Genomic DNA, 121,896 nt, shown 5'->3' with positions numbered 1-121,896 from the left:
GAAATCTATGTGTTGTTTTGGTTATGTCTCTAAACACGTAACCTCTGGCTTGAAAGGTGACAAGATCTGTGAAATGTTGGCTCCTGAAAAAAAAATAAGTCAAAAATTCATTCAAACAAGATTTGCATAATCCTTCCAATAATTATTGAATTTGACATAGTAAAACTGCATCAATTTTTGCAAATGAACAGCAGCTAGCAGCAAAAGAGAACACCAGTATTTATATGTGGAATTTCACCCCAGTCACAGGCAAAGTCCAGGACTGAAGCAGCATCCCCAGCATCTCTCCCTGCCTCTTGTTCTCTCATTGGCTCCTCAGAGCTCTGACTGGGCAGGTCCCCAAGGGGAGGGGCTGCTCCAGACGGAGAAAGAGCTCCAAGCAGGTGCTAAAACGCCAGACTCTCAAGCCCCAGCATGCGGGAAGCGGGGAAGGCGGGTGGGATGGAGCAGCGAGCCCATGGGGACAGCACACCCTGCCAGGCTGTGAGGAAGCCCTTTCCTCTTCTTGACTACCACTTGCCACATCTCCGCTGAAAAGAGCACAATTCGGCATAGACAGTAGTCAACGAATTACTTCTGATCTGGAAACCAAGAGCAGAGCTTGGAGGGATGTACTGTGCAAAACTCAAGACACAGGTATTTCCGAATTCTTTTCTAACTTTTAAGAACATTTTTGCTCAAGGGTATATCTGAGGGTTCTGCACGTGACGTGTGTGTGTGTGTGTGTGTGTGTGTGTGTGTGTTAAATATGAGGTCATTTTAAGAATAACTTTTGTTGTCTGGGTAATGCCTTGCTCCACAAGAGAATACATAGTTGAAGGAGGGGCTTTTGTATAGCTGCAATCTGTACAATACAGTGTGTCACATCTTCGGAGCTGCAAGTCTAAATAGAAAGCTTGCTGGGGAATCCTGGGCTTTTATTAATGCTCCTTTAGGCTTGCACAATGGAATCGGTGTTCCCCATTTACAAAGTTTGGGCATCATCCCATCAAATTTAGTTCCCATTGTTTTCAAGGAAATGTGATTTCAGTAAATGAGATTTAAGAAACTTGCATGGCACCTTTAAAACAAGAGACTGAGATTAAAATTGATTGGCTTATTTAAAATAAAGATAATGTACTAATAGGGGGTTCAGATTGTTGCAGCTATCATGTCTAGAATCTTTTACTTGCTGATGTGCTATATTTATTTAAAGTACAAAAGATTTGGATTACAGCAGTATTAATCTGACAATAACGCCTGCACTTTTAGGGGTTTTCAATTGGCTTTAACTGAAAACCAGTTATCCATTTTACCTGTTGAAAAGCTTCACATACTCCCAAAAGAAGATGATGGTGCAAAAAAAAGGTCCTATTTTGTGCCCCTCTTTCAATTTTAAATGAACCAAAATGTTATTTTGTTGATCTCTCAGAAAAGGTAAGAATTCCAGGTGAAGATCCACAGTACAATCGGAATGCTAGCAGCAGCATTTCAAGTTAATAAGAGCTACTCTGGTATTCCCTTCTCTTCCTTTTCAGGCAATAATTTAGGCAGGAGGCAACTTGAATAATATATGACAATAAAGAAAGTGAAGGAGGTGCTTTAGTTTAGTTTATAATCTTTTAGTGTGAGGGTTGTGACCATTCAGTTGTGTCTAATTATGGGGTGGATCCTATTCATGTCACAACCACTATTTTTCTTTGTCTTTTTACACTTTAACAGGAGAAAGAGAGAGAATGAAAAAGGCAAATATGCATAACTAAAATATAAAAATTCCTGTATCTGGTGATGGGAGTTAAATGGGAATGGCAGGTCTGGAAAGGTTGACGAAGTGTCCTATTAGACACTGACAGCAATCTAGCACTGTGGTCCTCAACTCAACTCTTCCAAAGTTGTCCAATATGACTGTAAAACCACCCAAATCCTGTGGGGTGGAATTCATAAAATCATTGCTTAAATCGCAGGGCTAAATTGTTTTGAGCGAAAGGGAGTCCAAGGCTGGCCATCCACCCGTTGAGTCCACTATTTTCTCTCTCACATTTTTTCCATATTGCATTCAAATATAAGTCCATCCTGTCACTCTTTCTTGCTTGACCCACAGAAACCAGCAGAATCTGCCATTTGTTTGGTAGATACTGTATAAGAAAAGGTAAAAAACAAACAAACCCTAAACCTCCAGAGATGGTACAGGCATTTACCTTCTGCTGTCACGCTATATTTGTAAAATACTACATCTAAGCTTTTCACCATGCTTCCTCCCTTGCCCAACTTGGGATGTGATATTTAAATATCTTTAATACAGGACAGCTAGATGCAGGGCAGAGTGTCGGGGAAGTTCTTTCCAAGGCTTCCTTGGCTCACATCCCCCGCTGACACCCTTCTTTCCCTCCGTTCTGCTTGTTGCGTCTTCTCCTCCACCACAGAAAGCTCTTCAGGACTGGGACTTAGTGTTTTGTTTTTGCCTACATTGCCCTTTCAAGTTCTTCAGGCAAATAAGGACACAGCTCAAAAGGGTGTACTGTGTTTTCAAAGAAAACTCAACAAAACCATTCTTAGTATAAAATAAAGAGTTCTAAAATACTTTCTTGCATGTAAGTCTCCTAATATGGCCAGGTAATTGCATCTGCATAATAAAATCCATGGCTTCACTATTATAATTAATAATTATTTGATTATATCTTTGAGCTGGTGCTTCTCATGTTTTACCATCAACTTTAAGGGTCTGGCTGCCTCCACCCAAGTTGGAATATCGTTTCAGAGGAAGAACTATGAACCTATTTATTAAATGATTGAACATATAGACGAAATTCTGCTGGAAAGTTTTTTTTATTTCTCTGTATGGAAACCCTTGGTAAATAGCAGAGAGAAGATTTCCTGGTGGAAAAGCACCACTTCCAGCCAGGGGGAAAGTCAAGCAGGTCTTTCCCCCCCATTTTGTTTCAGTGTCTCACTTAAAAAAATAAAAATCGCTCCCATCGAAGTCAAAACAAAAAAATATTTTTTTCCTTCCAGTAGCACCTTAAAGACCAACTAAGTTAGTTCTTGGTATGAGCTTTCGTGTGCATGCACACTTCTTCAGATATCTGAAGAAGTGTGCATGCACACGAAAGCTCATACCAAGAACTAACTTAGTTGGTCTTTAAGGTGCTACTGGAAAGAAAAAATATTTTTTTGTTTTGACTATGGCAGACCAACACGGCTACCTATCTGTAACTGGTCCCATCGAAGTGAATGGGAAGGAAAGCCACTTCAGGTCTTGCAACAGACATGACTAAGACCTGTTATTTTCAATAGGTCTACTCTGAGTAGTACATAGATTCAATTTCTTACCCTCCCTTCACCGTAAGGTCCCAGGATAGGTTACAGCAATATAAAATGTTAAAATTTGTTGGATGCATTCCTTATACATTTGGGCAGCTGTAGAATTGCACCCTAAATGAAAAAGAAGAAGATCTTTGATGGTGTTTCAGGGATTCCTTCCTCTTGGCACTCTCAAGGAATGTGGGCTGAGGCGCAACCTTCAGCCATCTGTCCTCAAACAAGTCCTCCATTCTGGTTCCAGTTAAGCCCCACGGAAGGCTTTCCAGAAGCCCAATGGTGTCCTGGGAGGGATGTTTGAGGTGTGGGAATCACAGCACACAGGCAGGGAGGGCCATCCTTCTGCCTGCAGCTGCAGCTCTCAGTATTATTGCTACTACAGTGGTAACTTCAGGTTAAGAACTTAATTCGTTCTGGAGGTCTGTTCTTAACCTGAAACTGTTCTTAACCTGAAGCACCACTTTAGCTAATGGGGTCTCCTGCTGCCGCCGTGCAATTTCTGTTCTCACCCTGAAGCAAAGTTCTTAACCCGAGGTACTATTTCTGGGTTAGCAGAGTTTGTAACCTGAAGTGTCTGTAACCCAAGGTACCACTGCATTTACTTCCATATTATTAATTATTAGGCTTGTTTGCCCCAGCTGACCATTCCCCTGCCCAGCACATGAATAATTATAAGAATAATTTTTGCGTTAAAATTGTTATGTGGTTACATCTTGTAAGTACCAGACCATTAACAGGGCAGTGCTTAGCATGCCTACTCAGAAGTAAGCCTCCACATTCAGTGACGCTTACACCCATGTAAGTGTGCATAGAAGTGCCCTGCTGGTGCAGCCAACACCATTTAATCAGTTTTAATCAAACACAAAATCAGAGGTGGCCATTTCACATTAAAAACTTCCATCAAATAGCAATAAGGTTTTGGTATTTTCCCATTTTTATAAATGAAAAGGTTTCTAGATTTGTAGCATTGTGCCAGGTATGCGTCATTAATATTATTCTACTTCTCAGGTATTAATTTCTATTTGACTGAAATGGACTCAAAACAAAATATCTCATCTGAAGATGGCTCTCTTCCTCCCTATGAGCAACATGAAGACCCCTTTGAATCAAAACTCTCAAAAGAAGCTGACATAGTTGCTGGATTTTATTTATTAATAATTGGTAAGATTCTCAAATTATTCCCGTGAATATACCGTATAGTACTATCTCAGGATGTCTGCAAAGGAACTTGTTGTTGTTGTTGTTTAGTCGTTTAGTCGTGTCCGACTCTTCGTGACCCCATGGACCAGAGCACGCCAGGCACTTCTGTCTTCCACTGCCTCCCGCAGTTTAGTCAGACTCATGTTTGTAGCTTCGAAGACACTATCCAACCATCTCGTCCTCTGTCGTCCCCTTCTCCTTGTGCCCTCCATCTTTCCCAACATCAGGGTCTTTTCCAGAGAGTCTTCTCTTCTCATGAGGTGGCCAAAGTATTGGAGCCTCAGCTTCAGGATCTGTCCTTCCAGTGAGCACTCAGGGCTGATTTCCTTAAGAATGGATAGGTTTGATCTTCTTGCAGTCCATGGGACTCTTAAGAGTCTCCTCCAGCACCATAATTCAAAAGCATCAATTCTTCGACGATCAGCCTTCTTTATGGTCCAGCTCTCACTTCCATACATCACTAGCAAAGGAACTAGATATATCCAAATATCAACCATGAAATCTGCTCTAGGGCAGATTTGGGAGGTGCAAAGGGGGCTGTAGGGAGAGGAAAAGTACGCAAAGCTTTGCTGCACAAGCAGAGGTGCCTCCCCCCAATGGTGAATTCTACCTGTTACGATTATTTGTAATTTCCCCCAATATGTGTTCTGTTATATTTATTGTTGTTGATTTGACATAATGTGAGTCACCTTGAGGCCAATTTTAACAGATGAATGGCTTATGAAGCTTCCATTCGCAATACATTTTGGAATCCCCATAACCATCTAATAACAGGAAAATGGCTATCATGAAGCTGCCAAAGGGGGGATAAAGGGGGGTGGGGTCCCCCCATCGGATTAGGGCGCGATGGAAATCAAAACTAATATTATCCACCAACACTTTATTTTCATGGTTGATATTTGCAAAGGAACTAGATATATCCAAATATCAACCATGAAAATAAAGTGTTGGGGGAAGGGAAACCAGGCGGAAACACCCCCATATCAGACTTAAAGGCAGAAAAACAGAAAAGATCCTTACAAATAAAGCATCGGGAGAAAGAAGCGCGGCGTGGAGGGACGAAGCAGGAAAGCGAAGGATCCCATGAAGGGCGGAGGAGAGCGAAGGGAAAGGGGGGGGGGGAACGGGAGAGGACAATGGCCGGAACAGGGAGCGAGGGAGACCAGCAGCGACCAAAAGTGAAGAAAAATGGCAATGGCCAGAGGCTGAGTCGTCGCCTCCTCCTCCTCCTCCTCCTCCTCCGGCTGGCTGCAAGACAGAAAAACAAAAAACAGGAAGAAACTTCGATTCACGGCCAAGACAACGCCAGATACAACCAAGATGGCAAGGGCACCTAGTGGAGGGACGAGGCAACTGCACCTCCAAAGATAGAAATACCATCTGCCTCACGACTATAGGAGTATCCCATCCATCCCAACAACAGAATCTACTATTCAATTCCACAAGACTGTTCAAGTAATAAATTCCACAAGACTGCTCAATTAATCAATTTTATAAGCATTTACTAACCTGTATGAATTCAAAGAGCCTGTTGATTTATATTGATGCTATTTGTTCTTGTTTAGTCGTTTAGTTGTGTCCGACTCTTCATGACCCCATGGACCAGAGCACACCAGGCACTCCTGTCTTCCACTGCCTCCCGCAGCTTGGTCAAACTCATGTTCGTAGCTTCAAGAACACTGTCCAACCATCTCGTCCTCTGTCGTCCGCTTCTCCTTGTGCCATCCATCCCAACATCAGGGTCTTTTCCAGGGAGTCTTCTCTTCTCATGAGGTGGCCAAAGTATTGGAGCCTCAGCTTCACAATCTGTCCTTCCAGTGAGCACTCAGGGCTGATTTCCTTCAGAATGGAGAGGTTTGATCTTCTTGCAGTCCATGGGACTCTCAAGAGTCTCCTCCAGCACCATTGATGCTATAATGTAATGTAATGTAAAAAGCAATTGATTGCATGGGTCCTTCAAAGTTTGTAAAATGATATAATTTGATAAACTGATATGGACCACAGGTATGAAGTTCACGGCATGCAATGCCTTAAGAGAGAATATAATGAAAATAATCTACAGGTGGTACATGACACCAGTCAAGCTTGCAAAAATCTACCATTTGCCTGATAATAAATGTTGGACATGTAAAGAGACTGAAGGTACATTCTTTCACCTTTGGTGGACATGCCCAAGGATTAAGACTTTCTGGGAGATGATCTATAATGAAATGAAAAAGGTATTTAAATATACCTTTCTGAAGAAACCTTTCTCCTGGGCATGGTCGGCCAATTGGTGCCAAAGAAGGATAGAACTTTCTTTATGTATGCCACAACCACAGCAAGAATACTTGTTGCAAAGTACTGGAAGACACAAGATCTACGCACCCGGAAAGAATAGCAGATGAAGTTGATGGACTACATGGAACTGGCGGAAATGACTGGCAGAATCCGAGACCAGGGAGAAGAGTTGGTGGAGGAAGATTGGAAGAAATTTAAAGACTATTTACAGAAACATTGTAAAATTAATGAATGTTAGAAGGATGTTGGAATGATGTTATGTGGCTTTAGCAGAAATGTTATAAAGGATTTGGGAAAAACTGACTGTTAATTGGTGAAAGGAGGGAAAGTAAAGTTACATTATATTAAGATAAATTACAGGACAAAAATTTGAAAAGATGGAAAGGATTTGCTGAAACAGATAATTGAACTAGAATACAAAAAAGGGAGGTGTGAGGAGGTCAAGGAAATAAGCTAATGAAAGATAAGTTATGGGAAGATTCGCTGTATTTTTCTTTGGGTTTTTTAAATAGATTTTATTTTTCTGTTTTTTCTTTCTTTTTCTCATCCTTTTTTCTTCCTTATTGTGATGTGTTGTATTGTTTTTGTTTAAAATGGTGTTTTTTACTCTTTCTTTCTGTAACCTTTAAAACTTTAATAAATATTATTTTTTAAAAAATAATAATTTGATAAACTGATAAATCTGATACATTGGTATTAGGCAATTTAACGGATATAAAGGTGTACAAATAGAATTACAGAAACAAATTAATCCCTTTTTATTTAATTGGGGTGTGATATATTGCTCCTCAAGTTATCATTGTTAAAGGAAGGATTTGGAATTTAAGATCTAGTAACCCCAAATGGGGGATAGTTAACTGACCAAGTACCACCCAGTTCTCTCTAAAATAAGGAAGTACAGATACTGAGGCTCATTTTTAATTTTAATTCTATATATTTTCTTAATCTTTTTATTTTATTTCATTATATTTGTTGGAAAACTGTAAATAATAATCAAAAGGAGTCAGCTAAGACTGGGACAAAGTTTATACTTGTGTGTACATAGAGAGACAGTCATAATGGCAAATAAGAAAAATCAAACCACACAAATGACCTCCACAGTAGCCTCAAGACATCAATCAGCTGAACTAGACACCAATGTAGACCAAAGAGAGCTCATCATAGGAATGAATAAATCAATAAATGACAAACTTGATAATATGGGCAGCAAGATAGTACAGAATTCCAAATTAATAATGGATCTATCTGGACAGCTAAAAGATTTGACTATCAAGAACATGGAAACAGAGAAAACTGTTCAAGATCTAAAATCCAGAACTAATAAGCATGAGGAACTCACAAAAGAAATAACTAAGAAGATCCATAACGAGAATAAAGACCTGAAGAGGGTCCAGAATACAATCATGGAGGAAACGATGGAATTAAAGAGAGTGCAGGAGGAAACATTAGACCAGATTGCAATTCTTGAGATGCATCGAAGAGAACTCATTCTGTGCTTTAGAGGTGACCCAGAAACTCAAGATGAAGATATAGAAGCTAAACTATCAAAAGAGCTCACCAGTTGGCTAGGAGTACAAAAAGATGAATTGCTACAAGATATAGATAAAATATTCAGAATAAGATCAGGAAAACAAACCAAAGTCAACCAAAGGACCAGGAGATTGCCTGGTCTTTTTGAATTCAAGACTGCTGAAAGATAAAATTTTGCAGAAAAGGAAACTGGTGATTGACGAGAAATATAATAATATACAAAGAAATACCAAAAAGACTTATTAAAAAGAGACTGAATTACAGGACAATAACAGAGGCCTTAAAGAGCAATCATGTAAGGTACAAATGGGAATTCCCTGAGAGGATTTCCTTTACATTTAAAGACAGGAGGAAGACCTTCAGATCTGTTGAAGAAGTTTCGAAATTCTGGCAAAGATATAAGAGAGAACTGGGGGGGCGGGGGAGGCATCACAGGAAAGCGAAGAGACACTGGAGGCCACGGGAGGGGAGTGATAACAACAAACAGCCCAAATCCATATATTTCTATTGCACATCTTTGAATATTGAAACTAATAAAAAATGATGAATTTAAATATTATCTCTTGGAATATTAATGGTTTCTTGATGATTAATGGTTTCTTGATTCTGTGGATGAATTTTTGACACAATGAAAATACAAAACAAAAATGGGTGCTTTTCATTTAAGCAGCCTTTCCATTAGTGTGAATCTATTTTCCGTCAAGGTTTTCTTCTGTGAACACTTTACCATTGAATCCATTGTAGGGTCAAAAAGCTTTACGTCTCATGATTTTATTAATAGTGTTATGAGTTGTGGGGAGGAGGTTAGGCTATATGCCTGAGCCCCCTTTCTAATTCCTCGATCCAGCATGGTAATTTCCTGCCAAGTGTGGGTTGGTAAGGAAAGAAAGGGAGTGGCTCTGTGCCAGAGGGCGAATGGGTGCCCCCCTCCACTGTCTGTTAGGAAGACAAAAGGCCAGAGTCGAGAGGGGAGGGAGATGAGCTAGAAGCTGGAGGCAAAAGCAGCAGCCTGGGAAGCCAGAGACAGAGCCAGGCCTGAATTCTGCTGGGACCCAAGGCTGTGGCTCTGGGAGAAGCAGGACCTTCTTGGGGTGTTAACACTGGGGACCCTCCATCGCAGGCTCAGGTGCCCCCCTCCTTACGTGTGATCATATAGCACGCAACCATGTATATGCGCTAAACAAAAAGAGTCAAACCTGGAAATGGCGGGAGAGAGCTTGAGAGTCCTTATGGCTCACAAAGAGACCCTCGCTGAAACCTGATGAGGACGTCCATGAGGGCGGAGGAAGCCCCAAAGAGACCAGAGGCACAGCAAGGCTTTGTTTAGGCTGCTCAGCCTCCCTGCCTAACAGCGCACCCTCCAGCCTCCAGCTGCCCCCAGAGGTTCAACTCCAGACATTTTGGTCTGGATTGGGGAGAGAAAGCTGGGAAGCAGGACAAAAAATGGGCATTTAGAGGCTTTTCAGACGGTGCTCCTCACATGATTTTTGCTTAGGTACTCAGGGGCCCGGCACGTAACCCACGTGGAAGTGGGGGAACACCAGTATTTGTAAATAAACCATATATCATACAGACACCGTTGTCTCTGCTGTGTCTCATTGTCCCAAAGGAAACCTGGACCCGGAGTGAACGCTTGGACCCCCTGGGATCTTGCACAGCTCAGAGATTGGGGTGGCAGGCAACAGTAGTTTTCCCCTAGGACTGTGACCTGCCTATGTGTAAATACACATATACTGTTTTCTCACCATGGTTACATTCAAGATATGAGCCAGTTACAGCTTTTAAGAACATATCTACATCGTAGATCTAAAATGGTTTGATAATAGCTCTCTTTACCCAGAGAACCTAGGAAAGTATTCTTCTGTGAAGGAGGCTCTTTCTCTTTCAGAAATCTGATTTTCACACAGGTCTGTAGTGTAACTTCTTCTGGAATGAAGTGGGCACCTCCTTCCTCAGGGGACTTGAAATTAGTAACACATCAAAGATGACATCTCCTCTTTGTCCACACTTGATACAGTGCTAATTGTGTAGATGCAATTTGCATGCCCTGTTTTTCCAGTGCAAAGAGCTGTCCTGGAGAGGCACAGTCCAGGACCGCAGTGGATGGGGCAAAAGGGTTAGTATTTAACTCACAACCTGCCATTCCAATGAAAATTATTGCCCCCCCCACATCCCAAGGTACCCCAAGGGGACTTCCTTTTTGGCATTCACCCCCCCTCCAACTGCACAATAGCATTTGCATTTTTAGACATTCGCAGATTGATGTGACATCTGATGTGGCCTTTGGAGCCCATACTGTGATGATGGTGAAGAAGCTTCATTTCGTTGCGCCATGGGGTGAATCTTGTGGCAAAAGAATGTCAAGGGAACGGCAATGGCTGAGCTCTCCAGCTCTTTATACTAGTCTTGTTCATTTCAAGAATCTTACAGTTCGTTTTCATTGCTGTGTATGCAATTGGAGCAGAAATTATTTCAGTTCTGGGGAAAATATTTTGAAGTTTCTTTTGAGTACACCGACACCATTTTTGTTTGATTTTTCATTACAGGGATTATGTCCACTTTAGGCAATGGATATGTCCTTTATATGTCTACACAACGGAAAAAGAAGCTGAGGCCTGCGGAAATAATGACTGTCAATCTAGCAGTGTGCGACCTGGGTATTTCAGGTAATTTAACTTGAGCGGAGCTGAGAATGAAAATATTACCATAGTTCCTGTTCCTATGGACAGGCGTGGACTCTACATGGTTTTCACATTCAGATTTCGGTTGGCATCATTTCTGCCTTGAGTAATGATTATAGAAAATCATTAGCGACATTCAAAGGCCCAAACGTTTAGCACTTCCACAGGTTACTTGGTGTAACATATAAGTGATCAACATTGTTAAATTGATTACTTAAACTTAAACTTAAACAGCTTTGTTTTCTTTTTAGCCTTATATTTAATCATTTATTCTTTTAAGAAACACTGAAAAATTGTGTGTGAGAGAGAGAGGGGGGAGAGAGAGAGAGAGAGAGAGAGAGAGAGAGAGAGAAAGAAATTCACAAACAGCAGAAATGAGGAATCCTGCAAATTTAGATGTTCTTACCAAAATCTGCTGTGCTTCCTTGAACCCACTGTACATATTCACTCTGACAGCTACAGTGTGTGTTCTCATGACATCATTCTGCGACATTTTTCATTTTAAAAAAATCCAGTTCTGAAGAAATGTAGCCTTATTTTAACAAGAATAATGAAATAATTTATATCACTTAAGTTACATTAATATTCAGGTGACTTATTGAAATCACATAATTCACACTTTCAAAACAAAAACAGCAGCTAGAACTGCCATGGTTCATATTTGAAGGCAAATTTGTTCCGGCAAAGCAGTATTAGGAATATCATGGGAAGATAAAATTATCTTAAAATAAAATAAGCAACTTTCCCACCTCCAGCTCCTCTCTGCATCGCAGTTCTTTCACGAAGACTTCTCTCAGTCTCCATGACCTTGCCTGGGCTGTCTTCCATTGCCCCTGTTCTCCCCTGAACTCTCCATTGTCCATACGCTATACAGCACCTTGCATCCTGCTAGGGATAAATAAATATTTATTGGTAATGATATGAGATACCACCTTGCACCTGGAACCCCATCTTGGTCAAATGTGTTTTGGAAATTAAAATGTTTAGAATTCAAGCGCCAGAGTTCTGAAATTACGTAATAGCTGAATGTCAGCAAAACATTCTAGCTTACTAATCTCAACCTGAGAATGAATAATTATCCATGAAGTGTTGTTGGTTTTGGTTGTTGTTCTTCTCAGTAATTTATTTGCATAAAAAGGCAGATTAAAAAAAAGGCTGTTTATACTCTGCGAATCCTGCCATGTCATTCTGTTTTTGAATATGCTGTTTTGCGCTGCTTGAAAAGTTCACTTTCGCGCATCTCCTTCTTGAAATGCTGCTTTGAGGGCGGCAGTGCAAGATCATTGAACTGTGCGCTTTCCTTTCCAGTGCTGGGAAAGCCTTTCAGCATCATTGCCTTTTTCTCCCATCGATGGATTTTTGGTTGGAGCGCCTGCCGCTGGTATGGATGGGCAGGTTTCTTTTTTGGCATCGGAAGTCTTATTACCATGACAGCAGTCAGCCTGGATAGATATTTCAAAATCTGCTACTTATCGTATGGTAAGTGGGGTGGGGAGGATTAATGTCCCTCCTTTATTTTGGAAACTAGAGAGTAAATTTCTCTTTCCATCAATTTAAGCGGCAAACGTTTGTTCAGAGGAATGTCATCCAAGAATTGTGTCCTTGTAAATGGGCAAGAATTAATAAAAACCCCTTTGTGCTCATAAAATTGATGTAGAAAACATCAGGAGGTCTAAAGTCATTTGAATAGTCAGATGGTTAGTTAAACATAACTGTAGTGTTATAATTACTTTAGAATTAGAATTTTGATTGACTGCTATGAGTTGGATAAGATGGGTAGAAATTAAAAAGCAGACGAGAAATCCAAAACTATACAGTTAGGCATAATAAACTAGAAAAGATTTCTTAAATCTTAGATTTAAAAAGTTTTTAGAAAATATCTGGCCAACAATATCATAGACCCAGATAAAACACAATCCAGATCTATTTCCACCCACGTGGAAACTCTGAGCAGTTCCACTCTGAGCCTTTTCTCCAGCCTGTGTATGTGTTTGTTCAAGCGTGAGTGCATGCGTGCACGAGAGAGAGATTTTTTGCCAGGATCCTGGCATTGGGGAAAGGGCCAAACACTGCTACTCATCTCACTGCTGGTCCAGATCCTGATTTGGATGCAATGCAACTGATTTAAAAGAATATTTAAAAGGGTGTGAAGGCAATGTTACCTGAAGGCGACAGACAGATCATAGAGATTGGAAATCTATAGAGCCCATGTGTGAGCTCCTCTCAATGGGAAAAGCAATGGGATAGCTGTGCCCTGACTCACCTTAACCCTCCAGTTTAAGAAGGCAGATTTCCTAAGCTCTGAAAAGAAGAGGAAGCAAAAGGGGCAAAACCTGAGAGGCCACATTTAGCTTACAGTATAATGTCATGCCCCCTTTGAATAACTCAGAGAAGCTATGAACTATGCCAAGCAGGGCACTCAAGATGGACAGGTCATAGTGGAGAGTTTTGACCAAACGTGATCCACCTGGAGTAGGAACCGGCAAGCCACTCCAGTATCCCTGCCAAGAAAACTCCATGGACAAAGGCAACAGGCATATAAAAGTTATGATGCTGGAAGATGAGCCCCTCAGGTCGGAAGGCGTCCAACATGCTACTGGGGAAGAGCGGAGGACAAGTACAAGTAGATTCAGAGCTGATGAAGCGGCTGGGCCAAAGCCAAAAGGTCGCTCAGTTGCGGATATGCCTGGAAGCGAAAGGAAAGTCCAATGCTGTACAGAAAAATATTGCATAGGAACCTGGAATGTAAGAACCATGAACCTGGGTAAGTTGGATGTGGTCAAAAATGAGATCGCAAGACTAAATATTGACATCCTGGGCATCAGTGAACTAAAATGGATGGGAATGGGCGAATTCAGTTCGGACGACCTTCATATCTACTACTGTGGGCAAGAATCCCGTAAAAGAAATGGAGTGGCCCTCATAGTCAACAAAAGAGTGGCGAAAGCTGTACTAGGATGCAATCTCAAAAATGATAGAATGATCTTGATACGAATCCAAGGCAGATCTTTTAACATCACAGTAACCCAAGTTTATGCACCAACTACTGGTGCTGAAGAAACTGAAATTGACCAATTCTATGAAGACTTACACCACCTTATAGAAATGACACCAGAGAAGGATGTTCTTCTCATTATAGGGGATTGGAATGCTAAAGTAGGGAGTCAAGAGATAAAAGGAACAACTGGCAAGTTTGGCCTTGGAGTTCAAAACGAAGCAGGGCAAAGGCTAATAGAGTTCTGTCAAGAGAACAAGCTGGTCATCGCAAACACGCTTTCCCAACAACACAAGAGACGACTCTACACATGGATATCACCAGATGGGCAGCATTGAAATCAGATTGATTATATTCTCTGCAGCCAAAGATGGAGAAGCTCTATACAGTCAGCAAAAACAAGACCTGGAGCTGACTGTGGCTCAGATCATCAGCTTCTTATAGCAAAATTCAAGCTTAAACTGAAGAAAGTAGGAAAAACCACTGGGCCGGTAAGATACCATCTAAATCAAATCCCTTATGAATACACAGTGGAAGTGAGGAACAGGTTTAAGGATTTAGATTTGCTGGACAGAGTACCTGAAGAACTATGGATGGAGGCTCTCAACATTATACAGGAGGTAGCAACGAAAACCATCCCATTCCATGTATGGAAGTGAGAGCTGGACCATAAAGAAGGCTGATCGCTGAAGAATTGATGCTTTTGAATTATGGTGCTGGAGGAGACTCTTGAGAGTCCCATGGACTGCAAGAAGATCAAACCTATCCATTCTGAAGGAAATCAGCCCTGAGTGCTCACTGGAAGGACAGATTCTGAAGCTGAGACTCCAATACTTTGGCCACCTCATGAGAAGCGAAGTGTGATGGCCTTGGAATTGGATTCAGAGGCTGAACCTGAGGAACCCCAGCCTGCACTGGAGTCCCCACCTCCAGGGCTGGCTGAGCCAGGGCTGGGGCTTGAACCTGAAGGGCCCTCACCTGTGCCAGATCCTCAGGAGTAGACACCAGCTGAATCCACTCTGGCTCCGGAGGTGATCGGGGACCCATTGCCTGCAGGTGCTCCACTATCAGCCCTGTCAGGGGAAGGTGAGATTGCCTCTGGGTCCAGTAACCCTCCAGCCTCTCCTGAGCTGCAGAGGCTCAGGGCAGAGAGGCAGAGGGAACTAAGTTCTCGCAGGAGGAGTGCTCGCCTTAAGGCCAGGAGAGGCGAGTCACCTGTGGGCCGGGACCGCCCTATGCCTCAGAGGAGATAAAGGCCAGTCAGCCCAGTCCCAGGTTGCGGGAGCAACATTGTTGGTAACCTGTTCCTGCTGGCACCCTGTCCTGCTCTTCCAGAGTTCCTGACCATGCCCGGCTCCTGGCCTTGGACCCCGCTTCGCCCTTGACGGACAGCCTCCATACTCTCGACCCAGGACCGGACTCAGACCACGCCGCATGGTAACCCCCCCCCCCCCAGGACCAGCACAAGAAGACTCCCTGGAAAAGACACTGATGTTGGGAAAGATGGAGGGCACAAGGAGAAGGGGACAACAGAGGATGAGATGGTTGGATAGTGTTCTCGAAGCTACCAGCATGAGTTTGACCAAACTGCGGGAGGCAGTGGAAGACAGGAGTGCCTGGCGTGCTCTGGTCCAGGGGGTCACGAAGAGTCGGACACGACTAAACGACTAAACAACATAATGTCATGCAGATTCCCTGTAAAGTGCAAGTATGCAAAGAGCAGCAATTCCACAATAGATGCGGAAGGAGCCTAATGTGTGGGGGTTGTGATCTTGCGCCCCTGGCAGAACCATCCAGATTGCGCCCCCCAGACACGGACAAATTAGCTCTTTGTTCTGCCTCTCCTCCAACCCCCCTCTCCATCCATTCAATTCCTCACACACTTCAGTTCCTCACACACTAATCAATATTTTTATTTATAGATGTATTTATGGACATATTTTAGCCAATTTTGTGCGCGCACCCCTCGCCTGCCTAGCGGGGGCCTTCCTCACCCCCCCTAGCTACAGCCCTGTGTTTTCATGGGGTCACTGCCATATGAGGAGGGCACCGAGATCAATGGGAAGGGCCCGTACAATTATGCCAAACCTCCATGGTTGGTAATTTAAACATTCTCCCAGGGACTTTTAAAAGGTCTGATAAATTGGATTACTCACATGTGTACATGTACAGTGGTACCTCGGGTTAAGTACTTAATTCGTTCCAGAGGTCCGTTCTTAACCTGAAACTGTTCTTAACCTGAAGCACCACTTTAGCTAATGGGACCTCCTGCTGCTGCTGCGTCGCCAGAGCACGATTTCTGTTCTCATCCTGAAGCAAACTTCTTAACCTGAAGCACTATTTCTGGGTTAGCAGAGTCTGTAACCTGAAGCGTATGTAACCTGAAGCATATGTAACCCGAGGTAACACTGTATATTTATTGCATAGGCATGTTTTTAGCATTTACTAAGCAATAATACATTTATTATTTTCTAGGTACTTGGCTAAAGAGATGCCACGCCTTTATCTGCTTGGGAATAATCTGGTCCTATGCTACGTTTTGGGCAACAATACCATTTGCTGGCTTGGGGAATTATGCTCCAGAACCATTTGGGACCTCGTGCACTCTGGACTGGTGGCTAGCTCAAGGTTCTGTGGCTGGACAGGCTTTTATTATGAATATCCTTTTCTTCTGTCTCTTATTCCCAACTGCAGTGATCATGTTTTCCTATATTAAAATAATAGCAAAGGTCAAGTCATCCACAAAAGAAGTAGCTCATTATGACACCAGGATTCAAAAAACCCATGTGCTGGAAATGAAGTTAACTAAGGTGGGTACAGGACTCCCAGCGGTTTTTGGAAGTCATCTGCTTGGACTGAAGGATAAAAGTTCAATCAAACTTTTGCCTGCTCACCCAGAGAGCATAGGCATATTTTTGTGCGCTGTTATGTCCAAATCACAGTTTTGTATCCATCTAAATCACGCGGATGGCGCTGTGGGTTAAACCACAGAGCCTAGGACTTGCCGATCAGAAGGTCGGCGGTTCGAATCCCTGTGACAGGGTGAGCTCCCATTGCTCAATCCCTGCTCCTGCCAACCTAGCAGTTCGAAAGCACAAAGTGCAAGTAGATAAATAGGTACCACTCCGGCAGGAAGGTAAACAGTGCTTCCGCGCACTGCTCTGGTTCACCAGAAGCGGCTTAGTCATGCTGGCCACATGACCCAGAAGCTGTACGCCGGCTCCCTCGGCCAATAAAGCAAGATGAACACTGCAACCCCAGATTTGGTCACGACTGGACCTAATGGTCAGGGGTCCCTTTACCTTTACCTAAATCACACACGGAATAGAAGTCACTCGACTTGGGCTAGCCATGTCCATGGATTTCAGAGGGCCTTCTCCAGGCATGACTGGTGGATTATTCACCATCCATGGGGTGAACGGTATGTCTCCCTCCCATCCGTACCCCATAGAGGGTGATGGGTGGATGGGAAAATATCATACAATCTGCCACATCCATGTGATTCGCCTGCCTATTATTGGAGCATCATGGACGAAGACAGATGCTGTTGCAGTATTGTATGAATTAGCCCTAACCTTCAGTGGAGTCCTTCCATTCTAATTTTTGCCTCTGTTATATATATTTTTTATCTTATTCTTAACCTTAAGCATAGATGTCTGCTAAAAGAATGTCTGTGTTATACCAAATGGAAATAGATCTGAATATAAATGTCAAAACTTAAATAAATGTGTTCTGCTTTTCTCAATGTGAAAAAAACCAAAATCTGCTTGCTTCACAGTATCTGCCTTTTGTTATGCAGCTCACAATGTACAGTATATTCATATGTCTATTATACTAAGTGGGGTTTTATCCTCATCATTTCATGAAATGAATCTTCTCACCAGGTGGCGATGTTGATCTGTGCAGGATTCCTCATTGCCTGGATCCCCTATGCGGTTGTCTCCGTCTGGTCAGCGTTTGGAAGGCCAAATTCAGTTCCCATCAAAGTTTCTGTGATCCCAACCTTACTTGCAAAGTCTGCCGCTATGTACAACCCTGTCATTTACCAAGTCATTGACTGCAAATCTGCCTGTTGCCGGCCATGTCCTCTCAAGCCACTGCAGAAGAAAACCTGCTTAAAGAGATCCCAGTATGTTTTTCAGAAGTGGCCAATTTCTGCATGCTGTTGTCAGGCTACTGGTGTGAGTTTGGGGGGTCAGTCTGTTTGAAACCTGAGTCCCTTCTAGATTACGGGGTCCTGGATCCAGTAAGGGTTGTATATATGTGGGAATAACCCAAATAGCATAAAGACGCTACAGTCTTCACCGCTCCTCCTTCCAAGGAAGGCAAAGGCCTAGGACCCCTGGAATCTCTCACTGCTCGGAGACTGGGGTGGCATGAAACAGTACTTTTCCAAAGACATGTAGGACTTGAGGGATTGAAACCCATTTCTGAAAATACATGGGGATGTAACATGACAACAATATGAGCCAGGGGACCAAACTTGAAGTGATGGAAGGCCCAATAATTCATATATTGAGGGTGAGGATTAGCATTTAAGGAATGCAGACATACACCCCTCCAACATATTCCTTCCTCCACCCCAAGATCCAGCTGAATATACTTCTGGTATCAGGATCAGTGGAGGAGAAAAAGTGTTTAACAACAACAACAAAAGCTGTAGAAAGTCAGTTAATCTTATGGGCAGGAGGGTTTTGTATTCCGCATTAATTTTTTACCCAACTCTGTTCGAGTTCTGTGTTTTAACATATGGAAATGCTGTATTTACACAAGAGACTCCTGTATTTTAGTTGTTTTAACATTTATTCAGATTTTAGGTGTCTCAAGATAGCAGTTTTGTGGGCCATTTGATAAATACACACTCATTTTCCTTGATTGTACTCAGATATTACTTGGGATTCAGTTGTGCAATCTAAAGAGGGAGGAAAAGTCTGGGTGAACACCTTATTTATTATTTAACATTAATCAAGATTAATATGACATCAAGGTCATATGACATTATTTTATTTCTTCCCATAGGCCGTATACAATATCTGCAGATAACAATTCTGAAGTAATTAATGAAACTCAACTGGACAGCGAAGAAACTCTGTAAACAGTAATTTTAACCTACCAAGCAACTCTTTTCTTAATTGCTTCCTTTACAACGTTTAACATTAATTTAGCTCTATTTTGCTGTGTTTTTATTTGCATGCATTTTTCCATGCCAAGTGAAAGATCCCCCCCCAAAAAAATAATCGTTTTGTTTGTGTATGTTATAAGAATGTAAACACAAACTTCATTCTTGCAAAGTGCTTACCATTGACAAGGTTGACATCTGCTCTGCTCTGCTCTGCTTTCATTCATTAAAATATATTCACTCTGGTCAGCAACAGCCATACATAAGCAGCAGACTTCATTGGGCAAATGACTGAAGGTCAACCCCCGCAGAAAGATTGTTGACGATGTGTGTTTCTTATTGAGTTGAAAATTGTTAAACAGAATTGCAAGAGTAATGGGTGTCTCTCCATGTGGGTTGTTTGCTCACTCCCACTTCCTGGGCATCCGGTTGCTCCCACCAGTAATTTGTGTTGCTGTGCACACATGACATCAGCCACAGTTCACTTCTAACTGGTAGTTCCTTGAGAAATACTGTGGTTTTATGTGTCCTACCACCTTTGATCCAATTTGAAACAGTGGCATAGCATGGGTTGTCAGCACCCGGGGCAAGGCAAGTAATTTGCGCCCCCTAACCCGTGGATTTGCGGCCCCTAACCCGTGGATTTGCGCCCCCTAACCTGTGGATTTGCGCCCCCTAACCCCCAGATGTTGCGCCCGGTGCAGCCGGCCCCCCTGCACCCCCCACGCTACGCCACTGATTTGAAAAGGACATCTATGTTCCCTCTTCACCCACTGACGTGAACAGAACATGAGATTAGAGACACAGCAAAGGGGGGGGGGAAAGGTCCAACTTCACTGTGTTTTAAGCTGGTGGTGTGTACATAGTCATAGTCTTCATTTGCCGTAGAAAATATATAATACCTATGAAAATGTACTTGCAGAACAATAAGAAAATTGCAATGCAACGTTTTCAAGATATAAGTAGAAGTAGAAGAGGTCTCACTGTGCACTAAAGTACTGCTGATGGGATTGCCATTTAGTCCCTTGGAGCTTCTGGGCTGTGCGCCATGCAAGCGGGGCAGCACATCAGAAAGGGGGCTGGATTGAGGGCTAAGGATCCATCCTTTCAGAGTTCCTTCTCAAAACCACATCCCACTTTAGATCTGGAGCAATATTGATTGCCTCCTGCTCTAGGTACGTAGATTGCTGAGACTGCAGCACCATGGATGAATGATTTATTACCGCAAGGCAGATAGTGTGAAAATGGTGTTATTTAAAAGGTAACTACATGTTAAAGCAAGGGACGCGAGTGGCGCTGTGGGTTAAACCAAAGAGCCTAGGGCTTGCCGATCAGAAGGTCGGCAGTTCAAATCCCTGCGATGGGTGTGAGCGCCCGTTGCTCGGTCCCTGCTCCAGTGTGGTGTCCCAGAGCCAGTGTGGTGTAGTGGTTAAGAGCGGTAGTCTCGTAATCTGGTGAACCGGGTTTGTGTCTCCGCTCCTCTACATGCAGCTGCTGTGTGACCTTGGGCTAGTCACACTTCTCTGAAGTCTCTCAGCCCCACTCACCTCACAGAGTGTTTGTTGGGGAGGAAGGGAAAGGAGAATGTGAGCCGCTTTGAGACTCCTTCGGGTAGTGATAAAGCGGGATATCAAATCCAAACTCTTCTTCTTCTTCTCCTGCCAACCTAGCAGTTTGAAAGCACAACAAAGTGCAAGTAGATAAATAGGTACTGCTCCGGCAGGAAGGTAAACGGCGTTTCCATGCACTGCTCTGGTTCGCCAGAAGCGGCTTAGTCATGCTGGCCACATGACCCGGAAGCTGTACGCCGGCTCCCTCGGCCAATAAAGCAAGATCAGTGCCGCAACCCCAGAGTCAGTCACGACTGGACCTAATGGTCAGGGGTCCTTTTACCTTTACCTTTACTACAGACGTGGGAAGGTTCTTTTATTGCCATCTTTGCCAAAACTTTCATTTAAGAAAACAGGTCCTCAAAGAAATTAGAACACGTTTGACGAATGTTTTCTTTGACGTTTCTTTGATGTTCCCATGAATATCTGCGCTAAGCAGTGAAAGGTTAGCAAAATTTAAGATACCCTTTCTTCTTCTTCTTCTTCTTCTTCTTCTGCTGCTGCTGCTGCCACATCTGGCCTGTCCTCCTCTGTCAGGCAGCACCAACTCCCCGCCCCCATCACTGGTCCCCTCTCCTGGGTCACTCCTGGTCATAGATGAGCTATGATATGTTGCATTTGTTTAACAGAACCGCATAAGAAATAAAAAGTAACACATTTTGTTATTTTTATAGAAGTTTAATTAAAAATCAGTTTTCTCTTTTGATACAAAATTACACAAGCTGGTAAATTTTGGCAAGATACTGAGAATAGTGCCCTCCCCCCAGAAGATAAACATAACAAAACTTCAGAATAATTGAGAGCATTCATCAGATTATCATCGCCCAATCTACACTTCTAATATAAAATGTATATTAGTCACCACCCTACGAATAACTGCATATAGGACAATACTAATAATCTGGATTCCTTGACAATTTTCAGTGAGCCAAACAGCTGATGGTTACAACAAAATAATAAAGCTGTATAAGGAATCCTAATACAATGAACCCTGTAAAATAATGTAAATATGTGCCGATTAGCATAGTTAATCAACACTATAACTCATACGGCCCATTCCGTAATTTTGTACTGGAGTATGTGCTGGTATGTTATGTTGTGCTATAATGTGAAGAGCATGCAAATTGGTGAAATACAACCTTCACACAAATATTGGATCCGGTGGGCTCTCTTTCAGTCCCTAAAATGGTCTGGGGGACTTCAATGCACTGCAGGTTCTTATGGAACCTGCAGCTCTCCCCTCCAAATCTCATGTAATGAATGCAAGAAGTTTTTGATGGATCAAGTGTATTACAATACACTTAAATGCTCCATGAAACAGATGGCAATATTGAAGCCTACAGTAGTATCTCCCATTAACTGGACTGAATACTAATTGCTATCTTTGATAAACACACAATATTTTGCATCTCCTCAAATTCAGCACCACACAGCCGCCCCCGAGACCAGCACTTCCCCAGCGCAGATGGTGGAGTTTATGGCTTGGTTGTGATGGCAGCTCTGCAAATGGCAAGGAATGCAAAAGGCGTATGACTTCCTTAAGCAACTTAGAAAGGGCTTCCCAGGATCACAGTTTCGGTGCTAAAAGCCTGGCATTAAATAAAAGTCTGAGGAAGTTTAAATCTCTACTTTGTTTCCGTAAAATGAACAACAGCACTGAAATAACAACATGGAATGTAAAGTTTGCATTTCATTTTGCATAGCATATTTGATACTCTCTTGTTAAGAACAGAGTGAGGATTAAATGAACGTTTCTCATTCGTCTGCCGTCCTCAAGGGAAAGAAGGGAAGGCAGCCGAAGCACCACATCCAACACCAGCCAGGTTTGCCCTCTAGCACAGCTCTCTTTCTCCAGGCTTTTAAGTGGGTGATTTCTGTCCCACCGAAAACAATGGGAGGATCTCTTCTCAATCCAAGATCAAGTTTAGGAAACAATAGGAGGAAAGCTCATTCCGCTAGGTCTCTGGCTTGGCAGGGGATGGAGGAATGAGAAGGTGCTGAATCCCTCAGGTCCAAGCTTTGTTGTGATGTTCTAACAGTTTCAACCTAGAGGTACTTTCAGTTGTTCCCTAAATGAGAAATATAGCCTTCACCTCAGCTTCCTTTCAACTGATGGAAAATCATATGAATTGTCACAAAGAGTCGGACACGACTAAACGACTAAACAACAACAGCAACAAAATAACAGCATAGCTATACATTGAAATATGTCTGAAGGTTGTAGTTATGTGGTGGGATTTTTAGGATCTTATTTTTTTGCAGAAGACACTGCTGCACATTCCATGTCAATAAATATTTTTGAGTCCCTCAGCAGGACTAAGACCCAGGAGACCAGGGTTCAAATCCCGACTGAGCCATGAAACTCACACGGGTTGACCCTGGGCTAGTCATAATCTCTTAACCCAAACCTATCTCACAGGATTAATATGAAGATAAACTGGGGAAGAGGCGAATCATGTTCACCACCTTGAGGTTCTGAAAGAATAATTGGATGTAAACAGTTGGGCCTACTCTGAGTAAAAGTTAGTTGGCTACAAATTTATGCAGATTATGCTAATGGGGGGCTTTAAAAAATGCTGCCTTTGCATGTTCTTTTTTCTCTAACCCATATTTTTAAAATGGAAGGTGGGGCTGATTGTTTCCAAACTCAGTGTCCTTTTTGTGCAAACCTCCAATCCAACAGAAACTATTATTCCCTATGATTATGAATTGATGGTAATAATAATAGTTTATCAGAATTTATCAGTGATGGTGGTTTTACAGCTGTATTGAATTTAACTCACAGCTATTGAAAACCTATCCCACAAACATATTAACCAACATATTAACAATGTCCTAGTTCTTTTATGTAATGTTCTTTCTCTCCCTCTCCCTCTTCCTCTTCCTCTCCCTCTCCTTCTCTTCAGTTGTGTTTTATTGTCCCTGAAGTTAACACTAGGGGAAACTACCATGGCCTTTCATGTTCCATCTGCATCAGGAGTTCAGAGAAAATGTGTGATCATCCATCTCAAAAGGGCCGCCTCACATAAGCATTTCTGATATCACTGCTCAGTTTATATTGGAACCAGGAATTAGAAGCAACATGGAAAACGCCTCCAAGAGATGTAAATGTCTTTGTAATTACCAGCCTTTCTCACAAGCCCTCAAGAGATTCCACCTCCCTTGTACAGAAGCTGATGGGAGCTGTTAGTAGGAAGCATGGAGGAAGCTATCTCCCTCCCCCCCATCTCTCCCCTTAACTTCCCTCATCCTATTTCCCCCCTCCATATATATATATATATATATATATATATATATATATATATATATTCAAGCAATGTGTAAGTAGTCAGAAAGACCTGCAGGATGCTGAACACTTCTGAAATTCAGGTCACATTTCTATGCCTAAATAATTCAGCCTTAAATGAATTTTTTAGGAACCTAAATTTAGCAATCCACTTTCCACAATCTTTGCGTCCAATGTGGAGTTTTCTTGTTGTTCAATGACATGGAAAGGCAGCATAGGAATTATTATGAGGGTCCAGTCCCCGTGAATGTGACTAACTGGGCCAGAGTGCTGGTGGCCACATTGCTGCCATCTGCTCCTCTGAGGCCATTTCCTGATTTTGGAACATCAAATAGTGAAGTGAGTAGCTTCTCCCTCAACCTCGTGTAAGTCAACTTGAATGTGCTTCTTCCCCGCTTCCTGCTTGGGGCCAAGTCTATCCACGCAGCTCCCGACATTCTCTATTATTCTACATGGAGGTTGCCTTCAAACCCTTCAGACGCTCTGACGTTTATTGGGACGGGGTGTTACTGTCCTTGATAACCTTAAACTGGAAAGGCAGCCTTCAAATATAAAACTATCTCCCTGCCTCCTGTCTCTTATGCTACTTACTGGCACCAGTTTTAACTTCAAGTAGGACTTTTGACTTCCAGGTTTTGGAAGTGGGAGCCAACTAAGAAAACGTTCACTTTTGGGGGGAGGGAGGGAGGGAGGGAGGGAGGGAGGGAGGGAGGGACCACTTGCTACTCACTAACATATCTGCTAATGCTGCTCAGTGCCATTTTCCCAGGCCAGGGCTTCTTTCTCACAGCCCATAGGGGTTGTACTGAATGTGATGCTGCATAGGCATGATTTGGTTGTGTGCTGCTCTCACAGGGGCAAGAAAACCCGTGTAGAACAAACTCGAAGGCAATGATTTCTGGACTGCTCAAATGTGTAATCCTAGCCAAATAGGCCATGACCTGACTTGAGGGTCGCCTCCTGGACTAAAGCTGCTTAGCTAGCCATCGTCCATATTTCCTGAACATTTTCGTGCTGATTTGATGTTTGTGTGTGTGTGTGTTTCAAAATGTCTATTTGAGGGAGGAAAGGCATTTTGAAATAAGAGTGCTAGTTCCAGGTTTCTTGGGGTCTCATTATTGCTGCCCCTATGCCAGCACATTCACTAGATCATATTGGTGGTGACAGTAGCTAGTGTTATTTTTCAAAGCTTCTTGGCTTTAAAAAAGCCCCCAAACCTGTTTGGCTACCAAAACCAGCTTCCTGCACAAACCTTTTCATGAGTTATCATGTATCCATGTTCATATGTCCTTATGAAATGGTAGCTTCAGAAACAATGCCAAAGAATGGGCCACGTGAATCAATAAATGGCATTCAAGGATTTAGATACTGAAAGGAACAACACAGGCCCCAAATGATAGCTGAGTTGAATAATAATAATAATAATAATAATAATAATAATAATAATAATTTTTATTTATACCCCACCCTCCCCAGCCAAGGCCGGGCTCAGAGCGGCTTACAAGCAATAATAAAAACAAGTTAAATGATTACAACTGTCAGGGGCTCAGGAGCAGGAGCACTGGGGAGAGAGGAAATGGAGAGCGAAGGGGAAGAATCCGAGGGCAGCTTAGGGGAGTATGACAGTGGCCCGAGAGATTCCATAAGCTTCTCCAGCGAATCAGAAGATTCCCAGAAGGGGGCGCCGACGGTCAGGGCAAGAGGGGTCCCAGGGGGGACGCACCAGAAACAAGGAGCCAGAGGGGAACCCCAAAGCAGCAGTGGGGGACCAGGACCAGTTTCCCCACCAGAGCGTAGTGGGGGGGGAAGAGTCACATGTGTCAGGGCCAGCGTCTCCTCCAGCGGGGAGAGAAAGTGAGTCAGGGCTGACCACGCCTCCAACGGAGGGGAGGTCAGTTGCAGCTAGCCCCCCCAGAGGGGGAAGCAGTGACAGCAGCAGTGAAAGGGTCAGGAGGAAAGTTATGGGCTGGGCGCGCGCGCCAAGTTCAAATGTACAGGCGCGGGGGACAGCAGGAGACCCGGATGGGGAACCAGCTCCTAAAGCCCGCCGGAGGGAGGGGGAAGGCTCAGGGGATTCAGCGTCAGAAGAGTCTAGAAAGGTCGAGACCCCAACGGACAGGCGGAACCAGAGGCGGAAGGAACAGAGGATGAGGTGGAGTAAGGCTAGAGTCTTAAATTGGTGTCTGGGGGGAGGAGACTCAGACGGAGCATCAGCGGTCTGACAGTTGAGACGTAGAGCTGCGCGCTGCGGCTCTGGAAGTGAAACTGAACTTCAATAAATACTTTTGTACTTAACAACGAAGCAGCGTTGGTCCTTTGTGAGCTGGGACCTCGGGCAGCTCTGACAACAACTTAAAAACAAAATTAAAAATACAACATTAAAATATTGAAACAATTAAAATATTAAAATGTAGCCTCATCGCAGGAGGAGAAGGAAAAGAAAAAAGAAAGAGAGGGAGGGAATCAAATTGGCTCCAAGCCAAAGGCGAGGCGGAACAACTCTGTCTTACAGGCCCTGCGGAAAGAAATCAGATCCTGCAGGGCCCTGGTCTCATAAGGCAGAGCGTTTTACCAGGCTCTGTGTTGAAAAGGCCCTGGCTCTGGTTGAAGCCAATCTAACTTCCTTAGGGCCCGGGACCACTAGGGTGTTGTTATTTATGGACCTTGAGGCTCTCCGTGGGGCATACCAGGAGAGGCGGTCCCGTAGGTACGAGGGTCCTAGGCCGTGAAGGGCTTTAAAGGTCAAAAGCAGCACCTTAAATCTGATCCTGTACTCCACCGGGAGCCAGTGCAGCTTGAAAAGCACTGGGTGAATATGCTCCATGGCAGAGACCCCGTGAGGAGCCTCGCTGCAGCATTCTGCACCCGCTGGAGTTTCTGGGACAGCTTCAAGGGCAGCCCCGCGTAGAGCAAATTACAGTAGTCAAGCCTGGAGATGACCGTCGCATGGATCACTGTGGCCAGGTTGGGGCGGGAAAAGTAATACACACAGAGATACAAAATATATTTTACATACACATAGAAGAAACTATGGCAGTGCAGATGCAGTCCAAGAAACTGGTTGTGGATGAGCGTCCTCACCTGCCCTGCCATGTGGACGCTCAGGCACACCCTAAGGCGGCATCATGAGAAAGGGGCCTCTTCCGCCCCACTTCCAAGGGCACCGTGGATGTTGCTGCACAGCCAGGTGGAACGTCACATCCAGACCCTGCAGGCAGAGCTGCCAATCTGGCAAGCAAAACAGTCTGCGGGGATTGCGCCTTTATTTATATATTTTCTTAGGCAGCAATTCTGCTAGTCATGGAATAATTGGTTACATGTGGGGGTTCCAAGGGAGATTTGTGATGCAATGCTGGGGCATGGATTTCTTGAAGATGTCTGCCTGCAATGGTTTGGCATCTGCAAGTGCAATGGTGTGAGCTGGACATTCAGAACAGCTGTCAATCTCTCCCTTACATGGGATGATATTCCTTTATGCTTGATCACTTTAGTCTAGCCTTAGAAACATAGAACTGTAGAACTGGAAAGCACCACAAGGGTCATCTAGTCCTACCCCTGCAATGCAGGAATCCTTTTGCCCAACGTGGGCTTTGAACCCACAGCCCTGAGATTAAGAGTCTCATGCTCTTTCCAACTGAGCTATCCCGCTTAGCTGATGGGGGGGGAGGGGGGGTTTCCATGTTTTTGTAACATTTCTTTATAAATTGCAAATCAATGGCCTCCATACATTTGACTTGGAAGAATATGAGCCAGACAAAAGTTTTAAGGCTGGATATTGACTGCACACAATGTCTGCTTCCTGGACAGACACATTCTTTGTTCACTCACTCATTTGGAAGAAAACACCTCACTTCCTGTTATTTTTCAGACCTCAGCTAGCTGCACAATTTCCAAAAGAGTAGTTGGCCTATCATGGTTGATGGGGAAATCCTGATCAGTCAAAGGGAAGGGAGGACTGTCCACAGGCTGCAGAGTGTATGACGCATGGGAGCAGAGCTACTATTCCACTTACAGTGTAAAGCAAAACAGCTATTATTTGTTTCTGCTAAAATGTTAATATCCAAAAGGATCCTATGTGGAAGGAAGGAAGGAAGGAAGGAAGGAAGGAAGGAAGGAAGGAAGGAAGGAAGTGTTACAGAAAGTCCTAGTGCCCATGCATAGGTTTTATGCCATAGCAGAGAAGCCTAATCACGTTGAGCATGCATACAGGCAGCGCATCAGAGCACATCAGCAGGCACAAGGCATCACGGGAGAGAGGTTGTTATCAAGATGGCACCCGTAAAGGCAAGTTGGGTTGAGTGAAAGAGTGATATGAGACTCTAAGATCTTTGTCCACACTGCTGCTTCTCCCATGCCCAGAAAGCAGGCGACCGAGCAGTTTCCCACTTGACCCACCCTTCCTAGGCATGAGCGGTTTCCCCCTTGCCTCACTCCTTTCCCATGGAATGGAAAATTCATTCTTTAGTTCTAAATTGGAATAAACGGCAATCCAGAGAAAACCCAAATTGCCGTTTGCTCTGCGTGAGCAGTATGAGCTGCTTTCCCTGGGGTGGGGTGGGGGGAAGCAGTGGGACAGAGAAGTTGAAGCATGCATGAGCCCACTAGCAAATGCTGTAACACAATTTTGTAGGCAATCCAGCCCAGGAAGACTGACACAGTCACCGTGCACCCCATTCTGCAAAGATTTATTACTTATTTATTTTGCAATGGACAAATATTCTTCAGAACCTTTCAGTTGACTACACGGAGAAAAATCTCCATGAAGCTACATTCCAGGGGACATGTAGTCCTGTGAAACAGACTAATCACAGTGATTTCCCCAGAAGATGGCTATGACATTGATGTTAGACACATCTATGACGCTAGGCAAAAAAATTCATGGACGTCCCATGCCAATATTCGTAATGTACTTACAAAATTGACATCCTTCAAAGCGACAGAGATGGGATGGATGGCTCTCTGAGAAATGTACGCAGTATGGATGAAAACATCTGTGCAGTCACTAATGGAAGCAGTCCATCGATAGTATAGATGGAGGCTCCCCATCCCTGATTTATACTTCCTTGAAAACCCTCAAGGAAGAGCTGGAAGAGAACATAATGGATATTGAATTCCACCAACTTCAAAAAATGTACTGGAAGATATTAGTATAAAAGTGGCCTGAGATTGTACCATTGGTTTGACATCCCAAAACCATGTCGACAGCACTGAAGCAAATATGAGAACACGATCACTTCCTCCCAAGGTCCCCAGTACTTCCACTTCATCAATCAGTTCCTCCCTGTTGGTGAGGAGCAGGTCCAAAACATGATGATCCCCTTGTTCCTTCCTCCACGTTCTTGGAAATGAAATTGTCAGTGAGGCAATGGAAGAATTTTTTGGACCTTACATTCCTGGCAAAGTGTGAGTTCCAACAGATACTGGAGAACTTGAAGTCCCCAATAATAATAATAATAATAATAATAATAATAATAATAATAATAATAATATTTTATACCCCACCCATCTGGCTGAGTTTCCCCAGCCACTCTGGGTGGCTCCCAATCAAGTGTTAAAAACAGTACAGCATTAAATATTAAAAACTTCCCTAAAGATAGGCTAGCTGCTTATTTCCTTCACATCTGAAGGGAGGGTGTTCCACAGGGCAGGTGCCACTACTGAGAAGGCCCTCTGTCTGGTTCCCTGTAACCTCACTTCTCGCAATGAGGGAACCTCCAGAAGGCCCTCAGCGCTGGATCTCAGAATCCGGGCTGAACAATGGGGGTGGAGACGCTCCTTCAGGTATACAGGACCGAGGCAGTTTAGGGCTTTTAAGGTCAGCACCAACACTTTGAATTGTGCTCGGAAACGTACTGGGAGCCAATGCAGATTTCTCAGAACCGATGTTATATGGTCCCGGCAGCCACTCCCAGTCACCAGTCTAGCTGCCGCATTCTGGATTAATTGCAGCTTCCGGGTCACCTTCAAAGGTAGCCCCATGTAGAGCGCATTGCAGTAGTCCAAGCGGGCGATAACTAGAGCATGCACCACTCTGGCCAGACAGTCTGCGGGCAGGTAGGATCTCAGCCTGCGTACCAGGTGGAGCTGGTAGACAGCCGCCCTGGACACAGAATTGACCTGCGTTTCCATGGACAGCTGTGAGTCCAAAATGACTCCCAGGCTGCGCACCTGGTCCTTCAGGGGCACAGTTACCCCATTCAGGACCAGGGAATCCCCCACACCTGCCTGCCCCCTGTCCCCCCAAAACAGTACTTCTGTCTTGTCAGGATTCAACCTCAATCTGTTAGCCGCCATCCATCCTCCAACCGCCTCCAGGCACTCACACAGGACCTTCACCGCCTTCACTGGTTCTGATTTAATGGAGAGGTAGAGCTGGGTGTCATCTGCATATTGATGAACACCCAGCCCAAACCTCCTGATGATCTCTCCCAGTAGCTTCATATAGATATTAAAAAGCATGGGGGAGAGGACGAGACCCTGAGGCACCCCACAAGTGAGAGCCCAGGGGTCTGAACACTCATCCCCCAACACTACTTTCTGGACACAGCCCAGGAGGAAGGAGCGTAACCACTGTATGACAGTGCCCCCAGCTCCCAGCCCCTTAAGACGGTCCAGAAGGATGTTATGGTCGATGGTGTCAAAGCAGCTGAGAGATCCAGCAGAACTAGGAAACAGCTCTCACCTTTGTCCCTAGCCCGACGGAGATCATCAACCAGCGCAACCAAGGCAGTTTCAGTCCCATGGTGAGGCCTGAATCCCGATTGGAAGGAATCCAAATGGTCCGCATCCTCCAGGCGTGCTTGGAGTTGTTCAGCAACCACCCGCTCAATCACCTTGCCTAAGAATGGTAGATCTGAGACTGGGCAATAGTTGGCCATATTGGCCGGGTTTAAAGATATTTTTTTTAAGAAACAGTTTAATGACCGCCTCTTTCAGCGGGTCTGGGAAGGCTCCCTCACAGAGGGAAGCATTCACCACTCCGCAGAGCCCATCGCCCAGCCCTTCCCGGCTTGCTTTTATCAGCCAGGATGGGCAAGGATCAAGGAGACAGGTGGTCGGTTTCACTTGCCCAAGCAGCCTCTCCACATCCTCAGAGGCAACAGATTGGAATTGATCCCATGCAACAAGACTAGACAGAACTCTAGCACTCCCCCGCCCTGGCCCTGCTCCCACGGTGGAGTCTACCTCCTTCTGAATCTGAGCGACTTTATCTGCAAAAAAACTTTGCAAAAGCATTGCAGGAGATCTTGGGGTCCCTACCAGGCCCCGGTGGTGCAGGTGGTTCCGATAGATTGTGAACCACCTGAAAAAGTCTCCTGCTGCTGTTTTCTGCAGATGCAATAGAGGCGGTGAAGAAGGCCCTCTTTGCTGTCGCCATTGCCACTTGATAGGCTCGACGTTGAGCTCTAGCCCGTGTCTGGTCTGATTCAGAATGAGTTTTCTGCCACCGGCACTCTAGCCGTCTCAACGATTATTTCATCGCCCTCAGCTCCGGGGAAAACCACAGGGCTGTCTGGGCTCCATGCAATCGGAGAGGGTGCTTCGGAGTCAGACAGTCAATAGCCCTGGCTAACTCCGCATTCCAGCGTGCCACCAGGGAATCAGCTAAAAGGCCATCAACTTGGGATAAAACATTCCCTACCACTCTCTGGAAGCCAATTGGATCCATTAAGTAGCAGGAGCGGACTATCCGAATCAGTCCCACCTCCCTGCAGAGGGGAATAATAATAATAGATTTTATTTATATCCCGCCCTCCCCAGCCGAAGCCGGGCTCAGGGCGGCTAACAACAATAAAACAATACAAAACTTATTCAGTGACAGCCCCATGGAGACCATGCTTTCCACAAAGTCCCGAGCAGCCCCTTGTAAGGTTGTGTCGGCATGGATTTTAAAATCCCCTAGGACAACCAAACTAGATGTCTCCAGGAGAACATCCGCCATGACCTGAAGCAGCTCGGGCAGGGAATCCTTGGTGCAGCGGGGAGGTCGGTACACCAACAGGAATCCTGTACTGCTCCTATTGCCCAACTTCCAGAACATGCACTCAGAAAACTGGGTCTTCCCAATAGGACGCCTGGTGCAGACTAATGACTTCCTAAAAATCACTGCAACGCCCCCTCCCCACCCACATGACCTGGGTTTCTGTGCGTAAGAGAAACCTGGGGGGGGGGGCAAGGACAGGCCCATCTGCTTCATCCAACCAGGTCTCTGTCACACATGCCAGGTCAAATCCACAATCAGGTCGTGGATGGCAGTGGTTTTATTCATCATTGACCTGGCATTACACAGCAACACTTTCAGGTCATGTACGTTTCTCTTGCTGATTCCAGTATCCTTCCGGTCAGGACCAGACCTGCAGGCAGGGATAGTCCTCAAACAACGACTAAGCCTGCTATATCTCTCCTTTTTGAATGTTTAGTAACCTGCTGTAGGAAGGCCTCATCCAAGTCTTCAGTCTGGCTTGGAGGTCTATATAGCAGACCCCCACAATAAGGTCACTGGTCTTTTTCTCTCCTACATTTTTTACCCATATACACCGGTACCTCGGGTTAAGAACTTAATTCGTTCTGGAGATCCAGTTAGCTGAAACTGTTCTTAACTTGAGGTACCACTTTAGCTAATGGGGCCTCCCGCTGCCACCATGCGATTTCTGTTCTCATCCTGAAGCAAAGTTCTTAACCCGAGGTACTATTTCTGGGTTAGTGGAGTCTGTAACCTGAAGCATCTGTAACCCGAGGTACCACTGTACTCTCCATCTGCCTTCTATGCTCCAGGTCACGGATCCCTTCACAAGTGCACACATCCTGGACAGACCGCTCTGCTCTATCAAGAAATCCCTCCACTTGCCCAGTAGCTCCAAGTGCAGATAGGAAGGCCTCAATTGCTGTGCCTTTTCCTCCCGCAAGTGCTTGCACTTGATGCAGGGGCAGTTTTGCACATTTTCAGGCAGGAAGGCAAACATGGCACAGGCGCTTCCGGGTGCTGCAGCAGCTCTCTCAGCCCCCAGCCTCCTGGTCCTATGCCCACCACGAGACCACACTCCAGCCCTCTCCCTCACAAGGCCCCTGCTTAGGTGTCCTGGTCACGAGCTCCCAGAGACTGCAAGCAGCTAAGTCAAGCTGCTGCTGCTGGCTGCTAAATCATTCCACAACTCACTTACTGCAATGCAAGGGGTTGGACTAGATGATCGTTGGGGCCCCTTCCAACTCTACAATTCTGATTCCTCCTCCAGCCTGGCTTCCTCTCAGCAGTAGCCCCTCCCACTCATACCATGCACTCTAGCTGAGCACGTGGCCCCCCACAAACAAAATCACAACCAAGCCTCCAAACAGCTACCATTTCTACCGTCCCCCTTCTTTTATAGCATGAAGTAGCACCTCAGAGATGAACATATTTGCTTACATCTGCACATATTGAAGGTAATTACTAAAGTATGTATTTACTGGCTGACTGATAAACAAAGAAAAATACACAATTGTTTTTGAGCTCTTTAAATATTAGTTTGTAGCCACATTTTGATTCAGACCATCTCTGATGTGCTTTTTATAACAAAACACGGGGGGTGGGGGGTGATGTCCCCCTTATTCTTGCCCCTACCATCCCAAAAATCGTTGTTATCATTCCAGACCTAGTTGCAGAGCATAGAATTGCTCTCCTGGGGCTTATTTCTGAGTAGACATTTATATATTGCGCTGTTACTATACATGTCTAGTATAAATCACATGTATTCCTTGGGTGGCTAACACAAACAGCAAACGAACATAGCAACTCTCCAAAGTTGTCTCCAAAGTTAGTCTGATTCCTGCAGACTAAGGTCTATGGACTACAGCTCTGCTAACCAAAGGACAGATCAAGAATGCTGTGTATCAGAGATACAGTATTAATGCAAAAAAATGAATACATTGATAAGCTACAATGGTATCTTGAAAGGGGCATTTCAGGTCCTCTCAAAATGTTTTCCTCTTCCTTCCTTTATCACATGCTCAAATACAACTGCAACACATGGCTAATGAATATAGTAAATGTTTTATTATTATTATTAGTAGAATGTTATCCAAAATTACAATTCATCAACTTCAAAATAATATATATGTCAGTCAGTCAAAGTTTATTGCTTATAGCCAAAGGCTGCTCCAATGTATACAATATATATCAGTCCGTAACCAAGAAGTCATTCATTGTATGTAATGTATTCAATTTCATCATCAGCTGAAGATTCATCTTTGAAACAATTAATTCAATCCGGATATACTGTCTTGGACTTCATCCACTGAAAGGTGTCATGGTGTTCCCCGCCAGCAATTCATTTCGTTGACTACTTCTTGGTTATGGACTGATATATATATTATATTGAAGTTGATGAATTGTAATTTTGGATGACATTCTACTACTACTAATAACACATTTACTATATTCATTAGCCACGTGTTTCAGCTGCATTTGAGCAGATTATTCTGTATTGCAACACAGGGGTTTGTTTTTGTCTCTATAGTTGTTCCTTTATCACATGGCATAAGAAAAGAAACCGTCTTCAAACAGCGGCAGAGCCAGCCGCTCGGGCACCCGGAGCAGCGCACACCCCGTGCACCTGGGGGCCGGGCGATCCGCCCAGGGCGGTGATCGGCGTGGCGGTGATCTGCCCGGGGGGGGGGGATTTTGTCTCCCTCCTCTGGGATGACATCTGGGTCAGTCCGCCCCCACCGCCCCCCTTCCTACGCCCCTGCCTTCAAAGCACTGTGGAAAGAACCTGCCTGGAAACAGGTGAGAATGGGCATAGTCTTTGTATAATGAATGATTTGCAATGTAGGAGGTGTCTGCCTCTTTCTGTGTGAAGTGCTCAAGCTCATTTCTATGGGCTCAGTAAAAAACTGTAACAGAGACAGAGATAAAGAGGTGGAGGAGAAGGAGAGAGAAGGCCTCCTGGATTTTTAGAACTTGCAAGATAACCTTTTTGCAAACAGTAGTTGCAACTATGACTAGGGCCATGGCCTGTAGTAGGGGAGTTAATCCAGTCCTCCCATGCTGTGGTCCTCATGCAAACTGCCTCCCCGCAAGCTGCTGTTTGCATTGGGAGGAAAGCACCCTTTGGTAGCAGTGGGATCCCTACTACTGTAATTCAAGCAGCAGCTTCAGGGGAGATTTTCTTTGGGACTGTGGTAGTAGCTCTTTGTTCCTCCTCCCTGGCACAATGGCCTTAACCCTGTTCGCCCTGGGAGGCTGCTATTTATAACTGTAAAATATACTCACATGATTTAAGTGTGAACACTTGTAGTTTGGCCCTCCATCTACCAGATTCTTATGGTGCTAGTCCCTCATTCCTACTACCATACCTTGCAGTCTCCTCCTGCCTATGAATGTAGGAAATGAATGAAGAACAAAGGATCTCTTTTAGTGCTTGACAGATTATGTCACAAGAGAGAGATGGAAAGGTGTACCACTTTTTCAATCTACAGTTCCTAGAGTTTCCTGCACAAGCAAGCACATTACCTATCTATCTGCACACACGCACACAGGCACACAAACAAACAAACAAACACAAACATGCATACACATTCTAACACTACTTCTGTTTGGCTCCAGGAAATATCACCATAAAGATATAGAGCAATATAAACTCTGTCCAATTGTCCTTGTCCTTGCACAAAGAGAGGCAAAGCAGGGATGCTCGATAGCCGTGAGCTGCATCCTTGTCTCTTGGCCCCATTAAAGCCTCCAAGTGCTCAAGAACCCTGCAGAGTCAATCATCTAAATCATGCCGGAAGACGGGTTCCTTGCTGCACACCTTCAACCTCCAACAGGTGAAGGGCACTGAGGCCTGATGGTGGGGATGGAACAGGAGAGGTGCCACCTAAAGCATCTAACACATAACTTTGATCATTTCCATAGGGCAATCAAATGGGCGATCAAGTAGCCTTGGTCTTTTCCCACCCCCCAGCCGGCCTCAGGTAAAGTATCCTCTCTTCCCTTCTCACCATGCTTGGACCTCACCTGTTGTCATCTGAATGGGTTCAGGAAGACAAGAGATTGTGATGAATGAGTATGTGAGTCCTCGACAAATGCTGCAATGCCCATCTTCTTCCCACCCATCCCTGATTTTGGCATGACAAGATTTTAAAATGTAGCCTGTTACAAAATCAAGTTTCAAAAGATTTGATGTACCAAAATGTGACATTAAGGTGTTGCTCATAATTTAAAATGCTGATTTACCAGATGAGAATACTTGAGTCTTCAAATGCTGTAGACAAAGACCTGCCAATGAGGATATTTCAACCAAATGGTGAACGTCCAGATTAAGAGCAGACAAATTCCACACTAAGTTAAACTTTTCCGTTTGGATTTAAACATTTCAGATACTGATGTTGACAACAGAGAAAATAAGTGAAAAATGTTAGCATCTTGTGGCAGCAGATGGGGATTTTGAGAGCAGTTACCTTTTTTTTAGGATATGCTTTTCATAAAATAAAATCAATGGAGATGGAAAATGTATAAGCAGGGTAATAGTTATCCACAACACTTTAGCTGCAGAGACATATCAGTGCTTTGCTAGAATGCATCCTCTGCATGTAGAACGTCCCAGATTAAATCCCTGGCATCTCCAGTTAAAAGGAAATCTGCCTTCAGTCTTAAATTGCTACCACCAGTCAGAATAAGAATTAGATGGTCTGACTCAATATGACATAATATGGTGTGTGTTTTTTTACAGAATATGGCTTTGGATCAGACACATTTGCTAATCAGAATCTGTTTACAGCATTGGTGTCATGGAAGTTCAGAAAGCAGCTACAACCAAGAACGTGGGACGTGGCTGCACGTGGGCCATGGAAGCCCTCTTTCTCCCCTGCATTGCCAATATTTGGGTTTGTCATTACTTTCCGTGGGAGAATCGTGAGCACTTCCACCTCATCCCCAGGATTTTGCTTAGGATTTACTCACCCCACCTTACTGAAGGGGCAGCTGGGGAAGGAGGGGAGGACTCCACTGAGCGGTGCGTCAGTCCCCTCTTACAAACACAGCCACATGCATGGAAGGACTGGGCGGCGGTCTGAACCTCCTTCGAAAGGGATGAACCCCTTCCTCACACTCTCTTTGACATTTGTTTTAAACAGTGATTGTAATATATGGAATATATTGCAGGAAGACATTGTTTATGCAAGGCTAGATTGCATTCAAGAATGCAGGAAGCAAACACTTTCTAGAATGCTTTTTGGAAGAGAGAAATACGTGGCTTAACTCAGGGCAAAATATCACCCTCTCCGAGTATTATTGGCTCACTCTCTTTCCATTCCTTCTCTTGCACTTCTAAGCTTGTATGCTTTGTAAAGCAGAGACTACCCTTTTGTAATGGTATAACTCTAATCTCATGCAGTAAGAGACAAATTTACTGCGTTCATCTATAATTCTCAACAGCCATAAAGCTTTGCTTTGCCTCAGACATTCTATCAGGCATTTAATAGTAATGCTGCATAAAAACCAATTTCCCAAGCAGCTGGTGCCTTTATGTTTAATAACTCTCATTATTGTTATATTTTGTGGCAAAAGGCATCATCAACTGATCAGTTTGCCAAGATGTGAAATGCAAGATGCGCAGTTTAGAGAATATTTCAGGGCAGAGAAATGGTATTTCACTTTGAACTTCACACGTGGAGCTTCCCTTTGCTCTGTGCTCAATACTTTTGATTCAGGCACAAAGTGATCTCCATGCTGTGTCTTTGGAGCCTGAGCTATTGTGACGGTGGACACATCTGGCTAATTAGTATTCTGGTCTAATGTTGGTACAGAGAATGTGTAGGAAGCCAAAGGACAGCACTGCAAAAATTACAGGTGGTGCAGCCGTGGCGCAGCCAGGAGCCTCTCTTAGAATTCAGGTTGACATACGTGGGGCTGCCTCTGATGGTCTCAAGTGCCCTGGGAGTATCGCCAAAGGCCTGCTTAGCCAATTTCTCTACAATTAATTTTAGGGGAGCATAGGTTTACTCTCTGAACAAATGGCACAGTTTTTCATGGTGGCACATAGGGAAGTACTTTGGCTTTGATTTACTGAACATTTTCTTTCCAACTGCATAGGTTTTACTTAGAACAATCTCTTAAAATAAACATGCTCCCTATTGTGACCATAACTACTTCCCCTCTGTTTTTGTTACCTTTTCTGGCTTGAAAATTATTGGTAATGGAACTTGGCAATATGGAGTGGTGCCCAGGGGGGTCTCTGTGCTGTTGAAAGACATCCATCAGTGGGAGAGCGGGATTCTAGTCAATTATTCTGCCTCCCCCTTCAGCCCCTTGCCCAGCCCCTGTATCTGTTCTAGAGAGCCCCACCACCCTACACAGCAGATTTAGCAAAGGCTGCAGGGGAGGGGAAATGGCCCAAAATGGCCTCTCTTCCCATTCCACTGAGGGGTGCCTTCCATCAGCAGAGGGACACCAACAGATATTACCCAGAAACTTCCATTTATATTATAGGGTATTGTGGAACATTTCCCTCAGTGAATTGAGAGGATCATAGGGGAAGTTTGGGGCTTGTTTTCCTCCTCTGCCCTTAAAAGGGGGGGAAACCTCTGGTTATTATTTAACAACACTTTCACCTCCATGTGCCACAAATACTCCTTTTTGGGGCTTCCTTAAACTTGTTTCGTGTGGGCCAGCGCAAGCAGCGGAGATCTTTGCTCTACTTTCCCTCCAGCTCAGTGTAGCGTTTCTTTTCGCAATTAAAAACCATGTAGTTCTGCGTGACTCAGACTGCTGTCACGTGATCAGGATTCTCTTGAACTTCTATGCACTCAATCTCTTCCCGCTCCTTTCGTTTGGCTCGTTTCTTTTTCTTGTGGTGCTTTTTGGAGGGTGGGAAAAATGTTAGGAAGACAGGTAAGATTACAAAACAGTGCAGAAGTGTGCAACTGCCAGTGAGCAGCAAGCATTTGAACAGTGTGAAGGTCAAGTTTGAAGGCACGAAAAGGAGGGGGACCAACCCAATAAGAAAAGAAGTAACGTTTTGCAAAATTGCTGTTCCGTGTTCTTGGAGGGAGCTTTTGATACACTGAGTTCGGGTGTGCTCAGTTGCTAGTACAAATGTGTAAAGCAGGGGTGCACAGTGATCTATGGAAAAATTCAAAGTGTAAATAAGGCACAGTGTGGAAACGCAATCCATGTCAACGTTCCACAAAGTCATCAAGCCAAGAACACCCAACTCTATTGAGGTGACAGTGAGAATTAACCAGAAGTTCCCTAGAGGATGGATCACCAGGAAGAAGGTAAGCAGCAACACCAGTAAGATGCCAAAGCTTGAAATCAAGACCGGCATGGTTACAGAGAGGCTGTATTGGTCCATGAAGACAAAGGTGGGGTTGAACACGATGAACTTGATGCTCTGCTTCAGAGACAGGGGTCTCAGCTTCTCCAGTAACTCGATAACATCTCTCTGTGTTTTTTCACTAGTCCTAGCCACAAGGTACATGCGGGATGCAATTATGCTATTAACATTTCCAGCCTTGGAAAAAATGATATCATTTTTGAAGTGCTGGAATTCTGGCTTTCTTAAAAAGGAGCTTTGCAGGATGCTATGGAAATAGCTTTTGTTGGTGGCACTAATATTCCCAGCTTTCAGATATTGGTAATACTGTTGAATCCAGGACAGGGTGTTGAAACCTTCAGTCAGCTTCTTTAAGTCATCTTGGACGGTGCCGTTCCAGTACTCAAGGGGCTCGTAGATATAGAACCCTATCACTGGGCTGTAGTTGCTAAAGTACTTCTGTTGAACGACAGCATAGGAGACACTTGGAGAATTGCTGGAGAGAAGATTGATAATATTGGCTCCATCGCTGATCTGCAAGCAGCCCATAAAGGAAAAGGAAGCATAAATGAGATACAGTATCACCACAAAGGGCTTAACATAGATATTAGTAATCCATTCATTATAATGCTCCCGCAGGAAATGTTGAATAAAGTGGTTCTGGTACGGATCAGTTTCGTGGTGAGAAGAGTGGTGGTAGCCATCACTCATCATGGTTTGGAACCAAATAGGCTTCCTTTCCAGGTATTCTGCTGAGGGGATTTTACAGCAGAAGATGCTGTGGTACCGATTCTGCTCCAACTGTCCAGCAAAGACCAGGCAGGAACCAAAGAAGGAGAAGATGTAGAAGTAGTTCAACAGGATGGAGATGCACATGTTCTGGCAGAAGACTTTCACAGCCTCAATGTTGGTGAAAGGACTAGCACCCATGCCAAAGGCGATGAAGTACAAGGAGCTTGTCATGGTGTAGGAGACCATCACATCAGAGTAGGCGTCGGCAACCCTGTCTTTGAAGGGCAGGCTTTCTCTGGTCCGGCGCCATCCTGACAGAAGTTCAAACACTCCTTTGGTTCCATGACCTATAGCAATGACAACAGGGCCATCTATTAATTTCTTTTCATTGATTATCACATTTCTTTCTCTAACTGTACTTATGAATAAAAAAATTTTTTTCCTGCCAGTAGCACCTTAAAAACCAACTAAGTTAGTTCTTGGTATGAGCTTTCGTGTGCATGCACACTTCTTCAGATATTCTTCAGTGTGCATGCACACGAAAGCTCATACCAAGAACTAACTTAGTTGGTCTTTAAGGTGCTACTGGCAGGAAAACTTTTTTTTTGTTTTGACTATGGCAGACCAACACGACTACCTATCTGTAACTGTACTTATGAATGATCTTGATATGTCTACATATAACTGATGCAAAATGTCACACAGAATATATTTATTTAGATTTATTATATTGCAGAACACATTGTCGAAATCTAATCTTGAGCTTCAGAGCATAGACAACAGAAGTTAGGCTATCCTTGTGCAGATAAGGGCATAGCAGGACCACCACTGAGGCCACTTGTCTCAAGTGACAATAGTGGGTCTAGGCTACACAGCTGCTCCTTCAGAGGCAGTGTACCCCTTCCACACCCACCCAGCACCAGATTTAGGGCAGTACAGGTGGTTCCCCATCAAGGGTGCTGATTGGAGGGAATGCAAAATGGAGAAGATCCATTTGGGGATGCCAAATTTTAGCCTCGCACAGGGTGCTGTATTATCAAAGTCCACCTCTGCACCCATCTGATCTAGGGAACCACTCACTAACAATGTCTCACTCTATCTGGATTAAGCTTCAGTCAGTTGGTTTTCATCCAGTCCATGACTGAGGTCAGACATTAGTCTTGCACATCCACGGCAAACCCTGCAGATGTAAAGGAGAAACAGAACTACACATTGCTGTCACTGCACTCCCAAACTCTGGATGACCCCAGTGTGGTTTCGTGTAGATGTTAAACAGCGGGGGAAGGGGGGATCAAACCCTGTGGCACACTGAGGGCCAGGGGTGCCAAGTTGAATAGAATATTGTGGGGGCCCAGGTAAGTCCTGCCCTGCATAATCAATCACATGACACAATGCACACACACTATTTGAATTGGAATGCCCATCAACTTTGTGGGGGCCCAGCCCCCTCAAATATATTATTGTGGGGGCCAAAGCCCCCATGGCCCCTAGGAGTTGACTCCTATGCTGAGGGCTCACAAGGTCAAACAACATCTCTGAATATGGTAATCCAAACAGGACTGGAGCTATTGCCAAGTGGTGCTGCCCACCAACTTGGACAGCCATTCCAGCAAGATACCAAGGTCAATGGTATTGAAACCTGCTGCCAGATCAAGGAGGATTGACAAGGGCGGACACACACACATCCCTCTTCTGTCAGAGGTCATCGTACAGAGCAACCAAGTAATTTCTGTGCCCCAAACTGATCCTAACCTTGATTCAAGGTAGCAGTTCTACATTTTTAAACAAGCACCAGCCCAGAACCTGAACAGCCTCACTTGATTCATATGACACAGATAAATAGAGTGGAGTGTGATAAGCCTGCGGGGGTCATCCCAGTCCAAATTGCCCAGTGAGCTCACTCAGTGCTTCCATGGAACTCAAGAGCTGCCAACATTTTGGGACTCGTGGCCACATTTGAAACTGTGAGAGTGCATTGTGGGCACCAGTTACAAAATGGCTGCCATGTGGGCAAAGCATAACATAAAATTAGAGAGAGTCTAGCCCTTGCTGGTCCTGCCCCCAGAGACAACTTCATGATTCCCATGGGCAGTCAACTCTCTCCTGCTGCTCCTGGCTGTGGAGATATGTTGTGTGAAAAGAACAAGAACTCCGTTTCCGCTAATGCCGACACTAAACCAAAGCCTCCTAGGCTGCCCTCCTGTGCCCACATATCTGGGAGTAACGTGGTGTAAACCCTCTAAATTAATAAATGCCAGGGTTCTGATTAATTGGGATATGGACTGAAGTGCAGAACTGTGCCAGACAGGGAATTCCTGGGCTAGATGATGCAAACCAGCCTGGCCAAGCAAGGGCCTTTGAGGAGAGAAATCTTTTCGCCTGGGGAGTGAGGTGTTACCAAGGAGATGGTGTGTTTGCTTGAGGGGGGGCAGGAAAAGGGAGTTTGGAAGCAGGGATTCCTGGGGAAAAGGAGGAGGAAGAAGGGCTGAGATCCATCTTGGCAGAGGAGAGGGAAGGTTGTCCACAATGCTTTGGGCCATACTGTAAGATCTGCACTTCCTCCCTGTAGGTGTAAACAGGCAAATAAACCCTGTTTCTTAAAGCACAACAGTCTCTGCCGTGATACACTTGGCATTTAACCCCCTGCCCCATTCCTTACAGCCATATGAAGTTCGAGGTTTAAGAATGTGTACGAGTTAATCCATTTCTTTTGGTAGGGACTTATGTCATCAAAAGAATGCAATGAATGAACATCAAAGTGCTAACCTTTTTTGTTTTGTTTTTCCTTCTTTGTATTTAATGAATTCTGAATAAAAAATAAAGCACAGAACATTGGCAGAGAGATTCAGTGATTTAGCATGTGCAAGTGAATCTAAGTGGATTAGCCTATAAGAACTCATGCAAAAAAAAATGTTGAAAGGTATGAAAGGACTGGATGTTGGGGGGAAATATCATTTGTTATGTACTGAAGTTCTCACCCTGGGCCAGCAGGGGGATACTGTAGATAGTTCAGGTCCACATATGCAAATAAGGGATCGAAAGTGATGTTCAGTGATTGGATAGTTACAGAAAATGGTTACTGTTGCGTTCTAGTGGAGCTCTATATAAGCAGGCTGGCTGAACCCTTCAGTTCAGTTCTGTTCTGGCCTGTGAATAAACAAGAGCTGTTTGAAGAATCGCTGTGTTGTCTGATATGTTCACCCACAACTTAACATCATTAATGCTTCATTTTTTAAAAATTAAATGTATTGGCTGGGGAATTTAAAGTGGTCATCTTACTGGCCAAAATAATACTTTCCTAAATGTTGGCTTTTATACTAAAAATAGAAATGTTGTATAATTTAAATGTTGTATTTGAGCACTTCCCTCTAAAAATCAGAAAGGAAACATCAGCCAATAACTCTGAAATAAAGCATGAAATAAAACAAATAAATGCAAACTGTTTTAAACAGAACTTGCACAAGGCACAGCAAAGTGGACTGTTTGATGACTCTCAAAGAACTAAATATTTCTAGTCTATTTACCAAGAAACATGTGAAACTGTATTTTAAGCTACTGGCCATGTCTGTGCTGCTACACACACAGGGCTGCAATCTTCTGTTAAAGGAGCTTTGCTCTCGATGTCTACAGGAATAGGGCAGGAGGCACAAGCCTGCAGCATTCCGTTTTCCTGCTTTCTGTCTAAATGCAGTTCCCATTGTGCCTGGGGAGGTGGTCTAATTAACTTTGCTTTTTGCCAGGCCAACAGGCACAGCAAGAGAACAGCAGAAAATGAAAAGGAGGCTGTGCTTATACTTGCCAAAAAGAAGGAATGAGAGGAGTGGGTACAAACAAAGCGATTGGTTATGTGCCTAAGAGAAGGCTGTTACTTTTCAACCTATAAAGCACCTGCAAATTCTGCATGCCTAGCCCAGCCTCCTTGACTGGCTTTTCAATTAATTAATAATTGATTGGAAGGGATCCCAAGGGCCATCTAGTCCAACCCCCTGCAAGCCGTCCCTGGGGAGGCTCAAACCACCAACCCTCTGGTTAACAGCCAGATGCACAGACCCATTGTGCCACCTGGAGGAGGCAGGGCAGTGGAGGTGTTGCTGCAAGGTGCACTCCTGCGGCCCTTTGTGCATGACTCTAGGCCATCTCTTGAGACAGCAAAAATGGTCACCTAATGATTGATCACACAAACACTGCTGTGTTTATAAATGGCATCTCCTTGGAGAGCCAACATCCCGCTGTGTCCAGAAGCAAAGGAATGATGGATGTCTGAGGCTGCAACAATCTTGCTAGAGGATAACATTGCCTTCCTCCGCTGCACGTTTCCTGAAGAGTGAAATCCCTCAGCCCAGCCCCGCTCTGTTATTAGGCTCAAGAAAGCCTTTGCAGCCAAATTGCAGGGGTGAGGAAGGGATGTCATGACCCAGATGCAGGTAACAGATACAACTCAAAGCTTCTCAAAGCTCATAGTTCAACTACTTAAGATTTAGGGGTGACCACCAACCTTGATGGCCTTCAAAGAGGACTAGACAAATTCATCGAGGACAAAGCTATCTACAGTCGCTAGTCATGATGCTGATTGACTGATTTCCTCCAAGGGGCTCAAATGGCTCCACATCCCCATTTTATCCTCACAACAACTGTGTGAGGTGGGCCAGGCTCAGAGGCAGTGACTGGCCTTGGGCTACCTGGCTGAGGGGGGACTGAACACCATTGACTGGGAACCCTAAGCAGGAATTGCGTTGTGGCTCTGAGGTGTGGCTTGTGGGCTTCCCACAGGCATCTCTTTGAACACTGTGGAAACAACACCCTGCGCATGATGGGCCTTTGGTCGAATCCAAGAAGGCTCTTATGATGTCCTCTTATGATGTTAGTGCTAACAATATAGCAGAAAGATATTATTAAACTAATAATTGCAGGCGTCAAGGAGAAGAGCAACATGAAACGTGCATAACATCTTTATTAACTTTCATTCAGGTTTATCCAGGCATTTGATGGCTGAAATACATTGTTCCTGGCAACCTTGAAATTATTAGCTGTGAGAGTATGTGACCGGGTATGTGACATGGGTTTGGTTTTTTTAATATTCTCAATGTCTTAAAATATGTTTTAATTTTATTTTTAATTGTATTTTTCCCCACTTTGGTGTTTGGCTTCTTGGGCTCCTTTCTTCTTCTAGCCCACGCCTGATGCACTAGGGAGTTCCCAAACAGGAATTCTATTAAGAGGAAAATACATAATTTAAACAAACAGAACCTCAGAACATTTGTTTTTTTGTACCCTCAAGGCAAACAGGAAATTTATTAGGCAAAGCAGGTTCTCAACAAAAAAGGAAGGATTGGTGCAAAAGAATAAGGATTACAATTCGTCTTGTGAAAATTCAGAGTAAGTCTACCAAAAATTGCTAGGCATTCAAAAGAAGAGTAGGGTCATGTGTTCTCTCTCTCTCTCTCTCTCTCTCTCTCTCTCTCTCTCTCTCACACACACACACACACACACACACACACACACACACACATCTCCTGCTTCCCTTTTCCACATCAAATGCAGCACACTCCTGTGGGCTGTGTGCCAGGATGCAACTTTTGCAGCTTTTCCTTTGGGAATCGCTGTGAGGCCTTAGTTGTCAGTTAGAAGATTATTTGTGTTTTGACTGTTTGAGGAACAGGATTAGCAAACACAAAGAGGTAAAAAGGAGACTCCGGATTATGATTCTACGGTGTCACCTTAACAGGAATTATCTACACAGGAACAGATGGCAAGGAGAGGTTTGCAGGAGATACTACACACACACACACACACACACACACACACACACACACACACTGGGATACACAAAAGTAAATGTGTCCTGCAAAGAGATTAGAATTGAGCCAACATGCCTACAAAGAGTTACAACCTTTAAAAGTTGCATTTTGGTTTGCCAAACACCCATACAAAAAGATTGCAAAGATTGATAGTAACATCATTTTGTTAGCAACGCTTGAAGAGTTTAAACCTTGCTAGAGATGGACCAGCACTTCACCTGAGCCTGGCTTGCAATCCAAGCTCCCAGGTTTCTCAGAAGCCTCCCACAAGGAGGGGAATAAACTTCTACATACTCGTTTCCAACTTCAATCACTTCCTGGGCAGAAGAGCTTTCCCTGCCCTAACCCCAAAATTTTTAAAGGGTTTTTTATTTTTGGACTTGCTTCTTTGTACATGACTCTCGGTATTTTATTTTTAGCATCTCTTATTGTCTGCAAGCATTTCTTTTGCCAAGGTTTGTGTTCTGTTCTGTTTTGCTCACTTGGCCAAGATTTCCATTTTCTGACAGCTGCCTTCTTGCCTCCAAAGAGCATCCTTGACTTTGCTTGTTACCTGTGCTGGCATCCTCTTGGGGCTTGGAAAGATTTGACTTTCCTTTTCAACTTCCTTTTTTGTCAATAGCCTTGTTTTTTTCAGAATTTTTCTCTTTGGGAGTCAAATGTGACTGTGTTTGACTTTGCTGGCGATTGTCTTCTGACATACATGCTGAATTGGTTCAAGTTTCCAAATCAGTTCCACAAATACTTGCATCTTGCACCAGATCCACTTCTATGCTTACTTGTCCTCTGGAAGGTTCCAGGAGCAGCTCTTCTGGGGCATGGTCATTTAGATTGTAAGTTTTACCTCTTTATCATAACAGGAACACCCAGTCAACGTGAAGGTAGCTAAACTCAGCTTTTGCAACAACTCTTCTCTTTTGGACGCCTCTTTAACTTTATTCTCCATCTCAGGATTGTCTCTGGGGATTTGGGTCGGGGGGGTGATAGTGTATCCTCGAAATGGCTATTGCCACTAAAAACATTATGTGCTGGATTCTGCCCCTCTGGGATTTTTAAAAAAAATATTTTTATTAGGTTTTACAACAAATTTTAGCATAATTACTACTGATAATATAATCACAAACTAAGTTTCAAAATATCCCCCACCCCACGACTTCCCCCAACTTCCCTTTCTGGTTTATAACACATTTGCTTCTCTTGCACATTATCTTATTCCCTAATATAGTCTGCCCCTCTGGGATTTCAAGCTGGTTTGACTGTCATCTTTCACGTATACGGTGACATCACCTCCAAGCTACCCTTCCTTGTCATTTCCAGCATTTGCGTGCAAAGATGTGTCTCACGGGTTCTCCTCCTTAACCAGCTTTCCCCCCCCCCTTTTCTTTTTTGCCCAGCTGCTTGTAACGGTCCTTCTTTTTACCTATAAGCTGCCTTGAATGCCATCAGGGGAAAAGTCGGGTATAAATTTATTGGTTGCTTTTGTTGTTGTTATGAAGCTTTAGTTACTTCCCATTTGCACATATTAGTTCAATAAAATGCATGTACACCCTAACAATGAATATAAGGGCTAACGAAATGTCTGAATTATCAAAGGATTTATTGCTAATAATAAAAAATGATAAATATAATGATAGACTAAACTGAGGTAAAATGGAAATGTAGCCTGTGAAGGAAATGCTCTGAACTGCATTGGACGTACTGTACTTATTGCAAGTTTGGGGATTGTGGGGTTAATTTGCTAAGACTGGCTTGTCTTGGGATCAAAGGTTCCTTAAAAGGTGTAATCAGGCTGGCCCACCCATGAGGCAGGTGAGGGGACCACCTCAGGCAGCAGGATACACTGGGCAGCAGATCCCAATATCAATCAATCTTTCTTCCTCCTTTTTTCCTGATGTAGATCTTCTCTCACCCCTTCTCCTTTGGCAGGCAGGAAGAAGCCATTTTGGGGGCCACCTCGGGTGACCAAATGTCTTGGGCCAGCCCTGGGTGTGATGGCGTCACCTAGGCATTGTTTGCATTTTCCACAGAGCATTCAGAAAAAGTTTCACAGGCAGTAAAACTTGGCTTAGTTACAAAGTGGTAAAAGTCCCTAAATTATTGGTGTAGGAACTCAAGAGTAGCTTGTGAGAGCCAGGCAGACTGAGCTGGAGCAACCAGGTCAAACCTCTTTAGATGCCACATTTCTCAGGTAGACTAGAAGTTGACCAAAAGGCTTCATTACCCATTCCTCCCAAAGTAAGGGGAAGTGACCTCACTAAGCCTGGCAGAACAGCTTACTATATGGTATTAACCCCTTCATGCATTAATTAGACTTAAGCACGTTGGTTATATATGGGGAGGAGGAAGAGGCTGAAAGGAAAAGAGCAACTGCCAGAAATTGCTTTCTTTCCCATTTCACTGATGGAAGCTTTGCTGGCAGCTGAGTTGGATACAAACCACAGAAGTTGACGGCAATATGGTGGCTCTGCTGGCATCAATCCATGGCATATTAACAAAATTAAGTTGGAAACATCTTGAAGCTTTCTGGCAGTGTACCATAGCAGGCCATTATTCTATTGGAAAATGAATGCTAATATATAGCTAAGGATTACAATGAGAAACAAAGGATGGGAATGAAGTATTTGTTTCTGATTGAATAGGTGAAATGTATGACAGGCAGAAAGCTTCCACAAGTGTACAAACTTTGTTTTAATTTTAGAATAGGTTTGTTTTAAATGCTGATCACAATTTGGGCTGAGTATATAGTTGGCAACCAGCTGTCTTCATTAAATGATGAGCTTGCAGTGTTCTTCTGTATAATTTGGATCCCATCGGATTATAATAACAGGAACATTAAAACTGCCACAGGGCATCAATCCAGTTAAGAACAATGAGAGTGCCATAGGTTCCCGCCCCCTAAACTGTTACTATTTTCAAAAGATTAATAAACATCTTCCACAAATTCTGTGGAAATGGGTCTGTGGAAATCATTCTCAAGTATTTTGTTCTTATGGTTCATGCACAGAAGCAAGGAGATATTTTCTCAGTTCCTCTTGGACCTCTGCTCCTCAGTTGTGTAGCCTTTATTCATCTCCTGGACAGCTCGACTGGCTCAGACAAAAGAGGCATTTTCTCAGCCCTCTTCTTTCAGCTTGGCTGCTGCTGCGAGTTAAAAGTATGTGATGGCCACAACAAGCAGAACGGAAAGCGGGTCAGCGCCATCGATTAATGGCGGATTCCCTCTGAGTCTCGGAGGGACTAGCTCCGTGGGATCAGGTCTTACCGCTGCGGCAAAGCGGGGACCCTTTAAAAATCACAGGCGGGGGAAGCCTGCGAACGTGGAGACTCGGCGGGCACCATTTGCGCCCCCCCAATCTGCAAAAGGACCCTTTTTTTAAAAAAAAAGGGTTCCGGAGCGGGACGGGGTGAGCAGCGCGGTGCTGAGAGTCAACTGCTTCTTCCGCGGAGTGAAGCCGCACAGCTGTTATCGGAGAGCGCTGACTTTTTCCTGGGACAATTGGACTCGAAATTAACTACCCGTGAGTAGGAATAAATTGGATGTGAATTGGACTTAAAAGATTAAGTAAATTTGTTACCGAAGCGGGAAGGTATAAACAGGAAGTCTGCCTTCCCTTAGTGTAAACAGATCAAAGCAAAGAGACTGTAAAGCAGAAACTTGGAAAGACGTTTTGGAAAAAGACTTAAATCTTAACATCAGGAAAGCTGTCTCCCCTCCAGTTTGCAGGAGAGGAGGGGGGAAAGTTTGAGGTGTATTTACCTGCAAAAACAAGAGGAAAAGGAAGCTAAAATCCGCTGCCTAAAACCTGGGAACGGACTGCCTCTAGATAAGGAAAGCCGCTCAGTGGAAAGCAGAGGACTTTAGACTTAGCTCTGCAAAAAGAGATACAGTGTTTCTGGACTTCTCCTGGTTTTAAAGTAACTGTTTAAGTGGACTGAAACTGTTGTTTTTAAGTGAATTGGGGGACTTATAAGGACTATATTTGTCTTTAAAAGTTGCAAGTTTTGGTTGTTACTGTGTCCCCCTAGAGGAGGTTTGACATTGCTACAATAACAACTGGACTATAGGAAAATTCCTTTTGAAAACAATCTCTAACTGTGGGATTGGCCTTGGATTTTCATGAGAGTGTTATGGCAGATGGGAGAGGAAAGTTAGAGTTGGCGCAAGAAAAGATTACTAGGTCTGGAAGACAATACAGGACAGATACTGCGCAGCAGCGAAGGCCTTCAATATCTGGTGCATCTGGAACATCAGGGGCTGCACTTCCACAGGTCAAACCAAAAGTTATGTCGTCCGAAGATGTTTTGGCACAAGCACTTCGAAAAATTAATGAATCTTTGGAAAATTTAGCTAAGCAGGTGGCGGAGACAAATAAACAAGTAGCTGAAGCATCAGTTAAAATTGATTTGAATACTACAAGTATTAATAATTTGGGACAGAAGGTGAATACCAAGACACAGTCTATTGAAAAATTACTACAGGAATCTGCTTCGACTAGAAAGATAGCTGAAGAAGCAAAAGAGATTGCAACTGCTACTCAAGAGAAGATACCACCAGTATATAAGCAATTGGAGGACCACGGTTTGACATTGTCTATGATTGAATTGAAAGAGAAACAAAAAAATTTAAGAATCAGGGCTGTACCAGAACGTGAGAAAGACAATCTGGCTGATTTTCTTACACAGGAATTTACAGACTTTTGGCAACAGGACTTGGGGAAGGAAGAATTTAAGATAGTGAGTGCATTTAGACTCGGAAGAGGACAAAGGAGGAACAAGGTGAGAGACTGTTTGATTACTTTTCGAACAAAAGATGAGAGAGATAAAATTTTGAATTTGCACTATCAAAGGACTTTGGAAATTGACGACTCAAGAGTGGAGATATTTAAGGATATCCCAAAACATCTTCTGGATTTAAGGCTTAACTACGGAGATCTTGTTGCCCTGTTGAGAAAAAATAGAATTCTTTTTAGGTGAGAATTTCCTCAAGGCCTATCTTTTAAATATAAAGGAAGAAAGATAAAAATAAGATCAGTCAATGAAAAAGATAGGTTTCTGAAAGACCACGAAGAAGATCTACAGAAAGAAGTGGAATCTGGAGAAGAGCCAAGAGCACTGGAAAAAGGAATACTGGGTATAGCAAATTTATCTTTTGGATTGCACGACCCAGAGAAAGAGACACAGTTGACAGAACAAGAACAGACACTTGGTGCAGTCGGAGGTAAAGCGAAGTAACCCCATCATGGCTCTGCAACTTTTAAGTTGGAATTGTAACGGCCTTAACTCTCCTCGGAAGAGAAAAAGTGTTTTTCATTTATTAAAAAAGGAGCAATTGGACTTGATTTGTCTACAAGAAACTCATGTAACAAGGTTACACAGGAAATTACTTATTAATAAGAGATTGGGACAGGAGTTTATCTCATCTGATAAAGTTTAAAAAAAGAGGAGTTGTGATATATGCAAAAGAGAGACTATTACCGAAATTTATCTTTAAAGACGAACAAGGAAGACAAGGCACAACATGGACAAGGCACAAAGACAGGTAGTTACCAAGGATGGTAGACTACCAAAAACTTTTTTTGAAATGACAGACAATATGGACTTAGTGGATATTTGGAGAACAAAGAACCCCTTGGGAAGAGAGGGAACCTTCTCTTCTGAAGCCAATATGACATGGACTAGAATTGACCAAATATGGGTAACTAGAGGAATGGCACCAAAGATAAAGAAAGTGGAAATCTGCCCAAAAACTTGCTCCGACCATAATGCTGTAAGGATGGAGATGAAGCAAATATCAACTGGCTCCTTCAGATGGAGAATGAATGACACCTTATTTGGAGATGAAGAAGTGTATAAAAAGGCCCAAAAAACTTTGAGAGACTATTTTGAAATAAATATGAACACTAATGTAGAAAAAAGAGTAATCTGGGACGCAAGTAAAGCTGTTATGAGAGGGTTTTTGATACAACAGAATGCAATAAAGAAGTGAAGTCAAAATGAGAAGAAAGATAAAATTTTGGAGGAAATAAAAGAAAGTGAGAAGAAATTGAGGGCAAAACCAAAGTCACAGGAGATCTTGAGAGAAATAAATCTATATCAAGTACAATATATGTGTGATGGGATGTTGAGCTGCTTGTGCGTAAAGTTCCTAGTCCCTCAGTGTTTGGCTAAGTCCACAAACCACTGTCTGTAACAGAGCACCATAAGCATGGCTCCGTCAGTCGCTGGCAGAATCTGACAGTGGGCGTTTACGGAATTTCTTCCAGCATAACAGCTCCTTAACGGAAACACGTCTTCTGGACTCTCTACGTGACGATTTCCGGCGAGGAGTGGGTGTCCCTATAGGAGGTCCTGAAACCTCCTCGCTGTTCTCGCTGGAATTGTCTCTGAGCCATTCTTCTGACTCGCTTTCCCTTGGAGCTCTTTCTCGCCCCCTGCTGGTACCCTCCTCCGCTGATAAGTCTCTCTCAACCTCTGGGAGCCCTTGCACCACCTGTTCTTCCGATGACAGTTCCCTGACATCCACCTCCCCTCCAGGGCCCCCTCCACCCCCTCCCCTCCCTTCCTCTGCTGGAGGCGAGGGAGCAAAACCCCTGAAAGAACTTCCCTCATCTTCCGAAGTCTCGAACATTTTCCTCCACCGGTTGCTGTTTCGGGTTTCTAAGTACTCATCCTCCTCGGAATCTATTCCTTCTTCCCACTCTGACCCCGTGAATCCTTCCAATTCCTCCTCCTCTTCGGTGGTGCCAAAGTACTCCCTCTGGAACCTCGCTACTGACTGAGGTTTCCTGGGGAACCTTTGATGGAACGCTTCGATCAAGACCTCGTCATTGACTTCCTCTGCCGTTACCCAGGTGTTTTCTGACTCCGGTTCCCCTTCCCACGCTACCAAATACTCCACCTGATTACCCTTCCACCTGGAGTCGAGGATTTCCGCCACATGGTGGCTGCTTTCCCTCTCTTCTAAGACTGGTCCCTGTGGGGAAACCCCTTCTTTCCCCCCCCCCATACGGTGACAGTAATGACCTGTGGAATACTGGATGCAGTTTCATGTGGTTCGGTAACCGGAGTCTGAAAGCTACTGGGTTAACCTGTTGAATGACCTCAAATGGTCCCAATCTTTTGGGTCTCAATTTCTTGCAACCCCCCTTGAACGGCAGTCCTTGGGTGGACAGCCACACCTGATCCCCCACCCTTATAGTTTCACCTTCCCTTCTGTTCTTGTCTGCCTGCTTCTTATATTGTTCTTTGGCCCTTTCTAAGTTGAGTTGGAGTTGACGATGGATCGCTTCCATTTCTTCTACAAAAAGTTCTGCGGCTGGGACGCTCCATCTCTCCCCTCCTCCCCCTGGAAATGCCCTGGGGTGGCACCCATAATTAGCCAAAAAGGGGCTCATCCCGGTGGACACATTCTCCGCATTATTGTAGGCAAATTCCGCCAGCGCCAACTTTTCCACCCAATCGTTCTCTCTGTCATTGACATAACACCTCAGGTATTGTTGGAGGATACCGTTTGCTCTTTCCGCCTGCCCGTTGGTTTCTGGGTGCCGGGCAGTCGAAAAATTGACCTCCACGTGCAGTAAGCTCATGAGCTTCCTCCAGAACCTGGACGTGAATTGTTTGCCCTGGTCTGAGACCACCCTCAAGGGGGCGCCATGCAGTCTAAAAATATGTTCTACAAACAATTTAGCTGTCTCTTCCGCCGTGACTGCATGTGAGCAAGCTACAAAGTGGCCCATCTTAGTTAACAGGTCTACTACTACCAGTATGGCGGTTTTCCCCTTGGATTTCGGCAGATCAGTCATAAAATCTATCGATACCGCCTCCCATGGCCTCTCTGGTGTGGGCAACGGTTCTAACAACCCCGCCGGCGCCCGCCTTTCTCCCTTGGCTCGCTGGCATTGGTCACACCCTCTTACATACTCCCTTACATCTTCCCTCACCCTGGGCCACCAAAATTCCCTGGTAACCAACCACATGGTTTTGTGTTGCCCAAAATGCCCTGCTGTAGGGCTGTCGTGCATCTGTTTGAGTACTCTCCCTCTCAATTCCCCTTCGGGTATATATAGTGCCCCTTTGTAATACAATGCCCCGTTTCTTTCTTCAAAACCTCTGGAGTTTTCTCCCTCCCTCCTTAGACCTTGGAGCTTATTCTGGGCGTATTCATCATTCTGCGTCTCCTCTACCAGTTCCCTTTGCCCCACCAACGCCGCCCCACACACCCAGCGGTCCTCTGGGATGATATGTCTCTCTTCGGGTGCTCCCTCCCCCTCCAAATACTCTGGTTTGCGTGAGAGAGCGTCCGCCCTGACGTTTTCTGGGCCTGGCACATAGCAAATTTCAAAATAAAATTTGGAGAACTCCTGTGCCCATCTCACTTGCCGTTGGTTGAGCACTCGTGCCGTTCTCCAGTACTCTAAATTCTTGTGGTCCATGCATACTTGCACCTTGTGTTGTGCACCAATTAGTAAGTGTCTCCATTTCCGGAACGCTTCGTGAATGGCGAGTAGTTCTCGGTCATATACCGTGTAGTTCTTCTCGGATTTGTTTAACTTCCGCGAGAAGAAGGCACACGGTCTCCACTCCGACTTATCCTTCCCCGGCTGAAGAAGCACCGCCCCCACCGCACGGTCTGATGCATCCGTTTCCACTCTCATGGGTTTTTGCAAATCCACGTGCAGGAGCTGTTCTTCCGAAGCGAAGGCCCTTTTCAATTCTTCGAATGCTTGCTCCGCTTCCGCCGTCCAAACAAATTTCTTCTTGCTGCTGAGACAGTCCGTGATGGGAGCCGTTAAATGGGCAAAGTTCTTGATGAACTTCCGATAAAAGTTCCCAAACCCTAAGAATCTTTGCACATCTTTTTTCGTTTTCGGTGTCTTCCATTCCAGTACTGCCTGGACCTTGCCTGGATCCATGGCTAATCCCTTGTCTGACAAGCGGTACCCCAGGAATTCCACCTCCTTGGTGTGAAACTGACACTTCTCCAATTTCACCCACAGCTGGTTAGCTTGCAGTTGGCTCAACACTTCCCTGACGTCCTTTACATGCTGCTCCTCATTCTCTGAATATACTAACACGTCATCTAGGAACGCCACGCAATTCTTGTAGAGCAGAGGTCCCAGGACGTGGTTCATGAACGATTGAAAACATGCTGAGCCTGCTTGTAATCCAAAAGGCATAACGAGATATTCGAAAGCCCCCAAATGGGTGAACATGGTAGTCTTCCATTCATCCCCCTTCCTTATCCGTATCAGGTTGTATGCTCCCCTCAGGTCCAGTTTAGTAAAAATCTTTCCCTTCCTCACCCTGGTCAAAATGTCATCAATCCTGGGCATAGGGAAAGCCACTGGTTCCGACACGGCATTTAGGGCCCGGTAGTCCACGACCAATCTCGGTTTATCCGTGTTTTTTTTGTGCACAAAAAACACTGGGCTGCCCCCCACCGCTCTGGACTCTCTGATGAAACCTCTCTTCAGGTTTTTGTCAATAAACTCCCTCAACTCCTGCATTTCCCTGTCTGACATGGCATACAGCTTGCCCACAGGGAGCTGGGCTCCAGGGACTAGATTGATCTGGCAGTCAAAGGGTCTATGCGGTGGTAGTTTGTCTGCTTCCCTTTCGCTGAAGACATTGCTCAGGTCAGCGTATTGTTTGGGCACCTTTCTATTGTCCGTTACTTCTGTTCCTGCTAGAAAGGCCCTTGCCCCTTCTGGAGCGTTGCCCTCTTTGCAATGTTCTAGGCAATGTGCTGACCCAAAGGAGACCACTCTCTGATGCCAACCCACTAGCGGATCATGCAACACTAGCCAGCTCATCCCCAAAATAATGGGAGCCCCTCCCAAGGTGGCCACATTGAACGCTATTCTTTCGGTGTGCCTGGCTACCCTCATTACCATTGGGACGGTCTGTAAGCTGACTTCTCCTCCCAACAGCTCTCTCCCATCGATCGTGGTCACCTGCAAGGGGTTGCTTAAAGGGATAGTCTGTATCTGGTGTTCTGCTGCAAACTCCTTGCTCATAAAATTACAGGAGCTGCCTGAGTCCAATAGCGCCCTTATCTTTAAGGGATGTCCGTTTGGCAGCTCTAGCAACACCTCTATCATTAGGGCTGGTCTCGGAGGTTCTGGCGTGGGCACTTTTACTGCTCCTTGGCCTGACTGCTGTGCCCTGATGGTGGCAGTCAGGCGCTGGCTTTTACTTGGTCCTGCCCTTCCTCCTCCTTCCCCCCAACAGCTCCTGCCATCCCTTGCCATTCCTTTCTTTGTGGACAGACTCTGGCAAAATGACCTGGCTGCTGGCAGAGATAACATTTCTTGGGGCTCTTCCCCTCCTTCTTCCGCCCTTCACTGGGATTTGAAACTGCCCGCGCGCGCGCTGTTCCAACTTCCATCGGCTCTGCGGGCGGGAAAGTTGGCTCCGGAATCTCTGGAATGCGGAAATCCCTCCAACGCTCCCCTTTCCCTTCCCGCTTCTCCAAGGCTCTAGCCTCCTGGCGTGCTCCAATGGTCAGTGCTGATTTGGTCAGCTGGTCCATAGACTCCGCCCTGGGCGCCCGGGAAAGTTCGTCTTTCACAGCCGAAGAAAGTCCCTCTTCGAAAAGCATTTGAATGGGTTCCGCTGACAGATCCCACCCCAATTTGTGTATCAACATAGTAAACTCAGTCCAGTACTCACGGACAGATCGGCTCCCCTGTTTACAAGCCATCAACTGTCTGCGCACCACTCCCTGTTCAATGTCGCTGGAAAACATCAGGTCCATGGCGCGAAAAAACTTCCGTGCGTCTTTCAAGACTTCATTATGCCCTGCCATCAGGGGTCTAACCCAGTCTCTCGCCCCCCCTTCGAGATGGCTAACCACAAACGCCACTCGCGATTCCTCGTCGGGAAAGTCATCAAACTGCAGATTAAGAGCATACTGCATCTCTGTCCTAAAGGCTTGATAGTTCCTGGGATCCCCCCCAAACTTCTGCACCAATCCTGGCATCTTTCTTGCTTGTGGGGGGGCCTTTGCCTTTTCTGCATCCTGAGCCCTCCTCTCATCGAGCCTCGCCGTTTGCAGCGCTAGCTGGACCTCCAACACCCGGTACCTTTCTTCGAGGCTTGGACCGGCTCCAGCTCCTCCTGCATCTCCGGTTCCGGCTGGGTTGCTCATGATGCCTTCTCTGCACAAGCTGCTTTCAGGGACTGTCGGATTGCTGTGATGGGATGTTGAGCTGCTTGTGCGTAAAGTTCCTAGTCCCTCAGTGTTTGGCTAAGTCCACAAACCACTGTCTGTAACGGAGCACCATAAGCATGGCTCCGTCAGTCGCTGGCAGAATCCGACAGTGGGCGTTTACGGAATTTCTTCCAGCATAACAGCTCCTTAACGGAAACACGTCTTCTGGACTCTCTACGTGACAATTTCCGGCGAGGAGTGGGTGTCCCTATAGGAGGTCCTGAAACCTCCTCGCTGTTCTCGCTGGAATTGTCTCTGAGCCATTCTTCTGACTCGCTTTCCCTTGGAGCTCTTTCTCGCCCCCTGCTGGTACCCTCCTCCGCTGATAAGTCTCTCTCAACCTCTGGGAGCCCTTGCACCACCTGTTCTTCCGATGACAGTTCCCTGACAATATGGAAATGATGAATCAGGAAATAGAATGGAAAATTAAACAAATGAGACAAAAAACATTTGAATCAGCTAATAAATGTGGGAAATTGCTGGCTTGGCAAATGAAAAAAAGGCAAAAAATAAATACTATTACAAATTTAGAAGTGGAAAGAAAGAACATACATAATCCAAATGAAATTAGAAATTGTTTCCAGAGGTACTTTAAACAATTATACTCACAAGGGCCACAGAAAGAAATGGACATAGACCGATTTTTGAAGACAAATGGATTACAAAAAATCTCTCAAGAAAGTAAATTAATGTTGAACTATAAAATATCTGAACAGGAAGTAGAAGGTGCCATTCAAAATATGCAATTGGGCAAATCTCCAGGACCGGATGGGCTGACTTCTAGATATTATAGATCTTTGAGAGAGTGGTTAGTACAACCTTTGAAGGAAGTCTGCAATGAAATTCTGGAAGGGAAGAGGGCACCAGAGTCGTGGAAAGAGGCGTATATTACACTTATACCGAAAACAGAGACTGAAAAGACCCAGCTTAAGAACTACCGCCCTATATCGTTACTTAATGTGGATTACAAAATTTTTGCTGACATTCTGGCCAAGAGATTGAAAAAAGTATTGATGGAAGAGATTCATAAAGATCAAGCGGGCTTTCTCCCGAGAAGACATTTGTCTGATAATTTGAGGAACATAATTGATATTCTGGAAAAACTAGAAGTGAATATAAACACTAAAGCAGTTCTGATATTTGTGGACGCGGAGAAAGCCTTTGACAATATCTCTTGGAGTTTTATGAAAAAGAACCTACAGGGGATGGGGGTAGGCCAAGGTTTTGAAAATGGTATAGGTGCAATATATTCTGAACAAAAGGCTAAATTAATTGTAAATAATGTGGTGATGGAAGAATTTAAGATAGAAAAAGGGACACGACAGGGGTGCCCAATCTCCCCATTGCTTTTTATATCGGTCCTGGAGGTTTTGCTGAACATGATTAGAAGGGACCGGTTGGTTAAAGGTATACAGGTCGGAGCCAAACAATACAAATTGAGAGCATTTGCAGATGATTTAGTATTGATGTTACAGGAGCCAGAATCTAGTACTAAAAGAGTTTTAGAACTAATTCAAGAATTTGGTCAAGTGGCAGGATTCAAATTGAACAAGTTAAAAACTAAGGTTTTAGAGAAAAATTTAACATCGATTGAAAGAGAGAGGTTTCAGAATGAGACAGGTCTGACTGTGGTTAAGAAAGTGAAATATTTGGGGATTAACATGACAGCAAAAAATGGGAACTTATTTAAGGATAATTATGAAAAATGCTGGATGGAAGTGAAAAAAGATTTAGAAATTTGGTCAAATTTGAAGCTTTCCTTGTTGGGACGAATTGCAGCTATAAAGATGAATGTATTGCCTAGAATGCTGTTCTTGTTTCAAACATTGCAAATTGTGGACAAAATGGATTGTTTCAAGAAGTGGCAGAAAGATATCTCTAGATTTGTCTGGCAGGGCAAGAAGCCCAGAATAAAATTTAAGATATTAACTGATGCAAAGGAAAGGGGTGGATTTGCCCTGCCAGATTTTAAACTTTACTATGAATCAGCAGCTTTCTGCTGGTTGAAAGACTGGCTGCTTCTTGAGAACACAGACATTTTGGATTTAGAAGGTTTTAACAACGTTTTCGGGTGGCATGCATATTTGTGGTACGACAAGGTTAAAGCACATAAAGCATTTAAGAACCATATTGTCAGGAAAGCTTTGTTCAATGTCTGGATAAGATATAAGGATTTATTGGAAAATAAAACTCCAAGGTGGCTGTCACCAATGGAAGCAAAAGCTCAGAAAAAGCTTAATATGGAGGCCAAATGGCCGAAATATTGGGAAATTTTGGAACAAGAGGGAGATAGACTAAAATTGCAGAGTTTTGAGAAACTAAAAAATAAAGTGCGAGATTGGCTTCATTATTATCAGATAATGGAGGCATATAATTTGGACAAGAAAATTGGCTTCCAGGTGGAAAAATCAAAATTAGAAACAGAACTGTTAGAACCCAAAACTAAGATTTTGTCAAAGATGTATAACTTGCAGTTGAAATGGAATACTCAGGATGAAACGGTGAAATTTGCTATGATTAAATGGGCACAAGATGTCGGACATAACATTATGTTTGCTGACTGGGAACAGTTGTGGACCACAGGTATGAAATTTACGGCATGTAATGCCTTAAGAGAGAATATTATGAAAATGATATACAGGTGGTACATAACCCTAGTCAAGCTTGCAAAAATATATCATTTGCCCGATAATAAATGTTGGAAATGTAAAGAAACTGAAGGTACATTCTTTCACCTTTGGTGGACGTGCCCAAGAATTAAGGCTTTCTGGGAAATGATCTATAATGAAATGAAAAAGGTATTTAAATATACCTTCCTGAAGAAACCAGAGGCCTTTCTTCTGGGCATTGTCGGCCAATTGGTGCCAAAGAAGGACAGAACTTTCTTTATGTACGCTACAACAGCAGCAAGAATACTTATTGCAAAGTATTGGAAGACACAAGATTTGCCCACTTTGGAAGAATGGCAGATGAAGATGATGGATTATATGGGATTGGCAGAAATGACTGGCAGAATCCGGGACCAGGGAGAAGAGGCGGTGGAAGAAGATTGGAAGAAATTTAAAGACTATCTACAGAAATATTGCAAAATTAATGAATGTTAGAATGATGTTGGATAGAAATTAAGTGGTTTCCAGCTGTAATGCTTTAAGAATATGGAAGAAGGGCACAAATAGGTAAAAAAAAAATAACTAAAATGGTGTTGGATTGGAAATAAGTGGTATTAGTAACAAAGTTAATAAGAATATGCAAAAATGAATTGATAATGGATGAAAATACTGAGTTATAAAATGTTAAGTTATAGAGATAAGATAAATGAAAGAGGGTAAGGATTTGCTGATTTGATTATTTAAATGGGAATACAAGAAGGGGAGGTGTGAGGAAGTCAAAGAAACAAGCAAATGAGTTTTAAATTATGAAAAAGAATTGTTTTTAATGTTTTGTATCTTTTTTGTGTGTGTTTACTCTTTTTTTGGTTTTTTTGTTTTTGTTATTACGTGTTTTTGTATATCTGTTTTTTTTTGTAAAATCTTAATAAATATTTCTTTAAAAAAACAACAACAACAAGCAGAACGGAAAGAAGCAGTTTTCAGGCTAGACCAGCTAAGTCTTTGGGAGGATTCACTTTCTATTTCTCTCCATTTGGAGAACTGTCCATTTACGCTTACTCTTTGCTTCCTGCAACTTAACCAATTCCTGATCCACAAGAGAATTTCTCCTCTTATTCCTTGACGGCCAAGCTTAGTCAGGAGTTTCCGGTTAGGTTCTTTGTCAAAAGCATTTGAAAGTCCAAGAACTGGATCACCGCTATCTATATGCTTGTTGACACTCTCAAATAACTCTTAATAGGTTTGTCCTTGCAGAAGCCATGCTGACTCTGCTGCAGTGAGCCTTGTTCTTCTATAAGACTGGTTATTTTACCTTTAACAATACTTTCCACCAGTTTTCCAGGGACAGCATTTTTGGTTGTTGACAGCGAGTTTGTAATTTCTTCCAAATTCTCTGAGGACTTATCTCCCCCAATTAAATTCTAAATTATTTGAGAACAATGGACAATCAGCATACCAAGTAATGAGCTAGGGAAAACAATGACCGAAGAGTCTGTTTGGCCACCTGTTAGTGCTTTGTATAGGCTTGCCACTCTTTTTTTGGGGGGGGGGGCAACTAAGAGGGCATTGCTGTATGCCTGGGTGATGTATTACAATGAGTGATGTCATTTCCTAGTGCTGTGTCAAAAGTTCGAAACTGAACTTTTTGCCATATATGTAGAGCATGGGTAGGCAACCTAAGGCCCGGGGGCTGGATCCAGCCCAATCGCCTTCTAAATCCAGCCCGCGTATGGTCCAGGAATCAGCGTGTTTTTACATGAGCAGAATGTGCCCTTTTATTTAAAATGCATCTCTGGGTTATTTGTGGGGCATAGGAATTCGTTCATTCCACCCCCCCCCCCAAAAAATGTATAGTCTGGCCTCCCACAAGGTCTGAGGGACAGTGGACTGAACTCCTGCTGAAAAAGTTTGCTGACCCCTGATGTAGAGGAAGGGAACAGAAAGGAGGTGGTTACAGCCACTATGTTCTGTGGGCTGGCAAAACATTTCCAATTTCAGTGTTGAAGGACTTCATTTGTAATGAACAGCAGAGGCTTCTCTTCATCCTCTTATTGCAACTGTTTTTGCCACCATAAGGAAGCTTGTCGGCTTCCCATAGGTATCTGGTGGGCCATGGTGAGAGCAGAATGCCTCTGGCCCAATGCAACAAGATCTTCTGGTGTCCTGAAGATCTGCTGCAGAATTGCTAGCTTTTGGAAGAGTTCATGGCTATCTCTGGCAGTCTCCTACAAAGGATGATGTGCATACAATACTATACCATCCCTCTTGTGAAGCATGCTCCTTTCAGCCTAAATGAATTTGTGCTTAATATGATATGCACTGCTACATTTTAAATACAAGGGTGACAGTTTTCATAAATTAAACCAACCCCAGAGTAGCAGCAGATCTGGGACAGCTACTTAAAGAAAACAGATCAACAAAGATTGCATAGCCTAGGTTGGAGAAAAGCAAGGACAACATCCTATTTTCGTAACTCTGAATATCCCAAGTAACAGGGAGATGTGTGTGCAGAGCAAAGTACATTTACCTCTCAAAACACAATGCAATATAGTGTTTTGACTGCTGTACAAATTGAGCACACAAGGAATGCCAAAATGAGATATGTTTGGTCGCTATACTTATTTGATTAGTTGCATGACTGCCATGAGAAAGTTGTTGATACAAATAGCTAAAATGAATAAAGTAAAAGGCATTCTGCCTCCATTCACGTTGTGAGAGGATCCCACTGTCAGAGGACTGAGGCAGAATCAAGCTCTGCTCACAGCACTCTATCAGTGTCATGTACATTGATGATGCTGGAATACACACCATCTCTGAAAGTACAAAAATAAGACCAGACTTTGAGTATATCTGAACACAACGAATACAGCGCATTCTAATTTCTGTCACCAGGAACCCTCTAACTTTCTTTTGGGAATCTTTGGAATCAGGTAGGCTCCCAGATTTGGTTTAAGCACAGAGCAGCACTAGAGAGAGAGAGAGAACCGCCTTCAACTGTGCTGAGAAGCAAGTACTACAGCCCCCACCACCCCCACCACATAGAGGCAGAAGCAAAAAGCAACCACAAGACTGCAAAAAATGTTTGGTGGTGGGTTTTTTAAGGTCTGATGAGGGGAGGGGAATGAATAACACATTGTGCACGAATTTTAAAGCATGTCCACCTGTGTGTACAGACAACAGGGATAGTAGCTGCTGTTTTAGATTATATTGTTGTGTGAAATTGAGTACGATTGCAAACTGCTATGTGCAAAATAACGCTGCAAAAAAATTATCCCAGTGTATTTCCAAGGCTATGTATTTCCAGTCTAGATACTCCTCTTCCTATTAGCAACTGCCTGAATCCTGTGTTCCCGCAATACTACACAAAGGCACCAGTATTCCATTTTCTCATGTGTGAATATAGTAGCTGCAAGGAAAGAGCGCCATTTTAACTTGTTCATAAAATATTTCAAGTTTGGGGTGAGAAATGAGGTAGCAGATTTGCTGATGATACCCAGTTGATCAGGGTGGTTAAAACAAAAAGAGATTATTAAGAACTCTAAAGGGATCTTTTCAAATGGAATGAAGGGGCAGTAAAATGGTAAATGCAATTCATTATAAACAAGAATAAAGTGATGCATGTCAGGGCAAAACAAAATCTCAATTTCATAAATACGTTCACAGAGTCTGAAATGGCCAGGAATGACACCTTGTGGCCACAGCGGAAAGCACAGTGAAAATGCTGACCCAGCATGTGGCAGCTGAGAAAATGCCTAGTTCCATTTCTGGGATCATTAGGAAAATACAAATGCTAACCGTAGGCTTGTTAATAGAAACCTATGGGCAGTGTTCAAAACTCCCATTGTTCTAGGCGCATTTTGCGACAGGGAATTTCTTCAGCGTGAGCAGTTTCTGAGCTCTGGGCGCAGTCCTGCGCCTAAGATTTCAGATTAAAACTACAGAGTGGAAGGAAAGGCGGACCTTTTTCTGCTTCCAGCTACTCTCTGAAGACTGGAGAAGAAACCTTCTTCAGATATTAGGGGGGTGGGCAGGGGTAGGACTAGACCGTGTGAAAAATGAACATAATACTTTAACTGCAGTTCATTCATTTTCAGCTTTGTGTTTTTGTTACAAAAAGTGTGCCTAGACATTCCGTTGTTGTGCCCATAACCTAGGTTTAAGGTGCCATTTAGCTCCTAGTGTTCATTTATCAGTTTCTAGCATTGCCTATGTGGAGACCAGACTTGGAATACGGTGCAAAATTCTGGCTACCTCTCCACAAGGGTATTGTAGATATTGTAGCCTCTGAGATACAAACCTACCTCATTCACATCTGAAAATAAGGATAAGGGTCTAGAAAACCCACTCTTCTGATTAGAATCAACATTTTGTTTAGTTACTTCTTGTGATCAATTAGTTTAAATAATACAAAAGAAAACTCACCCAAATCAATTTCACTTTATCAAAAATATCATGCTTGCTATTTAGGTGGAATGAATGGCACCACACTGCAGTCTCTTGCAAATATTAGGGCAGGGTTTGTAACGTCCCTTTGTTTACATTCTTGCAAACATTTGGCATTTATGGCCCATTTACTCCAAAGGAAGCGTCACTCGTTTCAGTGGGTGGCAGTCAAGAGCAGAGCTAATGGACTTGACTTGGGCAGGGGTCATTAGGACTGCTGGCATTGGTCTCAATCCTGCCCACACTCACTTTGGAGTGTTGGGGAATTTGCTTCTGTGTAAACATGCACATGATAATACTGTCAAGGAGTAAATCCTACCAAACTCAGAACAACTATCTTCCACATCTACCTTTATAGGAACAGAAAGTTGATTTCCTCTCCAAATTACATTATTCTCCCTCTATGTAAATGGGGCGGGGGCAGGAATGCCAGACAGGATGCTGCACACATTTCCCCTTTTAAAAGGCCTCCTTCCAAGTCTTTCTGTTTCCCTTTTTTGGCCCATCTCCCCAGTCCTGCATCAAAATCTGTTCAGCAACTCTTCATTTTCTCTGCTGACTTGACTAATTTTCAATAACAATTTCTCCTTCGTTTTGTAACTTGGATCAATAAAACACATCTCTCATATTGGCCGAGGTTATAAACACAGTCATTTTACCCTTTTCCTTTGTTTGGAGATCCCCCCCCCCCTTTGTAAGTGGATGGAGCAATTTAACAGGCTAAAAAAGTTGAAGGTAAATAAATAAATTAAACACTGCATCTTTGTAGCTCAGGACACATTCTACAATCCTGTCATTAAGCCATGCTAATCCTATTATTATGAAGATAAATAATTACCCATTGCGAAGAAAGGAATTCCCAACAGAGTCGAATTATATTTTCCATCAGTAATGAAAAATATCCCTGCCGCAGTGACACTGGAGATACAGATCGTGAGCGCTCCCAAGAGGCCAAGGAAGGGCTTGCTGCGCAGGCAGTCTTTCATGGAACTTGAGAGGATGGCAGCCAGCAGAATCAGCATTAAGCTCACCAAAATCTTGCCTCTGGCCAGGATGCTGGTCTTGTGAAAGTCCCTCCACAGGCTGAAGGAGGCTAGAGCATACAGCTGCAGGTCCTCGTGGTGCAGCTGTAGTTTGTGTATCAGTTTGCAAAATTCATTCTCCCATTTTTCACCAATGAGGTCCTGTACTGCAGAATGGTAGGTTTGGAGGTAGTAAGTGATTTGGATGGCTCTGGCCGACTTGACCCTTTGGTCCTTGCTGCCTGGCAATTCCATGACCCCACCAAGCTGATGGCCGATGAAACTGCTTCTTCCATCCTGAAGAAGAAAGTATTTTAAAAAGCAAAAGAAGTGGTAAGTGAACCAACCCAACAGTAATTTGCAATTTACTCATGCCATAAATTCTGTTAAAAGTCCCATTGTTATGAGAGTTCAAAGTATCTTCTGTTTTAAACTTAGAATAATATGAGGTTGTCTGAGGGCTGTTAAACCATTTTCTTCCTTGGTTTGCTTGCTTAGAGGTAAGAGCCTCTCAGAGAGGACAGGAAGTGCAGCTGCGGCCACTTGTGCACATAGCAGGGAGGCGAAAATAAAGAAGAAAATGGCTGAAGAGCCCTTGGGCCACTTTGTATTATTGCAAGTTTACTGAGAAGCCCCACCACCGACTCTCACACATGCAAACAATGCAGGCACATAACATATAAATTAACACATAATCTGAATTATTGCTTGGATTATTGGATTAATTGGATTGAAATAAGAGCTTGCCATACATTCAAGAACTGTAAGCATACTAGATTTGACTTACAAACTGCTCAATGTCAAGTTTCAGAAGCATCACTAGAAGTTGGTTAGAATGCTGCACCATTAACCCAAACCATAGAACTCTCCACCTTAGAAAAGCCCAACAGTTGTCAATGTGTTTAGTCTTACAGTCTTTCTAGTTTCCCCAAACATGTAGGCAATTTGATTAAAGTTTGAAGCCTGTAGTGCAGCCACAACCATAGAGGGAGCCAGCCTCCTATGACGTCTGCAAAGCTCACCAAGAAACACTTGTGTCTCTATATGCCCCCATTTAAAGAAGCTTTCATGGGGGGGCCACCGGAGGATAAAGAGAAAGTGTGGCTCTTCCCTGCTCTGACATCTTTGTGCTGATCTGATACATTTGCACAACGTGTCCTTCTCCTTATCATCCTTTTGCGGTGTACATGGATATTTAAAAATAAATCCCACTGAGTTCAACTGCGCTTATTACCAGGTTAGTGCATATAGGATTGCAGCCTTGGTGGCTTAATGTGGCAGAAATGGGTCAGGCTTCCAAAGGGAAGGGAGGAGCTGCACACTAGAAAACCCTGTTGACCCAGGACAGGGAATTAAGTTTAGGAACAATGTCTCTTTCATTTTCTTCTTGCATTTAAATTATTCTATGCCATTGCTACAACTGGCTGTCGACGGAGCTGCTAGTCTCTGCTGCATTTTATCATAATAAGTTGAAGTTGAAATAAATAAGTGTCCACTTTGCAGTTCTGTGATTCAGTTAACAGACTGAAAGAGTATTTATTCAAAATTCAAATATTTAAGACCTAAAATAGAATATGGATATTTATTTTTCATGAATATTTTCTCCCAAATGTTGCCTGTAAAAACTTAACACCATGAAATTTAGCCATTGCTGAATGAAATGATTTTCATTTTCTAATCAATTGTATTTCCCCCATCACTCTGAATGCAGCAATGCATACCTGAAATTTTTAGTTTCCTTTCCCATTTGATGTCTCATTTGTTTTTCATTCTTACATTCCTTACAGCACATTCCATCAAAATGGTATGAAACTTGAATTGTTCCCCACCAGCGACAGCAGACATACTGGACGAGGGGTCCATTTTATTAACAATTTACAAAGGAGTAACATCCTGGAAGCTTCCCACTGCTTTACTCTTCAGATCTGACGGTTTTCACTTTTTAATGAGTTTCAGAGTATTCAGAGAAGCCCTCTTTCTTTTAGAACATTCCTCAAATGTGACAGTTTGCTAAGCAAAGCACTGCAATGAGGGTAAGCAGTGGATTCGGACAAACTGCGATCTGAAGGGGGTTGCTTGGGGCAGATTTGAGGCCTGTTTGAGCCAAAGCAGTATCCCTCTTCAGCACCCCTAACCAAAGGAGGGGCTCCTAAGTGATTTGGGCATTTGAAAGCCATGCAGAAAGTGTGTCTGCAAAAACTGAAACATTTGTCCCCCAAACTTGTCATATAAACAAGGAAGAAATGCCGGGGGGGAGGGGGAGGGAGAGCTCTTTTGAGCTTGTAAGCAAGGCATGGCCAAACCTGGCCCTCTAGCTGTTTTGGGACTACAACTCCCATGATCCCTAGCTAGCAGGACCAGTGGTCAGGGTTGATGGGAATTGTAGTCCCAAAATGGCTAGAGGGCCAAGTTTGGCCACGCCTGCCTAAGCAGAGGAAATGGGTATGATCTACTCACACTCTGACCAGATCCATTAAAATAATCAACACTGGATATCATCCTTTGTTTTTACTTTTTAATTGGGATTCAGATTTTAACTTGAAGCAAATCAGGTAGCTTCCAAAATGTTTCAGGCCAAATCATTTTGAATTTTGAGAGAGTGCTGCGGGTGCCAGTCACAAAATGGCTGCCATGGGGGCAGGTCCTTAAAAACATGGGTGTCAAGCAGGGGCATGGCAAAACACAAAATTAGAGAGAGTAAAATAATGGTGACGCTTTCCCCATAATGTATTTCCATACTATAGAAGGTTTAACTTGTTTGATTTCTGTCTGCCATACAGCTAGCTCTTAAAGGCACAAACCCTGGTTTTCCCCAATGCCGACTCTGAACCAGAGTCCAGGTTGCCACATCAAGCACAGTTTTACTATTTAGCAGACATTGTACTGTAAGTTAACTATACAGTGATTTTTTAGTGAGCACTTGGCCCTTAACTGCTGCACAGCTGGAGACTTACTTTAGCTTCCTTGCAAAATGTTCACATTTGGCTTTTGGGGAGAGGGGGAATCTTTAACATACACTTACATTTACTGAGTAGAAGAAGTTGCAGAAAATAACTTCTAGGGAGTACCTGATCTTAGACAAACCCACCCTGGGGGAAATGCATCTTGGTTGCTAGGGGAAATGATGGAAGGACAAACTACAGAGATGCCTAAAATAATTGTGATTTTTAAAACCTAGGGAGATGCTGATTCAGCTTATTCTGTAAGTTTGATATGCCAAGTTATTCACAAGCCTCTTGGCAGAATGCTTGCATAGAATGGCTGCCAAATATACTGATGGGAGGGATGTCAAAATTAAGCATATTGAGGCTCCTATATGCAAAACATTGAATCTGATGTACTATGTAATAATAATGATAATAATAATTCCTTATCTTACTCTTTCATTAAATGTCTCAAAAACAATAAAACCAGTTTTAGAGTAAACAATATCAGACTCTTCCAGTCTGGAGTGGGGCACCAAACACTGTTGTTCCTTATCTCCTCTTCTACAAGCCTCCTCCACAGAACCTTTGGCCCATATAATAGATAATAGATAATAACCCAATCAAAGGTATTTCTTTTCATGGTCAATAATATAAGTGTGGACTTTTTGCAGACAATACAATCTTTTCCCTATCAATGCCTGAACACTCACTACCTGAGACAGTTAGATTGACTAATGAATATGGGATTATTGCAAGACTGGATATTAACTACAGAAAGTCTGAACAATTATGTTTTGCACTTTCAGAAGCAGAACAAAAACTAGTAAAGGACTGGACAGCTGCCAGTAATAAACAAAATAATAAGATACAGTACCTGGGAGTAAGCATATTTAAAAATCTAAATAAACTTTTTAGAACTTAATTCTGTCCCACTTATGAAGAAAATTAAAAATTATCTAGAAAATTGTAAAAATATATAATTGACATGTCTGAGCAGAATAGCAGTATAAAATCTTATTTTATTAATCGGGGGGAATATAGATTAAATGCAAAAATAATGTACCAATTTGTTTTGTATAATCAGGGTTGCTAAAATGCTTAATAACATTGCAGTTGATGTTATATCATTCCTTGTACAGCACCTGATCCTTTCTGTTGGTGTGTTACGAACTTATACCAAAAGAGATCCTACCCACCATAGAACAAACCACAGTTTGCAGCCAGCATAAATCTAATTAAATTGCCATCTCCATCACTCCCTTGAAACCAAAGCCAAGTGAAATGCAAATGTGGATTCATTTTCAAGCAGATGCAACTAAGCTTTTAGTCCTCTAACATGGCAAAATGGAGATTTTAAATTAGACCAAAGTGTGTGTTGCTGTAGTTTTCTCTCCTGGTTTTCTTTACAATTCAAAGGCTTACAAAACAAAAATATGGGGGGCGGGGAGGATAGCAAAGAAAAAGGCAACAGCATCCAGAACAAATAATGAGCCTAAAACCAGAGGTTTCAAAAATCAAAGTAAAGTTATGAGTTATGATAAATGGGTTTATCATAGAATCATAGAGTTGGAAGAGACCACAAGGGCCATCGAGTCCAACCCCCTGCCAAGCAGGAAACACCATCAGAGTACTCCTGACATATGGTTGTCAAGCCTCTGCTTAAAGACCTCCAAAGAAGGAGACTCCACCACACTCCTTGGCAGCAAATTCCACTGTCGAACAGCTCTTACTGTCAGGAAGTTCTTCCTAATGTTTAGGTAGAATCTTCTTTCTTGTAGTTTGGAACCATTGCTCCGTGTCCGCTTCTCTGGAGCAGCAGAAAACAACCTTTCTCCCTCCTCTATGTGACATCCTTTTATATATTTGAACATGGCTATCATATCACCCCTTAACCTCCTCTTCTCCAGGCTAAACATGCCCAGCTCCCTTAGCCGTTCCTCTTAAGGCATCGTTTCCAGGCCTTTGACCATTTTGGTTGCCCTCCTCTGGACACGTTCCAGTTTGTCAGTGTCCTTCTTGAACTGTGGTGCCCAGAACTGGACACAGTACTCCAGGTGAGGTCTGACCAGAGCAGAATACAGTGGCACTATTACTTCCCTTTTTAGCTGCCGCGTCACACTGTTGGCTCATGTCAAGTTTGTGGTCAACCAAGACTCCTAGATCCTTTTCACATGTAGTGCTCTCAAGCCAGGTGTCACCCATCTTGTATTTGTGCCTCTCATTTTTTTTGCCCAAGTGCAATACTTTACATTTCTCCCTGTTAAAATTCATCTTGTTTGTTTTGGCCCAGTTCTCTAATCTGTCAAGGTTGTTTTGAAGTGTGATCCTGTCCTCTGGGGTGTTAGTCACCCCTCCCAGTTTGGTGTCATCTGCAAATTTGATCAGGATGCCCTTGAGTCCATCATCCAAGTCGTTGATAAAGATGTTGAATAAGACCGGGCCCAAGACAGAACCCTGTGGCACCCCACTAGTCACTCTTCTTATATTGCCTTGAACCTTGCTAGAGCAGTAGGTTACAAAGAGACTCCGTTTTTCTACAAAGCCGTTATCAGGCTCTCTGTCTTCTGGGGTTCTCACCATATTTGCAAGCTTTACCAGACAAACTGCAGTTTTTCTGGCTCCGTTAGGGAACAGACTGTGGAAATATCCAGTCTGACACTAATTGCCCATTTAGGGTTGAGACTTCTAGTGGGCACCAGTTTCCGAGGCTCTCAAGAGAGAAGTGTTTGTGGCACCTGCCACTCGATCATTTTGGCTGCAGGTGCCAGGGACAGGACGTGGGACGTTCGGCATGAAAAGCATGTGTTGAAATATTCCACTCACAGGCTATGGAAAGTCCTCAGAGTTTTTTAAATGCTGGGTCCCTCCCAGATCACACTCCTTAAAGCAGCTCCAGACATTGTAACTGATGGAGTAGATACAAGCTTGGCGGATCATAGTGTATGTTGATTTCAGTCAGGCACTTGACAAAGTTCCCCACAATATTCTTGCAAGAAAGCTGATAAAATGTGGGTTGAACAAGGTAACTGTTAGGTAGATTTGTAGCTGGTTGACTGACTGAACCCAAAGGGTGATCACTATAAAAAGTGACCAGTGGGGTGCTGCAGGGTTCTGTCATGTTGTTTAATGGCTTCATAAACAACTTGGATGAAGAAATTGAGGGGGTGCTCATCCAATTTGCTGATGACACCAAACTGGGAGGGATAGCTAATGCCGCAGAAGACAGAATCAGGAATCAATATGGACCTTAACAGACTGAAGAACTGGGCAGAAGCTAACAAAATGAATTTCAACAGGGATAAATGTAAGGTTCTTCTCTGAGATAGGAAGAAGCAGATGCACGAATATAGGATGGGGGACACCTTGCTTACTAGCAGTACATGTGAAAAGGATCTAGGGACCTTGGTGGACCACAAGCTTAACATGAGTCCACAGTGTGATGCAGCAGCAAAAAAAAAAAGCTAATGCTATTCTAGGTTGCATCAACAGAAGTCTAGTGTCCAGATCAAGGGAAGTCATAGTACCACTCTATTCTGCCTTAGTCAGACCACACTTGGAATACTGTGTCCAATTCTGGGCACCACAATTTAAGATGGATGTTAACAAGCTGCAACATGTGCAGAGAAGGGCAACTAGGGTCTGAAAACCAAGCCTTATGAGGAACGGTTGAAGGAGCTGGATATGTTTAGCTTGGAAAAGAGGAGACTGAGAGGAGATATGATAGCCATCTTCCAATATCTTAAGGGCTATCACATGAAAGATGGAACAAGGTTGTTTTCTCTTCTTGAACCAATGGCATCAAGTTAAATGGAAGGAGATTCCAACTAAACTAAAGAACTTTCTGACAGTAAGAGCTGTTAGACAGTGGAACGGTCTCCCTCGGGAGGTTGTGGACTACCCTGCCTTGGAGGTTTTTAAGTGGAGGTTGAATGGCCATCTGTCGTGGATGCTTTAGCTGAGATTCCTGCATTGTAGGGGGTTGGACTAGATGGCCCTTGGGATCCCTTCCAACTCTACAATTTTATGAAAGTGCTCAAGTTTGGGGCTACTATTGCTACAGTGAGGGGGAAATTCTGGATGAAATCTCTCTCTGCCCCCACCTCCACATACAAACAAACATGCACCAAGTCCCATATAACACTTCTTGTTCCAGGATGCCTTTAGTCCTGAGCAGGTGTACTGTTCTCTATTAGAAGCTGGAAATAAACTGCAACATTTTATTGCAGGAACACAATTATTGAGTTATCTATCAGCAGAGCACCAAAGCAGGACCACATGGAGAGAAGAGTCCCTCGAGGGCTTCCTGAGTATGATTCTGTAAACAAACAAATAAGAGCCCAATAAGTACTCAACATGCTCATTGTTCTCCAAGGGGGGGGGCAGTTGGAGGACACACAACGGTCTGCTTGAGCCCCTGGTAACTTGCAATATCCTGGAGGGTTGTGTGGAGTTGTGGCTGGGGAATGTGCAGTGTGAGAAATGGACTTCCCTGCCCTAATTCCAACCAGTCCAAAATGTAATGAACTTTTAAGGGCCTGACCTCTTTGAAGCTGAGCCAAGAGCTGTGCAATATATGCATACAGTTAACAGTCAACTCCTGGTGGGGTGATGAATTAGGAGCAGAGGGGAAATGCTCCAAATTCTCTTTTAGCCCCTGGCAATTTTTCTGTTGTCTAGGAGGAAAGATGAAAGCAGGGCCAGAGATCCATGTCATGAGACTCTCCCATAAATATAACCTCCTTCACATTGTATCCATTCTAGTTCCAGACCACATAGGCAGCATCCTGTGAGGGGCGGACCTATGTGCCCTGGCGCGGCGAGCATCTGGGGAAGCGCTGCCAGCCGCCATTGCAGCAAGCGGGGAGTGGGGGTGCGGCAATGTCACCCGCCCTCACGGCTGACACCCGGTGCGCACCGCACCCCCCGCACCCACCTTCCTCCGCCAGTGCATCCTGCTCACTTAGCTTCACAACTTGACACTGGGAGCTCATCCATTTGGGCTATAAGGAGTGATTTCGCAGCAGTTCAGCCAGAGGCACCACACACACAATTTCTCACAGGCCTCTAACTTGTTCCTTCTAATCTCAGCCTTGGTGGTTTTATGTCTATTGACAAGGCAATTGTATCTTCACACCTGGAGAACCCCCTAAGCATGCTCAAAAATAGGTGCTTGTAAATTTGAAAGGAGACAGCCCACCTGACCCCAGCAAGCTTAAGGAGGAGATATGGGATGCTGAGGGTGTTAGGTAGAAAAAAGAAAACAGGTTATGGGGGAAACAGCTTGATGAAGTCCCTGATAGAAATAAATTTATTTGGAAATGATTAGGGTTCGAGAGATGCAAATCGAGTTTAGCATCTCCCCTCCTCGTGTGAAACGGAGAGGTGGAGGAAGGTGTCTCCTGGGTGGAATCTATATACATAGAAAAAAACTTGTCTTCTGGTGAGGCATCATGGCAGACGCCACGGCAGCGAGCAGCTCCTGAAGCCAGCCAGAACCAAGTGGGCTACCTGGCTGGCTCCCAGACTGCAGGGCCTGCTGCTGCTGCTGCTGCTGCCACAATCGACAAGGAACTGGGGGCGCCCGGTGTGCCAACTGAGGGAGCTGCCAACCCCTCCCCGCAGGCCGAGCCGGGAACGAAAGTGAGGACACCCAGCCACCCAGCCGACTGTCCAGCAACAATCTGGCACCAAGAAGATCCCGAAGCCGGCGCAGGGGAGAAGAGGAGAGAGGAGAGAGAAATAGTGGGCAAAGAAAGACACGGAGCCCCGACCTTGCTGCTGCTGCTGCTGTCCCCAACGCCGCCACTGAGAAGGGAAAGGAGGAGAGGTAGGAAAGAGCACCGGGAGGGCAAGGGAAGCCGTGAAAAGACACGCGGCTGAGCCCGACCCGAGCCTCCACCCCCCCCACCGCGGGGGGGGAGGTGTTTTGAAAAATACATAGCTCACTGTTGCCACCTAGTGCCACATTTGTATACTACACTTTACAACACATTTAAAACATTTTATTTGCAGCTGTGTAGCTGAGTCCCTGATGAAGCCCTGAGGCCAGGAGCGCTGCTCTTCTAGCTTAGCTCCAGCACCTCAACAGGAGCACTTATCTTACACACCACGGGAAAGGAGCATTTGAGAAACTCACCAAATCTTCCAGAGGGAGCAAGGGAGATTAACAGTGGCACAACTGGCACCCTGCACAGACTGATGACACATTATTCCGTTTCCAGAGGAGGAACCATGTTGGTCTGCTGCAGCAATGACAACTATTCTCTTTGTGTCATTATTGAGATCAAATGAGCACTTTCAACACACACTTTTCGGAACTAGCTAAAATAGTCTTGTTTAAGTAAGCCTACCCAGACATCGAGAATGTTGAGATAATTTTAATCTGTTTTAATATTTTAGCTTTTGTATGTTTTAAAGGATGGCTCTGAATTTTTCTTGATTTTACTGTTTTGTCTTTGGTAAACTGTTTGAGGTTTTTTACACTCAAGCGGTGAAAAAATAAAATAAAAATCTAAGTCAGTGCAGACAGTCATCTCTCTCTTTGGTAGAACATGTTCATGTTTCTAATTACCAGGTGATTATTTGGAGACTGGAATAACCAAACACCTCATAATATATGCTCACCCTCACAACAGCTCTCTGGGACAAAAAGTGTCCCCAAGTGAGAAGCAGATGGGAAGCAGCTCAGAGGAACCAGTGGAACAAATCTCTGAGGAAACGTGGTGAGAACCCTTTAAATTGATGGCATACAAAGAAACACAAATGCGTTCCTATTTGGAGATTCAGTTCTCCCATATGCACTGCCTGGGACGTTCCATGCCTGGCCCAGAGGTGACTCTTGTGTCTTTAGGAGTGAGGAGAAATTTGGCAGGTGCACTTGCCTCATCATGACTGCTCTGAGAGGTAAGAAACTAGATGTACTAATTCACTTCTTTATACACAACCAGTAAAGAGCCACTTAGGAGCTGTCAGTCTTGAACTGAAACAGAAAGGCTCATGACCACTTAACCTTTTTTTAAACCAGCACAGAACTTGTATGCGCAATTGGACATTTTTATTTTGTGACAGCTAATCCAAAATTGCTTCCTTGATTAAATTTGCACAGCTAGGGTTGGTAGGATCACCCCAGAAAACAAGCATTTGTGCTTAAAACAGGAGCTAGAGTTGCCCGGGGGGCACCTGCATTGCCTTCACCCATTCTCCTCCCTGAGTTGCAGTGCTGAGCAGGAGTTTGCTACAATTGCCTGACTGAAGGTGGCATGATGGGAAGGCCCTGCTGCTTTGTGCTTCCTGCCTTGTAGGCCCACCCCTGTATTTTAGTGGCCTATCGACAAGGTATAGTGAAGCCCTCTTATATGAAACAACGTGAGCTTACATCAACAAAATAAAAGAAAATTGGATAACATGCATAATTTTCATTTGGTAGCTCTCTATAGCAAACATGTCATGGAGTTCACTGTCACCCTGAAGCTAATTTTCTTAGTGCTGTGTTTGTATGAATGTGGAGAACATTAGTACACATGTGCACTGCGTCATGTTCAAAGGTCTCTTATGTCCCTCCTCTTGGAATGTCCACATTGTGTTTCTTGGCCATGCTAGGGTGTGACAAAGAGGTATTTTATAAGGAATACAGAGTATATTCCATACCAGAAATGTTTTTACTTCAGACTTAAGGAGGTTGCATTTTAAATGGGAACTGAGGAAAAACTTCTACAACAGCGCTGTTCTCAGTCAACCTAACATTTTCAGTCATTTTTGCTTATAAGCTAAGTAGGTCATGCATAAAAAAAGCAAAAGTATTAAAGGCAAATCTCATTTAGCCAAGTGACCTAGAGCACACTGAAAACACCTAAGGTCTGTATTTTATTTTTATATGCACTGATGGGGAGCTAAGTAAGGTGCACAGAGTTTTGATGAAGAGAAGATACTAGAGCACTGATATGATGCTTCTATATTTATTATTCTTTATTATATTTTTAGTGGTTTTTGCAATCAAGGGAAGCAAAAATAAAATGACAAAGTCATAAAAATCAGATGCAAACAGCAAAAAAACTAAAATATTCATCTGACAATATGTTTAGAGGGAACAAGTCCTACCCTTGCTTTCAGTGACCCTCCAAATTAAGTTTGGACAAATAAGCTTACCCAGCAATGGTCCCAGATGTGCTTCCTGGAAAAGAGCCTTTCACAGGTGGGGAGCCACCACTGAAACGTCCCATTCGCATGCCGCCATCTTGGACACTTCCTTCAGAGAGGGCACATGAAGGAGGAGCTCCGGTGGCGCCTGCAGTGTCCAGGCTGGTTTATGTGGGCAGAGGCAGCCCTGGAGGCATTGGAGTCCTGAGACTTTATATGTCAAGGCTGTATCATGGGTTGTAGGTCAAAACCAGCACTGCAAACTAAGTGATAGCCAGTGCAGTCGAGCCAGGATAGCTGCTAAATGTTCAGACTGTCCTGCCCTGCTGGCTGCTGAAATCTGCATCAGCTGCAGTTTCCAAACTGTCTCCAAATGCAGTAATCTAACCTAGAGGTGACCAGAGCACAGACAACAGAAGTGGAGCTATCCCTGTCCAAATTGGGACATAGCTGGGCTGCTGGCCAAAGCTGATGGAAAGCACTCTGCGCCACGGAGGCCACCTGAGCCTCAAGCAACAGCAAGGGATCCAGAAGGACCCGCAAGCTACATAGCTGCTCCTCGAGAGGGAATTTCATCCCGTCCACAGTAGGGGACGCTCCACCCATCCAGTCTAGGGAGCCACCCACAAACAGTGCCACAGTCTTATCTGGATTAATCTTCAGTTCATTTGTTTGATTTTGTTCTATTTCTGGGGAATATGAGTTTGGCAGGACACCTGGCCTTGTTGTAAGCTATTAAAGGTCATTTTAGAAGCACCTGATGAAGTGTATATACATGGTTGGCTAATGGCACTCAGTAAATGTTGGAATGTGCATCGACTCCCATGAGATTCACTCCATAATGTCACAGCAGCCCCGATTTTACAAGCTGCCAAAGTCAGGCAATATGTTTTGCAGTAACCTGAGTTTTAATTTCTCTTCCTTCTGTGGGGGGTAATTCCCTTTTCCCATAAATATGTAAGTTAGATTTCATAGAGTGGTCCCAGCTGCGGAAGAAATCATCTAGCATAAATTCATGCTGAGGTATTCCTGTCACTGCAATGGTGAAGCGAGTTCAGAGCTGGAGTGTGGTGGGCCCACGATGAAGGACATTTGAATGGCGCTTGGAACAACATGTGAGAATTCGATATAGAATAAGTGTATGTGGCAGCTTCGTCACAAAGAAAACGCCTCAGAGCGATGGCATCTCCTGTCTTTTTCACCTTTGTACATGTTAAAGTTCTCAATAACCACAGAATGTCAAAAATATTGGTTTTTGATGGTAAAGTCAACTGCACTAAACACTAAGAGCATCTTAGGGCATTAACATCCAGAACATTAGCCTAACCCTAAAACAAGGGAGCATTCACAACATTTCCCCATAGTTAATAATCCATAAAGCATGTTGACCACAGTCATGGACAGCTGAGGAGTCAGGGATTAAATAGTGCACAAATGTGTAAATTTGTGTAAAATGTGCACAAGCGTGTGAATGTGTTATTTTGTTCTACCCCTGCCCCAGTGTCCCATAGAATAGAATCATAGGACTGGAATGGCCCTTGATGTCACCTAGTCCAAACCTTGGCTCTGTGCAGGATGCAACAATAGCATTTCTGCCTGATGGCGATCCAGCCTTGAGTTTCATACCTTGCTTCCTGACTCGGCAACATGTTGCAATCAAGTTTGACTCTTGTTTCTGCCCTACCTAACATTTTGAAGTTCAGCTTGCCAATGTGTTGATTTCTATAATAGAGAACCAAGGATTTCTGCAAGTCAGTTTCCAGACTACAGTTGTAACTTGACAGCTATGCTCCTTAAAAGTCTATGCTATTCCTCTACCAGAAAAGAAAGAAACATTTTGATCTAATTCAACTGCTCTTATGACAAATTTTCTGAAGTATGTAGGAAAGAAACAGACTTAGACCCAATAGGAAGTTTTTTAAAAATCTAACTGGTATGTGGGAGTGGAGTTTTTGGCAACAGCTGCAGCAGACGCCCCCTCCCAAATTAAAAATCAGGTGGCATCTATCCAAAAGTTCTTAAAGAACTCAAATGTGAAATTTCTGGTCCTCTAAGAAATTAGCAGCAGCAGCAGCAGCAGAAGTAGTAGTATATTGTCCTTCATCTATAGATCACAGTTCACATCCATAGATCTCAGTTCACCCATAGTTCACATCATAATAATAAACATATGTAGCTTGTTTTTTAAAAGGGTCCAAGAAATTATACGTTAGTTGGCTTTGTATCTGTTCTGGGAAAAGTGATGGAAAGCATGACTAAAGACAAAATTACCAAGCACAGAGAAAAGTCAGCATGGCTTCTGAAAAGGTAAGACCTGTCCAAATAATTTTTTTAAGAGTTATTTTAGTGTGTCATTAAGCACATGGTGATGCAAAACGTTGGATCAGCTGGAACTAATGCTTTTTAATTTGTTCATGAATGAATGACCTGGAGTTAGTATTGAGCAGATGACACCAAATTATTCAGGTTGGTAAAAGACAAAAGGGGTTGCAACAAGTTGTGGTTCAATGTAAACAAGAGTAAAGTGTTACACATTGGGGCAAATATACTACGTTTCTGGTGGTTACTGACCAAGAAAGAGATATTGGGGTCACAGTTTGATGAAAATGTTGCATTGGTGCGCAACTGTTATGAAAAGGGTGAATTTAATGGTAGGGATAGAAAATGAAACTGTCTGTATCACAATGCCTTCATACCATAAATCAAAATGCTTATAAATGTGGCTATGTGTAGAATATTGTGTACATTTCTGGTAACCACAACTCAAAAAGGGCATTGTTGGCATCTGTCTTTCTTTTTTTGGTGGCTCTTAAAAGAGTCTTTGGGGTCGTGTGCCGAGGGCAAGCGGTGGGTCCCGGGAGCCTCTTCTTCTTGGGCTTGGCCACTTTGGCCTTGGGGGTCTTGGGCTTGGTTTGGCCTTGACTGCCTTGGCCTTGGCCACCGTCTGTCTTGAGAGACAATGGAGTACATCTCCAGTGGTGAAGCAAAACCGCTGCATGGGACGGGTTATTAGGGACTGCGCTGCAGAATTAGCTGGGGTATTTACGGACATTTTTAACCTATCCCTGTTGCAGGGTTCTGTCCCTACCTGCCTGAAGACATCGATTATAGTGCCAGTCCCCAAGCAGTCAGTGGTGGTATCTCTCAATGACTATAGACCAATAGCTCTAACATCTGTTGTTATGAAATGTTTTGAGAGATTGGTGCTAGATCATATTAAGGCTGGTCTTCCATCCACTCTAGACCCGTTCCAGTTTGCATACAGAAGAAACAGATCTACTGATGATGCTATTTCCATCGCTGTCCATACTGTACTGAGTCATCTAGAACGACAGGGAACCTACGCAAGGCTGTTGTTTGTGGACTACAGTTCTGCCTTCAATACAATTCTGCCAGACAGGTTATTTCTTAAAATGACCAATTTGGGTATACATCAGAAGATCTGTCTGTGGGTAAGGAATTTCTTGACTGATAGGCCGCAGACAGTGAGAATGGGACCTTACTATTCTTCTACTCTAGTATTAAGCACAGGAGCCCCTCAGGGATGTGTGCTAAGTCCCTTTCTCTATTCCCTGTACACATTTGATTGCACCCCACTGTATAAGTCCAACACAATCATCAAATTTGCGGATGATACAACAGTGGTGGGGCTCATTAGTGAGAACAATGAGACTGCTTATAGGAAAGAAGTACAGGGGTTAATTCAATGGTGTAAAGAAAACAATCTTATGCTTAACACCAAAAAAACCAAAGAACTCATAATTGACTTTAGGAGAAAGAAAAGTGTATTTTTACCATTGTACATAAATGGCGAGGAGGTGGAGAGGGTTGGTAGTTTTAAATACCTGGGCATTTATATCTCTGAGGACCTCTCATGGACTGCAAATATTAATATGGTTGTGAGGAAGGTGCAGGGGAGGTTGTATTTCCTGAGAATGCTCAGGGGACTGAATCTATCTCAGCACCTACTTCTGTCCTATTATCACAGTACCATCGAGAGTGTCTTAACCTATAGTGTATTATCGTGGTATGGGAGCAGCTCCGAAACGGATAAAAAAGCTTTACAGAGAATAATTAAAATTGCCCAGAATGTTATTGGGCTCCAACTACCAACCCTGGATGAGATCTTCACGTCTCGCACTTTGAAGAAGTCACACAATATCCTGAGAGATCCCACCCATCCTGCTCACAACTTCTTTGAACTGTTGCCTTCGGGCAGAAGATATAGGACAATGAAAACACGAACCACACGCCTTCTGAATAGTTTCTATCCAAGAGCTCTGATTGCACTAAATAATGATCTCAGGGCCAGTTGCAAGAAATAGCAAGCAGGGAGTAGGAAGGAATGAGATAGGTTTTAGGTTATGTTATGCCTTTAAATAGGTTATGTTATATTCTGGATTATGTTATGTTTTATAGATTATGTCTGAATAGGATGAGAGTGTTGGAGATACGTGTAAATGTGTATGTGAACCCGGTCTTTGGGGGGGTGTTTGATTTTCGTTGTTGTGTATACTGTGTATATACGGACAATGACAATAAATTTATCTAATCTAATTAGCAGCACCAAAGTGACCTGGGCAGTGTGTCTGGAGGTCCTGGGCTGCCCAGACAACAAGACCCCCTTCTCAGCCTCACTGATGGGGTCCACAGGAAAGCAGAGCAAGGTGTTTGGCACCAGATCGTCTGCAGGAGCTGCTGGAAGGAGGCGCACCAGGTGCCATCCAACCACCTTAGGGACTCCACTCTGGATTTGTGAAGGGTTTACTTCTGACCCTTTTCTTCTTCTGAAGATATCCCACAAGGCAGCAGAGGTTTAGGATCAGAGATTTCATTCTCCTAGATGGGCCAGATGGGCTACCTTCCTAGACTGACAACCCCCATCTCACTTCCCTCTACGGCATGTGCAGAAACCGCCTTGACTGTTGGACCCACTCTTGGTCTGATCTGCTCAATCCACCAGAGCCTGTCTTTGAATGCAGGGGAAGCCCTAACTCACAGAGAGATTGAGACCCATCAGCTCCACTCACTGGCCAGTCAAAGCTGTTCTCAGGGCAGGCTGACAGCTTCTTGGAGCCCCTCCCCAAACACCCCATGCACCCCCCAAAAAGGATATTATAGAGCTGGAAAGGGGGCAGAAAGGGGTGACCAACATGTTTAAGGGGCTGGAGCAACTCCTCTGTGGGCTACAGTTACCACATTTGGGGCTCTTTAGTTTAGGGGGGGGGAGACAAGTAAGGAGGGAGGCTGGGATAGTGCTGTAGAAAACTATGTGTGGTGTAGGAAAAGTAACACCAGAACCCAGGGGCCTTCCGGGGAAGCTGAATGTTGGAAGAGGCACAGACAAAGCCAAGCGCTTCTTTACACTGCGCAAAGTTAAACGATGTAATTTGCTACCACAAGATGTAGCGATGGCCATCAACTTGGAAAGTGTTAAAAGGGAATGACAACCATGTCTATTAGCATATATGTGTGTGTCTATACTGTATATTAAATTTCTGTCTCATTTTTCTTTTTTCATGGAACCCAGATTGGTATATATGTGGTATCCAGGTACTGACCAGACACAGGAGTTTCAGCAAGGTCACGGTGGCCTCTTGTGCCTTAAGCTAAGCGCTGCCGGATCACACCAAAGGCCTTGCCCAGTCTGCTCTTTGGGCACTTAGAAGGTAGCCATAGAAAACAAAGAACTACATGCAGCAGGGCTGGTGTGAGAAGGACCAAAGCGTTCTGCTCCTCTTCTGGGACCATCTCCCCCACAAATGGGTTACCAAATGAAGGAGAGGCCCTCCTCCACAGTCCAAAACAGCTCTTGTTTTGTATTTGTTTTGTTCTTTCCAGGTTAGCAACTTTTTTGGATTTTCTTACAATTTCCTTATATATTTACAATTAGTGGTATGAGGGGAATTTTAAAATATGCAGGAGCAATCAAAATTAGAAACATTATATGCTTTTTTTACACACATTTCTGTGGTAAAAGTATCTGTATATCATGCACAGATGTTATGTGTGGCAGTCTTGCTACATGGACAGACAGAAAAGCTAACATACATGTCATTGTTACAAAGTTATAACATTCCTTTTTAAACACAAGATTTTTTTAATCCATCAAATCTTCAATGGTGGTAATAAATCTTGCAACTGGTGTTGAACCTTGATTGAAGTCCTTTTTTTGCACTTGGATGTTTTCTGTTTGGCCTGTTTGGCTTCTGGGTGTCATATATGTGGTAGAATTGGCCTCTTGCCCGGTGGTTGGTCAAAAGTGAACTCAACCAAGGAAGGTGCTACCTTCATCACCAAAACACGGACTCTGCTCTGTTTGTTTGGTTGGTTGGCCTGCCCAAGGGACACAAGGGCAGAGAGCTGGCAAGGTTTCATAGGGGAGGAATACAGGGCCAGCCTTGGGTCAACTCACTCTCCCTGAAAGAAGCTGGGGTCCAAAGTGCAACCAAGGACAGGGTAGCAGGAGCTGCATCTGTTGAGTCTCAAGGTTCTTTACAACTAGAAGGAGCAAGTGAAAAGAACAGCTAACCAATATTTGGCCACGTTAACTGATCTTGGGCCTATGGAAGAGAACCTTTAAACCTAAAGATTTCATTCCCTAATAGCTGTGCACAGAGACATGGAAATAAATTATGGTGTTAATGCACAGTTTCATATTCCACAGAGCAACATGGACTTCCACAGGAGCACCAACCATGCCAGCCAGAAATTCCCTGAGAGCCCAAAGGAACACATTAGATCCCATCAACCTTTAGGGTGGGACCTAATCGACCTCTTCTTCCTATGGTGGACAGCAGCAGCTGGAGGCCCAAACCACCCCAGGATGTGGTGCAATGGCAATGGCAAACTCCCGCAGTTCCAGCTGACCCCGTCTCCACCAAGTCAAGAACATCCAGGACGACCTGCCACATAATGGGGCAGACTCACAGTTCTAGACTCAGGGGCTTCTCAGAATGCAAAAAGTTACAGCACGTCTATTAGGTGTTTCTGAGCATGGAGAAAGATTCACTAACGGCATGGAACTAAGTTTAATTCCCTGACTGTTAGTTTTCAAAGCCATTTTCCTGCCCAACAAAGACAAGTCATGTATATGAATCAGAAATAAACATAAGATGCCCCTCAGTTATAGAAATCAGAAAAAATCCCAGTCAGATGGGTGGTATATAAATAATAAATTATGGCATATGAATATGTTGTTGTTGTTGCTGCTGCTGCTGTTATTATTATGTACTCCATCTGTCATATCTTTCCTACACAAAATAAATAATTTCAGTGAAAGAAAATGAACTACTACAGTGTGTTTTTCTTACTTCACTTAGGGCTTATGGTAGACTTTATGCACATTTTCAAGTATGGATATTTTCCCATGTAAGACATTATCATTCACACATACACACAAATAGCTGAAAGAAACATGTAAGGTATAATTCAGCAAAAGTTAATGCTGGCAAAGTTCTTCTGGCAACAATGGGATGGGATGGAATGGGACATGCAACACAGCACTGCGCATGGTTACTTGGAAGTAAGTCCCCCTGCTTTCAATAGGACTTAACTACTAGGAAAGTGTGCCGAGAATTGCAGCCTTAATTGTGCTAAACAAGCCCTCTTAATCTCAGTAGGCCTTAGATGTGACCAGGTTTTGCTGCATTGTGCTCATATTTATAACTTCCAGGTAGATCAGGAGAACCTACTATTAGGGCTGCAGCCTGAACTAATGTAGGTCACAACCATAAAAATGAATGGTGTTTCTTTTCTGAAGAAAAATAAGAAGTTTTTGTGGGTTTCCAAATGCATGTTTGGGCTAAAGGTGGGTGTCAGGGATAACAATAAGATATGGTTTCTGAACTACGTGGCTAAGGCTTAAATTGCACATCCAATGATGTCAGTGATAACAAAAGGTTGCAGCAAAACAAAACAAAAAATTTTTTTTTCCTTCCAGTAGCACCTTAAAGACCAACTAAGTTAGTTCTTGGTATGAGCTTTCGTGTGCATGCACACTTCTTCAGATACACACAAGGTTGCAGGTTATACCTGAAATTCTGTCTGCCATGCAACACAGCAGTCTCAAGAAGAATTCTAGAATAAAATTTCTACCAGTGGAGAAATTGTTGAGCCAAGCATTCATATCCACGGTCGCATTTTTTAGATTCAGGTAGGGAACCTTTGTTTGCCTTGGGATATGAAATATTAGGGTTAGCTGGGTAGAAACTTTCCATATCCCACCATTTTGCCTTTACTTGAGCATTGCATTGATGGTGCAATCCTATATGCCAGATCATAACCAGTGGCAAGGCTGGCCGTGCGGACATTGGCCATCAGACTTGCCACCCTAGGCATGCAGCTAACGAACACAGTTCCTAGAATCACTACTGCAATACTTCTGCTATCAGCACACTACAGCACAGGTTTCCTAAAATACACCCGAGGGAAGCCTTGGTGGACCACATCAAAGGTCTGTTCCCGTACCAAGCAGAGTTCATGACAAGTGCAAAAAATGTGACATTTCCCATATACATTCCTGTGATGGATTAACCTCTGCCTGAAAAGCGTTGCAGAGCTTTACCCCATGCTCAGTTTATTTGCAGACGGGGCAATTTCCCACTCCACACCATTCCCTCCCACCCCCACATCTACCCGCCCCCGCCCCCCCCCCAGATTCCCCACAGAAGTATGTCATTGGGTGCCGTCTTTGGAAAACTACCCCAGAAATGACCACGGCGCTTCTCTTTGCTGTTGAGGACAAGGAAGGAAGCGCTGCCTCTTTAACGGGCAAAAGCATGCAGTTGAGAGCATACCTTCAATTTAGTGTTGGGATAGCTCACTTGCACCCTGGCTGTTGTCTTATTGGAGAGGGCAGCCTGCCTCAGATCCTCTAGCACTGAAATTATATCATCCAGCACGCATTTCTTATCCTGATTTCTCAACACACACAGATGGGAAAAAGTATAATTATAGCCTTTGTGGTTCACCTTCATTTCCAGCACGGCTCGGTGGATGCGCAGCAGTCCTTCTGCCTGATGCAGAATATTGCCTCCGGGCTTGGAGAGGGCGATCAGGCGGCCATACCGCCCCGGGGTGTGCAAGTCCGAGTAGAGGCGGCTTTTGGAGCGGTCCAGCGGGAAGAGGCTGTTGGCCAGGCTGCGCTCGATCTTGGCCAGGCTGTGGCTGGGCGCCACCAGGCGCTCCAGGTCGGTCTCGGGCTGGAAGCGGTGCAGGGCGCTGAAGCCGAAGATGAGCGTCAGCACTGCGGGCACCGTCAGGAAGAAGACCGGGTGGCGGCTGACGAACAAGCCCAGCTGGTGGCACGACGAGCGGAGCCCTCTGTGGATCGCCTGCCGCAGCATCCTCCTCCGCCCCAGCCGGCGCCAGGCTGCCGGCGCCGAGCGGGCAAGCGCACCTTCCGCGGGGCTCCGCGCCGGATCCGCCTGCCGCGTGCACGCCCGGCGCGCGCCACCGCTCCGCCGCCCCCGCCCCCCCGCGCGCCCGCGCCGTTCAAACACTGCAGCAAGTTGCAGCAGCGCGGAGGAGAAGCGCCGTCCGGGGGGGGGAGAGGGAGGGAGAGGGCAGGGCTTCCCTGGCTGCCTCTCGCCCGCCCGCTGGCGCGGATGCCCCACCAGCATCCTCGCGGGCGGGGCTGCAGCAGCCCCCCCCCCGGCCCTCCGAGGCGATCCTGCCGAGCCATCGCGAGGGACTCGGCCGGGCGCCGCTCCGGACTTCGGGGGGGGGGCCGGGGCCTTCCTGCTGCGCCCCATCCCGGGCGGCCAGGGCGGCTTGGCTCCGGCCGGGCTGCTGCCCCGGAGCGCCGCCTGCCTGCGGGCTGGATCCCCGCTGCTCGCCGCCCAAGCCTCCCCCGCACCAGGATCCGCCGGGCTCGCAGGCCCTTCCCGCCCCTTCCCCAACCACCGTCTGCGGCTTCGCTTTTTCCTCGCTGTTGTGGACTGTTCAGTGTTTCCGCTTTCTCCAACCCAATTTCAGCCCAAATAAATGTGTTTCAGTAAAATGAATGAACAATGTGGTATGTTTGCAGAAGCACACAACGCATGCAGTATTCACAAATCGGTACTCACACACGTGTACACAGTATAGATGGCAAAGGCCAAAAATTTGGAGTACTGACTTCTCCCAGTTACTCTTCGCAAGCTCTGCAAAAAGTGCCAGAAATCTGTGCCCTTATAACCCCCTCTAATTTCCTGAATTTATCTAACTCTTTTTAAAGCTATCTATGTCTGCTGACACCACTCTTCTTTGTGGCGATGAATTCTATAAATCAATTATGCTGTGTGTCAAGAAGTACTTCATCTTGGCTTGACTGAATCCACGGCTAGTCAATTTCACTGGATGACCCTGGAGCCAATGTGCCAAATGTTTCCTCATGGTGAGCTTATATGAAGATGTGACGGTTGCCCCCCCCCTTTCCTGGCTGACTGTGGTATCCTGGGGTGGCCAACTGAGGTGGGGGCCTGCTGGATCTGGCCTCCTGGTCTCCTCCAGATGCTCCTTATGGGAAGCCCTCCAGACCTGAGCGCAGGACCCTCCTGAGTTTCCCACCAAGGGGCCTTCAGAATCATGCTGCTTCTGACCCTGGAGCCAGAGCGTGGTCCTCGGGGCCAGGATCCATTCCATAGCAGGAAGCAAAGAGCGTGAAGAAATGGACAGGTCTCCAGACAGACAGAGCCACAGAAAGTGGAGTTTTCCAAGGATCAGTACTGGGACCTTCTTACGCCGCCACCACCACACAAAGAACATGAGCTCCTGCCCGTGGGAGGGAAGGTGGTGGCTGAAGAGGGAGAAGCAGTTTTGCTCTGTTGTCTGGGACCACCCTCACATCCGCCTTCTCCCACGTTAAGAGGTGGGCGCAGCTCTGAGCTGGGCATTCAGCTCGGGGCTTTAAACCCTCTTTGCTTTCACTGCCACCAGAGATGCCAAGAGGCAAGTGTGCCCAATACAACCATTTGGATACACTGGGCAATGGATATATGTCATAATATTGACATGACAGCGTGAGAAAGACTCTGGAATGGAGATTTAAAATTCACAGCTTGCTATGCATTAAAATAAAATTATGTAAAGATGATGTACAGAGGGTACTTGACGCCTAGTAAGCTAGCTAAAATGTAGAAGTCTGAATCCAATATTTGTTGGAAATGTAAAGAGAAAGAAGGTAGCTTTTTCATATGTGGTGCTCGTGTGAGATTGCAAAAGCTTTCTCAGAAATGATTCATAATGAATTGAAAAAAGTGTTGAAAATAACTTTTGTTTAAAAATCAAAAGCTTTTATTTTAGGTATATTCAGAGAAGAGGTGCCGAAAGACCAGAAAATACTATTTATGTATGCAACCACAGCTGCCTGAATGATATATGTCCAAAACTAGAAAGAGGAACTGGCTCCAAAAAGAGGCAACTGGCAGTTAAAACTGATGGAATACGCAGAGATGGCAAAACTTACCAAAAGAATAAGAGATCAAGAGGACAGACTTTTGTGACAGAATGGGGAAAATTTATCGAACATATGAAAACAAATTGTAAATAGTTAACAGGACTGATATAAACATGAGCAGTAAAATTTTTAAAAGAATTATAAAGGATAAATTTGTAAAAAGGATAAATTTGGATATGCAGTAAGAAAATTATGGAAAAATAAGAAACCGTAGAAGAGGAGGGAGGGAAGTTGCAGAAAATATTATTTGATTTGTGTAGATTTATATTCAATGTTGAATGTTGTAAAATGGAAAATAAAATTATTATTTTTAAAATCAAGACTCAAGGTAACATATTTCCAGCTGAACTCAAGAGGACTAAAGAATATTTTACCTTGGCTGGGTTATGCCTAGACTTTGTCAGTAATTAAAACTTTGCCACGGCTGTGTTGTTATTAGAGAGTTCTAAGCCCCTTGGAAACTCTTTTATGGATAAATTGGAAACAATTTATGAATACTGAAAAGTCTATCTGACTCTGAAAAGATAAGATCTTCAGTGTCATGTATTCTCATGCTTTGAATATCGCTAAACCTTAGATTGACAGGAACTGGCAGTGAATGACAGGAGGTGAATGGATTACTCCATTATTGTCAGTAAGCTCTTTCTTGGACACTTGGAGAAGATGGAGAAACGTAAGCAGGTGACAGAACCATTCTGCCTCTACTTTGCCTCTGTCTTTTACCACAAGGGAAACTGCTTGTCCTAGCAGAAAACAGATCGAATGGTTAAGATTGTGTAACACACTAGACCTTTCAAACAAGTTTCTCCATTCAAAGAATTTTGAGCACTGCCCATGCAGTGTGTATGCCTACAAGATCAATGGCTAACGGAAGGAATTACAGCCCAAGAAAGATATCCGTACACAAATGCCTAGCTTGGCCACATAAAGTCAAGTCTTGTAGGTCAGGTGTGTTGCATTCCACAATATTAAAGGAATTTGCAGGTGTCATCTCAGAGCCCCTGTCAATAACTCTTGAGAATTCTTTTTTTAATAAATAATTTTTATTTGATTTTACATGTATAGAATTATAACAATACAAAATACATATCCATATTTAGAGATTTCTCTGAACTTCCCACCTTCCCCTCCATGGGTCCCATTGTCAACCTTTTCAACTGCATCTCATTCAGTAATCCCTATTTTATATCTCTGGAGCCAAGTGACGCTTCACAGGTAAGATTCACCTTCCGTTGTGTGGGCAGGGTGGTCCCTCCCCTTACCTGGCCAATCCCCTGGCAATGCCTCCCCAGGCGGCATTGGGTGATTGGCTGAGGTAGGCGGAGACCTCCAGGTATCCAGCCTGGGGAGGGTGAAGCCAGCCCGTACTACTGGGAGCCTTGCTGGGATCCAGGGGGCTGTGCGCGACCACACAAAAGGCGCCCCCCATTTGATGTGGGGAGCCGTCATTCTTTCCATCTCTGGGCTAGTAACATCCATGCGGCTGTCGTCGCATACATAAAAAGTCTTTCCCGCTCCTTTGGGATCTGGTACCTACAATTCCTAATAAAAAAGGTTTCTTTTTTAAAAGAAATGTTATTTTAAACATTTTTTTCCAATTCATTATATATCATTTCCCAGAATGCTTTTATTACCTTGCACATCCACCACATATGGTAAAAGGTGCCTTCTTTTTCTTTACATTTCCAGTCTTATACGTTTTTTCTAACTTACTAGGGGTCAAATTCCACCAGTACATAATTTTCATGTAATTTTCTTTCAGCGTACAACATGCTGAGAATTTCATAACCTTTCCCAATCTGAAAATTGGATATTATGCACCAAATCTCTTGCCCAGTGTATCATTATAGATTTAACCTGTTCATCCTTTGCATGCCATTCCAAAAGCAATCTGTACGTTTTTGACAGTAATTTTATATTATTTTCTAACAAGTCCTTTTCAAATCTTGAGGTCTCATAACTGAAAGCTTTCTTTTTATCTATCTTAAAAATATTGTTTAGTTGGTGAAACTGTAACCAATCAACAGTACTCAACAGTAACCATTTTCTGTAACTATCCAATCACTGAACGTCACTTTCAATCCCTTATTTGCATATATGGACCTGAGTAAAAACTATCTACAGTATCCCCCTGCTGGCCCAGGGTGAGAACTTCAGTACATAACAATGAGCTCTTTCTGTTTGTGAGAATTTCAACTGATGAACCAACTGATGCCATAATCATTCAGCTGGGTGAGAATGACCTGGGCCTGCAAAAGGACATAGACTTAACTTGGGCTGTAACTGCGAACTTTGAATCACTGTGAGAAATGCACCTGTGGAAGGTCATTGGTTGGTCAGACTTATTGGAAAGGAGGCAATGGCATGCTATTTCAGACCCGGTGAGTATAAACTGCTCAAGGAAGAAGGTGAGGAGCAAAGTGTAGCTATTGGGTGGCTCGGTGAATCATCATCCTGACATCCCCTTTGACAAAGAGACTTTGTTTAGATCCAATGGTGTCCACCTGTCTGCTGTTATGTGTTGCTGAAGGCTATTGTCAAAGGTTTAAGGGCTGGCTGCAGATGTGAGTGGTTTGGCAGCAAGCCTGGAGATTGGCTCAGCTCAGGTGGCAGTTTTAAGCATTGGGTAAGCCTTTGCCATGGTTGGAGGGTGGGTTGTAAGCCTCTAAAGGGACGGAGGTGGTGTTGTGATCTAAACAACTGAGCCTCTTGGGCTTGCTGATCAGAAGGTCAGCGGTTTGAATCCCCATTACGGGGTGAGCTCCAGTTGCTCTGTCCCGGCTTCTGCCAACCTAGCAGTTTGAAAGCATGTCAGTGCAAGTAGATAAATAGGTACCCCTGCAGTGGGAAGGTAAACGGTGTTTCCGTGTGCTCTGGTTTAAGTCCTGCTGGCCGCATGACCCAGAAAGCTTTCTGTGGACAAATACTGGCGCCATTGGCCTGAAAAGTGAGATGAGCGTTGCAATCCCGTAATCACCTTTGACTGGACTTAACCATCCAGGGGTCCTTCACCTTTACATTTACTTTTTACCTGGTAAGCCTCTGACTGTCCAAGACAAAGGGCATCCCATTAAAGGAATCCTGGAGGAAGTGCTTCTGTCCAGATGCACGGGGGCGGGGGGGGGGGGTCATCTACGGCCACAGCACTCCTGAAAGTGGTCTTCCTGGTGAGGACATTCCTATTTGATATGAGTCATATAGGTTGTACCCAATGCCTGTGCCAAACCTCTTACATCTGCAATCAATAAAGTTGTGGCCTTGTTTGATCCAATTTAAAACCATGTTGGCAAGCTTGTGAAATTTAGGCTAGACCATGCTATTGTGGGTTGCATTTGTAGCTGGTTGATTTGTTGTGCCCAGAGGGTAGAACAATGGCTTCCTGTCAACCTGGAGAGAAGTAACAATTGGGGTGCCACGGATTCCAGCAAAACATTAGTGCTATCAGATTTTAAACAATTTTTTTGCAAGCAGTTTCCCCTGTTATAATGCAATAGGGCTCCTCATAACCTGAAATATATTTATAAGGTGGTATAATACAAAGGCTGGCAACATGGAAAGTCTGGTGTGGATTATATCCACATTTTCTGGAATTGCCATAAAATAAAATAACACCAGTTCTTAGTTCTGAGCAATTTCAAAGAAATGGTGGGTTATAACTTACCAGATCATGACATAATTATATTTTTAAATTATTTAGAAGACTACATGGAGGAAGGAGATGCTGAAATGATTGCAGTACTGCTGACTTCAGCTAAATTGTCCGTTTCTAAATACCCCATCCGACTGGTTTTATAGGGTATGGGTTTCAGCAGCTATGTATACAATTACATACTACAATTGAGCAAGAGAAAGCATAAGAATTGAAAATAAATTTATTGAAAAATATGCAATTTTTACCATCTTTTGTAGTGAAAAATTTGGAGATGTCAAGCTATATTTGTTATTTTTGCTAGTTTAAGGTAATCAGTTTGACAGACATATGTTGGTTTATAGCTGAAAGAATTGTTTTTCTGCAGTTTTGCTTTACATAGTTTAGCTATGCATACTTATGCTGTGCTATATATTAAATAAATAAAATAAATAAATAAATAAATACATATCAGAAACCCAAAACTTAATAGGACTTCCTTCCGAGGCAACCTGAAAAACATTGGAAACCCTAATATGTGATAGCCTTTATTCTGGACTGTCAATCAGAACCCTTTTAGTCTCTGACTCCATTCATCCCTGGCATGCAAAGTACCCTTAGCATTCATGTTCCATTGGCAGAATGCCCCTTAGCTCAGGTGACGACTCTCAAGAGGAAGAAAGAAGTTTGTCTATCTGCTTTAAGAAACAAACAAACAAAAAAGAAGTGTGCAAGAAGCTCGTGAGAGTCAAGTGGTTCTTAAATGGTTTATTTATGGCATTTGAAAATGACAGAAAGAATGAAGCACTGTGATGGGAAATAAGTTAAAATGGGATGAAGTTCACAGTAATAATATAAATAATAAAATAGAAATGTGTTTAAAGTTAACAAATGAAGGATTCACAGACAAGTTGAGGGAAGTCGAGAAAAGAGAAATAAGATGCAACTAAGATGTATGGAGTGTTATAATTTTATTTTGTATTTGAAAATATATATATATATATATATATATATATATATATATATATATATAGAAAATGACAGAAAGAGGAGAGAAAAAGAATGCACAAATTGCAAAAAGATGCACAAATTGCAAAATATTACCGTCTTTATAGAGGAAGGTATAAACATGTGGCAGTGTTCAGACATGCATACAGTGAGGGGGGAAAGTATTTGATCCCCTGCTAAATTTGCCCATTTGCCCCTGATGAAGAAATGACCAGTCCATAATTTTAATGGCAGGTTTATTGTAGCTGTGAGAGACAGAATAACAACAGGAAAACCCCCAGAAACCCAGAAGACAAAAGTCAAAGAACTGAAACTTCAGCCAGTATTTGCTTGCAGACACTTTCAACTGCTGTAAGTCATGGGCTGCCTTTGAGATTCTATTATCAGAGCACTCATGTGCATGACACAGTGGTGCCAGCCTTGTTATTTTTATTAATGGATTAAAAAAACACAGTTAAAGGCATTAAAAATACTGCTTAAATATGCCAAGATCTGCATTGTTCTTAGCAAATATTTATCTTATGTATGCTGATTTTGTATCTGTTTACAGTCCAAGTTTCCTACTTTTGGCTTGAAGAACCATAACCTCCACCTGCCCCATGGTAACCAAGGACAGTCCCTATTTTACAGGTATCTGTTCTGCCCCTATTTTGCCTTTGTGGGAGGTGCTGGTGGCATCATAACATTTACTAGTGTTGTTGCATTAGTTTCCCTTGGGTCTAAGGGGTTTCAAGGCTTGGTGGGGAGTAGCTCTGGACTCGAGGGACACGCTTGTGCCTCTGTCCAGATGCTCTGCTGCCCTTGCATTCCCTCCACAACAGCCTAGGCAGATTCCCTGCTTTATTAGACAGTGCACAGAGGTGCCACCAGAAAAAAGTATGCTTCTAGGTGGGTGAGCTTAATCTCATGTTAAGATCTCTGAAAGAAAAATAACAGTATGGATCACATTAAGAGACCTGTTTGGAGTGAATTGGACAATGTTGAGCTTTTGGGTGATACCTATGACCCGAGTTTTGAATATCAATTACTCAGTTTGTGAGGTGCTGCAAAACGTGGGGGTTTGCTGCAAAATGCTGCAAAACTTTGGCACCAGTTTCAAGGGGATCCCAAATTTGGGGTTCATAGTTAATGAAGCTATAGTTGACCCAGCACTGGAGTTGCTGTTATGTATGTCTCTTCTCTGTTTCAGAGCTAGAAGGTAAAATTATTGTAATTTTTCTTATTATTTGATCATCCGGCTTCACCCAAAGATACGCAAAACTGGTAAGGAGCAGGGAAAAGCCTAGAGTGGCAAACAGCAAACCGTCTTTTAAAGGGCTGTCAGAAGGCATTCCTCTTTTGTGGACAGTCCGTGTGATGTAGTAAGTCCTGAAAGTCCAGGGTTCAAACCCCCCACTCAGCCATGAAGCTCAGCATAATCTACCTCACAGGGGTGTTGTGAATGTTGTGGGAAATCTCTCACCAGAGATTAGGGTACTGACTCCGTTCTTGGCCGGGAAGCTGGAACTCAGGAATGAGGTGCAGAAAAAAGTAAACAGACACCTGATCAGGAATTACGTACTAGTTTATTCCATACTCAAGAACCGTATAGACGTTTGGCTTCCAGTAATCTGGGACATTAGCAAGAAAAGGGCTGGACCACAAACCAAGGGTTGTTGCAGGAATTTTATGCCCATACTAAAACAAGTGGAATTGTACTGGCAGGAGGGTCTGTCCTGTCCACCTTTGTTGTGAACATGATCCCACTAGCTACAAATTGGCCAGATCTGGTTTTCCTGGCTACCTCCGATTTCTGCTACTCAGCCAGCATAAGTATCCTTTATTCTGCCCCAAAGTATGTGTTCCTGTGTTCATAATGGCAATGGCTACTTTTTCTTTAGTTTATTTTTCCACATACATCATGAGGATAAGATATGGAAGGAGAGAACTACGTGCGCTACCTTGGGGTTCTTGGAGGAAAGGTGGGGTATAAATGTAATAATGAATATCTGAAGGGCTGCCTGACCCTAATCCCCTATCAAGAGCAAGAACAATAAGAAATGAGAGCAGAGGCCTTGAAGTCGCCCTTCCACAGGTCAGTCCTGGGGTGGATCTACACAGAGGGGGAAAACCCGCTATAAATAAGTCAGAAATTAAATCATTATAACAAAAGGGGGGGAAACTACTATGGAAAATCATAAAGAAATTCTTTTTGCTCTCCAGCGTTATCTGGTGTTGCATGTATATAATGCATTCAAAACAAAGTTTTTTTGACTAATGTAGCCGAGTCCCTGGAAAGCAGCTGATCAAGCACCAGGATAATGAAATGGATACTAACTGGAACAGAAACATTTATGGGAATTTAGAACCTAGTTCCTTTTCATTTGGAGAACTCTTTGCCACTTCTACCCATTGGGGGGTACTGCAAAGAGTCATTCTGTGGTCATTAGCTAATTCCTTATACTGTTTCTTGCTTATTTGGTTGCTCCCTGTGATCTTTGCATTGCAGTCCAGAGGAATGCAGACTGAGGAGTGCAAGTGGCTTCACTGATTCGGAATCACCACATTTGCTTGTGAGTAAATCCCATTCAGCTCAGTAGACTCTACTTCTGAGTAAATAGAGTTTCTGTTGCAGCCATTGGCACAATATTTGGGTTTTTTAAAAAAAAATGTGGATGTGAAAAGAAGTGTTCAAAGTGTCGCTGATTTACCCCAGTCCCTGGGTATTTGCTTACAAACTGCTTACTGTAAGTTGATATTTTAATAAATACATTTGTATAAAAAAACCATTTGCAGTTTCTTTTGCATGTACAGAGTATTTTCCAAATCTTCAATTTAGGGGATTGAAATAAACAGAGGAGCTTTGTGGCTGTAACTGACAAAGTATTTTCTCAGAGCGAGAGAGACCTGTAGCCCAAATGCAGATCAGAAACATTTATTGAAAGCTAGTGGGATTTTTTAATGATACCTAGTGTGCCCTTATAGGTGAGGAATACTAAGGTGAGATGGGCTGTGTTTCTACTAAAATTATAGTAATTTTAAATTTACATCTATACATACAAATTAACACATTAGCAAATCCCAGCCTTCTTTGGATTTTGTCATTGATTTTATAGTTGTAAACTGGACAGAAGCTATTTTGGCATATAAGTAGTATATAAATGTAATAATATTAATACAACTGTCTGTCACAAAGGTCACCTGCACATAGTCTTTCCTACCAAGGAACAGAGGCGAAGCACCCTGCTCCAGTCCCTGCCCGGGGGAATGGTGTGCACCAGGAGGTTATTGCAAGCAGCTGCAAATGGGGAAGCGTCTGTCCCCCTCCCTCCCCGGCTCTGCCACTTTACAGCGAGCCGGGGAGGGAGGGGGGCCCTCCGCCTCGGAGTGCCGGAGAGCTGGAGCTGCAAAGCCGCGCGCAGCTGATGGCTAGCAGGTAGGCTTGCCGTGGGAGCTGTGGTGGGCGGGCAGGGGGCAGAATGTCACCCCCATCAGGATGGCACCTGGAGCGTGCCACACCCGCCACACCCGCCTTGCTCTGTCCCTGCCAAGGCAAGATGCAGTGTGTTTCTATGAAAAATATACTAATTATTTCTAAATTTGCATCAATGCATGCAAATTAGCACATTAGCAAATCCCTGCCTTCTCTTTTAAATAGCTACTGCAGATGAGCAGATCCAGTTAGGATCACTGTCTCTGTGGTCACTTTCAGGGCCGGCCGATCTCTGGAGTTCTGGCTTAGATGACTCTGGATAGTTGTTTGAGCTGTGGGGCACTTAAGGCCCGACTCCATATTGCATTTTGAGGCCTTTACAAAACAGGATACAGTGGAGCCTCGGGTTACGTTGCCTCCGGCTTATGTCACCCTCGGCTTGCGACCGGTACAAACCCATAAGTACCAGAATCAGTTACTTCCGGCTTCGCGCTGTTCATGCACACGCATAAGCACTAAATTGTGTTGCGTGCATGCGCAGACGCGACACTTTGGGTTGCGTCTTTTTTCAGGTTGCGGCAGAGCCTCTGGAACAGATCCCCGCCGTAACCCGAGGTTCCACTGTACTACTTTCTCTAGGGATATGCCAGCCAGGCATCACAAGCTGGTTGGTTATTCTGCACACAATATCTTTTCCCATTTTCAGCAGAGGGCTCTTGTCCGTCTTGGGATTCTGCAATTTAGCCTCTTTGGAAAGGTCAGCTTTGGAATTTAGCCTATTAATCAAAATATAGGCAATTCATTGCAGGCAAAGTGGGAGTTTAAATGGAGACTTAACCAGAGGAAACACTATGTATCCTTTTAAGCTCACAAAGCTTATCATTGATAGAAACGCTAAAAGAAATCACGAGTCATTGCTAGCAGATTCCCCCGATCAAATGGAGAAAACGACATAGTGTGTGTTCGGGAAGAGACAAGATGCGGGGGGGGGGGGAGACAACTACGCATTTAGAGAGCACTTAATTTGTAAACAAGCACACTTCGTGAAACTCTCTGGACACCATGCAAGAGCATAGTACAGATTCTTTTGCAGCAAAGATTTGGGGATTTTCACCATTGACCTTAAGCAGTCCCAGGCAGGAATTCAAAATACTTTATTACCATGGCAGAAACTCAGGGTGCAATTCAGCCATAAAGATAACTTTAAAGTCTCACTGAATTCAGCGAGAGAGATAAAGATGTGCTTAAATGTATCCCATTGAAATCAGTGAGAACGCGTGTGATTCGAAAAGTACTTTGTTGTAGTTGCAATAGCGCCCACAATATTGCTGCCTGCCACCCCAATCTCTGAGAGGCCAGGGGTTCCAGGCTCTCACCCAGAGCCCATGTTTCCTTTTGGAAATGAGGTGTGTCGGAGACTGCGGTCTTTTTAGAATATATAGTTTATTGGCACATATGAGCCCACGATGGAGGGGCTCCCAGCATTCCAGTCCTCCTTGGGTCTTGCGTCCTCAATAGACATTTCCCAGTCACAGAACTCCCTGCGCTCAGCTTCTGGCCCACATTGCTTTTCTTCCTCCTTCTCTCACCTAAGCTCTCAATATAGCATCTTTGTGCACCTTTTAGTTGGCGAATCACAACACAAAATTCAAAGAAGTGCACATTTTGAAGAATAGCTGTATTTCCGTTCACTTATTGGTCTGTGAAGTATTAAAACATATTAAAACACAAACTGAATGACTTCCTCTTGCATGCCTAGTCTGACAATCTTTTAATTTCAAGTGCTTAATATGGTCATGAACATGTGATTGAACAGCTTTTGAAAATGAGGGAAACCTACAGTTTGGGCCTCAAACCCAGATATCCGCTTAGATGCTCTTAAAGAAACAGATCCTCACTATTTTGTTCCTTTCTGTATTTTTGTTTCTTTTAGATGCTGCATTTTTCTCATCAATAAAACCACCTGGGGGAAAAAGATTTCATACATGCTTATAGATCTTGAGGGTTCACCCTCTTCAGACACCAAGTGATAACAGTGTCCTTTCATCCCTTTTCTAGGGCGAGAGAATGCATATTTACAGAGTGGGGTCATTCCAACCAAGCCTTTTTAGTAAATAGATACCAGTTTGTCCAGAAATGTTACCTAGGGTATCTAGGCTCTTTGTCCTTCAATTTAATTTTCCCTGAAGCAGAGCCGTTTATTAGTGCTGTTTAACACAGTGGAGAAAGTTTCAGCAGCGAGGGAAAGGAAGGCAGGAGGAGGCCATTTCCTCTCCTCTCTTTTCGCCCGCTTTCACCCCTGGGTGCCCGGCATAGTGAGGCCAGGCTGACTGCAGTCCTGTTCCAGAAAGCAAAGGGGCACCAGAGAAAGCCAGAGAACACCAATTCCCAAAGCGCCAAAAGGGTTTATGAAGCACAACGTGTTTGGGAATTGAGGAATTCCTTCAACGATGGCAACCTAGAAAAACATAAAAATGGATACAGCCACAAAGTCTTCCACAGATTTCTAATTACTTTATTCCATATAGAGGAAGCCTCGGTGTAAATTATTACCGTCTGCCGCTGGGGATAGCACAGTTACAATGCTCCATGATTTTCTATACTCAGAATGTGCTGCTTGGATTTAAAATATTAAATCAAGCCATTTTGGCTTTTAGCCTGGTTTATGAAGTCTCTTGGCTTTTTTCTTAATTTTGCACAGGGTAAAGGCCTCCCTGCCACTCCCCCCCAATGCCCCTTGACTGACAATAAGGAAGCCGTGCTGATGTTAACAGCAGGGGGGGGGGAGGCAGAGTACAAAAAAAGAAAACACTTCGCTTGCTGTAACGCAGCAGTCATGTGAAGACCTCACAGTTGTCTCATCCTCCCCAGCGGACGGTGTGCAAAGCTGCTGCTTCCCCTCCTGGGTCCTGGAGAGCAGCACAATTCTCCTCACACGTGCCTATAGGAGAACCTCAAAATATAGACATCAAGAAATGGTGCCGCTGTTGGTGACTACCTGCAGCTGACTCTCTGTTATTTCCATTCCAGCAACTTGTAGAATGCCTCAGGCTAAAACACTGCTTGTAACCTGAAATTTCTATTTTATTAACCTTCTTCTTTATCTAATAGTAGTCTGTCATGTTCTGGGAGGGCAGAACAATGCTCACCTGATAAGATGTCTCCTGGGAATGCAAGCAGTTCAGAGAAATGGAAGCATGCAAAAATTGTGCCTCCTTCAGCACAAATGCAAAAATACTCTTCTGAAATACAGTGTACTCCTGTGCCCTCAGGTGTTGTTCTTCCTTTTTATTAAAAAATGTGTCAGATGTGGAGAACTGGTCCCTGGTAGACTCTGTTAGCACACAATGTCACTTCTGAACTCGTCCGGTAAGTAATTTGGACTTAAAAATTATGGATGTTTTGGAAAGGTCAATACAGAAATGTGTGTATGGAAGTCAAATATAGGCATTCCCATGTGGCAGCTACATGTGGTGCCAGTTTTGGACTAACATTGTTTTACCCAAACAGCTAGAAAAGTAGTTCTATTTTTTAGCAAAGCAGCTTGTGACAAAAGCGCAACTTGGCCAGGCCGACTCCACACGGGACAGGAATGGGTTGACGGCGCATGTGAATTGCATGTATGGGATGCAGTACAGATATGAACTCATCCAAACCCTAAATGGAGAAGTATTCCAATGCATCTGCTTCATTGCTATTTGTTAAAGGAATGCAGCACTACAAATTGCAGCTCTGTGCATTTAATTGGAGCTGAAGATGGTGTTGCGTATTTGCTGTGCACACTTTTTGCACGTTGTTTTATACATGACACATTCTCTGACCAAGGCAATTAATCCGCACAAGAGAGTTACAAAAGGGAGTGCCATTTCTTTCAAAGGACTACACTGTGGCCTCTTTTCCACCTTGCTTGATCGGCATCCTAGTCTGCCCTGACCACATAGCATGGGCATTTCATGACTCAGCTGAATTAAGCACAGATGCCATTAAATATTTACTTTCTGCAGCAGAATGCAGCCGTTCAGGGCTAAAAAAATTCTGCCAGAGAAACATAAACAGTGCAGGGCTCCCCAAGTTGTAAGTTCCCAGATGGTGATGAATAAGTCATGTTGTACCTTGGGCCTAATTGCTCTAAGTTCTCAGATACTTGCAAAACATCAATTATACATTACAAGCTCTTCTTCTTAATGGTTACTTGCCAGCATTTAAAAAGAAAAGAAAAGAAAATGTAGTAGAAAAGAGCATTTGAGATGCAGAGAAATGTTCTTTTAACTCTTTGTTATTTGTTAAAAAATAGATTTTGGAAGCAACCCCACTGTAGCTCACAGCCACACCCAACTTTTAAGCCCATGGCTTCCCACAAAGAAACCCAGGAACTGTGGTTTACCCCAAAGAGCTACAACTGAAAGCACCCTTCCCAAATACAGTTCTTGTGCCTGACACAGGACTCACCAAACTTCTGGTCCATCAAGCTGATTCAGCCCGTCAGCTTGGACTGTGCTTGAGAAGGGACCCTCTATACTTTGGTCACCCCAGACAGGTAACCAAAATAGCACATCCAGGGAGCCTCTGGCAGCTTGGATGGTCACAAGTGATGCAGAGTTGCCATCCCATTCAGAGCTCCATTAAAGCCAAGGATCCCAGGAGGATCCCCCTCACCTGCTAATGGGCCCACAGAGTGAGCATAAAGCACTGAGGAAAAGCTGCATCCTGGAGCCTCTAGCCCAGGGGTCAGCAAACTTTTTCAGCACTGTCCCTCAGAACTTGTGGGGGGGCTGGACTATACTTTGGAAAGAGAAAGAAAGAAAGAAAGAAAGAGAGAGAGAAAGAAAGAAAGAAAGAAAGAAAGAAAGAAAGAAAGAAAGAAAGAGAGAAAGAAAGAATTCCTATGCCCCACACATAACCCACAGATGCATTTTAAATAAAAGCACACATTCTACTTATGTAAAAACACGCTGATTCCTGGACTATCCGTGGGCTGGATTGAGAAGGCGACTGGGCCGGATCCGGCCCCCAGGCCTTAGGTTGCCTCCCCCTGCTCTAGCCCAAAGCATTCTTGCTCCAGTGCTTGATCCTGAATGGCCACAAGTTCCTCCCTTCCCAGCTCCACTAAAACACACCTCTTTAATGAATGCTTACAATGGTGCACTTGCATATTGCATACATGTACTGTATGCACAATGCAATGTACACAAAAGATTGGAGAAGAGATAAAACAGTCATTCTTTGTGAAATAAATAGCAAAATATGTGAAGTGTCCCCCTGCCAAGTTGGCCAAGTAGATGATAAGTTGCTGTAGGTGCAAATGGTTTCTAAAGAGAGTAGAAGGCGCGGTACCTTCCTGAACATCCTGCCTCTTGTTTTGCCAACCACAGAACCACACAGCTCCATACCCACCTGATCGGGGGGGGGGGGGCTGATCAGCTGAAGTCTGCAGCACCTAAAGCATGCCATGGTTCCTGCTTTGGCAGCAAAATGCTACCTGTCGAGCCCAGGAGATCTGTGGTGGGATTCATTGCCTGCTTTGGAGTAGAAGCCAGATGGCAGCCCTTCCACAGGGCCCAAGTCCTGCAGCAAAGGGGAGCCCCAAGGCCCGGAGGAGAGGTGCCATGGGCAATCTTCCCACTCCCTCTTCCCCACCCATTCCCAGGCCACAGATCCCCAGTATTTGGTTATTTGTTTTTACTTAGCATATTTATTATTTACCGCTTAACAAAGGTCCCATGATAGATTATTGCATGATCAAAACAGTGGAATACCACAGACAGTAAACAATTGAAATCAACCAATAAAAGCCTGTTAACATGCCTGTCTCATTAACTTTGGGAACTGACCAGACAAATTGCTCCACCAGCTAAGAAGGGCCATGTGCCACCCCCCACTGAATTGAAACAGTGACCCATCTGTCATAGTACCTTTCCGTGCCCATACCTGGCAAGGTTTCCCACATTACGCACAGCCATAAGGCCCACAAGTGAGTAGCTGCCCCTGTGGAGTTTATCTTACACCCCACTCCTTGGCCTGTGACCCAGTCTCATGGCGAATGACTGACCAGAGGCCAGGAGGATGGAGCTTTGTAGTCTCACCCCAAGCTTCGTTGCAAAATCTCATAACAGAGCCAAAATCCCAGCGCTCACAAAATTTCACTGCCCACCATCTTGTGATGGCTGGGACCTCCTGACCTTCAAGACTAGCACCCAGAAGGCTCCCTGACTCTTCCCTGGACTGTCACATCTCTTTCACTTCTGTACAGCACAGTCTGGATATTTTTTGGGGGAGTGGAGGGCTTTTTGCATTAAATGATCACCAAAGGGGGTTCTTTTCACAGGTCACTGACAGGTTCATAAAAGGGATTTATCTAATTCTCATTCTATTTATACACATGTAGCTTTTGTGATGAATTTTGCTGAGCTTTAGTTCCAAAGCAATTTATTACTGTTTCATACTGAAACAGATGAGGGATAATGAAGATAAACTAGTGTTTCTATTCAAAGGCTATTTAGTCTGTTTTAGTAACATAAATTTCCTATCTTTTTTTTTAAGAAAAAGACACCCAACTTTTCAATCAGTTTTACGAGGACCAGGACTGCAAGCATGCCATTTGCCTTGCCTTCCCAAACAAGAATAAATGTACCTCTTTGGCCTAGTCCTACAGAACAGAACAATAGCATGAGTAGATTTAATTGCAGATCTAAAAATGGTTTGCCAGCTGCTGCCACTGACAACTGTTTCAGCTTGTGCCCTCTTTAATTAGCATGTAATGAGCAAGCAGACATGTTCAGACTGCAAAGAAACATTGGTGATCTGTAGAATGATGGTTATGATGCAGAAACATTGGCTATCCCAATGGAGGGATTTTTTACTGTGACCTGATAGAACAATAATGATGACAACAACAACTATTGTTAATTTCATTAATTTATGAGTTTTTTCTCACAAAGGAGTCTCCAAGCAATTTACAGCCAAATAAAATGCAATACATAACAATATATCCATTAAAATACAAATGGTTTAAATATAAATGTTCATTTATAAAGAATAAATATAGAATTTTTAAAAACCACCCCACCCCAACAGAAAATGAATACTGAAAAGGCTGTTCTCACACTGTTACCTTCCAAACTTCTTTTAAAGGTGGCATGCAGAAACTAGCCCCAGGTGACTGTTGTAGGGTCCAATTTGTGTCCAGTTCTGGGCGCCACAATTTAGGAAGGATGTTGACAAGCTGGAACGTGAGCAGACAAGGGCAACCAAGATGATCAAGGGTCTGGAAACCAAGCCTTTTTTTTTAAATACAAACAACAACCAAAATATATATATATATACAACAAAAACCACAATAACACTAATAACACAATTTAACAATTCAGATTTGGATACACTGATATACCTATGACTACACCTTTTTAACAATATTTCCCCACCTCTTCTCCCCCTACTTCCCACCACTGTCCGCCTTACCGCTTAAGTATTCCTTCCAGATTTCTTCATATTTATCCATTCTTAATTTGTGTCAATATGCAATTTGTTCGCATGTCGCTAGTCTGTCCATATTGTCAATCCATGTGCTCAATGGAATCTTTTTGCAGCTCTTCCAATTCATCAAGACATGTTTTTTTGCTTCTAATATGGCACGATACATCCATTTTTTTTGACCCCTTGTAATCTCCCACATTTCCGGTATATAATTTAGAATTAAATTCAAATCCCCTTAATCACAATTTCTTTTTATTACTCTTGCTATATGTATCCTCACCTCACACCAAAATGATCTTATCATCGGGCGGTTAATCATCATATGTACTAAGTTCGCATTTTTACTTCCACATCTCCAGCAGTTGTCTGCATTTGTTATTTTCTTCTGGTAAAGTTTTGCTGGAGTCCAGGGGACTCTGAATATTATTTTCTGTTGAAGAAGTCTTAGTCTTAGATCCACAGAGGCTATTTCTGTTGATTTTATACTTGACTCCCATATATTATTTGTTATCTGTACCCCTAACTCTTCACTCCATTTTTGTCTATCATATTCTAAATCATATTTCTTTCTGTTGAGTAGGGTTTTATATAGTGCAAGTGTAGAGTTCTTTGTTTTTGCTGCAGAGATTAAATCTTGTAGCAGCATGGGTGTTTCCAATGCTGCTATAGCATCAGGGCCAAACTGCCTTTCCAACATATGTTTCAATTGGATGTATTGCCATTGTGTTTCACTGGTTAATCCATACTTTACTTGCAAGGTCTTATATTCCACAAATTTTCATCAATTAATTCATTCAATGTCAAAATACCTTTTTTCATCCAATTTTGCCAAATTATGACTTGATTTCCAATTTTTAATTTTGGGTTGGCCCATATTGTTAATTTCTCGTGCTGACAGGGGTCATCCTTATTATTTTTATTTATATTCATCCAATTTTTATAGGCGCTTTAATAGTCTCCAGGATAATAGGATATTTCATAAAATTGCAGCCCAGTTTAGTCCACCCTACAAGAGGTTCAAAGAAACTATATTCAAGAGTAGCCCAATTGGGATTCCTGCTAGCTCTCCAATCATTAGTCTTACTCAGCAGGTAGGCTTGGTGATATAGTTCCAGATTTGGGAGACCAAAGCCACCTTCCTTAGTTGGAAGTTGCATTTTATGTAGTAATATTTTTGGTGGCTTTATACCCCACAGGCACAATCTAAATAGCTGATTTATTTTTTGGAAATAAAATTTGGGAATATGTATTGGTAATCCTCTGAGAATGTATAAAAGCTTTGGAATAACATTCATTTTGAGGACATTAACCTTTCCCCAAAGGGAAAGGTTTAGAGGTCCCCACCTTTCAATATATATTTAAAAAATCTCATTTATAATTTGATTCAAATTTAATTTTACAATTTGGTCTATATCCAATGAAATCATTATACCCAAATATTTAATAAACTCTTTGCACATCCAAAATTGATGTTTTCTATACAATGTAGCCCTTGGACCAATTGGTAAAATCTCTGATTTTGTCCAATTTATAGAATATCCCGATATTCTGCCAAAGGTTTTTATTTTCTCCATAATTTTTTGAATTGTATCTTCTGGTTTTGTAATCAATAAAAGGATATCATCTGCAAATAATACAATTTTGTAATTATCTTTGTTGTGTTTTACGCCCTTGATATGCTCATCCTGAATTATTGCTCTTGTTAATGGTTCCAGGCACAGATTAAATAATAATGGAGAAAGAGGACATCCTTGTCTCGTTCCTCGATTTAAACTAATCAAATTTGAAATTCTTCCGTTTGTAACAATCTGGGATGTTGGGTTTTTATAAATCATTTTAATCCAATTACAGTATTCCATAGGGAAACCAAACTTACATAACACAAACCCTATGGATTCTTTATATATGCCTTTTCTGCATCTAATGACAATATCATAAACTCCATCTTTATTTAAATTTATCAAAACTATTGTTAATCTGATATTATCTGTAGCTTGTCTTGTTTTTATAAAACCTGTTTGATTATTAGGTATCAAGTCTTGAATAACTTTTTTGTAATTTTGCCGCCAATATCGCATTCAAAATCTTTGCATCAACATTCATTAATGATATTGGTCTATAATTTGCACATTTATAGGGTCTTTGTTAGGTTTTGGTATAATTATTATTAAAGCTTCATTGAATGTTGTAGCAGATATACCTTTATGAGCTATTTCCTCATAGACTTCTAGAAGTCTGGGGACTAGTAGATTTTTGAATATTTTATACCATTCTATTAGGAAGACCATCTGGTCCAGGTGATTTCCCATTACCCATTGTATCTATTACATTCTCAATACCTAATATATTTAGGGGTGCTGATAGCATATTTTTGATATTCTTCAATAGTTGGTATTTTAATATCTTGAAAGAAGTTTTCCACCTCATCCTCTGATATATTTTCTGGCCCTTCATATAATTTTTTGTAGAATTTTAAAAAATTCATTATTGATATCTACTGATGAGGTCACTGCAATGTTATTTTCATTTCTTATTAAGAGTATTATTTGGTTCGCTTTCTTTTGTTTTAGACAATTAGCTAGAATTTTTGTCGGTCTTTCTCCCTCTTCCCAATATATTTGTCTTAGACTTAGTAGGCTGAACTCAATTTTTTGAGCTAGTATAGTTTTTTCAGCTAGTTCAGTTCTAATGTTAGTTGCTGTATTCTTTCATATGTAATCTTAGATGGGTTATTTGCCATATTGCCCCACAGTGTTTTTAAAGAAGTTTTTAGATTATTTTCTTTTAATCTTTGCAGCTTGGCTTTATGGGCAGAGAAAGATATTATCTTCCCTCTGATGTAAGCTTTATATCCTTCCCATTTCATCAGTCTTGACTTTGAAGATTTGGAGTTATTTTTAAAATACATTTGTGTTTCTTGGGTTATATACTGAATAAAGTTTTTTTCATTGAATAATGATATATTAAGATACATCTCCTCATGCCTTCCTGGGTTTTAGATAAATTATATTCCAGCATTACTGCTGAATGATCAGCTATAATGGGAATATCAATGTCACATTGGCTAGTAAAGGTATGTAATGATGCTGATGTTAGGAAAAAATCAATTCTATGATGGGTATTATCAATTCCTGCATAATATGTATATGATTTTTCCTTAAGGTAGTGCAATCTCCAGGAATCCACTAAATTCCACTGTATCATATAGTTATTAATTGTCTCTCTAACCTTTGTCCTTTTTTCCTGGCTACTGAGGTGGTATCCATCTGTGGATCTAAAATTTCATTAAAATCTCCACCCATTATCAAGTGCTGATACGATAGAAGGCTTAATCTCTTAAAGCAGGTGTAAATAAACTTATGATCATCAGTGTTTGGGGCATAGACATTTACTATTGGTATTTCTGTCCCTTCTGTTTTGATTACAATTATTAAACATCAACCATCTTCCTCTCTTATTATATATTGTATTTCAGAAGGCCAGCCTTTCCTAAATAAAATTGTAACTCCCCTAGCATTTTCGTCTAAGTTTGTTGAAAAAACTTCTTTTACCCATTGACGTTTCACAGTTTGAGCCCCTTGTTCTGTCAAGTGTTTCCTGTAATAGACCTATATCAGCCTTTAACGACTGGAGGTATTTGAGTGTTAGGATTTGTTTTTTCTTTTCCTTTAACCCCTTGACATTCATACTTATAATTCTCATTATGGCTTTAATCTGTAAGCTTTCTTCTCTATTTTATCTTTAACAAAATTCTTTGGAAGGCCTAATAGAAACCAAGTGTACTAAAAATTATTATCACTCCATCCTGAGTCATATATTAACCGTGTTTATGTTTAACATATGGATTGCAAAATATATGAATAATTAACATTCTTACATATCCAAGTATATATAAAGCAGAGTCTACTCGTTATGTCTATATACACACTAAAGTTAACGTTAAGTATTCCCAGTCAAATAATTATTATTTGAAAATATTCAAAGAAGGAAGTAAAGAGAAGGAGAGAAAGGTATAAAGTAGTTCTATCAACAGTAAAAAGGATTCTGAATGGGTAGGCTCAAATATATACCAATAGCCAACAATTAGTAATATAATATCAGTACTAACAGTAAGAAAAGAAAAAGAAAACTACTTAGCACACTCAACAAACAAAAAGCAAACAAACAACAAAACAATAACAATAACAAAAACGGGGGAAACCCAAATATACGACTTCCGCTTTGTAGAAGATGCAACATTCACTGCTTTGAGCTCCTAAGTTCACATCTGGAAACCAAGCCTTATGAGGAATGATTGAAGGAGCTGGGTATGTTTAAGCTTGCAAAAGAGGAGACTGAGAAGAAATATCTTAAGGGCTGCCACATGAAAGATGGAGCAAGCTTGTTTTCTTCTGCTCTGATGGTAAAAGCTGTTCAACAGTTGAATGAACTCCCTTGGGAGGTGGTGGACTCTCCTTTCATGGAGGTTTTTAAGCAGAGGTTGGATGGCCATCTGTTGTGGGTGATTCAGTTCAGATTCCTGCATTGCAGGGGTTGGATTAGATGACCCTTGGGTACAATCCAGCTCTACAATTCTATGGTTCTATATAGGGTGTGGTGAAAAGTGATCCTGAATAGACAGGCAATGTTTTATATGATACAGCATGGGAAGAGAAAATGTTGCACAAGTAACATCTGTGTTATTGAGATTGTTGAGGCTGTTGTATACCACTTTTATAACAATAAAAGAGTTTCTGAAGACTCTGGTATTCATTAAACATGGAAAAAGTAAGTTTTTGAGCGACTAGGTTAGGGTTAGGCTTTATAGGTCAAAACCAGCACTAATTGGCAGCCAATTAGTCAGAAGTGCTGGCACATGCTCTGAATGCCTAGCTCCACTCCACTGCCTGACCACTAATTCTGGGCCAGGTGATGCTTAATTTGTAAATGTCAAATTGATAGACGTCTTTAGAACTGAACTCTGATTATAGGATTTTAAAAACTGCAAAGAGGGGTTGTAAAAATGAACTCAAAGGCAAGACAGCTCAGTATTAGAACAAAAGTTTTTGTTGAGATTCCTTCACTGCTGGCGGTTGGACTGGATCACCCTCAGGGCCCCTTCCCATTATACAATTTGATGATTCTAGGATTCTATAGTCAGCAGATATGAAGAGCAAAGGCTCTGCAAGCAATTCAGGCAGTTCACACAGAGTGAGTAAGGTAGATCCAGTGCCACAACAGGCCTAAAGCACAAATGAAACTATCTAGAAGATTGGTTTCACCAAAAATTGATTGACAACTACTGATCTGCAGTATATGCTCTCTGGTTATAACGCATACTTCTTTTTCTGCCCACACTAAGTACACTTGTGTTGGGCAAGGAAGGATGTTCTCAGTGACATGAAGCTGCTCCTCTTTGCCTTTAAGGACGACATGGAAGCAGAGCCTCTATTTTCTCAGATTATTTCTTCAAGAGACTTATATGCACCTTCTCCAGTAATGTTGCTGCCAAAGAGGAACAGTTTGGATGCTAAATTATTGAAAGTCAGTTGCCAAAAGCCAGAGAAGGATCCAAGTTATGAGTACAGCCTCACAGAAGGAAATCTAAATCTTTTGAGAATTTTAAATTATGAGCAGCTACATAACAAATTAAACTAAGAAATGTTATTGTTTGAAACCAGCCATTCTTTCCAGTCTGGGCCCTTTACCCTACCAGAAACCCTGACACCCCCCCCCCCCAAACAGTGGGCAAGAGCTGCAGTCCAGAGTACTGTTTTAGAGAATCTAATTATTATTTTTCTTCTCCAGTGGTTCCACCTCAGTACACTATTTCTTGGTTCACTGCAGACTTGGAAAGATACAAGCACACCAAACATTGGAAAGCCTTTCACAACTCACTGGACAGGCAAATTGGCATTGTTGCCTTTGCAAAGCTGCAGAAGATTTCACTGTACTGATTGGCTGCCCAGTGCGAAATCCTTCAAAGAAGACAGGTCAAGTACATTCTGCTGCAGAGTCATCACTTTGGGTAGCTCCAAAGAAACAAGGTGAACAGCTGCCCCTGCTAGAATGGGGCTTTGGTTAACAGACTGCTTCCAGAATCAGAAAAGGGTACTCCAAACCTGGGATTTCCCTTAAATCAGGGGTCGGCAAGGTTTACCTCGCCTGGGCCGGTTCATTCCAGCGGAGATCCCTCTGTGGGCCGGATTGTGTGCACACCTGCAATTTCCTGCGTCTGCACAGATGTGATTTCCGGTGCCATGCAAGCGAGTCCCCATGCCGCACTGCGCCGGTTTAGCGCAGCACGCGGGGGCTCAGCAAGTGGGCGGCTCAGTTCGGGGGCGGCTCGGGGGCCAGTTAAACGACCCCCGTGGGCCACTTGTGGCCCATGTGCCTTAGGTTGCTACCCCTGCTTTAAACTGTGTCTAGCACACTTCATATGAAAGCAGTTATGTATGTGAACTATATTATGAAACCAGGGATGTGATGCAATTAAAGTCCAAAAGGAAAGCCTTCAGTCCCTTAAATGTTCTTGCTGTCCTTCAGCATTTACAGTCTTGGGAATAAGTTAATATTTTTTTACTTTTCATGCTTATTGTCTAGATAATACAATTTCTAATAACATATTCATTAATCCAGTTCTGTGGAATGTTATTATGCATATCATTATGCTGCTGTTAATATACCAGATGCCTCCACGCCTTGCTAAAACGCATTTGCATTTTTATACCTAGCTAATGCTCTTTTATTGTTACTGCTAGTGATTTTCTTGTCATTTCTTCCACTCAAATTTCGTAAACATCTGGTGTTTACTCAGATCAAACAGATAAGGATTGTAGCCTTTTGTTTTTGACCTTCAGATGTGGCACTCTCCTATAGCTCCCTTTAGCTCTCAACAATTGGCACACTTTTAAAAAAAGAATCCTTTGGTAGAACTGTCTCCTTTGTTGCGCGAATTTTGCTCTGAAAGAAACAAATTTTGCAGTGCTAGAGGGATGAAAATTTCAACATGTCCATTTATCTGACTGAGCTATACACATAATAGAAGAACAATTATTGAAAGATCCAGCCATTTTTGCTTTAAAGGTAAAGGTACCCCTGACAGTTAAGTCCAGTCGCAAACGACTCACGTTGCGGCACTCATCTCGCTTTACAGGCCGAGCCAGAGCAGCGCCTTTTACCTTCTCGCCGGAGTGGTACCTATTTATCTACTTGAACTGCATGCTTTCAAACTGCTAGGTTGGCCGGAGCTGGGACTGAACGATGGGAGCTCACCCCATTGCGGGGCCTCGAACCGCCAACCTGCCAATCAGCACGTCCAAGCAGCGCAGTGGTTTAAACCACAGTGCTACCTGCGTCCCCATTCTTGCTTTACTTTTGGGCTTTTTTCCACTGATAATTTTCTAGGAATGTTGCTAAATTCTCCTGCAACAAGGTTAGATTGGATTTTGGAGGAAGGGGCAATCTAGTTCAGATGGAATTGGATTACTGAAATTTGTCAGTGGGTCTGGTAACTTCCAGTAGTTTATTGGTGCACACAATACTTCATGACACAAGCACATGGGGTCTAGTTCAGCTCCTGGAATTGTAATTCTGGAACCCACAACATCCCATATTCAGCCAGGAATTAACAACAAATTTGGATTGAAGAATCCAGTTCTACCAAAATAATTCTTCAGCAGAACAGGGTAGTTTATCAATGGGTTGCTGTCTGCTGCTTTAAAGAGGCACTTTCACCCGTCTAGAGCATTGGTTAGCTAGCATGTGGGACTACTGAAAATAATGTGGGAATGTCCCTTAGGATTGACAGGACTTGAAGACTTGTCAATCAACCTTCAAAGGAATGCTATAAAAGCATGTCACACCATGAAATGAGTTTTCTAAGGGACAAATGTGAGTACAGCATTTGTATGAGGAAAAAATTGGATATCTGCCATTAAGTAATGTCATTGCTCTGTAGCACCTCCAGGAAATGGTGGTAAATTCTCAGATTCATAAAATAGTTGGGTCACAATTAAAGATGCATAAGAATTTTGCAAAGTTCAGTACCAAATTATGTATTCTGGATCCCTGAATTCTGTTCCAGAGTGGAACCATCCTTCACTGTAATTTTCAAAAATGTACTCCTATTCCTTTTCAGTCTAGTTGCGATGCGCCAGCCCATTAGTAGTTTAGCTGGGCCTATCTGTCATGGAATGGTGCGCAACTTCTTGTGCCTGAATGGGGTGGTTGGAAGCAGCTCAAGCAACTCCAGGCACGGGCGCTGGGTCAGGGCCTGTTTCTGGTAGTGGTAGCCTGCTGAGGGCGTCCGCGTGGCCCATCGCCTTCCCAGGGCGGTGGATCAGTGCATACTGGTAGCCGGCGAGGAAAACTGACCACCTGAGGACGCGGGGAGACAGCACTTGGGGGGTCTGCTTCTCGGGGGCAAACAGGCCAAAGCAACAGCTTGTGGTCAGTCACCATGGTAAAGGGCTGCCTATACAAGAAATCATGGAATTTTTTTACTCCCTTCACAATTGCTAGACCCTCCTTGTCGATTTGAGAGTAGTTTTGCTTGGCTGCGGTGAGTGTCTGGGAAAAGTATGCCACCGGCACCTCTCTTCCGTCTGGGAGTTGATGTCCCAGGACAGCGCCAATGCCATAGGGTGAGGCATTACATGCTAGCACCAGCGGCAGCCTCTTGTTGAAGTGTGTCAAGACCGAGTTCGAGACAAGGAAGTCCTTGACTGCCTGGAATGCGGCCTCCTGGAGCTGGCCGCACATCCAAGGGGCCCACTTGTCTAGGAGTCTGTGCAGGGGCTCCATTACCACCGCCTTATGGGGAAGGAAGGCGTGGTAAAAGTTCAATAGTCCCAAGAAGGCCTGAAGTTCTGTCTTATCCTTGGGCGCTGGGGCATCACAAATGGCCCCTACCTTGTCACCGGTCGGGTGGACCCCTTCTGCATCCACCATAAATCCCAGAAAGTCCACCTGGGGCACTCCTAGTAGACACTTTTCCCTCTTCACCTTGAGGCTCGCCAACCCTGAACTCCTCTGGTGTGGGCCCAGCGATCAACACATAAGTGAAAAAGGGGGTGACTCCAGGAATCCCTTTAAGGAGAGAGCCCATTGGATTCTGGAATATGCCTGGCACCATGCTGATGCCGAATTGCAGCCGCTTTACCCTGAATGCTCCTCTGTGCGTCACAATCATCTGTGCCTCTGCTGTGGCCTCGTCCCCCGGCAACTGCTGATAGGCTTGGGCCAAGTCCAGCTTGCCAAAAAAATTGGACCCAGCCAGGGTGGTGAGGACATGGCTGACCACTGGCACTGGGTATGCGTGGGCCGTGAGGGCCTTGTTTATGGTGCATTTGTAGTCTGCACAGATGCGGACCAAACCATTAGGCTTGACAGGTGTGACGATTGGGGTTTCCCAGGGGGCATTAGGCACCGGCTCCAGCACTCCTTGCTCTACGAGCCGGTCCAATTCCTCGTCTATGCGGGGTTTCAGGGTGAACGGGACCCGGCGGGCCTTGAGCCTGATAGCTTGTACGGTGGGGTCTAGCTGTAGGGCAATGGGGGGGCCCCATATATTGTCCCAATGCCCTGTCGAAAACCACCAGAAACTCTTTGCATATGGTGTCCATGTCCACTTGTAAGCTAGTGCGGTTCACCCCGGTGATGGCTAGCCCCAGTGGTCCAAACCATGCCAATCCCAGCAAGCTAGTGTAGGGGCCCTTGACCACAAGCAAGTCCAATTGCCGCTTCCACCCTCAATATTGCACCCTGAAGGTCTCCACTGGGGGTGGGGACATTACGTTTCTGGAAGTCCCAGAGGGTGAATGGGGCCGGCCTGAGTTTGGGACCGCCCATTAGGGCACAGCTCCCTTAAGGTCCATGCCGAGATTATGGATAGAGTTGAATCCGTGTCAAGCTCCATGCTGCACGGGGCCCCCTCTGTCTGTACCTCTACTTAAATTTTCTCCATGTTGGAATGGGGCAACTGGCAGTCCATGATCTCCGTCGAGTTGCCTTGGTGCATTGGGCCCCGGAACCTGGGGCTCTTGGGTTGATCATCTGATGCCTGGCATCGGGTGGGCCGAGCCCGACACACCCAGGTGATGTGTCCCAATTTTCTGTACTGCCTGCACTTTGTGTTGAGGAAATGGCAGGTCCTCCTCTCGTGGCTCTCCCCGCAGCTTGCGTAGTTCCCTCCTTCCGGTCGAGGCAGCTGTGGTGTGTGCACTGCTTGAGTGCACCGCTGCACTCGGTGCACCTCCTCCCTGTTGGATTCTGAGTTGTCGGTGAGGTCTTCGTGGTGGACCTTCAGTTGGGACAGCAGGCTCGGCCGTGCCTCTTGCACCAACCTCTCGGTGGATTTGGTTGCTGGGGCCTCTTCCAGAGCGACCTGGAATGTTAGGTCCTTCTTGGCGTAGAGGTGTTGTTGCAGCTTCTTGTCCCTCAAGCCACCAACAAGGCAGTCATGAAGCATGTTCTCCAACTGTGAGAAGTTGCAGCAGCAGGCAGCTTGGCAAAGGGAGGTCACAAACCCGGTTATGGTTTCCCCGGGGGCTTGCCCCTTTGCGTAGAAGGCATTTCGGCAAGCTACCACCGAGGGCTGCGGCGAGAAGTGCCCCTTCAGCCGTTCCATTGTTGTTTTGTAAGAAACGGTAGCGACTTCTTCAGGTGCAAGGAGAGCCCGGGCAATTTCGAACATCTCCTCTCCGCAGACGCTGAAGAATGTTGCCCTCTTCTTGGCGTAGTTGGTGACCTCTTTAGCTTCTAGGAGGAAGTTGAAATGGGTGGCGTATCCTTCCCACTTTCCTAGTGCTGGGTTGAACGGCAAGAAGCTGCTGTCAGTTGCCATTCTGAGTTCCTTGGGTCCCAGAGCTGAAGCCTGGGTGCACGGTGTGATGCAGCAGTGTGGTAGGCGGCAGTGCTGCGATGCTCAATGGGATCCCACCTTCATCACCAGTGAAATATACTCAGAGTCGAGTGTGAATTTAATGCTCTTTATTCAGCTCGTAGTAGCAATGAATGAAACTTTCCCCAAAACGTCTAGCTATATATATATTATTTACACAATGGGCCCCACGTGTCAGGGAACTGCCAGTAGAGAGGGGAGGTTACAGGGAAAGATCTCGTTTAATCAGCAGTTTCTCATCATCAGAGGAAAGGGAGGACAAAGAGGAGAGCGACACTGAAAGGGAGGGGGAACTTCCGAGTGTTAATGCCCCTCGTCACAGGAGTAGGAGGGGGCTGGGAAGTTGGTGGTGTTTGCCCCACCTCAAAAGGAGAAGCTTCAGAAGGAACAACACGCCATGATGAACGGACGTTTCTGCTTGAGCTGCTTGTAAATACGCCAAGTGCAATAAAGATTACAGATGATGGCTGTGTGCCGGGAGTTTTATCTACCCTGAGCGCTACAAATCAAGAGGTGCTGGGGCACCCTGACACCACGTGATTGGCTATTTCCAGGCTGCTCCTGTAGGCCAATCAGGTTGTGGATTCACTTCCTCCAGAAGCCTGATTGGCTGCTCCTGCAGGCCAATCAGGTCGCTGATTCACTTCCACCTGGAGCTGGAGTGGGTGGCTCCTGTGGACCAATCAGACTGCTGCATTCTGGATCCTATTGTTCTAGGATTCAGCTCAGTAGATAACACCCCCCCTTTCCTCTCAACCTAGCGCCTGATGGAGCAGACCAATGGCCCCTCTCACCCAGTACGCTGCTCTCCCAGATGCTGTTGGGAGCCCCCAGGCAGGGGGGGAGTGCAAGAGCAGCTCCTTCCTTGGAGGTTTTGAAGCAGAGGTGGGATGGCCAGTGGCAGAGTTTCATGCTCCAGGACTGGGGGGCGGAGAGCAGGCGGGGGCGGGGCGCCCCACACGAGCGGGGGGCGGCTGTGATGGCACCCTGCCGGGATTGCGCTGCTGGGGGCGGTGCGCCCCCCCCCCGCACTCTTCTTCCTCCGCCGGTGGGGATGGCCGCCTGCCAGGGATGCTGACAATCCTGCATTGCAGGAGGTTGGACCAGATGACCCTTGAGGTCCCTTCCAACTTTACAATTCTATGATTCTATGACACAACTTTGAAAAAAACTTTGAATTATTAATGTAAAACCTTGAAAACATACAGCATGGTGAGTGTTGTCTTTCTATAGTAGTGGCACTCCAACAGAGTAAGCCATGTGTATAAAAATCAAACATATTTTAAACAAGTAAATGATGGGGTACATTAAAGTGTACATTTTCTTTTAAAGCTCATTTCCCAACCCCAGATACCTTCAAGATATTTATGCTTTCAGATCATTCTAGTCCAACAGCATTCACTTCTATAGAAAAGGAGCATTTTCTCTCTCTTTTAAATAGTTCTGCCTTATGCTGCATCTTCCTTGCCCCATCCTTTTCTTTGATGGTCATTTGGGTTTGCTGTAGCTTTTCCTCTGGGCTCCTGAGTTGGGCATCTTCGCCAAGGGGTTCACTGTCTTGCTGCTCCAACAAATCAGTAATGACTGGTGGACAATCCAGTTCTAGTGTTGCTAATATTTCTTTGTCTTCCTGGAGGTTGGTAGCTGAGAGTGTTGTGTTTCCTTTGGGAAAGCCCTATAGTATATTATTCATACATCTTGCAATTCTAAGTGTTATGGGGTGCAGTTTCCTTCATTTTTTCAAGGAGTCCATGGGTAAATCTTGCAAGACCATGACCAGATAGTCATATATTATTTCTTCAATATTTCTCATAACCTTCCAAATCTTGTATTTCGTTTTAAAATGGTGGAAGCACATAACACTACCTGGGGACTTTATTTTGCAGGCGGACTGACAGTAGTCTATGCATTCTCTCCAAATCTTCTGGGAACAATTCCAGGGAAAGTATTACAGTGGACTATGTTACCGGAAAAATCCGAGGGCTGCCTTGGACAAAAACAAAGACACCAACCCGGATAACTTGGAGCAAAACAGCAGCCTGTAGGCTTGGACTTTATTGAACTGTTGCAACAGGGTATTCCCCTCACTTGCAGGAGAGAGGAAAGACACAGAAAAATGGTGTGCAAGACCTTATAAAAACTTTTGAAATTCCCATCCTGTAGGTCAAGCCCACCCCCAGAAACATCATGCATACATTACAGAAAGGAGGGGTTGAGGGAGGAGTTGTGGTGGTAACCTGAGTGTCCTGTCACCTGGCTGATTCCCTTCTCCCCCCTCCCCATGAGTCATTTTCAGAAGACAAAAGGTAGTCGCAGTTTCCTGCCCCCTGAGGGAAGATCTGATCATTGTCCTTTGTTCCAGTCCATGCTGAATCCACTCCCATATGAAAGTTCTTTGTGATCTTGATTGTCTTCTGTCTAGGACCATCAGGGTTGGCAAAGGAACTGGGCAGGGCTCCTGTGGATGTGCTGGGATGTTCAAGGGATTATGGCTGGCCTGTATCAAACCTTCCCCATTTTGTAGTCCTTCCTTCATGGAGTAAAATAAAAGTGGAACAGTGCAAATCCGATGTATGGTTGATTTTCTATGAATTTATAACAGAAGCGTAGCGTATGTAGTGTGTGAGTGTGAGTGTGTGTGAAGTTTGTACAAACTGAATGATGGGGGGGGGGTTTCCTGCTACAACTATAGATTTTGTAATATCTCCTTTTGCCTCGTCTTTAATATCACACACATGTAAAATAACCCTTCTTTGCATGTTCTCTTCTTCCTCAAGCTTAGACTTAAGGTCTTTCTTTTCCTGAAGCAGCCTTTTAATGTTTGTTCTTGACATAAACTTAGATCCATGGCTGTAAAAGTGGTTTCAGCAGTTCCCTCCAGCTTTTCTGTTACTGTATTTACCTTTGCTTCCAGAGGAGCCATTAATTCCTTCCATGTTTCCATGACCATGGCTTTTGGGGAGGTGTGTTGTGCTTCAGACTGAGTATGGCACCCAGGTTCCCCCCCCCCTTTTCCAGCTGCAATTTCTGCTGTTTTAGAAGGGACAGTAGGCATTTAATTGCTTTTTCCACTTGTTGGAACTTCACATGTTCATTTGGCCTGAAGAATTGAGCTAAGCTTCCCTGTTTTGAGTGAAACACTGCTGTGGATAGAGCCGCAGCCGGGTGATCTTGCACCCCTGGCAGAAATGTCCAGATTGTGCCCCCAGCCACGGACAAATTAGCTGTTCTTTCCACCTCTCCTCCAACCCCCTCCTTTCCACCCATTCAATTCACCCTCTATTTAAAACCATTTATTATGAGGCAATAATTGATATTTATAGTTATGGACATATTTTTAGCCGCTTTTGAGGGGGGGGGAACATCGCCTGCACCCCTGCAGGGGGCCCACCTTGCCACCCCCTAGCTACGGCCCTGGCTGTGGACATTCCCTTAGGCAGAGGGAGGAAGAGTTTTTAATAAATGTTGAGCAACTGGGCAGATTACAGCAAAATTCAGCACCCAGGAGTTCTAAGCATCCATTTTTGGTTCCTGTTTGGCCACACATGCACACACACGCCCAGTAAAAGGGGTGAGGAAGTTACTAGAAATTGTGACAGCAATTCAGAACCAAGTAAGACACTTAGTTACATGTTAGGTAGGGATAGAGTTACCTTTTATGAACCTGCTCACCTTCAAACTTGGTCTGTAGCACTTGACATTTTGTTAAATTTATATGATCTCAGCCTGGTATGCTGATTTGCAAAAATAACGTTATTGTCAGTGGTGTGATCAGCTCTTACAATAATGGATATCATTATATCCCCATATCTATTTCTGATTTTTACAGTGTTGCTACCATTATTCATAACCCATCACCAAGTAGCTACTTGCGCCCAGTTTTATTATTAGCCTTATTTACTTGGGATGTGAAACAAAACAAAACAGATTGCATTCCTTGTCTGGTTGGCCTTGTCTGGCAGAGGACCAGCTGGATTGGGCCCCTGGTGCCATCAACCTGTCATCAACCTGTCTTTGACTGCTGGGGCAGGTCTGGGGCCTAGACCTGCAAACAGTAAGACTGCGTTGTACATTCCCCCCTTTTTGCTCAGGATTCCTTTGTATAACTCTGGTAGACAGTTATGTCTAAGAATTACAAAGCCAGATTGCCTTGTCAGGACAACAGGTGTGTGCAGTTCAAACCCATTTTCCCACTGGTGCAAGGAGGTTTGACACTTAGTAAGCCGGTTTCTGGAATGCACTGCAGATCCGTGGGCACACCATGAGTTGGCAAACACTACCTGCAAAGGGAATATCACAGTAATCTAAAGATCACTCAGCTACATACAGAGGGACAGGCAGGGAATCAATCCTGCATCAATGTCTAGTTTGCAATAGATGACAGAAATCAATTGAGGGCTAATTCACTGTGTATGAATGATGAAGTAACTTTGAGGAAAACTGGGAACAAAAACGGTGCTGAGGGAGCAAGCAGTGTTATAATTCATCTTCCCTCCAATGAAGCAGATGATATTGGAGATATTTTCCACTGTTGACAAAAGCAGTAGTGACTGCACCAAAATGTTGTGCTGCACAGGCAGAAGGCACCTCTATCCTTCTTTCCTGGCAGCTGAGACACATCATTAGCTGCACAAGGACAGAGGAGGACAGAGAAGGCAGACTTGCAGCCCAGTCCTAGGAAAAGCACAGCAAGCCTGGAGGGGTGTGTGGGTGTGTGTGGGTGTGTGTGCGCGCGCGCGCGCAGATGATTTGAAATAATACTTAATCTGTAACAATAACAGAGTTTAGAATAAGGGAGAAATTACAAAAAAATGAACAACATATCTGAAGAAGTGTGCATGCACACGAAAGCTCATACCAATAACAAACTTAGTTGGTCTCTAAGGAGCTACTGGAAGGAATTTTTTTATTTTGTTTCAACATATCCAAAGTTTCTCACGTGTCTAAGACTAGGTATTTCTTCCTTGTCTCCTGCTCTTACTTTGTTCCTCCATCCCAAACCTTTCCCATCTCTCTGCCGCTTGCATCTTCCCAAATGTCCCCTTTTCCTATCTCCATCCAACTTGGGACTGTCTCTTTCCAATTATTCTCAAACCTGCCATCAGTTTCCTGGTGACAATCTGTCACCCAGTTATTTGCTATTATTGTCCCAGGCTTCATCCTGCAATACACAGGTATCCAGCCTTGTTCCACTATTACATCTGAGATATTGATCAAATTACATTTCCTTAGCTATGTTGTGAACTGCCCTGAGATCTGCAGATAAACAGCAGTATACAAATTTAATAAGTAGTAGTAGTAGTAGCAGCAGCAGTAATAATACCTAAGCCTTTTTATTGCTGAAATGTGTAAAGGGGTGCAGGAGAGGGCCTTCTCGGTGGTGGCTGCTCCTAGACTCTGGAACTTCCTCCCCAGAAAAGCCAGATTGGCTCCCTCCTTGCTGTCCTTCTGCCAGCAAGTGAAGACCTTCTTGTTCCAAGAGGGTTTCGAGAACTGACTGCTTTAAGGGATGGACTGGTGCTCTGATGTTTTCACTGTAAAGATATGTTTGCATTACAGTCAACTAATGTTTAATTGTTTAAATGACTGCATTCATGCGCACGCACACACACACACACACACACACACACACACAGTAGTTTTAGCTGTTCCTCTTTTAAGGTGTAAGCTACCTTGAGTCTCTCTTAGGGGAAAAAGGCAGGATATAAACAAACATGATATTATAATAATCATTTACTGTAATCTACAACTAAATATTGTTCATATTTAAAGAAGGCGATGGCATAAAGGAAGGACATAGTTGAGAATTATTTGAATGTCTTTTTTAAGGATAACAGGTGCAATAAATACATGTAGCCCAAAGGATTACATTTTAAAAGTTCTTGCACTGTTGATTTACTTTGATTTGAGACTTTAGTTCTTCCCCCATTAGTGTGAAAGATGTCTCTGGGTCACCTTTACAAGCAATTACTGTAAGCAAGTTTAGCAGATAATATCAAAGCAGGGCAGCAATTTACTACATGTGCAAATAGAAGCTTCTTATAAAGGCATGACCTTGGAAACAAGGTACCGTATTTTTCGCTCGATAACACGCACCTGACCATAACACGCACATCGTTTTTAGAGGAGGAAAACAAGGGGAAAAACATTCTGAATGAAACAGTGGATGTATCATTTTTGTGCTTCATGCTGTGGCCACAGACATGTGATCTGATGGTGAATTTGGGGTGACCCAATGCAAAAATCCTGAGAATCCCTGTGGATCCATGCTTTGTAACCACGTTTTTGCACCATTGCAGCCCCAGGCAAAAGTGGGTGTGTGATTTTGGGGGGGGCAGGCTGTAGCCATGGACATGCTATGTGCTCTGATGGTGAATTTGGGGTGACCCAATGCAAAGATCCTGAGGATCCATGTTTTGTAACCACGTTTTTGCACCATTGCAGCCCCAGGCAACAGTGGGTGCGTGATTTGGGGGGGGCAGGCTGTAGCCATGGACATGCTATGTGATCTGATGGTGAATTTGGGGTGACCCAATGCAAAGATCCTGAGGATCCATGTGGATCCATGCTTTTTAACCACATTTTTGCACCATTGCAGTCCCAGGCAACAGTGCGTGTGTGATTTTTGGGGGGCAGGCTGTAGCCATGGACATGCTATGTGATCTGATGGTGAATTTGGGGTGACCCAATGCAAAGATCCTGAGGATCCATGTGGATCCATGCTTTTTAACCACATTTTAAGTGGGGAAGGAAGGAAAAATACAGAATGGACAAGGAGCACGAGAGGGGTGTGCAGAGAAGCAGCTGGCTAAGAATGCAGGAGAGGGGTATAATGGGAGGGAGGAAAGGAAGGCAAAAGTTTTCCCTCACCTACCCACCCAAGCCAGCCAGCTCTCTCTCTCTCTCTCTCTCTCTCTCTCTCTCTCTCTCTCTCTCTCTCCCTCCTGCATGTTTTCAGCAGCACCGGAGCACAGAGACGACACTCTGCTTTCCCCTCTGCTTGCCTGGAGGGGAGGGGCTTTCCCTGCTCTTTGTTCCGTTTGAGCAAACACAGCAAGGAAACAGAGGAGGGTGGGCAGTAAGACCCTGAGGCAGAATGCAGGAAAGCAGCCACTTCCTCTTTTCAGGTTTCCCTTCTCCGAGACGCGCGATTTGATTTTTGCCTGATTTTTTTTGCCATTTGGCTCCAGGGACCACACATTCGCTCAATAACACGCACAGACATTTCCCCTTCCTTTTTAGGAGAAAAAATCTGCGTGTTATAGAGGGAAAAATACGGTAACTAAAATCCATGGAGCAGAGAAAGGTGAAAACATATTGACAGCAAGTCTCCCACAACATGCACTCAATAGGGCAAAATAAATTTACACAAAAACTGATTAGTAGCAGACGCAGAACTCCCACAAAATGCATTAATGCCAAAATCAATACAAAAACTGCACTACTCTTAGAGCAATCCCTCTTAGAGCAACAGCAGCTATAGGTTCCTCTTAACAGAATATGGCACACCTTCCCTCACTCCCTGACCTCTGCTGCATTGACAAAGCTTCAATTCAGAGATCTACAGAATGACCCCTGCAGAGAATCAAAACCCGCCCTTTTGGAGGAGGAAGAAGAAAGAGATTTACTACAGCAACTACCATGGTAATCGGTCATAACTGGAAGCAGAGACCAACTACAACTGAGGAATGGGATGACTAGAAACTGGAAAACCCAGAACAAGCATGGGGCAAGAGGTTTACCAAACGAATTGGTTCTGCTGCATCATCACAAAACATTATTATATCATTATGGTAAAAAAAGGTAAAGGTAAAGGACCCCTGACAGTTAAGTCCAGTCACAGACAACTCTGGGGTTACGGCACTCACCTCGCTTTACAGGCCGAGGGA

The 121,896-nt window shown here is 43.8% G+C and overlaps 2 protein-coding genes across 3 annotated transcripts; one reads left to right on the top strand and one right to left on the bottom strand.

The window, feature by feature from the left end:
* Positions 1-407: 407 nt before the first annotated feature.
* Positions 408-19,617, top strand: OPN5 (opsin 5). Its single transcript, XM_083606708.1, has 7 exons — positions 408-636; positions 4,306-4,458; positions 10,854-10,973; positions 12,297-12,467; positions 16,459-16,793; positions 17,868-18,112; positions 19,003-19,617. Exons 2-7 carry the CDS (start codon positions 4,329-4,331, stop codon positions 19,076-19,078), a joined length of 1,077 nt encoding a protein of 358 aa, XP_083462834.1. The 5' UTR covers positions 408-636; positions 4,306-4,328; the 3' UTR covers positions 19,079-19,617.
* A 6,844-nt stretch (positions 19,618-26,461) lies between these two features.
* On the bottom strand, positions 26,462-85,538 carry PTCHD4 (patched domain containing 4). Of its 2 annotated transcripts, XR_014546320.1 has the most exons (4): positions 65,889-65,985; positions 64,918-65,398; positions 35,247-40,364; positions 26,462-29,082 (listed from the first exon to the last, which is right to left on the bottom strand). XR_014546320.1 is itself a non-coding variant. In XM_083606439.1 (3 exons), exons 1-3 carry the CDS (start codon positions 85,509-85,511, stop codon positions 38,731-38,733), a joined length of 2,664 nt encoding a protein of 887 aa, XP_083462565.1. In that variant the 5' UTR covers positions 85,512-85,538; the 3' UTR covers positions 31,824-38,730. The 2 variants fall into 2 exon arrangements, 1 of the variants encoding a protein (XP_083462565.1); XM_083606439.1 differs by lacking the exons at positions 26,462-29,082; positions 65,889-65,985 and adding an exon at positions 84,963-85,538 and having other exon boundaries at positions 31,824-40,364.
* Between the last annotated feature and the right edge of the window lie 36,358 nt (positions 85,539-121,896).

The sequence above is a fragment of the Podarcis filfolensis genome, assembly GCF_964270895.1.
Source record: "Podarcis filfolensis genome assembly, chromosome: 3".
Lineage (NCBI taxonomy): Eukaryota > Metazoa > Chordata > Lepidosauria > Squamata > Lacertidae > Podarcis > Podarcis filfolensis.
Note: the sequence above shows the minus strand (reverse complement) of the source record. Positions and strands in the feature narration are given on the sequence as shown.

What these genes read in the sequence shown, in the direction of transcription:
- OPN5 (XM_083606708.1), top strand. Translation starts at nt 4,329, where the DNA reads ATGGACTCAAAACAAAATATCTCATCTGAAGATGGCTCTCTTCCTCCC. An exon ending in GTGCGACCTGGGTATTTCAG is followed by an intron (nt 10,974 to 12,296) that starts GTAATTTAACTT and finishes TTTCCTTTCCAG; the next exon opens with TGCTGGGAAAGCCTTTCAGC. An exon ending in ACCTGCTTAAAGAGATCCCA is followed by an intron (nt 18,113 to 19,002) that starts GTATGTTTTTCA and finishes TTCTTCCCATAG; the next exon opens with GCCGTATACAATATCTGCAG.
- PTCHD4 (XM_083606439.1), bottom strand. Translation starts at nt 85,511, where the DNA reads ATGCTGCGGCAGGCGATCCACAGAGGGCTCCGCTCGTCGTGCCACCAG. An exon ending in ATCCCAACACTAAATTGAAG is followed by an intron (nt 65,399 to 84,962) that starts GTATGCTCTCAA and finishes TTTCTTCTTCAG; the next exon opens with GATGGAAGAAGCAGTTTCAT. An exon ending in AATTCCTTTCTTCGCAATGG is followed by an intron (nt 40,365 to 64,917) that starts GTAATTATTTAT and finishes TCATTGCTATAG; the next exon opens with GTCATGGAACCAAAGGAGTG.